Here is a 144,179-nt window from a genome sequence, read left to right on the forward strand (position 1 = left end):
ACCCTGCTTGTTACTAACCAGAGTTTTAGCCTGAAGTGCCATATAAAATTTTTAATCTTACAAGATACATGAGGCCCTTGGTGAGATCTCACTTATGGCCTAGACCAGTATTTGGCTCAATATGGAATAAGGACTACCTGCCTCAGAATTACCTGGAGTACTGGTTGAAATCCAGATGGTTCTCAGATGCCCCTCCCAGGTAGGAAAACTGAGGCTCGGAGAATCCCACAGGTGCTAAGTGTTAGAGCCGTAATAGGGATCTCCTGGATTAGTCCAAGGCTGAGGGGCTGGGACAGACAGAAGAACCAAACCCAACAAAACCACTCTTGAAAAGTTGTCTCTCTGAGGCAAATAGTACTTTTGTCTTAAATTCACGCTAAGCTGGAGATCAGAGACTTTCTTAGAAGTAGGTTTTCAGAAGATGGAGGACAAATGAAAGTTTATGTCTATATATAGATACGGGGATTGGTTGGGGTTGGGGGGGACATTGAGATAATGGGTTCAAAACACGAGCTCCGTCAATTTCTAGTTTGCTACAGGACTCGCCCAGGCTATTGTATAGAAACTTGGAAACACTGACTGTGGTAAAATATCTAAGCTAGCCACGTGGACAATCGCTCAAAAATACTTTTCAGTTTCCTTGAAACACGATTTTATTGATTTCACCAAATAAATATCTCAAAGTTATGACAGAAAGTTGAGTAAGTTACATGCTTGGAATTGCATTTATTATTATTTACAAGCCCAACTGTAGTGCTAAGACTATAACAAGTACAATTCTAAGTGCTTAGCAAATATTAACTCACTTAATCCTCATAATGGCAACACTATAGGTAGGTATTATATGTAATATTCGCCTTTTTTGGGGGAAACTGAGGCCCAGAGAGGTTGAATAGCTTGTCTAATGTCCCACAATAAGTAGGTGGCAAAAACCCAGGATTAAAACCAGACCATCCAGACTTTCATCACTTTGCTGTGTCACCATATTATAAGTTGTGTTTAGAGAAAGAACTAAGTTGACAAGGCTCTGAACTAAAAGGAGAAGGGAGAAATGAGAAAATGAGTGATCTTAGAAACTAGAGAGGATTTCGGCTCAGAAATTTCTGGTGATGAGACCTGGAAGAACAAGAACTTGGTTGGAGTATTAACTTGGGGTAGTATCTGAATCCACCGAGAAACGGTTTTGTTTTCTTTAAAATTTAGAAAGGCCAGTTGGATGAAGATCAATGAAAAAAGAAAAAAAGTAGAAAGGAAAAGAGGAAGGTGCCTGAAGTGAGACATAACCTCTTCCCTGTAAGTACTAGGGGTGGGCGTCCTGTGGGAAAGGATGGAGCTCTCTCTACAGGTTTGTCACCAGGATGAACAAGGAGAAACATGGCAACCATTGTACTGGTTTTGATGATCCCTCAAAACCAAGGCTTCAGTTTCCAAGAACAACACACGGTAGCATACCTACCGTGTGTCAGACATGCCACTAACGGTGTTTCCAGTCACACATTTTAATTGGAGAAATAGTTCCTATGAGGTACGCATTAGTTCCCTATGGCTGCTGTAACAATTTACTACAAATGTGCTTGCTTAAAACAAATACACTTATTTTCTTATGGTACTGGAAGACAGAGGTCCAAAACCAGTTTCCCTGGGCTGGAACCAGGAGTTGACAAGGCCATCCATCCACCTTCTAGAGGCTCTAAGGGAGAATCTGCTTCCTTGCCAGCACTCCTTGACTTCTGGCCATATCAATCCAACCCCAACTTCATCATCACATTCTCTTTGGAGTAAAAACTCGCTCTGCCTCTCTCTTCTGAGAACACCAGTGGTTACATTTGGGCCCATCCAGGTAATCCAGGAGAATCTCCCCATCTCAAGACCCTTACTTTAAATCCATTGGCAAAGTCCCCTCTGCCATTTAAGGTGACATTCACAGGTTCTGGGGATTAGAAGGTGGACATTTGGGGGCAATGGTACTATTCAGTCTACTACAAGGTAGATAACTATTATCTTTCTCAGATGTAGGAAATGAAGTTTAGGGAAGTAATCTGTCTCAGGTCTACAATTTCCAGAGTAGAGATTTAAATTCTGGCAGTGAAACTTTATGACACACTCTAAATAACTTTAATCTGTGTCCTTAACTACTGCATAATCCTTGGTTAAGAGTCACACTTAGGTATCAAGACCCAACTGAATAAAACACTACGTACTGTCTCCTCTTTCACTTTGTTTGCCTGGTGTATTTATGACTCTTGCCCAGAGCAGAAGAGTTTAGAAAATTGTTATGCAGGTTTACTAAGAGAAAGTATTTACTGTTTGATGTGTGCTGAGTAATGAAAGGTTTTTTAACATAGAATATGCCATCAAGGAGTGTTATCACCATTTTACATATTTAAACAACCAGACAACAACATGAAAAGCTACAGATGCAAAGGTGTCAGGGACATGTCTAAAGGCAACCTGCCAGAAAAAGGGCTGGTACCAGATGCCAGATGCCCAAGCCTGAATTCATCCTATCCAGTCCTGATTAAGCACCTGTTCAGAGGGATTGTGGCTCATCACCCAACACCTGAGTCTTTATACCGCAGCTTCAAAATGGAAATTAGCCGAGGGATCACAGATATTGTACTAATCACTAATTCATAATCTGCTATCCCCATCCTTTCTGGGAGAGAACTTGGCACGTCTAAAATCCTTTTCTGCTTGAGAAAGAGCAGAGCAGCCTTTGCTCCTCTGGCTGTGACCTACTGTGCTTTGCAAAGGTGATTTGGCAAGTGCAGCTGCAAACCCATCTCCAATATCACACATCTATGGAAAATTCCAGTCAGGTTTTAGACCCAGTCACAGTACATTTTTCTGAGGATCAGTAATGATTTGCTGAGGATCACTAATGCTCTCCGTATGCTGGCTGACAAGGGCATGATCTCTGCGCTTATTATACTCCATTTGTCAGCTCCTCTCTGACACAGTTGTCCACGGGATTCCTTAGGAATATTTGAGGTATTTAGGCACAATTTCAGGAGCTGCTCCTGCCTGTATCCTCTCATTTCTTAATCAACATTTCCCAGTCGAGACTATAAATAATTCAACTTGGGTGGGTTATCAGAGGCATTCTTCCCTACTTTACTCCATTTGAATCTCTGTGCTCTTTAAGTTTCACATACGTGGCATCACATATTCCCCATCATTGCTATTTTCAACAGTCAGGGCTACAAAGGTAATTGGCAAGTTCATTAGCCTTTCCCATTTCTTTCCCTCTTGATTGTTTAAGAGTGATTTGCTAAAGACTGTGGGTTTCGACGTTTTGCAAAGCTCAGTGGTACAGACAATATTGGGACTCTGCCCTGGAAAAACAGACAGATTGTTCTCCTTCTCTTATAGAACAGAAAAGAGATTCATCTATCACAGAGTTACTCAAGGTTTCTCCACTTGCATTGCCAAGGATCTGGCTAAGACTGGTAATACTCCACATCTTCTGTTGGAAGGTAATTTGCTTTCCATAAAATTAAATCCACACCATATGAGAACTTTAGTCTAACCTCTCATCTATTGATTAATGAGGTCTGACTCATTGAGATTTCCCCTCCTCATACTATTGTGAAGAAAAGGAATTGTTGGCCAAATTCATGGTCAAATGTTTATATTATGTTTCCTAGTTTGTCAGTTATCTTTATATTTGGGTTCCCTTTTACTGTGCAGAATTCTTTAATTTTTATGAAGTCAAATCAACTCTTTTTCTTTATGATATCTCAGATTCATGTTCTGCTTAGGGACAGACTTCCTCATAACAAGAATATGATTTCTTATCCTATTTTACATTCTTCTAGGTATTTGTTCCTTGCAACGGAATATTGCCAAATGTATGCTATACATGCAGGCTTCGCTCTGAACAGTTTGCCCATGCATGAATTTCTGTTACCATGATTTAGTTAAACAATCCCAGGACGCCAACAAAACAATCAAATTTCAGTTACTGCCATATTAACTGTGAGGAAGGGCATAAAGTACAAACTTCACACCTAGTTCTTAAGTCCACAAATCACCCTGGATATAACAGATGTGTATCATGAATGGTGAACAATCAGGTCCCTTCTTTCGAAGTCTGTAGGTGCTTGGTCACTGTGCATGTTATTCAGTTCACATACAGACAGCAAGATCCATGTATTGCTTATAATTGAACCGTTTAATCTTCAAGTATTTTGGAATTTTCCAGCTTTGTTTTTGTTACAGATTTCCAGTTTGACCTCACTGTGGTCTGAGAACAGACTTTATATGATTTCTGATGTTTTAAATTTGTTAGAGTGTGTTTTATGGCCCAGAATGTGGTCTGTCTTGGTGTATACTTCATGTGAGCTTGAGACAACATGTATTCTGCTGTTGTTGGATGAAGCAGTCTTTAGATGTTTATTATATCCATTTGGTGGAGAGTGTTGTTGAACTGAGCTATGTCTGTACTGATTTTCTGCCTGATGGATTTGTCCATTTATGATAGAGGGGTATAGAAATCTCCAACTATGATAGTGGATTTCTCTCTTTCTCCTTGCACTTCTATCAGTTTTTGTCTCACGAATTTTGATGCGTTGCTGTTAGGCACCTAAACATTAAGAATTGTTATGTCTTCTTGGAGAATTGACTCCTTTATCATTATGGAATGCCCCTCTTTGTGCCTGATAATTTTCTCTGCTCTTAACTCTGCTTTGTCTGAAACTGATACAGCTTCTCAAACTTTTTTTTTTTTTGAGGTACGCGGGCCTCTCACTGCTGTGGCCTCTCCCATTGAGAAGCACAGGCTCCAGACGCGCAGGCCCAGCAGCCATGGCTCATGGGCCCAGCCGCTCCACAGCATGTGGGATCTTCCCAGGCCGGGGCACGAACCCGCATCCCCTGCATCGGCAGGTGGACTCCCAACCACTGCGCCATCAGGGAAGCCCTCGAACTTTCTTTTAATTAGTGTTAGCATGATGTATCTTTCCCCAACCCTTTACTTTTAAGCTATATGTGCCTTCATATTTAAAGTAGATTTCTTATATTTGGATCTTGTTTATCGATCCTCTGTGACAATCTCTGTCTTTTAACTGGTGTATTTATACCATTGGTATTTGAAATGATTATTGATATCATTGGATTAATATCTACCATATTTGTTACTGTTTCATATTTATTGCCATTGTTCTTTGTTCCTTTTTTATATTCCATGCTTTTTCTGCCATTTCTGGTTTTAATCAAGCATTTTATATGTTTCACTTTTCTCTTCCTTGAAAATCCAGACACGATGCACTGGTGAAATTAACTGCAGTACATAGTCCTTTAGAGATGTGGTGTTACAGAAGCATTGCATAGTCTTATGATTAGGTCTCAGTCTTATAATGAGCATGTGCTCCTCAGCTATGAACGTCACAAGTGCCTCTCAGTATTTTCCCTCCCCTTAGGTGAAACACAATGGCTGGAATGGGTCAGGGTAGGATATTTCCCTTCCCCCAGGTCAGTTAGGCTCTGACAAAACTCCATAGGTTAGGCCTCTGGTAAAACAGTTTCTCCTGAGGGCAGGCCTTATGAAGAATAGCAGAATGCTCTAGTGTATTTCAAAATTGCTCCTTTCATCCTCCCCCTGCCAGAATTCCAAGGGGAGTTTCCTTTGACCTTCACCTGGTAGTCACAATCTGGGAGAGCTCAAGAGACAAAACTTGCAAAAGGATAGGGGTTTCCCTGGAGTTTTTACCTCAGATCTTTCCACACAAGCCTCCAGCAATCCGTCAAATAGAGTTCAGGTTTTCCTACCTCACTGTTGGTGTCCACAGAGATTTCTGCTCTTGGGTTTCTGTTCCAGTAGGTTGTTATTCTCTGTATCTGCTATCTGCCTCTCCAATTTTGGGCATGGTGATTTTTCCTGTGACCTCACTTCTCTAATGAATCTAAGAAGAATTGTTGATTTTTCAGTGTGTTCAGATATTTACCTGTTAGGACAGAATGGCAACTTCCAAGCTCCTTCCATGCCAGACTCAAGACTAGACGTCTCATAAGTTTTTTACAATGGAATGAAACATGTTAATTCTCAATATTTCTAATGTTTTTGGTTGTACTGTATTAACTAAATATAAAGTTTACTAATTTTTTAAGTCTATCTGTAACTTTATAACCAACAAGAAAGTTTCTAGTGTTTTGTCAGAAAGATTTTAAGGTCATGGAACAATAATATTTTCCCCATCGATCATTAAGATCAACTTTGCACAGTTCAGTTCATTTGGTCATTGTTGTAGTTCCACAGTGAGGACAGCCTGTACTTTATTTACCCTATATTTTATTTCTCATATATACACGGGTTCCTATTCTGGTTTAATAATATACTGATGTACTGTTATAGCTTATTAGATTTTTTCAAACTACTGAAACTTGGAGTGTGTTTTGATATTGGATACAGACATTTCTTTCCTCATTCCAACTTTATCCTACTTTAAAATATCTGCTTGATGGTGATAAATCCCTCTTGATCATAATGACTTTTCTAAAATATGTTGCTAGTATCTACTTGCTAATATTCGTTAGAACTTAAGATCTTAAAAGAAATGTGCTTCTAGTTACTTTTTGGGTAAATTTTCCATATCTGATTTTTGTATTAGGACTCTTCTAGCTTTTTTAATACATTGGAAAATAACGAATGTCTTTCTAAGGTGTATATCTTTGATTATATTTTCTAATTTCATAAAGCTACTTGTATTCTCTACTCAAAATGTGAGTAAATATTGGCTGCATATAACTTATCAATAATCAGCCATTTTGTCCACATTTTCAAATGTGTTGGTTAAAGCTAGCATAGTATTCTTTTGCAATTAAAAAAATATTCTGTTTTATAGCTAGTCCCATCTCTATCATATTTGCCAAATATTGCTTATTTTATTGGTCTTTCTAAAGAACAAGCTTTTGGTTTTATTTGTCAAGTTTACTGCTTTTCCTCTCTATTTTTGACTTTTCTCTCCATTAAGTTTTGTCCCTCCACTCTTTTGGATATACCTCTTTCTTTTTCTATGCCTACTCCAATTCCTGTAGCTTTAAGAGCCATTTTCAACAACTCCACCAGCTCTGCCAGCTGTGTCATGGCCACTTCATCATATGCCATTAAAACTTAATCTCATACACTGGGTGAAGACTCAGCAGCCTTATTTTGCTTTCAAAATTGTTCTATGACCTTGGATCCTCCTTCTTCTTCTAAATTCGCATTATCATCAGAGAAAAGTCTAGTGGGCCTCATGCTGCTTCTAAGGCTTGCCTTTCCTCCAGTTTCATAATAAAAGGAAAAACATTTCCACCCTTTTTTTTTTGATGTTGATCGAAAATTTAGCAACACTTCTTTGCACTGTATTCAAATCCCGAAATATAAGCAAGCCTTCGTGCACACAGGCTCACTGAAATGTCATAATTTTAAACTATGTATGACCTTGAACCTTTCCAAATACTTCATGGTCCCCCTTTCTTCCTAGGTGTCCAGAGTTTTTCATTCCTACAACATCTTTTACACATGGTCAATTTGTGTCATAAGCTCTTCCTCCCTCCCACTTCTGAGTATATATCCAAAGGTAACATCATCATTATTTGAAGAGATATCTGTACTCCCAGGTTCACTGTAGCATTATTCACAACAGCCAAGGTATAAAAACAACTTAAGTGTCCACAGTAGATTAATGGATAAAGGAAATATGGTATATATATATGCAATGGAATATTATTCAACCTTAAAGAAGAAGAAAATCCTATCATTTAAGACAACATGGATAAAACTGGAGGACACTATGCTAGGTGAAATAAGACAAAGACAAATAGTGCATGATGTTACTTACATGTGGACTCTAAAAAAATAACTAAATAAACTCTTCCTTCCCTGGACATTTTCCTCAGCAGAATCTAGCAGCCTCTACTATGAGTCTCACCTTTTTTTTGTTGTTTGTACCAGATCACAACTCCAGAGAACCTATGTATTTACTGATATATATCTAGATTATAGTTTACCATTGTTCTTTTTCTTTGTAATTCATTCCTTCCACTTCTCGCATCAGAACCTCATTTTTCCTTTGGAGAAGTCCTTGTGATTCAGGTAGGCTGTGTGTCTCCTCCCTAGGCTGTGTGACTTGGGCCTGGCTGGACATGGTATTTTATATATACTCCAGAGGTCTTATGTACTTATTTCTCTGTTTTCCATCATTTTCCCTCCAACTTTTAGTGTAGTTATTTTTTAATTGACATTTGTAATCCTTTCTTTTGTTTGACTAAGGTACTGTTAAATCGATCTTCTGAGTGCTTAACTTCAGCTTTTTTAATTCTAGAATTTTCCTTTGGTTGCATTTCACAGATAATTTTTGTTTAAATTGTATATGTTGTCCTTTTTTTAATACATTAATAATAATTTTAAATAATAGTTTCACTGACATGTAATTTACTTTCCATATTATTTAAAGTGTACAATTTAATGTGTTATGCATCTACCACCACAATCAATTTTAAAACTTTCATCCACCCTCCAAAAGAAAAAGAATCTATTATAAGTCACTCACTCCCCCATTTCTCCAAACCCTAGGCACCCACTAATACACTTTGTCTCTACGGATTTGCCTATTCTCGACATTGCATACAAATGGAATCATGCAATTACTTAGCATGTTTTCAAGGTTCATCCATGTTGTAGCATGTATCAGTACTTGATTTCTTTTTATGGCTGAATAATATGCCATGGTGTGGATATTAACTGTGTTTCATTTATCCATTCACAGTAAATGGCCATTTGGGTTATTTCCACTTTGGGGCTCTTATGAATAACGCTGCTGTGGTTGGATTTACGTGCAAGTTTTGTATGCAGGACTAGATTTGTTTTTTAAATTAATAGACTATTTTGGAGCAGTTTCTGGTTTACACAAAAATTAAGCAGAAAGGACAGAGTTCTCATACCTCCTTACTGCTCTACCCAGTTTCCCCTATTATTAACATCTTACATTAGTGTAATACATTTGTTATAGTTAATGAACCAATATTGATACATTATTACTAACTAATGTCCATGCTTTACTTTAGACTTCACTCTTTGTTTTGTACATTATATGATTTTTGACAAATGTGCAATAACCTCTACCCACCATTACAGAACCATACACAGGAGTTTCTCTGCCTTTAAAATTCTGGGCTTCACCCATCCTTTTCTCCCTCTCCACAACCTCTGGGAACCACTGATCTTTTTATTGCCTCCACAGTTTTGCCTTTTCCTAAATTTCCTATAGTTGCAATCATATAATATGCATGTAGCCTTTGCAGATTGGCTTTTTTTCACTTAGCAATACGTATTTAAGCTTCTCCCATGTCTTTTCATGGCCTCATAGCCTTTTCTCTTTATTGCTGAATGCTATTCCTTTGTATGGCTATGCCATAATTTGTTTATCCATTCACCTACTGAAAAACATCTTGGTTGATTTCAAGTTTTGGCAATTATGAAAGAAACTGTTATAAACATCCACGTGCAGGTTTTTATGTGGACATAACTTTTCAGTTCCTATGGGTAAATAGCAAAGAGCATGATTACTAGATCACTGTGTGGTGAAAGTACGTTTAAGTTTTGTCAGAACTGCCAAGTATCCCGTTAGCAACAAATGAGAATTCCAGTTGTTCTGCATCGTCACCAACTTTGGTATTTCAGTTTTTGGATTTTAGCCATTTGAATAGGTGTGTAGTAGTATCTCATAATTGTTCTAATTTAAAATTCCCTGATGACATGGAATGTGTAGCATCTTTTCATCCGCTTATTTGCCATGTGTATATTTTCTTTGTTAAATCATAGTTGTTTTGCTTTTTTTTTTTAACCAATGCCTGCTAACTCTTGTCCTCCTGTGTCTATTTATATTGTGTGTGTGGTTTTTTTTCTTTCTTTTTTTTTTTTGAGCTTTTGATCATTTAGTCTTTTTCCTGGTATGTCAAGTTATTTTTTATATTAAAATTGGGCTTAACTTATTTTAGGAAACTATAAAGATACCTCCACATTCTGGATATTGTTATCTTTCTCTTGAAAAGATTTAGTTTTGCCCATGGCAGACAGTTACTATAGGGACTGGAAACCTTAGTCCATTCTCAGTTTGAGCTCATACAAAGCTGTTTTTCAGTCTGTGTGAAGATTGGTCTATTTCCATCTTATCCTTGCTCTACGGGTGTTGCCCTTTGGGATTACCATGTGAAAGTTTCGATTCTCCCTATTCCCAAGTACCCTTGTATTTGTTAGGCTTTAAATGTAATGGTTCCCCCCGCCCTGTGAGACTAAGAATACGCTTAGCTTGTCATTCCATTAGTTTCTTTTAGCTTGAGCTCTTGCCGGTTGGCTTCTGTGGTTAGAGTCTTTTGAACTCCTTGGCTTTTCAGCTCCTAGGCTGTAAGATTTGAATCAGCAAATGCCCCAAGGAGAAAAGCTGCACCAAATGTCAAGCTTGCATCTGTTTCCCTTCTCTCCAGAACTTGGCCCACATGTCCTGGTATCTCTCTAACATTCTATGCCAGCGAACAAATGTTTTCTTACTTTATCCAGGTTTTCTAAAATTTCTTTAGACTTCACCTGATCTTGTTATTATTGAACTATCATCTCAATTATCCCTAGAAAGAAAATTTACAATTTTATGTTTTATTTTTTTTATTTTCTATATTAACTCAGTTTCTGTAGAGACCTTTAACCTGATTGTTCAGTCTAGTTCCTGTGTTACCAGTAAGAGCAAGATAAGGTGGAGGCTAAGAATATTGGGGGGAAATCACTGATGAATATGTTTCATTCTTTTTGTTTTTCCTCTCTTTATTTACTCTGGTAGCCTACGTTTGCCTTTTCTGATTTGACCCAGTTGCCCAAATAAGGAACCCACTCCAGCAAAGACATGACTTTGCTCTTATAAATGTCTGCATGTTAGGATTAGCTAGATGATGAACACCATGCCAAAGTTCTTTGTGTGAGACTTTTGCAGAATTTTTATAGCCCTTTAGTTTGCCTGTTGCCAACACTGCTCAGATTATTAAGGTTTTCTAAGCTTCTGTAGGTCAAACCTCTCTACCTGCATACCAGATGAGCCCTTCTCTCTGTCCTGAGCTCACTTGTGGGAGGTTAGCCCTTGGTTTTTCTTTTTCCCCATCCAATCGTATTTGTTCATGAATTCCAAAAAGCTCTCAAAGTACCTGTCATACCTCTCTCTCTTCTCTTTTTTTATCAACACTGTTAAATATTAACCATATATTTGCATACCTCTTTCTTATTTACAATGGAATATTGGAAGGCTAGATCATTAAGTGTGAGCCCTACCAAAATATGACTCGTACAACACTCTACCCCGGGCCTAAACTTGTGATATCCACTGGTTTTCTTATAATATCTTATATGTTTCTAAATTTGTAATGATTTAGTTAATTCCTGAGTTATGTGACAATAAGAAATCAGTCAAATTAGCACTACAAAAGTGCATCTTAGACCTAAGGACCAGAAAAACCTGTTAACCAATAAGTTTCATTCGTACTTTATGTTTAACAAGTGCTGAGGGTGAATGGGAAGTGAGGGAAAAGGAGTTTAACTTCATATCACAGATCCTTGCACTAAAATGAAGAGGAAAATGACAGAGTTCCTGGTTCAAGTCACTATAATCTGCTTATATAAACAATAACAACACATAAGAAAAACAAACACTATATGATAGGAACAATGGATAATTAATTACCAGATCAGGGAAGATGGATTACACTTGCTATGAGATTTCATTAAAGAAGGATTCCAAAAAGCACTGGCTTCTTCTGAGAAGACTTCTTAGAAGAGGTAGGATTTGAATTGAATAAGCCCTCTCCTAAGCTCCAGGCAGGGAACAGGCACAGTGTCAGGAATGACACAGAGGGCTTATGGAATAGGGAACAAAACTGGCTGAACAGAGGAGTGCTACGTGTTGGGGAATATGGGGGAAAGACTGGCTGAGGTTGGTTAAATGAAACATAATTAGACCGAAGAGGAAGTAGGTGGAAAGACAGATGGAAGACTGTGGAAAGCCCCTGAAGATGTAGGTCAGCATAATAATATTAAAAAATCAGTGGTACTTTGACACTATATGAATGTCTAGGTTTAAAAAATCAGGGCAACACAATAAAAGAATAAACTACTGGTATAATGATATGTACCCAAATGCCAGATACCAAAGAATACACACTGTGTGTTTCCATGTATGACATATATGGCGATAGAGGTCAGTTTAGGTGTGACCCTGGGGAAGTATGGAACAGAAAGAAGTAACAGAGAACACTGTAGGGTGTTAGAAATATCTTATAATATCTTGACCTGGTGTTGGATACATGGGTGCATAGAGATGTAAAAATTCAGTTATTATCAATGCAATTGGTGTTTACTGTTTGAATGCATACATTTAAAAAAAAACTCCAGTAGGTTAATTAGGCTGTCAGTTGTATGAAGTAAATTTTGGTCAAGAAATAGCCAAGGTAGTAATACAGTAATAAGTTATAAATGTGCTCAGTGGGGTCTAGAATGTCACTATTGGAATACAAGAAATATGTGTAAGAAAAAAGACAAATACTCAATATTGATGGTTGGATGAGCTAAATAAATTAGATGACTCTACTTTCAAGTTAAGAACTTTGCCAGTGTTTGGATACCTTTGAACAAAGAAAAAAAGGAAATACAATTTTTATTAAGCATATGCTATGTATCAATCCCTGACTTATATTTTGACACATATAAACATAGGAAATATTGCCCCTTGTAACAGAGACAATGAAGATGAGCGAGTTAGCTGGTTTTGACACTAGAGGCTGAGAAAACAATTAGCTCATAATCGTAAGAAGTTTGAAGTCGGAGGAAAAGAATCAAGAGGAAATAGTGGTAAGTGCCAGGAGCTCCTGGAAACCACATAAGAGATGAAGCCCCCAGAACTGTTGAGCTTTCTAAGAGGCCAATGAATCAAGTAAAAGCAGAAGGCTTAAAACTGAATCCTGGGGATATATGTATACATATAGCTGATTCACTTTGTTATACAGCAGAAACTAACACAACATTGTAAAGCAATTATACTCCAGTAAAGATGTTAAAAAAAAAAAAAACCTGAATCCTGCAAAGTAACAAATGTTAGGACAAACAGTAAAGAATTGTAAGAAAAATAATCACATGCATGTCCCAATACAGAAATATCCTAAGCTCCATCCCAGCATTTCTCCGATTGGCCTTTCACAAAATATAGTCCCATCAGCTGAATATAGGTTTGTCAAGTAAGTGTGAGTAAGACTGAACTAAACAAAATTAAATCAATTCCTTCCTCCAAAACTTTTCAGAGTATATAACGTAACAAAGTAAAACTTAAATTTCATGTTGGGATGTAGAGTATGGCTCTTCCCAAATGCTTTTGTCTTGTAACTACATTGACATCATCTAAAACCAGTGTTCTGCAGGACAGAGATTGTGAAACGCTGCTCTCATCATGTAGGATAACGTCATTCTCAAAATCCATTCTTCCTTCTGCCCTTTCTCATGTTGTCCCTGCCACCTGGAAGGTCCTCCTAAGCTCCACCTGCCAAAACCCTACCCATCTTTTAGGATCCAAGAGATAATAAAAGGCTTACATTACTAAAAGGCAGAGAAAGAAATCCCTTCCTAGACATCTACACTTCCCTCCTAGGGAAAAGAAAAATTGTAAAGTATACCACAGTGACTTTAAGTCTATGAATGTAACTATGTTGTGTTACTGTGAGTTCTGTAAAAGTCAATGTGCTACAATATATATGGATATGAATGTTTGATCTCTTACAAGTAGATCTTGCTGATAACTTTCATCATAAGCAAGGTTAATTATTAAGGGAGCCATTGTGTTTGGCTCAGCCCTTATACCCAGGGAATATTAAAATTGGAAAGGTCCCTAGATATTAGCAAATCTATCCCACCTCATATTCTAAGTAAGGAAACTGAGACCTTCATAGATTGGATATTTATATTAACAAAGGATAAGGAAATAAGATATTGGCAGATCTATCTTTTAGATTAAGAATTTTGAGATTTTTGTAGAATACTAGAACATTATGTCCACTGATATTGAGACAATGTGTTTCTTAGTCATCATTTTCTATTGCAGTGACCAAGAGAGGTGGTAGTCAGTAGCTGTACGAAGAGCTGTTCAAAAACTTTAGAAACCCCCAATTTATATACAAAGGGAAATCCATCATTCATGTTATTTAAGCTAACTGGATGCACCTTATCTGCTACATTGAGGAATGGTGAAGTTAAGTGTCTATAGAGTTAACATGTTAGTTTGTGTCATGAGCTCCCTCTTGTTCAAGTGAGTTAATGGTTAGCACTCAACTAGGCACTTAAAGTCCATTATAAAACTGGACTAAATGTTTATCTGTGGCATCTTTATTCTTCTTTGGTGACCTTAGGCAGAATTAGCTCTCTTATGTTTTGATAAATTCAAGTATTAAACAGGGCTAACATTTCACAAGTTCTTTGTCCTAGACATGGGGGTAAGGAGGACCAATGAGCTGGAGTGCTTCTAGATTTAAGAATGGTCAGATTGAGGAAGAAGAGTCTTATGCCAGAGGTGAAAGAAGACTGATTATAATTACCTATTTTAAAAAATTCCAACCCTTTTAAATGTTCTAAAGTGATCATGAAGTACATGGGTATGCTAGGAAGTAAGGGAGTCAACCAAGAATATTCTGTAAGAGTTTGTGGATGGCAATAAAGAGGCAAGGAAGACAGAGAACATATTAGACAAAGTTTTGGTTGGCCATAATAATGAAGTCAGAAGGAGAATAAGAAGAAGAATGGCAGATGCAATGGGAAAGAGAAAGCAAAAATAGAGAAGCAAAAGGGAAAGCATAAAAATGAGACAAATTTGGAGAAGGAAATGAGGGCGAAAACTGGGTGAAAGAGGGAAGCACTGATGGTAGACCAGATGACACTCAAAAATTAACATGATGCACATTTAAGATGTGTCAACAATTGCCATGGTCATTACCCTCAAACAGTTTACAGTATGTGTTTCAAAGACATTTATAAATAGAAAATGCCATTAAAATAAGTGCCAGGGTAAAAGTATTCATGGAATTGTATGGGAGAATAAAAAGGGGGAATTTAGATTAAATCTTCCCTAAGGGATCAGAAAAGGCTTCATAGAGGAGATCTTCTTCAAAGCAGATGACTCTTAGGGAAACCAAACCAAACAAAACAAAACAAAAAACCAGGAAGACTACAACAGAAGATAGGAAGAGAGAAAGGTAAAGAGAGAGATGTAGAGAAGAAAGAAGAAGAAAGAAAAGGGTTAAAGGAGAAAAGTGAGGAGCACAAAAAGAATTACAAGATTGGCCGGTATTCACTGGATGATTGTGGAACATTCATATTTTGAGCACTGAAAAATTTGGGAATGAATACGATAACTACTGTATTTTTATTGTAATATGCCAATACTTCACATGTATTATCCCATTTTTAATACTCAAAAACAGCCCAATGAGGTAGATATTAATATTCTATTTTTCAAATGAGGACAGTGATCCAAGGAAAGGTTGAATAATTGCTGGCCAGTGGCAGGGCAGGGATTTGAATGAACGATATACCTTAATCCAGATTTTATTTACCAAGCTCTAGAGGAAAAAAATAAAAACAAAAGAAACAGTTTGAGAATTCATTAAAAACAGAGAAGAAAAATTTTTTAAAAAGGAAAGCAGAGAGATACATTAAAACTAGGGCTTCTGATTAATGCTAGCTGGAAATAATGTATCGATACCAGCATCACAGTCACACCAGATTTGCAGGGCTCCTAATCCACATTCTCTCTGATACATGACAAACCCGATCAAATATGGAAAGGTTCTGAGGGACAGATTTCTTGGGACTTGTCCCTACTTCATTCTGAATCTCCTTCCTCTTATCCCCAAGCAAAATTATGGAGGGAATAAGACTTGACCAGCTGAGAATGGATTTTTTGTTATCTGAGAACTCACCATCCCACAGAGGTGTTAGTTCAATTGTTTATACACTTGTAAGAATATATTTACTAAAGGATAAAGGATGGAGATGACGTTGTTTCTATTACTAAATGCTTACCATGATCACTGCACACACAACACACCTCACCTAGTTTTTATAATACTACTACACATGTTGGTGCTAACTTCCTGACTTTATAGACAAGGAAGCTAAAGCTTAGAGCAGTTTCAAAACTTGCTCACGATCACTCAGCTGAAAGTCAGAGAGTAGCTCTAACTACCCAGAAAGAAACACATGGCATCCAGTTGCTAAATACTTCAGAGTTTCCAGGAGCTGAAAGTCCAGCAAGATAATATATGAGTCACGTTGCCAGAGAGCTGTAACTCCAAGTTTAAATTACAATTATTCTGAAATGTTCCCAGTAAGAGAGGTTGGTAGGGTCAAGGAGTTTTGGAATAGATTGAAATAATTGGAGAAGTTTTGTACGAGTTAGATCTTGACCTCTGCTTTAGAGGAAAAACCAGCAAATATTTTGCCAAATGAAGTAGGAAAAGTTATCTCAGGCAACTGCCAGAAAAACCATAGATCATTAAAAAGTCATCCTCACTACTCAAAAACAAAAGGTCTTTGGGGGGCAACCATCCATCCAAATTTCTAAGGTTCCTTTCAAACGCAAGCATCTATGATTCAGAAATTAAAGTTTCAAATCATAACTGACAACTGCTGTGGCTATTACCCTTTGCCCTTAGGAACTATCACCCAAAGTTCCAGGAGAATTGTTCTTGTTGTTTACTGTGTAGATTCCTGGACCCTGGGTTTCAGAGATTTCACTTTGCTTTTGCAAATTTTATTGAGGTATAACATACACACAGAAAAGTTTATGAATCCTGATTGCTTTTGACATCCAGATTGCCCATCCTAAAGGGAGAGTACGGTTTAAAGAGATACAGAGTACTGTCATTTCTTTATTTTTTTGTTTATTATTACATTCACAACTTGACATTCTGTTTTTACACCCTGTTTGTGTTTGCTGGTTTAATGTGAGTCTTCCCTTGAGAAGAGAAATTGTACTTCGAATTCTAAAAATTTCATGTTTTCAAGTCACAGAATTGAGGGAAAGACCCTGGGCTTTGGTGAATTCTTCCAGGTGAAAGACAAGCAGCTTCAGATGTAAGAAAGCCTTATTTTGACCATATGCCCCTACCCAATTCATCTTGCATTGATTCCTTATTTTGAACTTCTAAAGACCAAGTACTAATCACAATACAGGACAACTCTGTAATAAACATATATTTCATACATATTAAATATATTACACATATAATTTATAGAAAAGTATAGTTAGTAGGGCTGCAATCGCTCTTCTATCTGAAAACTATCTTTTTAAAAAGTTTGGGAACATAAATCAGGTATCACTATTAAATATGAAAATTTTCATACACATAAATGATCAATATCTTTCATATCTCTACCTTCTTTTTCCGCTGGTTCTTATATTTATTGATAGTAATTTTTATAGCTCTAACAAAAGAGAGGGTACCTTCATTATGGACACTCAAAAGATAACATCCATACCCTCTGTGTTTTAGATGTGTACGTTTCTATGATTTGTAGAAACCAGAGTTAATGCACTAGTAGTAATGAACTACATAGGGAAAAATAAAAACTAAAAGCTGAGTAAATATGGTATCTCTTAGGTTGCAATGAGGGAGACAGTTTTTTAGAACCCTAAGCTGTTATACATCATAAGAGACACCTAAAAGTGAGTTGAAGTCAAACCACTGTCTTTCATCCATAGATAATTAAAATGGCCCCGCATTTCAAGACATAAGTCAAGGGTTTTTCAGGAATACGGTAATCTTTAATGGCTAACCTTCAGGAAATTTTCTTCGCAACCTGGGAAAGGTACTGAAAAGAAGCTTAATGGGCTCTTAACCCCTTTCAATTGAGGTACAAGGTGTGGGATTAGGAAATGGAGCAACTATTTAAGTCTCTTCATTCTATTTTTCACTCACCTCAGAAAGAGTCCAGCTTGCAAAGCACAGTCACTTGAAATTGTATGTGCATCTTCATTCCTTTGAGTACTGAACTTTCACATTTACGAGAGTCTTAGATATCTCTAGAAACTAAAGCCTCGATTTCTTACCTGTAGATTATTGCATTATAGCGATATGAAAAAGAGTGATTTTTAATGTTCTAACAGTATAACAGAATATTACATTGAAATAAATTAACATTTCTGCTGGGCCTAGAGCAATATAAAATTTAAATGCCAACTTTAAATTGTAAAAGGGTTACTTTCCTGACCTTGACTCTGTTTAATTGTTACTAATGGGTGTTATACTAATTAAACATGCCTCCTCAATAATTATATGAAGAAGCTGCAAAGCTTTTAAGACTCCTGCTAATCCAACACCCTCTGGTTGCTTGTTTCTAATTTGTTCATTTTAATGTACCAGTTATGTGAATTAGAGCAAATAAACATGTGAAAAAATCTCTCTTCTGAGACTCTGACCTCCAGCAAATGTTTTGAATCAGATGCAACAATCCCTGTTCTAGCTCAATTATTCAGTTTCTAGAGTAGATTAAAGGATTAAAAGGCTGATTTACTTAGTTGTGAATAAGCAGATATATCTCAAACTTTCATACTTCTCATTCTGAATTCTCGAGCACTAAGTATCGTCATCCTGATCAAATCCAAAGAGGATTAAAATCAGATAAATGCATAATGAATTACTATACCAATTTTTAACGAAAGCTCAATAAAGGATCATATTGTGCTAATGCTAGAAAAGAAAGTTTTGTATATACTGTTCGTTTATGGCAAGCACTAATGACCTCATACATATTCTAGTGCACATGAGAGGGACATACTATATTGTATCTTTTTACAGGTAATGAAGTTATAACACATAGATCTTATATTTTTTGTTGTTTGTTTATGTTGTGTACTTCTCTCTGTTTAACCCTTTTTTCTTTCTGGTTAACCCTTTTTCAGGGCCATATTTCCCACGAAGGATATGAGGACAGATTTCTTTCAATGTTTGCATGGTAGAATATATACAGAATTACTGGATCTCCAACCATTCCAGGTCACCTAGAACGTAATGATCATTGTCTCCACTTAGATTTAATGGTGCACCATCCTGCCCAGTGCCCATAAACAAAAAGGCGGACACACTTTTTCTCCTGTGGAGTGATGCACAGTGGGAAAATTTAAAGTTTCCCAGGCAGTAAAACTTCCCTTAGCCCAATAACTGAATCAATATCTATGGGAAACTGATCCAATACTTTTTATTGTTTTTTTTTCCCCTTCTGAGTATAAAAACAGTATGTCCAGTGGAAAATTTTGAAACTTTAAAAAAATAAGTCACTCATAACTCCATCACTGAAAAGATCCGCTATACATATTTTAATATAGTTTCTGCTCCCTCTAGCTTCTTTTTATTTTTTAACATTTTTGAGATTATGATAAATGTCATTTGGTACCTAGTTACTTTGCTTCCTTTAATATTACAATGAGCATTTTCTGATGTCATGAATAGGATCATAGTAACATAATAATTTATGATTTTACGGCTACCCAACAGCCCGCTATATATCATGATGTATAAATTTTGGTTAATTCCTCTAGTGTTGTGCACTGAGATTGTTCCCACCTTTTTTTGTGGTTACATATAACATTGCGCTGGATACCACTATACATAATTTTTCCCAGGAAACATTGCATTTTGATACTGTTGAATAGGGAATGTCTTTATACATTTAGTGCGGATCCTGGCCATATGGTAATTTTCAGTAGCTATTCCAGGGATCATTTTCCTGGAAGCAGGTGTATATTACAGAATTAAAATTACCATCATATGTTTAGAAGGTACAGATGTGGTTAGACTCAATGCCTAAGTGAGATGCTAGCCACAATCCCAATGATTTCCCTTTTTGAGGCAGCAGTTATTTCAGATGCTACTGTTTGGAATACCTAAGTCCCTCTCCTCAATCATAAATTCTTATTTCTGAAAATGCCCCCTGTTGAACTACAGAATATATATTGAGCTCCTGAGAATGTATCTTTGCCTTTTCTTCACCTGTATCTTCTAGTAATATATATTATGTTCTATAATGTTTTAAGAAAATCAATTCCTCTTCAAGGATGCCAGAGCAATGCTTATTATGCCTCTACAATAATAAATAATTTAATATTAAGTAATAGCTGGAGTAGGCTGAATAGTGGCCCCCAAATATATTCACATCCTATCCTAATACCAAGAAACTGTGAATGTTACCTAATATGACAAAAGGGACTTTGCAGGTATAAATGAACTAAAGGTCTTGAGGTAGGAAGATTATCATGGATTATCCCATGAACCAGATGATCCAGGATGATGTGATCACTACAGTCCTTAAATGAGGGACATATGAGGGTCAAGTCACAGAGGAAGGCAATGTGATGCCAGAAGCAGAGACTGAGTGATGCTCTTTGAAGATGGGGCAATACAGGTGGCCACTAGGCATTAAAAAAGTCAGAAGCCCTCAGAACCTCCAAAAGGAATTAGCCCTGCTGACACCTTGGTTTTAGCCTGTGAAACTGATTCTGGACTTTTGACTTCCAGAATTGTAAGACAATAAATTTGTGTTATTTTAAGGCACTAAGTTTGTATTCATTTGTTACAGCGACAGTAGGAAACTAATACAATAGTAATTTATGTTCATGATAGAAAATCTGGTAAAGATATAAAGAAGAAAATAGAAATGAACCATAAGCAAATCATAGTTAACAACTTGGTTTGTTTTCTCCTAAATATATCCATAGCAACATGTAGATACCTTTCCACACACACAAGCACAAAACACACACATGCACATACACATGCAAAATCAAAATCTATTAATCATGTGCTGTGCTTTCTTCCTATAATAATTTTCTGATTTTCAAAAATTATTAATTATACTACATGATATTTCACCTTTGTACAGCACAATTCATTTAACCAATTCCTTTTTGTAGACCAAATACTGTCTTTTAAAAAAATTCCTATATTAAATATGTATGCAAATATTTATATAACATGTATATTTTTATCCCTATATTACATAAATATTGAAATAAACACCATCATAAATCTTTGTCCACATCTGATTATTTGCTAAAGTTAATTCCTAAGAGTAGAGTTACTAGTTCAAAGGCTACATATATTTTTATTATAATTGATAAAAACTTTCCTTCAAAAGTGCTTTTCCAATTTACACACTGTCAAGCAGTGCATTCAACAATCCATATTTACCAATAATTCTAATGTTTTCTCATTGAAATATGTCATCTTGAAAGAAAAAAGTTTATTATTACAATTATTTTTAAAATTTTATTTCTAGAGAGGTTAACATTTCTTTCATCATTATTGGTAGTTTGTACTTTTTAATGTATGTGAATTTTGAGAGTTGAAGATGAGATGGTGGAGTAGAAGGACTTGAGCTCACTTGCTCTCATGGAAACATCAAAATCACAACTAACTGCTGAACAGCCATCGACAAAAATGACTGGAACCTACCAGAAAAGATATTCTATATCCAAAGACAAAGAAGAAGCCACAACAAGAGAATAGGAGGGGTGTATATGTGATATAATCAAATCCCATAACTGCCAGGTGGGCAACCCACAAACTGGAAAATAACTGTATCACAGAGGTTCTCTCACAGGAGTGAGGAACTAAGCCCCACTCAGACTCCCCAGCGAGGGGGTCTGGCATTGGGAGGAAGAGCCCCAGAGCATCGGCTTTGAAGGCCAGTGGGACTTGATCAGAGGAGCTGCACAGGACTGGAGGAAACAGAAACTCCACTCTTGGAGGGTGCACACAGGTCTCATGCACACCAGGACGCAGGGAAAAAACAGAGGAGCCTGGACCAGACCTACCTGCTGTTATTGGAGGGTCTCCTGGGGAGGCAGGGGGCAGCTGTGGCTCACTGCAGGGACAAGGACACTGATGGCAGAGGTACTAGGAAGTACTCATTGGGGTAAGCTCTCCTGGAGGCAGCCACTTTGACACCAAGAAGAGGCCCTACCCAACAGCCTGTCAGCTCCAGTGTTGGGACACCTCAAGCCAAACAACAAACAGGGCAGGAACACAGCCTCACCCATCAGCAGATGGCTGCCTAAAGTCTTCCTGAGCCCACACGCATCTGTAAACACACCCCTCAACATAACCCTGGACAACAGAGGGACAAGACCCAGCTCCACCCACTAGTGGGCAGGCACCAGTTCTTCCCACCAGGAAGCCTCCACAAGCCTCTAGACTAGCCTCAACCACCAGACGGCAGACACGATAAGCAAGAAGAGCTACAATCCTGCAGCCTGCAGAATGAAGACTACAAATATATTAAGTTAGACAAAATGAGATAGCAGAGGACTATGTTCCAGACGAAAGAACAAGATAAAAACCCAGAAGAACAACGAAGTGAACTGGAGATAGGCAATCTACCTGAAAAATAATTCAGAGTAATAATAGTAAAGATGATCAAAGATCTCAGAAAAAGAATGGAAGCAAAGACTGAGAAGATACAAGAAATCTTTAAATCTTCTAGCTCTTTGTTAAACAACAGAGTTGAACAATACAAGAACTGAAATGAAGAGTACACTAGAAGGAACCAACAGCAGAATAACTGAAGCAGAAGAACAGATAATTAAGGTGGAAGGCAGAATGGTGGAAATCATCACTGCCACAGAAAAAAATAAACACAAAAGAATGAAAAGAAATGAAGACAGTCTAAGAGACTTCTGGGATGACATTAAACACACCAACATTCATATTACAGGGGTTCCAGAAGGAGAAGAGAGAGAAAAAGGGCCTGAGAAAATATTTGAAAAGATAACAGGTGAAAACTTCCCTAACATGAGAAAGAAAAGAGTCACCCAAGTTCAGGAAGCACAGAAAATCCCATACAGGATAAACCCAAGGAGGAACATGCAGAGACACATATTAATCAAATTGATGAAAATTAAAGACAAAGAGAAAATATTAAAAGCAACAAGGGAAAAGAAACAAATAGCATGCAAGGGAATTCCCGTAAGGTTATCAGCTGATTTTTCAGTAGAAATTCTGCAGGCCAGAAGAGAGTGGCACAAAGTGATGAAAAGGGAAAACCTACAACCAAGAATACTCTACCCAGCAAGGCTCTTGTTCAGATTCAACAGAGAAATCAAAAGCTTTACAGACAAGCAAATCTAAGAGAATTCAGCACCACCAAACCAGCTTTACAACAAATGCTAAAGGAACTTCTCTAGGCAGAAAAGGTCACAAATGGAAAAAAGAAAATTACAAATGGGAAGCTCACCATAAAGGCAAACGTAAAGGCAGGAAATCATCCACACACAAATATGATACCAAAACCAGCAACTGTAAAAAGAGGAGGATATAAATGCAGGATACTGGAAATGCATTTGAAATTAAGAGACCAGCAAGTTAAAACAATCTTGTATATATACATAGACTGCTATATCAAAATCTCATGGTAACTGCACACCAAAAATCTACAATGGATATACAGACGAAAAAGGAATCCAAACACGTTAAAGAATGTCATCAATTCACAAGAGAAGAAAACACAAGAGGAATGGAAGAAAAAAGACCTACAAAAACAAATCCAAAACAATTAACAAAATGGCAATAAGAACATACATATCGATAGTTATTTTAAATGTAAATGTATTAAATGCTCCAACCAAAAGACAAAGACTGCCTGAATGGATACAAAAAAAAGATCCATATATATGCTGTCTACAAGAGACCCACTTCAGATCTAGGGACACATACAGACTGAAAGTGAGGAGATGGAAAAAGGTATACCATGCAAATGGAAATCAGAAGACAGCTGGAGTAGCAATACTCACATCAGACCAAACAGACTTTAAAATAAAGACTGTTATAAGAGACAAAGAAGGACACTACACAATGATCAAGGGATCAATCCAGAAAGATAAAACAATTGTAAGTATATATGCACCCAACATAGGAACACCTCAATATACAAGGCAAATGCTAACAAAAGGAAAAATCAACAGTAACACAATAATAGTGGGGGATTTTAACACCTCACTTACATCAATGGACAGACAGAAAATCAATCGGAAACACAGGCCTTAAATGACACGTTACACCAGATGGACTTAATGGATATTTATAAAGTATTCAAACCAAAAACAACAGAATACATATTCTTTTCAAGCGCACGTGGAACATTATCCAAGACAGATCACATGCTAGGCCAGAAAACAAGCCTCAGTAAATTTAAGGAAACTGAAACCGTATCAACCATGTTTTCCAATCACAATACTATGAGACTATAAATCAATTACAAAAGTTTTTTTTAAATCACAAACACATGGAGGATAAATAATATGCTCCTAAACAACCAATGGATCACTGAAGAAATCAGAGAGGAAATAAAAAAATACCTGAAGACAAATGAAAACAAAAACACAATGATCCAAAATCTATGGGATGCATCAAAAGTATTTCCAAAAGGGAAGTTTACAGTGATACAAGCCTATCTCAGGAAACAAGAAAAATCTCAAGTAAAAAACTAAATTTACACCTAAAGCAATCAGAGAAAGAAGAACAAATAAAACCCAAAGTTAGTAGAGGGAAAGAAATCATAAAGATCAGAGCAGAAATAAATGAAATAGAGACAAAGAAAACAATAGAAAAGATCAATGGAACTAAAAGTTGGTTCTTTGAAAAGATAAACAAAATTGATAAACCTTTAGCCAGACACATCAAGAAAAACTCAAATCAATAAAATCAGAAATGAAAAGAAGTTACAACTGACACCACATAAATACAAAAAAATCATAAGAGATTACTAAAAGCAACTATATGCCAATAAAATTGACAACCTAGAAAAAATGGACAAATTTTTAGAAAGGTACAACCTTCCAAAACTGAACCATGAAGAAACAGAAAATATGAACAGACTAATCACAATTACTGAAATTGACAGTATGATTTAAAAACTCCCAACAAGCAAAAGTTGAGGACCAGATGGCTTCACAGGTGAAATCTATCAAACATTTAGAGAAGAGTTAACACCTATCCTTCTGAAACAATTTTTTTAAAAATTGCAGAGTAATGAACATTTCCAGACTCATTCTATGAGGCCAACATCACCTTGATACCAAAAGCTAAGATACTACCAAAAAAAAAAAAGAAAAAAAGTCACAGGCCAATATCACTGATGAATACATATGCAAAAATCTTCAATAAAATACTAGCAAACTGACCCCAACAATACATTAAAATGATCATACACCATGATCAAGTGGGATTTATCCCAAGGATTTCTCAATATCCTCAAATCAACCAGTGTGATACACCACATTAACAAATTGAAGAATAAAAACCATATGATCATCTCAATAGATGCAGAAAAAGTTTCTGACAAAATTCAACACCCATTATGATAAAAACTCTCCAAAAAATGGGCACAGAGGGAACCTACCTCAACATAACATAATATATGCCATATATGAGAAACCCACAGGTAACATCTTACTCAATAGTGAAAACCTGAAATCATTTCCTCTAAGATTAGGAAGAAGACAAGGATGTCCACTCTTGCCACTTCCATTCAACATAGTTTTGGAAGTCCTAGCCACAGCAATCAGAGAAGAAAAAGAAATAAAAGGAATACAAATTGGAAAAGAAGTAAAACTGTCACTGTTTGTAGATGACATGATACTATACATAGAAAATCCTAAAGATGCTACCAGAAAACTACTAGAGCTCATCAATGAATTTGGTAAAGTTACAGGATACAAAATTAATGCAAAGAAATCTCTTACATTCCTATACACTAACAACAAAAGCACAGAAAGAGAAATAAAGGAAACAATCCCATTTACCATCACCTCAAAAAGAACAAAATACCTAGGAATAAACCTACCTAAGGTGGCAAATGACCTGTACTCCAAAAACTATGACACTGATGAAAGAAATCAAAGATGATGCAAACAGATGGAAAGATGTACCATGTTCTTGGATTGGAAGAATCAACATTGTCAAAATGACTATACCACCCAAGTCAATTTACAAATTCAATTCAATCTCTATCAAATTAGCAATGGCAGTTTTTGCAAATCTAGAAACAAAAAAATCTTGAAATTAGTATGGAAACACAGAAGACCCCAAATAGCCAAAGCAATATTGAGAAAGAAAAATGGAGCTGGAGGAATCAGGCTCCCTGATTTCACACTATACTATAAAGTCAGTCATCAAAACTGTATGGTACTGGCACAAAGCCAGACTTAAAGATCAATGGAACAGGACAGAAACCCCAGAAATAAACCCACATGCCTATGGTCAATTAATCAATGACAAAGAAGGCAAGTAATACAGTGGAGAAAATACAGTCTCTTCAATAAATGGGGCTGTTAAAACTGGGCCACTACATGTAAAAGAATGAAAGTAGAACATTCTCCAACATCTTTAACAAAAAAAACTCAAAATGGATTAAAGACCTAAATGTAAGACCAGATACTATAAAACTGTTAGATGAAAACAAAGGCAGAACACTCTCTGACGTAAACTGCAGCAGTATCTTTCTGGGCCCACCTCCTAGGGTAACGAAAAATTTAAAAAGAATACACAAATGGGACCTAATTAAACTCAAAAGCTTTTGCACGGCAAAGGAAACTGTAAACAAATCAAAAAGACAACCTACAGAATTGCTGAAAATATTTGCAAACAATGTGACCAACAAGGGATTAATCTCCAAAATATACATCTCCAAAATATACAAACAGGTCATACAGCTCAATATCAAAAAAATCCAAACCACCCAATCAAAAATTGGGCAGAAGATCTAAGTAGACATTTCTCCAAAGAAGACATACAGATGGCCAAAAGGCACACGAAAAGATGCTCAACATCACTTGAGTATTAGAGAAATGCAAATCAAAACATAATGAGGGGGACTTCCCTAGTGGCGCAGTGGTTAAGAATCCACCTGCCAATGCAGGGGACACAGGTTCGAGGCAGGAAGATCCCACATGCCGCAGAGCAACTAAGCCCATGTGCCACAACTACTGAGCCTGTGCTCCAGAGCCCACAAGTCACAACTACTGAGTCCACGTGCCACAACTACTGAAGCCTGCGCGCCTAGAGCCCATGCTCCACTGTAAGAGAAGCCACCGCAATGAGAAGTCCGTGCACCACAACAAAGAGTAGCCCCCGCTCACAGCAACTGGAGAAAGCCCATGCACAGCAATGAAGACCCAACACAGTCAAAGATAAATAAATTTAATAAAGAAAAAAAAAACATAATGAGGAATCACCTCACACTGGTCAGGATGGCAATCATCAAAAACTCTACAAACAATAAATGCTGGAGAGGGTGTGGAGTAAAGGGAACCCTCTCACATTGTTGGCAGGAATTTAAATTGGTACAGCCATTATGGAGAACAGTATGGAGGTTACTAAAAAAACTAAAAATAGAGCTACCATATGATCCAGGAATCTCACTCCTGGGCGTTTATCTGCATAAAACCATAATTTGAAAAGATACATGCACCCCAATGTTCACTGCAGCACTATTTACAATAGCCAAGACATGGAAGTAACCTAAATGTTCACTGACAGAGAAATGGATAAAGAATATATGGTACAAAAAACTTTTTTTTAATAAAATTTAATTTTTTTAAAAATATGGGCTTCCATGGTGGCACAGTGGTTGAAAGTCCACCTGCCGATGCAGGGGACACGGGTTTGGGTCCCGGTCCGGGAAGATCCCGCATGCCATGGAGCGGCTAGGCCCCTGAGCCATGGCCGCTGAGCCTGCGCGTCCAGAGCCTGTGCTCCGCAATGGGAGAGGCCACAACAGTGAGAGGCCTGCATACCGCAAAAATAAATAAATAAAAAGACATGAACAGAAAAAAAAGATATGGTACATATATACAATGGAATGTTACTCAGCCATAAAACATAATTAAATAATGCCATTTGCAGCAACATGGATGGACCTAGAGATTATCTTACTAAGTGAAGTAAGTCAGACAGAGAAAGACAAATATCATACATATCACTTACATGTGGAATCTAAAAAAATTATACAAATGAACTTATTTACAAGACAGAAAGAGACTCACAGACATTGAAAACAAACTTATGGTTACCAAAGGGGAAAGGTAGGGAAGAGCAATAAATTAGGAGTTTGGTATTAACATATACACCCTACTATATATAAAATAGATAATCAACAAGGACCTACTGTATAGCACAGTGAACTCTACTCAATATTCTATAATAACCTAAATGGGAAAAGAATCTGAAAAAGAATGGATATGTGTATAACTGAATCACTTTGCTGTATACCTGAAATGAACACAATGTTGTAAATCAACTAAACTGTAATATAAAATTTTAAAAAGTGTTTAAATGTATGTGAATGGCTATTCATAACTTATGTCTGTTTTACCATTGGGGCATTTTTTATTGATTTGTTAAGAGTGCTTCAAATAATTTCATTTGGAACATGTTATTTACAATCTACTCTTTCCTTCTGATTTCTACTTTTCATGATTTTGAATGTATGCTCTCTGGTTTTACACATTTAATGCCCTAATGTAAGGAAAATGTTCACATTTTTTGGTGTATTTTATACCATGACTTTTCTTTAATATTAAGCTCTTAAAACCATGGAAATGTGTTTCTTTACATATGTGAAAAATTGACTGTTTCATTTTCATTTATTTGAATCTCTCTTCTCTCAAGAAACATGATGTCATTTTCCTCTTTCTCTCCCTTTTTTCTCTTCCCATTCTGAACAACTCAGTTTTAAAGCTACTGATGGGATCGAGAAAGGCAGGCATCTGCTCTGGAGAAGGGATGTGAGGCGGCCCAAGCAGGATGCTTGAGCCCAAGAAGAGAGAAGAGGGTGAACATGTAAAATGGCTTCCCAGAGCAGGGTGGCAGAACCTAACCAAGGTAAGCAGGCTGTCTCTGTCCAAGGGCAGCCTAGTGTGCCAATGAGGTGAGGATAGTGACAGTGAACGTGACTTGCCTGCCGCGGCATGTTGGAGCACAGGCTGGATAAAGAGAGCTTTCACATGGTGGGGTATCCCTGCGTGGGGCATCAGAGCAAGGTGACGTGAGGAGAATGGCCGCCAGGGGCAGAGTGTTAGAGCCCTTGTAGGGTAAAGAGGGATCCGCTGGGGAGAGGATGGCAGCAGCAATGGGAGATTTGTTACATACAGGGAAATCAACCATATCATTAAATTAGGGATCACGGGGACCATTTATTTCATTTTTAGAGAAGGGAGTTACACACACAGAAAGGGAGAGACTAGTATGAATTCTGCAATAGTGGATTGGCTTGGAGGTGTCAGTATGTACTCAGTTTTCAGACAGAATGGTAAATGGAGAAATGAAAAGGATAGAGATGATATGTGTGAATACACACATGAAAAACTCTGCAGCTCTTTCTACTGAGAGAAAGAGACTGGGAGCAGCAATAACCTAACAGTAATGAGGGCACCTAGCACCCAGGTCTGATTCTACAGGAACCCAGTTTCCTTAAAAAAAAAAAAAAAAAAAAAAAAATCTGATTCTACTGCTGGGGCAGGAAAAGTACAAGATGAGCCCAGAATATACCACCCACTGTGTCAGAAAGTTAAAAAGTGCACAAAGAATGATAGGGACACATCAAAGGGACACAGAAGCCAAACTGAAGGAGCTCCCACTGGCCAACTGGGACAATTTGAATATTAAAATAATTATAGAAACAAATTATAACCATTGAATAAAATAGAGAGCCATGAATCCATGCCAATATAAATAAACAGATGAATAAACTGAAAGGTTAATGAAGTACAGGATATTTTTATAGTTCCAAACTACCTCCCAATATAATACTTACCAATTACAAAGGGAAAAGTAGTAATTTTAGAATGGTCAACACCATTTTAACCAACTTATCAAAGGTAAATACCACCAGTAACAGAATAAAAGAAAAAATATGTGCCTCTGATAGGATGGGGATATAATGAGAATACAGCACTATTTCTGTGATACCTCAGCCAATGATGCATAACTTGAATCTAACAGGCACACCCAAATAAACAGATGTTCTATGAAGTGACTGATCTATAATTTTCAAAACTGTCAAGGTATGAAATACAAGGAAAGAATGAGGAACTGTTCCTAACTGAAGGAAAATGCAGAGATATGACAAGTAAATGTAACATGTAAAACCAAATGGAATCCTTTTGCCAAGTGAAGAAACTTGAATGGAGTCAAAGATCAGATCAGTTAATTTCCAGATTTTGTTTTCAGGAAATACAATCATATAATCTGAAAATAATAATTTTATGTTTTCCTCTTTTCAAATCTTTCATGTCTTATTCACTGTTTAGAACTTTTAGAAGCTTTCTTCCTTAAACATTCATGAAAATAGAAGACATTCTTATATCATTTATGACTTTAATAAAGACAATCTCTGATGTTTAACTGTGAGAATAATGCTGGCTGTTTGTGCCATACTGAGAATATACTTTCCCATTTCTAGAATATTTTTCTATCATAAAAAAGACCAACTGTTTTTCTGTACCTGTTGAGATTAATGTATGGCTTCTATACTTTGGGCTATTTGATGTGATTAGGTATACTGACATATTTACTTATAGTAAATATTGATAATTTTTACATCTGGAATAGATTTTAACTTGGCTGCAGGTAATTAATAGTTAAACACACTGCTGAATTAGATTTAATAATATTTACTTCTAATACTTCACCTGTATGTGAGAAATTTATCTGTATTTTTTTCATTATGCTTTTTACTCAATGTTTTATTAGGAGATGATGCTAACAAAATAGGATTTATAACATTACATAATTTTCTGTGTACTAAAACAACTGACATATCTCTCAATTAGATTCTTTCCCAAATCATTAGTTTATAATTTTATTTTTCATAATCCTTTGCATACCCTAGATTAAGGGCACATTAAAGGGCTGTATGGCTTTGTAGGCCAAATGGTCCCTGTCACAATGACTCAACTCTACACTTGTAGCACAACAACAGCCATAGAAAATTTAAAAATGAATGAGCATAGCTATGTTTCAATAAAACCTTATTTACAAAAACAGATGGCCGGCTGAAAGTGGCCTGTGGACTACAGTTTGCCAATCCTTGCTTATTTTTGATATGCTTTTTGTAAATTCTTCAATGAAGTTTTAAATTTAAATTATTTCCTTTTTTTCCTTTACTATTTAAAGCATATAGAGACATTCGTTTTCCTCTGAGTGCAACTCTGGAAATCTCTCATAGATGTTGATATGTCATACTCTTACCACTGACCTTTTTATATATAATTTATATTTCCTTTTGGTCTAAGAACTATTTAGGAAAGTTATCAGTTTAATCTTTAACTGTCAGAATGTGGAAAGGGGCTTTGAAAATGGGGATATGGATAAGAATAAGTAAGGGAATACAATTAAGTGGCATTTTAGTACTGGCAATGGCACATCCTATTCAATGCAAGTGTGACAGGCTCAGATTTTAACCCATTGTCTTGTGTTACCAGAACTAGAGCTATTTGGAAAGATTTACAGTATAGAGGCTATTAACCACAAAAGAAAAGTACTAAATGATGTCAGTGTGATGGCCACAGACAATGGCTTTAGATTAAGCAATTCTCTGAAAGAATATGAAAAAAATTCTTCTATAGAAATAGAAAGAAGAGTAATAACAATCTCACAAAACTTGGGGGATGGTCAAGTTATTGAGCATTGTTCATTTTGTTTTGTTATTATCTCCCTCTTGTATTATAGCCAGAGAATATATTCTCTAAAGTGGCTGCACTTTGCAAGGTATCGACACTTCCATTGTAGCTCAATATACAACCAACCTTTTGCAATTGTTTTATGAGAGTTGGGAAAGAAATGCTAAATCTCTGCAGCGTACTGGGTTATTATTTTATTTGTGTGTTACTGATATTCCTAGGACTATAAAAATACTCCATTAGTATTGTGTTCCTTTCAACTTCTCTTAGAATTCTACCAACTGTATGTTTTGAGTATTTTAATCTTGGTTACTTTTATGAAAGGGATACTGGTATTTATATTTTCTTGGAAGATTGTGTCCTTCATCAATAATATAGTCGTGTTGGTGCATTTAATATGTCGGGCATTGAATTCTTCCTGTTTGGCATTAATATTATTATTCCTACTTTTTATTTAAATGAGTGTTGTATATCATTGCCCATTCTTTGCTTTCAACTGTTGTGAATACTTTTTACTATAGTGTATGCTTTTATTTTTCTTTTCTATGGTGCAGTAATATAATTTTTCTGTCAGTAAGAAGTGTTGATGTGAGTTTTTCCCTATTATTAAATGTATTTGGTTGTTTTAATCAGGATCTGAGAGGGAGCGAGATCGACACTAAAATTCATATAACCGTTTTATTGATACTTTGGAGTTAATTGACTATCCTTTTATGCCATAAAATCACACAGGTATTATGGACTTTTTTTTTTTTTTAATGTCTGAGTAGAAATTCTCAGATGAAAATCTCAGCATTCTTTTTGGTTGAATCATTCCCGGCAAGTTTTACAGATAGAAGCCTAATGGCTAATTGACAACAAGTCAAATTTATATGTTGTGTTATCTTTAGCACCTTCTCTGGCTAGATAATCAATAAACAGGGCTGGGAGTGGAATAAGAGCACTGGATACGACTTGGTCCAAAAGCTTCAATGTTCTGCACTCCTGTAGACTCCCTCAATGTACATATGTTCCTACTATCGACAACATGTAATGGGACAAGAGAGTATATCAGATCTGTAACGTAAAGCAAGTGCTTTTCCTGATGTCATACTTTAAAAATATGAATTATCAAGACCCAAGGAGAATTGTGCGAGGTCCGAATGGTGACTGGAAGGTGCCTCAGCACTCAAGCAGCCGTGTGGAGGACAGGCTCTTGGTGCTCCAGCCAGGCATCAGGGCTCTACCTCTGACAAGGGAGACCCAAGTTCAGGACACTGGTCCACAAGAGACCTCCCAGCTCCACGTAATATAAAACAGCGAAAAACTCCCAGAGATCTCCATCTCAACGTCAAGACCCAGCTTCACTCAACGACCAGCAAGCTACAGTGCAGGACACGCTATGCCAAACAACCAGCAAGACAGGAACACAGCCCCATCCATTAGCACAGAGGCTGCCTAAAATCATAATAAGGCCACAGACACCCCAAAACACACCACCAGACGTGGACCTGCCCACCAGGAAGACAAGATCCAGCCTCATCCACCAGAACACAGGCAGTAGTCCCCTCCACCAGGAAGCCCACGCAGCCCACTGAAAAACCTTAGCCACTGGGGACAGACACAAAAAACAACTGGAACTACGAACCTGCAGCCTACGAAAAGGAGACCCCAAACACAGTAAGTTAAGCAAAATGAGAAGACAGAGAAATACACAGCAGATGAAGGCACAAGACAAAAACCCACCAGGCCTAACAAATTAAGAGGAAATAGGCAGTCTACCTGGAACAAAATTCAGAATAATGATAATAAAGATGATCCAAAGTCTTGGAAATAGAATAAAGAAAATACAAGAAACGTTTAACAAGGACCTAGAAGAATTAAAGAGCAAACAAACAGCGATGAACAACACAATAAATGAAATTTAAAATTCTCTAGAAGGGATCAATAGCAGAATAACTGAGGCAGAAGAATGGATAAGTGACCTGGAAGATAAAACAGTGGAAATAACTACTGCAGAGCAGAATAAAGAAAAAAGAATGCAAAGAATTGAGGACAGTCTCAGAGACCTCTGGGACAACATTAAACGCACCAACATTTGAATTATAGGGGGCTCAGAAGAAGAAGAGAAAAAGAAAGGGACTGATAAAATATTTGAAGAGGTTATAGTTGAAAACTTCCCTAATATGGGAAAGAAAATAATTAATCAAGTCCAGGAAGCACAAAGTGTCCCATGCAGGACAAATCCAAGGAGAAACATGCCAAGACACATATTAATCAAACTATCAAAAATTAAATACAGGGCTTCCCTGGTGGCGCAGTGGTTGAGAGTCTGCCTGCCGATGCAGGGGACACGGGTTCGTGCCCCGGTCCGGGAAGATCCCACATGCCGCGGAGTGGCTGGGCCCGTGAGCCATGGTCGCTGAGCCTGCGCATCCAGAGCCTGTGCTCCGCAGCGGGAAAGGCCACATCAGTGAGAGGCCCACATACCGCGAAAAAAAAAATTAAATACAAAGAAAAATATTAAAAGCAGCAAGGGAAAAACAACAAAAAACACATAAGGGAATCCCCGTAAGGCTAACTGCTGACTTTCAGCAGAAACTCTGCAAGCCAGAAGGGAGTGTCAGGACATATTTAAAGTGATGAAGGAGAAAAACCTACAACCAAGATTACTCTACCCAGCAAGGATCTCATTCAGATTTGATGGAGAAATTAAAAGCTTTACAGAAAAGAAAAAGCTAAGAGAATTCAGCACCACCAAACCAGCTTTACAACAAATGCTAAAGGAACTTCTCTAGGCAGGAAACACAAAAGAAGAAAAAGACCTACAGTAATAAACCCAAAACAATTAAGAAAACTATAATAGGAACATACATATTGGTAACTACCTCAAATGTAAATGGATTAAATGCTCCAATCAAAAGGAACAGACTGGCTGAATGGATACAAAAAAAAGACCAGTATATATGCTGTCTACAAGAGACCCACTTCAGACCTAGGGACAAACAGAGACTGAAAGTGAGGGGATGGAAAAAGATATTCCATGAAAATGGAAATCAGTAGAAAGCTGGAGTAGCAATTCTCATATCAGACAAAATAGACTTTTTTTAAAGACTATTACAAGAGACAAAGAAGGACACTACATAATGATCAAGGGATAAATCCAAGAAGACATAACAATTGTAAATATTTACGCACGCAACATAGGAGCACCTCAATGTATAAGGAAAATATTAACAGCCATAAAAAGGGAAAACAGCAGTAACACAATCATAGTAGGGGACTTAACACCCCACTTTCACCAATGGACAGATCATCCAAAATGAAAATAAATAAGGAAACACAAGCTTTAAATGATACATTAAACAAGATGGACTTCATTGATATTTATAGGACATTCCATCGAAAAACAACAAAATACACATTCTTCTCAAGTGCTCATGCAACATTCTCCAGGATAGATCATATCTTGGGTCACAAAGCAAGCCTTGGTAAATTTTAAAAAACTGAAGTCATACCAAGTATCTTTTCCAACCACAATGCTATGAAACGAGATATCGATTACAGGAAAAAATCTGTAAGTAATACAAACACATGGAGGCTAAAGAACACACTACTTAATAACCAAGAGATCAATGAAGAAATCAAAGAGGAAATCAAAAAATACCTAGAAACAAATGACAATGAAAACACAATGACCCAAAACCTATGGGATGAAGCAAAAGCAGTTTTCAGAGGGAAGTTTATAGCAATAAAATCCTAACTTAACAAGAAACATCTCAAATAAACAACCTAACCTTACACCTAAAGCAATTAGAGAAAGAAGAACAAAAAAACCCAAAGTTAGCAGAAGGAAAGAAATCATAAAGATCAGATCAGAAATAAATGAAAAAGAAATGAAGGAAATGATAGCAAAGATCAAAAAAACTAAAAGCTGCTTCCTTGAGAAGATAAACAAAATTGATAAACCATTAGCCAGACTTATCAAGAAAAAAAGGGAGAAGACTCAAATCAATAGAATTAGAAATGAAAAAGGAGAACGAACAACTGACACTGCAGAAATACAAAGGATCATGAGAGATTACTACAAGCAACTATATGCCAATAAAATGGACAACCTGGAAGATATGGACAAATTCTTAGAAATGCACAACCTGCCAAGACTGAACCAGTAAGAAATAGAAAATATGAACAGACCAATCACAAGCACTGAAATTGAGACTGTGATTAAAAATCTTCCAACAAACAGAAGCCCAGGACCAGATGGCTTCACAGGCGAATTCTACCAAACGTTTAGAGAAGAGCTAACACCTATCCTTCTCAAACTCTTCCAAAATATAGCAGAGGAAGGAACACTCCCAAACTCATTCTACGAGTCCACCATCACTCTGATAGCAAAACCAGACAAAGATATCACAAAGAAAGAAAACTACAGGCCAATATCACTGATGAACATAGACGCAAAATCCTCAACAAAATACTAGCAAACAGAATCCAACAGCACATTACAAGGATTATACACTATGATCAAGTAGGCTTTATCCCAGGAATGAAAAGATTCTTCAATATATGCAAATCAATGAATGTGATATACCACATTAACAAACTGAAGGAGAAAAACCATATGATCATCTCAATAGATGCAGAGAAAGCTTTCAACAAAATTCAACACCCATTAATGATAAAAACCCTACAGAAAGTAGGCATAGAGGGAACTTTCCTCAACATCATAAAGGCCATATATGACAAACCCACAGCCAACATAATCCTCAATAGTGAAAAACTGAAAGCATTTCCACTAAGATCAGGAACAAGACAGGGTTGCTCACTCTCACCACTATTATTCAACATAGTTTTGGAAGTTTTAGCCACAGCTATTAGAGAAGAAAAAGGAACCCAAATTGGAAAAGAAGAAGTAAAGCTGTCACTGTTTGCAGATGACATGATACTATACATAGAGAATCCTAAAGATGCTACCAGAAAACTACTAGAGCTAATCAATGAATTTGGTAAAGTAGCAGGATACAAAATTAATGCACAGAAATCTCTGGCATTCCTATATACTAATGATGAAAAATCTGAAAGAGAAATTAAGGAAACACTCCCATTTACCACTGCAACAAAAAGAATAAAATATCTAGGAATAAACCTACCTAAGGAGACAAAAGACCTGTATGCAAAAAACTATAAGACACTGATGAAAGAAATTAAAGATGATACAAATAGATGGAGAGATATACCATGTTCTTGGATTGGAAGAATCAACACTGTAAAAATGACTCTACTACCCAAAGCAATATACAGGTTCAATGCAATCCCTATCAAACTACCACTGGCATTTTTCACAGAACTAGAACAAAAAATTTCACAATTTGTATGGAAACACAAAAGACCCCGAATAGCCAAAGCAAACTTGTGAAAGAAAAACGGAGTTGGAGGAATCAGGCTCCCTGACTTCAGACTATACTACAGAGCTACAGTAATCAAGACACTGTGGTACTGGCACAAAAACAGAAATATAGATCAATGGAACAGGATAGAAAGCCCAGAGATAAACCCACGCACATATGGTCACCTTATCTTTGATAAAGGAGGCAATAATATACAATGGAGAAAAGACAGGCTCTTCAATAAGTGGTGCTGGGAAAATTGGACAGCTACATGTAAAAGAATGAAATTAGAACACTCCCTAACACCATACACAAAAATAAACTCAAAATGGATTAAAGACCTAAATGTAAATCCAGACACCATCAAAGTCTTAGAGGATAACATAGGCAGAACACTCTATGACATAAATCACAGCAACATACTTTCTGACCCACCTCCTAGAGAAATGGAAATAAAAACAAAAATAAACAAATGGGACCTAATGAAACTTCAAAGCTTTTGCACAGCAAAGGAAACCATAAATAAGACCAAAAGACAACCCTCAGAATGGGAGAAAATATTTGCAAATGAAGCAACTGACAAAGGATTAATCTCCAAAACATACAAGCAGCTCATGCAGCTCAAAATCATAAAAACAAACAACCCAATCTAAAAATGGGCAGAAGACCTAAATAGACATTTCTCCAAAGAAGATATACAGATTGCCAACAAACACATGAAAGAATGCTCAACATCATTAATCATTAGAGAAATGCACATCAAAACTACAATGAGATATCATCTCACACCCGTCAGAATGGCCATCATCAAAAAATGTACAAACAATAAATGCTGGAGAGGGTGCGGAGAAAAGGGAACCCTCTTGCACTGTTGGTGGGAATGTTAATTGATACAGCCACTATGGAGAACAGTACAGAGGTTCCTTAAAGAACTAAAAATAGAACTACCATAGGACCCAGCAATCCCACTATATCCCACAGGCATATACCCTGAGAAAACGGTAATTCAAAAAGAGTCATGTACCAAAATGTTCATTGCAGCTCTATTTACAATAGCCAGGACATGGAAGCAACCTAAGTGTCCATCAACAGATGCAGGGATAAAGAAGATGTGGCACATATATACAATGGACTATTACTCAGCCATAAAAAGGAACGAAACTAAGTTATTTGTAGTGAGGTGGATGGACCTAGAGCCTGTCATACAGAGTGAAGTAAGTGAGAAAGAAAAAAACAAATACCGTATGATAACACATATACATAGAATCAAAAAAAAAAAAATGGTCAGAAGAACCTAGGCGAAAGACAGGAATAAAGATGCAGACCTACTACAGAATGGACTTGAGGATACGGGGAGGGGTAAAGGTAAGCTGGGACAAAGTGAGAGAGTAGCACGGACATATATACACTACCCAATGTAAAACAGATAGCTAGTGGGAAGCAGCCACATAGCACAGGGAGATCAGCTCGGTGCTTTGTGACCACCTAGAGGGGTGGGATAGGGAGGGTTGGAGGGAGGAAGATGTAAGAGGGAAGAGATATGGGGACATATGTATATGTATAACTGATTCACTTTGTTATAAAGCAGAAACTAACACACCATTGTAAAGCAATTATACTCTAATAAAGATATTAAAAAAAAAAAAAGACCCAAGGAGACACTAGGATAAAAAAGAGAAAAGAAATACTTTTTGTTCCTCATTTGAATAAAACTAAAAGGAAACTATTGGCTTCTTCTTCTCATGGTATGTATTTTCACTACTCAATTACTTTCTGTAACAATGATCCAGCCTCAGCCACCCTTTGGGAACTGTCCTTCTGCCTGAAAATTCACAAAGTAGTCCCCAAGGAGGTTAGCTGTTATAAGCTTTATGGATAAGAACTGAGATTGTCTCTGGTTGTAAACTCTATGGCCACATCATCGATTTAGTGGCTTTCTTCTCAAATTCTGTACTAGCTGAATTATGGGGGCTGAAGTTGTTCTGCCTCTGCCAGACCATATACCTCTAACCTTTCTGAACATGAAGATGTCTAGCTCCCACATTACAATCTCAAGAGACTGTGTTTTTTCCTAAGTGTGTACCTAATTCTTATAGGAGCTCAAAAGGTAAGAAAAAAATATATGAGCAGAAGAAGAGTAATTCATAGCTATTGCCACAATTCAAAACAGAGAAAATTTGAAGGTTGTAGATTTACTATGTTATTTTATGACTTTCTGCTATCGGGCTATTTCTCTCATAAAAAAAATAGCTCCCAGATGTCTAAACTGAATGTCACTAAGGCACACTATCTCAAGGTACTATAGCACTGAAGAGCTATGGAATTTTTGAAGAGATAGGCTTTCAACAAAGGAACTGCATTGGGGGAGGCAGCAAGCTATAAAGCCCTGTTTTCCCTTTTGGAAAGGCCATTACATGAACTCTTCCTCCTTTACGTTAGGAAGAGGCAATCAAAAGGAAGATTCCCAGACACTAACGCTACCATCCTACTGCCATCATTAGCTCCCCCAGTCAGTCTGGGGGTCGCGATGATCCACAAGCCAATATATGTTATACATAAACAGTAATGCAACAGCCATATCAAATTTGTTTGCCAGGCAATTAAACTTTATGCCAAGCTAATTCAATTTTGCTACTGTTTTATTAAGTCCTATGGAAAAAAAATATGTTCTCTCTGGTAAATCACAAGTTTCACAACACATTTCTTAATACAAGCTCCTTGTGCTATTTTGATATATTAAATATCCACCAACAAATTTCTGGGCTCATAAATCTACAGTGATAAAATTAATCCTATTGCTGAAGACAAATAAATATTTCATTGCAGTTTTATGAGCTTTTGTTCCCTCTTCACTTTCAAGTAGATGTTGTTTAGTGGTAGGAAGACATTTTGCTCCTGTAAAAATGTATTAGAAATAATATAATAGTAATAGAATTCATATCTACAGAACTGTTGTGATCCCTAAGATTGAAAACTCAAGCACACATCTCCACCCCCAAAATTATAAAGACAATTTTGTCATCAGAAAATACCCAATCACTACACTCAACTCAATTTATATGCTGAGGTCTTTTGCATTTCAATTGTGGGCACTAATTCTATTTGTGACACTATTTTTGTCTGTGTGTGCTAGCAAAATATTTGAGTTGCAGGAGGGAAGAAAGAGCAACAAACCAAATTCCTAAATGTAGTTCTTTTAATTCACCAGAGGGCACAAACCTTGGAGGTTACCAAGAATTGCAGGGGCTGGGAGAGGGGAAGGCTCAGGTATAAAGTGGCTGCCTGATTGTCTGTAGAAAGTTTAATTTAGTTCACCTAAACCAGAAAATCTTTTGCAAAAAAATAGAAATTTAGTAGGTAAAGATCAAGTAGTGTATTCCCTCCCATATATAAGAAAAGGGAACTGACATTTAGAGATGGGATATTACCTACCTTGAAAACATCTTATGCTAGAAAATGAAGCCATTCATAACTAAAACCAGACCTGAATTGTCTGACTTCCAATCCCTTAAATTCAGTACCATTCCTATCATAATGCATTAATTGCTAAACAGTATACAAAAAAATATTTACTAACTTGGATCAGGCTGAAGTCCACAGAAGGGTTATCCAGTGAGTACTCCAACCTAATCTGTTCATTATACACCCTGGCCTTTGGTCATTTCTACAATATACTCTGCTCAGGGTGTTGCTTACCGCTCTCTGAGTCCACACTCTTTCACTCCAGACATATTCTCTTCTTGAACTAATTCCCATCCCCCGACCAGGCTCAAATTCTGTGGGCAGGAAGGCAGACTTAGAGATGGGACTATTCACAAGCACTTTTATCTCTGGCAGGAGGTAATGGGCATATGCCACCTTCACTTACATTCTGGCAAATTACAAACAACACCAAAATAATTTTCAAAGAGCCCACCAAGCTGATGAGAGATGTGAGTATAATAATGAATAGGGGAGAAAGTGAATAGGGTAGGGAACTTCCACTCCCAGCCAGTACAAAATAACAGGGACCCAACGAACCCTTCTTACTTGAAACACAAACCAAAAAAAGAAAAGAAAAATATATGAAACAAAGGTTTTTGAGACACTGGGTATCAGGCAAGGAAGGAAAGTGATCCTTCATGATGGGACACAAGCAGGATGCCCCAGCTTACTGATCTGAGAAAAAGTTGAGGTTGTAATGCAGGCAGGGAGAACCCAGGCAGAGCCCAGGATACTCTCTGAGTTGAGAAGGTGAAGTTCTGAGTCTGGGGAGAAGATGATCAGAGTTCCCAGGAAAAAGTATTGCAGAGGATAAAGTCCCACAGAATGGGAACTCCTTAATAACAACCCTTAATAAGAACCTTAGTTTTAAACAACCAGACACATTGTCACCCCACTAAACAGTGTACTTCCTAGCCTATTTTTCAATTAGGTACAGCTATACAGCTATTTTGGCTAATGAGATATAAGAAAATACTGTATTAGGAACTTGACAGAAAAGGAATACCTTTTACCTACTGATAGAAAGCAAGCGTCATAGCTCAAATTTGAGCAGTCTTATTGGACAATAAAGCAAAGCCACAGACCTTTGTGTCCTTTGCCCACACGGATAATCGATAGGCCTGTTTGGGTCTCAGTCATTGGTCCAGACAGATTACCAAGGTCATATAACTTAATTTAATATACATGGTTCATTCATGTCTGATAGCTCTCTCCCTTTCCACACACCCTTAATTTGCACTCTTGGATACATGGAGGTTATTCTGTTCCTCCTAAAACATAATGTTAGGCTATGGGAAATTCGATGGAGAGGTAGAAGGCCTAGACAAAACAGAGCTTTTTTATACTTGGAACTTGCTGTCTCTGTAGGATCCTGTTTGGCGATTTTCTGCCTCTCCATTCTACCTCTCCAGGAATCAGCCCATGAAGATAGCACAGGGATTCTATGGGACCCACTACTGTTGAATTATTCTCTATCTGTCCTCTTTCTTAGAGGGGGCAGCAAGAAAATTTTGGTCTTACTCCACTATTCTCCAAAATAATTTGTATATGCCTCAAACCCTTCCTATGTCATTAAGGATCCAGGTTTTGAAAATCAGGTCAGGAAGAGATAACCCCTCAACCCCAGTATCTACTGTTAAATCCGTTCCTTGACTCACTGACAACTGAAAGGGCTGGATGACTAAGTTAAAAAAAAAAAAAGTTGGACATTTCAGGGGAGACATCAGTGAAAATATTACCCTGCACACCAGATTTAATGATCCCCAAGCTTTCCTCCTGGTTTTCAAGCTGATGGGTGATCTGATCTGGGAAAAGAATGATTAACTATTTTGGCAGCTCTCTCACTTTGTTTTATCATTTTTTAGAAAATATTCCCTTTTGTTTCCTAATAAACAAAAATTATTTATAATGAATTCTTAGCTTCTTTTACAGGGAAAAGTTGCTCCCGTTGCTCAGGTGGTGCTGACTTTCAGACATACTAAAAACTGCGGCATGAAACAATTAAGTAGAGCTCGCGTAAAAAAGCAGAGAATGACAATGTTCAAATGAAGTCTATGCAAACGGGACAAACCCACAACATTCAATAAAGGTAAAAAAGATGAACATGGCATGTCAGAGACATTTAGGGAGCTTTGGACTCTTCATACAGGAATGGAAACTCTGAAAAGAGCTAAGAAAAAACAGGTTTTAGGAATAACTATTTTAAAAGAAACCATATGAAAGTAAGTAGCTCATTTCTTTATTCTTCCTGCTCTTCTAAATTATATTTGGTTTTTACAGAAGAAAGGAACCAACTGAGCTTTTACTAGCAGCCACCGTCTCTCCACCCTACCATCATCCCACAGTACCCCTCCTCCAAATAAAAACACCTTGTGATGTGCTGAGTAATTCTAAAGTAATAGTGGGATAATATCTTGAAATGTTAATTGACATTTTTGGTCCAAGTTTCCTTGTGCTCATTGCCCTCTCTACTCCCAACAGCTGGGCAGTAGTGATGGCTTTCCATTTCCCTTGCCCTTAAGGGCAGGCAGGAATAAACAGCCACATTGTTTGTTCTGGTTACTGAAAAGACAATTTATTGAAAGTAAAAACACTACTGATTTGTAACAGTTGTGAATTTTGAGAGAGAAAGTCATTGTTCAATGATTTAAAATTTAAGACCCAGAGCTTGTGGATTTAACACATAGCTTTTATTTTAAAACAAAACAAAAACATAGTATGGAGGATACAGGTTGATGACATAAAAGTTGTTTCACTACCATAGAGCCAAAAGATAGATAGAAACATTTCCAATACTCTAGCAATGGGCTTGGAAAGGACTGGAAAATAGGGCTAGAAATAAAGAGTCTCCATTCTCTATGCCCACATTTACTACCTGCCAACACTGTGGCTGAAACCTCAATTAAGGATGGAAATAAGGAAGCAGAAAAGGCTTTTATGTCTCAGTTTCCAACTGGAACTCTTGGAAGAGATACCCTCCCAACATGAAGTGGATCACAATAGATTATAAATGATGAAGTATGTTCTGTTTAACACAAATTTTTGAGACGTAATCAGAGACGGAAAAAGTATTTAGATATAAGTATGTTATAAACAGTGAAACATCACAAAAAAATGCCAAGTCAGAAGCACTTCTAGAATAGTGATGTGAGGAACTCTGTGGATCCTCTTCCAAATAAAAAAACAGTAACTAGTGAAAGTATAAAAAGCAATATAAAAATCTTTGGAAGTTGTCCTAAGGTCATATAGCAAATGGAGAAACATTTATTCAAGAAAATCTACTAAATCTTGTTAAGAACAGAAAGAGTCAGTGACTTTTGAACCATGACTTGCCCCCTTCCCTTCCCTTCCCAGGCAAAGTGATGGAAGATCTACCCTAGGCACGTGAACTTAGGAAGATAGGCTACTCTTTCACTGCAGCTCCAAGCCCAGGGTTATGGTATCTCCCTAGGAGCGGCAGGCCACCTATTTCTCATCCCTTCCTCTCCTGACTCCATGTTGCAAAAGCTCTATTTCAGGAGAAAATGACAGAGAAGTTGGAGGTCCTCTTTCTCTACCTAGGCCTCGTCATAGGAAAGAAGTTCTAAATTAGGTATGATAGGCTGAGAATACTGGGCCCTAATTATCCTTGTCCCAGTTCATGTGTATAGCTAAGGTTCCATGATAGGAGAAGAAAGCCAAGAAGACCAGAGACTGTCTTTGCCTAGAACTCTGCTCATAGAACATGGGTGTCTCTACAAGAGAAATAGGCCGCTATCCTCACCCCCAACTCTGAAGCAGTAGCACTTATATTCTGCCCAGGAGGAAGAGAAAGGCTAAAAGAACAAAGAGCTCCATACCTCTCCCTAAGAGGACTCATCTTATATGGAACAGAGTGCGGAGAACTTCAAGACTAACGGCACTGTAATCAACAGTGGTGATTTGGGTAGTGAGTAATTAGTAGGGGGCTTATAGCTCCGTAACAGCACTAAGATAAAAGGCAGAACAGCTAGAAGGTTAGCAGAAATAACCAAGGAAAGAAGCAGCAAAGAAGAGCCCTCCTAGAGGTGGAGGAAGCCTTAAGGTTTGGCCTCAAAGATGACTCCTACACATGGGAATCAGATTGTTTCTGTTCAAACAGAATCAGGTCAGACTTCAGAGCAATTTATTTACCAGGGAGTTGTCAAAAACAATACAGCAACCAGCTAGAAATTAGCGTAGGCTAACTGCTGCATCTGATACCAATACAGATGGTATTTGGTCTGCAAAGCTAAAGCAGTAGCTCAAGAAGGAGTTCATGAAAAGAGACAAAGAGAACTCGGATATCCATTGTCAACACAGTGAGGTAGGAGGACTCAGGGTGACTGTACATACCCAAGCCTGCACCCTCCGAGGAGCAACATCAGAGGCTGCACATTTTGCGAAAAGCAGTCTTCACTCAACTAGTTCAGGCAAGTAACTAAAAAACAAAACAAAAAAACCCTAGTAGACTAGCAGACAATGACAGTCCTGGAGATGGGATGTTAGTATCAGAGCTGCTACAGCATATTATCAAAGTATCCAGTTTGGAACAACAACAACAAAAATACAAATTATGAGACAACCGAATAAACAAGATTATGTATTTTCAGGATTTAAAAGAACAGGCAACAGAAACTGCATTTAAGAGAGTCCGAATGTTGTACTTAGAGGACAGAAACTTTAAAGTAGTTACTACAAATATGTTCAAAGAACTAAAGGAAGCCACACTTAAAGAATTAGAGGAGGGTATGATGATAATGTCTCACCTACTGGAAAATATCAATGAAAATCAGAAATTATAAAATGAACCAAAAGGAAATTCTGGAGTTCAAAAAGTCCGGTAACCAAATAAAAAATTTGCTAGAGGGGGTCAATAGGAGATGGAAGTTGGGAGAACAAATCAGTAAACATGAAGACAGATTGACAGACGCAATACAGTCTGAGAGCAGAAGAAAATAAGAATGAGAAACAATGAAAAGAGCCTGGGAGAAATGCAGGACACTATTGAGCATAGTAACATACAGTTGATTCTCAGTGTTCGTGGATTCCGTATTTTGTAAATCTGACTACTTGCAAAGTGTATTTGTAACCAGCCAAATGGATACTCAGGGCATTTTCACAGTCATTTACAGACTTAGGTAAAGCAATGAAAAATCTGAGCCACCCAACACACAGGTTCTTAGCTGTGGTCAAACCAGGCAACATGCTGCCTTGTTGTGTCATCTCTCATGCTGTAGACAAGTCTCTTTTTGACATATATTTACGGCCAAGTTTTTCACATTTTTGTGCTTTTTGTTGATGGTTCTGCTGTTTTAAATGGCCTTCAAGTGTAGTGCTGAAGTGCTGTCTAGTATTCCTAAGCACAAGAAGGCTGTGATGTGCCCTACAGAGAAAATGTGTGTTAGATAAGCTTCATTTAGGCATGACTTACTGTGCTTTTTACCACGAGTTCAATGTTAATGAGTTCAATGTTAATGAATCAACAAAACTTTACATTCAGGAAAACGAAGAGGAAATTTGTTTTGTATGTGACACTGCTCCAGAAAGTGCGAAAGTAATAACTATAGTACGTGATGAAGCTTCAGAAAGGTAGAATTTTGTGGATAAATTTTTTGGATACATTTGTGGATTTCTGAGTTGATGAACAAAAAAAAGTACAGTGTACAGATTGCTGTGAGGCTGAACTCCAAAGAAATTTATGGTCAAACAGTTAATGAAAACATGACCGATTCCTTACAGAGTCTTCTAAAAAATAGAAGAGGATAGAATACTTCTCAACTCATTCTATTATTTCACTTTATCCTGATGCCAAAACCAGACAAATACAAGAAATATCCAAATATAATTTTGGAGATCACGTGGGTGTGGGATTTGATCTATTCTCGAGAGTTTGAGGACTCTGTTGCTGGCTTAGACGTGAACCATAGTTCTGATAATAATTCAAATTAATATGTGTCTGTATTGCAGTGCTCAACTGCGTAACCTCCAGAGTCTTAAATGTTGTTTCATGGCTGTGGCTCCATCAAACAATACAATAAATTATCTTCCCAAAAACTAGAAGAAAATCTTAGACTTAAAAATGTTGAGGGGGCTTCCCTGGTGGCACAGTGGTTGAGAGTCTGCCTGCCGATGCAGGGGACGCAGGTTCGTGCCCTGGTCCGGGAAAATCCCACATGCTGCGGAGCAGCTGGGCCCGTGAGCCATGGCCGCTGAGCCTGCGCGTCCGGAGCCTGTGCTCCGCAACGGGAGAGGCCACAGCAGTGAGAGGCCCGCGTACCGCCAAAAAAAAAAAAAAAAAAGTTGAAATTATTATTATCAGAAACTTTATACGTAACCATAACATCAAACTGTGATACAGCTGTGGATTTGTCATGTGATCAGATGATAATAGTCTCTTCTCCAGCCAAAGCTGATAAATCAGGAAAAGGAAGGATTGAAACCTGATATCAAAATAGTTTTCTGTTCCTGTGTTAAACAATACTGGGACTGGCATACTTCCTCTGACTACATTAAACAATACTGAGAATAAGCAAAGTAACATTAGGTTCTTGCTCCAGAGAATACTTGCTCCTGCAAGGTAAGACTGAGCAAGCAGGAACAGCTTACTTACTGAGACTAAGCTTACTCATCATACCTTACTTCAAGACTCTTGCTTCTCTGTACATACCAGTCCAAAGCAATTATGTCCTAAACTCTGCCCGGTCCCAACCAGCTACCCTCCTTGCAAGACCGACCTTACAATTACTCTTTAAAATTCTAAAATCATACAAATATTCCCCACCACCCCAATTTTCCCCTTCTGAGGTGTTACCAAGACTGTGACAGTTGCATTTTCCCTTACTGCGGTAGGTCAAATAAAGTTAGGTGTGCTGAATTCAGGATTTTCTGTTGGTCTTTTAGTCTTTTGTGACAGCTGTCACAGCCCTTAGGTTTTTACATCCTACTGGACAATGAGTTTTTAAAGATAGGCTCTTATACTTTATTCTCTGTGTATATGTCAGAAAGTACCCCCCCAAAAAATACTGATTGCATTTACCAGGCAGTCCGAGAAACCTACTGAACTGAAACATTGCCTTATATTTTTACCAATAGCTATAGTGGAAGAATAAAAGTATTGTATTCTCATGCTTTTCAGCATGAGAAAATAGTAATATTTTGTTTCACTGCTTTCTAACTAATGTGGAAATTATCCAAAATGGAAAAACGAAACTCAGATGATCATTATCAGCTAAGAGAAGTAATAAAATTTGCTGGGTTTTAGAAAGATGCATTTTAAAGAGAAAAACAGAGGAATATGTAGAAAGACTTTGAAGTAAATCATTCATAATACAATAAGCAATCTATTCCTAAGAGGTGCTTTAAGATATCTGACAGTATGGGAATGTATTTATTTATTCAATAAATATGTTTTAATAACTACTACAGGCTGAGTAAAGTTTTTGGAATTGGTGCATGGTGGTTAATAAAGCAAACGTTCTCTAACTACATGGGACTTGTATTCTAGTTCTGAGAAGGCAATTTTTCAAAAGGAAATACACACATAAATATAGAATTACAGTTTGCAGTAAGTACTATGAAGTGTAGTCAAAGAGACTAAAAACAGACACAGGCGGCACAAGGAGATTAGGTAGGCTTTGCAGAAGACCAGGCATAAGATTAAGTTGGAATGTAGATATTTTTCCCTACCTTGACTTGAAGGATTAGGCTAAATCTCCCAGCAAGTTGGAAATGTACAATTTTCCCAAGATAGAGGAAGAAAATGAAAACAAAAGTGAATTTTCAGTTGTCTTACATCATGGAAATAATAGATAACGGGAACGAGATATGTTTCATCAATCTTGAATAAAACGATACACTAGATTTGGGGAGGAAGGATTGAGACCATGTAAAACTCAGCACTCTAAATTCTATTTCCATATAGCATTTCCAGAAGCTTTAGACAAAGTTATTCTGAAAGAAATTGGAATTGGGGCCTACTGTGAAACCCTAAAAGAAATCAAAGTTACTGGTACGGCATTCTAACTTACTGACTTTACAGATTTTCAGTAAATACATTTCACATTGCTTACCTAGAATGTACAGGACATAACCTGTTCTGTGTTAGTGAATTTAGATATCTAAACTCCAAAAGAATATACAAAGAGGCTAAAAATCATTTTAGCATGAAACACACACACACTGACCCAATCACATGAACTCTCTAAGGTGGTAAAGTTGGCAGAATCTATCAAAATTACAAACATACAAACACTTTGATCCAGTCATTCTAAATTTGAGTTTGACGTGCCCCTGTCATTCTGCGAAAGAAGCCCTCGGTGATGCTCTACCCAGCTCTCACATGCCTGCTCAGTGTTTTCACCAGCTTCTCAGTCACTGGCTAATTTCACACTGATTACCTGGAACCATACTCCTAATAGTCTCCACCTTGACTATAACTTGGAATCCCTGGCTACCCTGCCCCGTTCACTTGATGAGTCTCCTTTATATATCAACATTTGCCTGAATGAAGTCTGAATTCATCACGATCTTTCTACAGTTAGCATTACCACTTGGTTACTACTGCTCCTCAGTACCCACATTTATAATCCTCCCTCCATCTCTGTTCTTTGTGCCCAATGCTGTTGGGAGGTCAAAGCATACTCTCCAATTCAGCCTGCCCAACGCATAATACCTTTAAAAATTAATTATACTGCACCTCATCATGCATAGCACTAAACCACCTAGGCCAAGGAAAGGAAATTTTTGAAATACTTTCTATAAGCTAAGTCCTCTGCTAGCAACTTTTGCATATTCTACCTGATTCAATCTTCATTGCAGACCTGGAGTATAGATATTATTTTCTTCATTTTCTCTTGAGTAAACCAAGACCTAGTGAAAATACCTTTCTTAAGGTCATGTGTTTAAGATTGAGCTGTGATTATAGCCAGCTCTCTTGACTTTCAATCTAGTACCATTTTTAATTAAACTTCATGGCCTCTAAACCACCTCCCTTTTAATCAGAAAGGGATATTCAATCAGAAGTCGGTTTCCATTTCAGCAGCTTCAGTGAATATAGAAGAATTAACGTTTTTTCCGGAAGGCAATTTTGTGATTCCTCAGGTACTGTATAAATTCATTGTCAAATGGCTTTAACATCCTTTAAATATTCCTTCATATTTTGTTACACTGGCCCTTTTTGTTTCTTTCTTTTTGTTATCTACCATACAAAATCTAGATCAGTCATAAAATGATACTTTCTTCATTAATGGAAAGTCCTAGATTATTTTTCTTTGTAAATCAGTTATATACTATGTCTTTTCTAGGTCTGAAACATAGCCAGTCTCTGTATTTGGCAGCAGGTGACTTATGAAGCCTTACAAACGGAATGTGCCATCTGTTTGATATCTAAGGATTTCAAGCTACGTTTGTCATAAAACATATTTAATCTGGATTGATAATTACATTTTATATGATCAATTTTAATCTTCATGAGTTTAGAGGCTATCTCTGAATATGACTTTGATCTTCATGTTGGTTTTTTTAATTTAGATTGCTCCTGGCTCTTAATACAATTCCAATTGGTATGGACTACTCCGTGTAGTATATGTACCTGATTTGAGGCACTTTGATTTAAAATGCCCCATTTCTAATTTAAATTTTCTCATCAGTGTAATAGTTACTTTTCAAATCCTCAGGAGAATTCATGAAACTTCCTGCTTTGTTTCTTTTATTCTTCAGTCTTTCATTCAATAGAAATGCATTAATGCCTGCAATGTAGCAGGGACTAGCAGTCACATGGTTATAACGTTGAACAAAGGAGGCACAGTCCCTGACATTATTGATTTATGTTCTAGTTGGAGGGAAGACAGCATGGAAGAGAATTCAAGAAGGTGGAAGAGTTTAAGCAATGGCCCTGAGGTAGGGAAAAAAAAAAACGGGTGTCTTTAATGAACCAAATGATCAATAATGTAACTGGACTACAATAAAATTAGGCATGTTGCACAGGGTGAGTCTGCTTAATGGTCTGCTAGAACGTCATAGGGAATTTGATTTTATACTAACTATGGTGGGAGTGACAGACTGATTAATTTTATAAGAATATCATTCTCATTACAAAATGGAGAATAGTTTGAGAGTCACAGGGTAGATAGGAAGAGACCTGGGAGACTGTAACAGAGTCAGGCAAAAGATAATGATAGCCTGGTCTAAGCAGAGGACAGATTAAAGATGTAACTTGAAAATAAGATTAGCATAAACTGAGGAGGATTTGACATAGAAATTGAGAACAACAGAGATTTAAGGATGATCCAGATATAATGACCATGTCAGTATCAGATAGGATAAAGCCAGGTGATGCTGCATTAATAAATAACCACCAACACCACATGGCCCAGAACTACCATATTTATTTCTTGCTCATGTTACATGTCTATTCATGGGTTGACAGGGGGACTCTGCACACTGTAATCACACAGAGATTTGGGCTGATAGAGGAGCCAACCTCCACGACCTGAACATTGTAGGTCATGGTGCTAGAGGAAAAAGAGTTCACTTTCTCACCCACATCAGCTACTAAATATCCTAGCCTGTAGGTGATCTATACCACTTCCATACACAGTTCTTTGGCCAAAACTAACCACATGGCTCCACCCAAACACAAGAGTGCTAGGGAATGCAACCCTATGCATGCTTGAAAGGCAGAAGGCTGGAAAATGTTCGATGAAATTATTAATGATTAATACCATGTTTCCTCTTTGTAAGATCCAGTTTTTATTTTTGAGAAAAAACACAGGAAATTGACTGAAAACTGTGACCACACTGTTCAGGTGGCACGAGCACCTTGGACATTGAATTCCTGGACTGTAAATAATTTCATGTCCAGAAGACCCACCTCTGAGGGCACTTCTCTTGTGGTGATGTCTCCCAAGCATGCTGGAGTCCTACTTTAGACACCACTTACGTTCAGATTATCATCTGTGCTATTATCTGTGTTATTACAGATACGGTGAAGTATGTGGCTAGGTCTTGGCATTTTGGGCAAATGACCTTTTGTAAAAGAAGTATAGAAGTTGCCTTTTGCAATTTATCTACATTTATGAGAGTCAATTTATATTACAATTCAAATCCTTTGATGAGTACTCAGTATATTACAGATTCAAAGGTATATTCTCTGTAGCATAATAGACTGTAACTTGGTCAAGACATCCTGTTCACCACTGCATTCACTTACATATAGAACGGTGCCTGGCACATTGTTGGATGACTATTAATGAGTATTTAAATGTATATGACATATAATACACCCCCAGGTAGAATATGATGTTCAACTTCTATAATATAAACTATATTTATAATGTTTCATGTAAAATAAAATGGTATGCAACTGTATATATGAAATGTCTATTACATGTCTTTTGTCTAATACAAATAATATCTAGTATTTATTATATGCCAGACACAGTGTTTGGTGATTTAGCTTCATTTTACTTATTCCTTTTGAGGATGAGTTGGTTTTAGTATTTTTACTCCCATTTTAGATATGACAATACTAAGCTTAACCTACTCCTTGCATTTTTAGGGGATATATGTTTTGGCAAATTTCCTGGACTCTGTTCCAATGTTGTATTTTCCATAACGAATAAACAGTGACAGGACATGCTATGAGAAGTCAGAGGATAAATGCCCCAACACTACCTGGATCATCAATTTTACTTGAAGTATGTTTTGTAAAAAAAAAAAAAAACATGGTATTTTATATAATAAAAATTATAAAAAATGAATTTTTCATAAGAAAATAAACTGAAGAAATTTAAAGTTGACTGCTTATTACGTCAGCTGCTCATATTTTTGCTGTAAGGTGTGTGTATCAGGTAAGAATTTACTTGAGCTGCATTAGAGGGCAAAGTGAAATATCAGTGATTTATATAAGGCAGGGGGTTTATTTATCAGGTAATGAGAAGTCTAATTAGTTAGTCCAGTGCCGGCCTGAGGCTCTGTGACAGCACCAGGAGTCCTACTCCTATCACTGAGCTCACCATCCCATCATGTCCTTGTAAACTCATAGTCACACGATGGTTCTTACCCTGCATCACGGTTGAATCTATGTTCCAGAAACAAAGGATACTGGAAAAGATGAAAGGCTAAAGGACAAGCCAGCCAAGTCTGTCCCATTTTAAATGATTTCTTGGAAGCACCAACAAAAACTTACGAATTCATTGGTCAGAATTGTTTCACACAGGAAACTTTAGCTGCAAGGAAAGTTAGAAAAAGTAGTCTTTTAGCTGGGTACTCGACACACCCAGTAAAATTGGGATTGTGCTAGGAAGGAAGTAAATGAGAAATAGATATTGGGTGGGTAGCAGTTAGCCACCCAAATAATCTGAATGTAAGTGATAGCCAGATGTCTCCATTATGCCTTGGAGACGTGTCCATTGGTCATCATAGAGCGGCCACCCTAAGAACTGGGCCTCTTGGAAGTGAGTTGAGTTTTAAAGGTTTGAAAAGGACTGATTTACAATACACGCTATGTGGGTGGCCCTTCCCTTGCAGAATCTATTGACAGCTGCTTGATCTTGCAAGCAGATCATTGATTTAACCCTCCATAACTTGAGTTGAGGCTATGTATGTCTGAAATCACTACAGATATCCAAGCTAAGAGTTCTCCATTTTCTGCTGACCCTATGAGTGTTCTCTGTCTGCCTCTTGTTGGAGCATTTACAGTGAAAGTTGTTCACTTAGTTTCTAAAGAATTTAACTGCTGAGTGGCTTTACCTGGGCCATGAAAATATCTAATGCAATTTAGTTAAGAGAACTCTACCGTGGACAAACGGCCGTCAGAAGAAACCCAAACTGGTTCAATTATGGTGCTCTGAGGTAAAAGCAGCACTGCCTTGGGTATGACTATTTTTTCCCCTCAGAAAAGTAAAATTTCTGAACCAAGACTGATGGGACTCTCCTGTCCTCAGGTGCTTTTTAATATTCTTATTATTTAATCACGTTGTGGCCCTGGGTGAACCAGGCCCTGCTGATGACAGGGAAGAGAGCACCTTTTTTCAGAAATCTCTCACACCGACTTCAAAGGACAAGGAACGCTTCTCAGTATACGAAGTCCAAGATTTGGATGTTCAACACCAAACTCTGGGATGTGCTTGGGCCTATTTTAGGGGAAAACAAACCTCACTTTTCATAGTGGCAGCTGGATTCAGTTATTTCCTAGAACAAACCCCTACTATAATCTACTGTTTTCAATTTACCCAAATCCCACCAGAAAACATAGAATTTGAAGGGCACAGGAAACAAAAGCAGTTAGATAAAAACCATTATGAAGCTGAAAACTCCATAATTAACGTGATACTTCATCTCTCACGGAAACACAGAAAATTAAAATGGACCAACCACTAACAACTCAAAGGAACAAACAAGGCAAAGATAGCCTTGCAGTGCCCCCTAGCAAATGCTGCAAAATTCCTCTCTGTAACATTGCTTCTTTGTTACTGCAAATCTAGCTCAAGCTATTGTGAAGCCACAGTCCAGACAGTTCTTGTTCCTAATCACTATTGAAATAATTTGACAAACTACTGAAAATTATGCTGATGTCCATTTAATATTAGACAAGCAAACCAGAACAACGTTCTTTGATAGCAATCTGAAACCATATACTCATGGGACTGACTTCTTTCTTATTTCCATCTCTCCTTTCCTTTTTTTCTTCTTTTCCTTCTTTTAAAAACATTGTGCTGAGCCTGCGATCTTGAACCTAAAGCAAACTAAAAGTAAAAATAAAGCTGATAAGATTTCAAAGCTGTTTTCCCTCTCTTCTGGAAATTCACATGTTTATTTAGCTTATTCAATTCTGCTAAGCAGACTACTTTTATATAGGACTAGCTGAATTTTACAGTCTATTTATCTTACACCTTTTAATTAAATGGCCTCGACCTGGTGCCCAGTCCCTATTCCACTGTCTTATATAATATATCTGTTCACATTTTCCTTCTAATTAAGAGTAAGAAGCGGTTTCAGGGAGCGAGGTAGAAATATGTGAAAACCACAACAAGGCACAGCAATTTCATTTTTCAACCTGGATGGGTCCTGGGCTTTTCATTCAGGTCAGCTGAGCTTCTAAATGCTGTGAGTGATTACTAATTTCACTCGGTTTTCCCAGTGAAGCTGAAGGTGATGAAGGAGGGACAGATTTGGGGACAACCAAAAGATGGATAGAAGCATAAAGCAATAGTGTTCAATTTCAAGAAAGTCAACAGAAATGTTCAAAATTAGCTAATTCTTCTGGGTGTTATGGAAAATTGCAGAGTGGAAATAATAGGTAGATGACATTTGATTAAATATTTAATTAAGCTAAATACACACAAGCCTCTTAATTCTGAATGTGCTCTGTACAGTGCTTTTCCACCAAAGAGAAGTAGGGAAACGTTTTTCAACAATTTTTTTTTTCTGATTATATTTAGTTGCTGACTTGATCAGGCCAAGCATATCATCCCACATTCAAGTCACACTGCACAAAGCGTTATTCCACTTATTAGACCCAGTTTTTCCCCTGCTTATTCACCATATTGACTTATTAACATTCTGCCTTCTCGATTAATTTAAATGGCTTTGGAGAGGTTTACCCTTTGGCACTCAGAGACCAATGTAATTGCTTTATAGGTTACTCTTACCACTGCTGATTTTCAAGAAGAAAACACAAAGGTTATGATGCTTTTCTGGACAATGGCAACTCAGGAAGAACCAGGGGTGCATCGTGGATTGGATACTGAAGCTCAGTAGTTTTTGGTTAAAGGAAGCTCCTGAGTAGAGATCTAGCATCTGGTCCCATAAAGTTTTACTCCAGAAAATACATTCACACAAATGAATTAACATTCCCATTACCATTTCCATTACTCAGTGAGCTAAAGAATCCAAAATCACTAGAAAATGGTGAAAAGAGACACATGAGTAGAAAAGGCATTTTTAAAGTTTTCAAAATAAAAACTTTAAGCTTTTGCATATACATTTGCAAGCACATTAACTCCAGGTACAAAAAGTTGCCCCTATAATAGTCACAGTGTTTTACTTTCCTATATCAGCCACAACTGTGATGCTTAATTAGCCATATGTTTATTCCTACTAGACTATGACTCCTCCAGGACCGGATCTGAGTTGTAGTCAAACTGTATCGCAAGTAGTGTACTCAGCACAATGTAATTGGTACATGGCTGTTGATTGAATTTGATTAAATTGAATTAGGTTAATACTGGTAAATGTCACTACCCAATCAGTCAGCAAGGACTGGAGCTTTTGTACAAGGCGAAACAAACATACTGGCTGGCCCTGTGACTAGGTATTCTGTAAAAGGAAGGTCGGTTATGTGGTTTTGATTAAAACTGATATTGGATTTTTCATATTAATGAACAGTTGACTGATTCCACAATTCCCTTCAGCCCCCAAGGGAACTGGATACCTCTTATGCAGTCATCTTCAACATTCCAGTACTCTCCCTTTCCCAAAGCATAAAATAAGCTATCCCTACAGAGACCATTTACGAATCTACTTTGTTTTAAAAGCACACCTATCGTGCAAATCAATGTTACAGGTGCTTGCTGCATTTTAGAGAGCCACTGACCTCCAAGTATTCCCAGAGCGCTTGACACTCAGCAACCCTTTTTTTAGTGTCAGAGCATATGGTGTACTCAAAGAAAAAAATCATAATTGCAAGGCTAAAGCACAATCAAACAAACAAGAATGCTATGCTAACAATCAAAATAATAAAGACACCTAGCAGAAGAATTAAGGAGAAATCTTGTGAGGCGGGTGAAGCAGTCTGTGTCATGATTAAGAGGTGGGTTCAAGCTGAACCCCGAATCAAGAGAGAGGGTGTAAATTAGGCTTTCTATGTACTGCTGTGGGGCCTCACCCCTGTGGCTGCTGCTCTGAATGTGCTGGAAAGAGGCTGGAGGGGACCTGAGCAAACCAGGTACCACGGAGGGTAAGAACAAAGAGAAACTAGAAATGACGCAGAAATGTTGTCAGTGTAATAACTGGTAAACCTCAAAAGACAGGAGCCACTGGACCAATTTAATGACTCAAGAGACACTTTCCTCTGATAATGCATTGCCCCAAAGGAAACAATGCTATGGAGCAGAATACAATTCATCCATAAGCCATAGAGATCAGAAGCAACAATAGTAATCCTTGGGGTATAGGGAAGTTCTGCGATTCCTGTCACTATCTGCCCCTCCTCGTTCCACACACACACACACACACACACACACACACACACACACACACACACGAGTCTGTCTCAGGGCTAGTTTGATGCTACGAATTAAAGATACATCAATATTTGAATTGTAATCACCTTGGTTAAGATTATTCACCAATTCAATTAATACCTGCAGCAAATTCTTCAAAGTCTGAAAACTATACAACCCTCTGGGCAGATGCCATACATTCAAATACTGTAAATTCTTTACCCAATTCCTTAGGCTAGAACAAAGTTCTTCCTTCTTCAAGAATGTCATTTACAAGAAGTTAAGGTATGAGTCAGGATCATTTTCTTAAGCACATACAGCGTATTTTTTCTCAAAACCATGAGTAGTACTGACAGCATCAAATGACCTACACTTCTACTAGCAGATGAAAATATTACACCCAGAAGTGGCTTATGTTTATTTCTTTAAAAAATCATTTTTAAATTTTTATATTCAAATAATGAATGCACACTTTATTTTTTAAACATCTTTATTGGAGTATAATTGCTTTACAATGGTGTCTTAGTTTCTGCTTTATAACAAAGTGAATCAGTTATACATATACATATATCCCCATATCTCCTCCCTCTTGCATCTCCCTCCCACCTTCCCTAGCCCACCCCTCTAGGTGGTCACAAAGCACCGAGCTGATCTCTCTGTGCTATGTGGCTGCTTCCCACTAGCTATCTATTTTACACTTGGTAATATATATAAGTCCATGCCACTCTCTCACTTTGTCCCAGCTTACCCTTCCCCCTCCCCGTGTCCTCAAGTCCATTCTCTATGCCTGTGTCTTTACTCCTGTCCTGCCCCTAGGTTCCTCAGAAGCTTTTTTTTTTTTTTAGATATTCCATATATATGTGTTAACATACAGTATTTATTTTTCTCTTTCTGACTTACTTCACTCTGTATGATAGACTCTAGGTCCATCTACCTCACTACAAATAACTCAATTTCGTTTCTTTTTATGGCTGAGTAATATTCCATTGCATATATGTGCCACACCTTTATCCATTCATCTGTCAATGGACACTTAGGTTGCTTCCATGTCCTGCCTATTGTAAATAGAGCTGCAGTGAACATTGTGGTACATGACTCTTTTTGAATTATGGTTTCCAGAGAAGATATACAGATTGCCAACAAACACATGAAAGAATGCTCAACATCATTAATCATTAGAGAAATGCAAATCAAAACTACAATGAGGTATCACCTCACACCAGTCAGAATGGCCATCATCAAAAAATCTACAAACAATAAATTCTGGAGAGGGTTCCCTTCTGGAAAGAAGGGAACCCTCCTACACTGTTGGTGGGAATGTAAGTTGATACAGCCACTATGGAGAACAGTATGGAGGTTCCTTAAAAAACTAAAAACAGAACTACCATATGACCCAGCACTGCCACTACTGGGCATGTACCCTGAGAATATCACAATATTTTAAAATAATTGACTTGCATTACTGTTTTCTTGATTATCAACATCAGATATTATCAGTTTATTTTTGTTATGGGAGTTAAATTCACTCTGCCCCCAAATACACACATGAGCATGTAGACAGACAGACAGACACACACACACACACACACACACATAAACGTCCCTTCTCCTCAGTCTCCCAGTGTAGTTTAATATCATTTCTTAATGGAAAATAAGGGTTACATTATTTAATATGACTTTATAGTATATATTATTATTGCACTTTTTCTTCTTACATTTTGCCCAATTAATAATTGCCTTTTTCCCCCTATTTTCTCAGCTTCACTTGGAGTCATTACATTTTGCAAATATTTCAAAAGATCTTTCAAATGCCTACTGGCATTTGAAATTTTTGAGTTGACTAAACCAAATTCCTTTTTAAAACTGGCCATGATTGTTTTTGGAAGACCTTGGCTCTGCAGCTCTCCATCCCCCTGCTCCAGTGCTCACCAGCTGCTGGCTAGGTCTCCTGTACAGTAGTCACACTGGAACTCCATGGCACTAATACTTTGGATTCACCCTTTACCAGATTTCATGTCCTTCTCATATTTAGTTTACTCCCTTGTTTTGCTGAAATATATCCTACAGTAGCTTCCTAAGAGGACAATCAAGAATGATAAATGTTAAGAACCTGTATACCTAAAAAAAATATTTTTTCACTTCACACCCTATTGATAACTTGCCTGAGTATGATTCTTGGGTTGAAAATACTTTCCCTCAGAATTTAAAGACACCACTTCCTTATTTTATAACAGCCAACATTTTCATTAAGAAATCTAATGGCAGTTGAATTCTATTTTATAATATATGATCATTTTTTTGATGACTGTTTCCTCCCACCAGAAGCTTCTAGGATTTTCTCTTTGCTGTTTTTAGAATTTCTGATTTTTTTTTAAGTTTATGCATTTATTTGGCAAATTTATTTCCAACATGAGCTTTTCCAGTACAAACATGTATACTCTTCAGCTCTAGAAATGCTTTTACATTATTTCTTTGATAATTTCTTCTCTCTTATATTTTCTGTTGGCCTTTCTCTAACTCCTTGTGCTGGAATTCCTGGAATAATCTTTTTTTTTCTCATGTATTTTATTCTTTTTATCTTTTTATTTAATTTTCTAGGATTTTTTTTGCTTTATCTTTTAATCCATCTATTGAATTTTAAATTTTACCTATCAGATTTAAAAATTTTCCCAATCTCTTCTTGTTTTCTGAATGCTCTTCTTTCACAGTAGTTTAGTCTTGTATTAGAGGTGCAGCTCATGTCTCAGAAGAAATTAAACATTTGCGTTTTAGAAATTTCCTTCTATTGCCTGCATTGTGTCTGCTTATCATAGGTTTTTAAAATTCTGTTTGTTTTCTCCTTAATATTGCTTTTCCTTAGAGGACCTACACCAAAGGTTCCTCTTAAGATAAAATATAAATTTAGTCTTTTTCTCACCTTCATGTTTGAATGATATCAATGTCTTAGCTTACAGAAAGAAGAAAAAAAAGAAATGCAAAGTATTAGGAAGGAGCAGTTTAGAGCAAAGTTTGTGTTGCTGAGTTATGTGTACAGTGTTTAAACTTTCCTCTTTAATTATTACTTCTTCACATTTATAAACATGAAATTCACTTATAGTTTAAAAGCCAAAACATATACTGTTATAAAAATTCAGTTGAAATGAGAAAAATAAAAAAGACCTAGCTCTATCACTAATTCCATGACTAAATAATGCTAAAACAAATCAAAACAAAAAGAAATTCACAATGGCTGGGAGATTTTCTACTTTCTTTTGGGGGACTTAATTTTAAAAAATCTTACACTCCTTGCCATTTTATTTCAATTCTAAGTCAGTATTTTTTCAGTCAACACACAAACACACACACACAAAAACTAGAATGAGAATGAGAGGTATAACATAGGAACATCATCAAACGTAAACTGAGAATTGAAGTGATAGAGCCTGATAGTATCTTTCTACATGTGCTGGTCTCAAGATTAATAAGAAAAAGGTTGCCCACGGTGTTGACTCCACCTGGTATTTGAGGGGCCACCTAGCAATAAATGTGAAGATTCCAAAGTGCCACAACTTTATTTACGGCAAAGTTAGACCCTTGTAGCAAACTCTGTTTTCAAAAGTGAAATTGCCATGACAGTGGGCAGTATAAATCTGAGAACTCCACCATTTCTGACAGGCTGCCACAGTGATTCCACTCAGAGAAGGGCCTCAGAAACACTCCTGGTAAAGAGCAATTAAAGAATTGTGCTCAGTAATTACTCTTCAGAAGACAGAAATAGCAATTTAAACCACTCTAAAGTGCATAACCAGACTGAAATTGAGGCCAAAAAATATATATACCATCCATTCCTCTAATAATTCAGAACCAATGAATCCACTTTTTATTTTCTCTCTTCCTCTTTTTTTTTTTTTTTTTTGCGGTACGTGGGCCTCTCACTGTTGTGGCCTCTCCCGTTGCAGAGCACAGGCTCCGGACGCGCAGGCTCAGCGGCCATGGCTCACGGGCCCAGCCGCTCCGCGGCATGTGGGATCCTCCCAGACCGGGGCACGAACCCGTGTCCCCTGCATCGGCAGGCGGACTCGCAACCACTGCGCCACCAGGGAAGCCCTCTTCCTCTCATTTTTGATGTATACTCAATCTGTTTCTTCTTGTTTGTTTATACCTCCATCTCTTATTCCTCTCTCTTTTCTGCTTTTTTCTCAAGAGTTTCTTCCTCCTGTTTTCTGTTTATCTCCTTTCTTCTTTGTCCGTTTCTTCTTGATTCATCTCCCTTTCACTTTCACCCTGCAGCTGTCATAACAGTGGTATATGGAGTTAAAATGTGTGTTTGTGTGTTGCATCTTCGTAAACATTATACTCATTGAATATAAGCTACCATTATTTTCTTTTCTAAAATGAAAAATTCTGTAATTTAAACTTCTTCCCTCATCCCTTTTAAAATGAAGTCTGGGGGAAGATGGCGGAAGAGTAAGATGTGGAGATCACCTTCCTCCCCACAGATACACCAGAAATACATCTACACGGGAAACAACTTCTACAGAACACCTACTGAACGCTGGCAGAAGACCTCAGACCTCCTAAAAGGCAAGAAACCCCCCACGTACCTGGGTAGGGCAAAAGAAAAAAGAAAAAACAGAGACAAAAGAATAGGGACAGGACCTGCACCAGTGGTAGGGAGCTGTGAAGGAGGAAAGGTTTCCACACACTAGAAGCCCCTTCACGAGCGGAGACTGCAGCTGGCAGAGGGGGAAAGCTTCGGGGCCGCGGAGGAGAGCACAGCAACAGGGGTGCGGGGGGCAAAGCGGGGAGATTCCCGCACAGAGGATCGGGGCCGACCGGCACTCACCAGCCCAAGAGGCTTGTCTGCTCACCCACCGGGGCAGGCAGGGCTGCGAGCTGAGGCTCCGGCTTCGGTCAGAGCACAGGAAGAGGACTGGGGTTGGCAGCATGAACACAGCCTGCAGGGGGTTAGTGCACCACAGCTAGCCGGGAGGGAGTCGGGGAAAAGTCTGGACCTGCCAAAGAGGCAAGAGACTTTTTCTTCCCTTTGTTTCCTGGTGCGCAAGGACAAGGGATTAAGAGCGCTGCTTAAAGGAGCTCCAGAGATGGGCGCGAGCCACAGCTAACAGCGCGGATCCCAGAGACAGGCATGAGACGCTAAGGCTGCTGCTGCCGCCACCAAGAAGTCTGTGTGCGAGCACAGGTCACTATCCACACCCCACTTCCGGGGAGCCTGTGCAGCCCGCCACTGCCAGGGTCCCGGGATCCAGGGACAACTCCCCCAAGAGAACGCATGGCACGCCTCAGGCTGGTGCAACGTCCTGCCATCCTCTGCCGCCGTAAGCTCCCCCAGCATCCGTACGCTCCCCCCAGCCTGAGTGAGCCAGAGCCCCCGAATCAGCTGCTCCTTTAACCCCATCCTGTGTGAGCGAAGAAAAGACGCCCTCCAGCGACCTACATGCAGAGGCGGACCAAATCCAAAGCTGAGCCCTGGGAGCTGTGCAAAGAAAAGAGAGAAAGGGAAATCTCTCCCAGCAGCCTCAGGAACAGAGGATTAAATCTCCACAATCAACTTGATGTACCCTGCATCTGTGGAATACCTGAATAGACAACGAATCATCCCAAATTGAGGAGGTGGACGATGAGAGCAAGATTTATAATTTTTTCCTCTTTTCCTCTTTTTGTGAGTGTGTATGTGTATGCTTCTGTGTGAGATTTTGTTGGTATAGCTTTGCTTTCACCATGTGACCTAGGGTTCTATCCGTCCAATTTTTATTTTTTTCTTTTTAAAAAATTTTTTTCTTAATAATTATATTTTATTTTAATAACTATTTTATTTTATCTTACTTTATTTTATTTTATCCTCTTTCTTTCTTCCTTTTCCTCCCTCTCCCTCTTCCTCTCCCCCTCCCCCTCTCCTTCTTTCTGCTTTTTCTCCCTTTTATTCTGAGCCATGTGGATGAAAAGCTCTTGGTGCTGCAGCCAGGAGTCAGTGCTGTGCCTCTGAGGTGGGAGAGCCAACTTCAGGACACTGGTCCACAACAGACCTCACAGCTACACATATATCAAACAGTGAAAATCTCCTAGAGATCTCCATCTCAACATCAGCACCCAGCTTCACTCAACGACCAGCAAGCTACAGTGCTGGACACCCTATGCCAAACAACTAGCAAGACAGGAACACAACCCCACCCATTAGCAGAGAGGCTGCCTAAAATCATAATAACTCCACAGACACCGCAAAACACACCACCAGATGTGGACCTGCCCACCAGAAAGACAAAATCCAGCCTCATCCACCAGAACACAGGCACTAGTCCCCTCCACCAGGAAGCCTACACAACCCACTGAACCAACTTTAGCCACTGGGGACAGATGCCAAAAACAACGGGAACTACGAACCTGCAGCCTGCAAAAAGGAGACCACTAACACAGTAAGATAAGCAAAATGAGAAGACAGAAAAACACACAGCAGATGAAGGAGCAAGATGAAAACTCACCAGACCTAACAAATGAAGAGGAAATAGGCAGTCTACCTGAAAAAGAATTCAGAATAATGATAGTAAAGATGATCCAAAATCTTGGAAATAGAATAGAGAAAATACAAGAAACATTTAACAAGGACCTAGAAGAAATAAAGATGAAACAAGCAACAATGAATAACAGAATAAATGAAATTAAAAATACTCCAGATGGGATCAATAGCAGAATAACTGAGGCAGAAGAACGGATAAGTGACCTGGAAGATAAAATAGTGGAAATAACAACTGCAGAGCAGAAAAAAGAATGAAAAGAACTGAGGACAGTCTCAGAGACCTCTGGGACAACATTAAACACATCAACATTCGAATTATAGGGGTTCCACAAGAAGAAGAGAAAAAAGAAAGGGATTGAAAAAATATATGAAGAGATTATAGTTGAAAACTTCCCTAATATGGGAAAGAAAATAGTTAATCAATTCCAGGAAGCACAGAGAGTCCCATACAGGATAAATCCAAGGAAAAACACACCAAGACACATATTAATCAAACTGTCAAAAATTAAACACAAAGAAAACATATTAAAAGCAGCAAGGGAAAGACAACAAATAACACACAAGGGAATCCCCATAAGGTTAACAGCTGATCTTTCAGCAGAAACTCTGCAAGCCAGAAGGGACTGGCAGGACATATTTAAAGTGATGAAGGAGAAAAACTACAACCAAGATTACTCTACCCAGCAAGGATCTCATTCAGATTTGATGGAGAAATTAAAACCTTTAAAGACAAGCAAAAGCTAAGAGAGTTCAGCACCACCAAACCAGCTTTACAATAAATGCTAAAGGATCTTCTCTAGGCAGGAAACATAAGAGAAGGAAAAGACCTATAATAACAAACCCAAAACAATTAAGAAAATGGGAATAAGAAAATACATATCAATAATTACCTTAAATGTAAATGGACTACATGCTGCCACCAAAAGACACAGATTGGCTGAATGGATACAAAAACAAGACCCATATATATGCTGTCTACAAGAGACCCACTTCAGACCTAGAGACACATACAGACTGAAAGTGAGGGGATGGAAAACGATATTCCATGCAAATGGAAACCAAAAGAAAGCTGGAGTAGCAATTCTCATACCAGACAAAATAGACTTTAAAATAAAGACTATTAGAAGAGACAAAGGAGGACACTACATAATGATCAAGGGATCGATCCAAGAAGAAGATGTAACAATTGTAAATATTTATGCACCCAACATAGGAGCACCTCAATACATACGGCAAATACTAACAGCCATAAAAGGGAAAATTGACAGTAACACATTCATAGTAGGGGACGTAAACACCCCACTTTCACCGATGGAGAGATCATCCAAAATGAAAATAAGTAAGGAAACACAAGCTTTATATGATACATTAAATAAGATGGACTTAACTGATATTTATAGGACACTGCATCCAAAAACACCAGAATACACATTTTTCTCAAGTGCTCATGGAACATTCTCCAGGATAGATCATATCTTGGGTCACAAATCAAGCCTTGGTAAGTTTAAGAAAACTGAAATTGTATCAAGTATCATTTCCGATCACAACGCTATGAGACTAGATATCAATTACAAGAAAAGATCTGTAAAAAATACAAACACATGGAGGCTAAACAACACACTACTTAATAACTAAGTGATCACTGAAGAAATCAAAGAGGAAATAAAAAAATACCTAGAAACAAATGACAATGGAGACACGATGACCCAAAACCTACGGGATGCAGCAAAAGCAGTTCTAAGAGGGAAGTTTATAGCAATACAATCCTACCTTAAGAAACAGGAAACATCTCGAATAAACAACCTAACCTTGCACCTAAAGCAATTAGAGAAAGAACAAAAAACCCCCAAAGTTAGCAGAAGGAAAGAAATCATAAAAATCAGATCAGAAATAAATGAAAAAGAAACGAAGGAAACGACAGCAAAGATCAAAAAAACTAAATGCTAGTTCTTTGAGAAGATAAACAAAATTGATAAACCATTAGCCAGACTCAACAAGAAAAAAAGGGAGAAGACTCAAATGAATAGAATTAGAAATGAAAAAGGAGCAGTAACAACTGAATTAAAAGATCATGAGAGATTACTACAAACAAGTCTATGTCAATAAAATGGACAACCTGGAAGAAATGAAAAAATTGGTAGAAATGCACAAGCTGCAAAGACTGAATCAGGAAGAAATAAAAAATATGAACAGACCAATCACAAGCACTGAAATTGAAACTGTGATTAAAAATCTTCCAACAGGGGCTTCCCTGGTGGCACAGTGGTTGAGAATCTGCCTGCCAATGCAGGGGACACGGGTTCGAGCCCTGGTCTGGGAAGATCCCACATGCTGCAGAGTGACTGGGCCCGTGGGCCACAACTACAGAGCCTGCGCGCCTGGAGCCTGTGCTCCACAACAAGAGAGGCCGCAACAGTGAGAGGGCCATGCACCGCCATGAAGAGTGGCCCCCACTTGCCACAACTAGAGAAAGGCCTCGCACAGAAATGAAGACCCAACACAGCCAAAAATAAATAAATTAATAATTAATTAAAAAAAATCATCCAACAAACAAAAGCCCAGGAGCAGATGACTACACAGGCGAATTCTATCAAACCTTTAGAGAAGAGCTAATACCTATCCTTCTCAAACGCTTCCAAAATACAGCAGAGGGAGGAACACAACCAAACTCATTCTACGAGGCCACCATCACCCTGATACCAATACCAGACAAGGATGACACAAAGAAAGAAAACTACAGGCCAATATCACTGATGAACATAGATGCAAAAATCCTCAACAACATACTAGCAAACAGAAGCCAACAGCACATTAAAAGGATCATAAACCATGATCAAGTGGGGTTTATTCCAGGAATGCAAGGATTCTTCAATATACACAAATCAATCAACGTGATACACCATATTAACAAATTGAAGGAGAAAAACCATATGGTCATCTCAACAGATGCAGAGAAAGCTTTCAACAAAATTCAACACCCATTTATGATAAAAACCCTGCAAAAGTAGGCACAGAGGGAACTTTCCTCAACATAATAAAGGCCATATATGACAAACCCACAGCCAACATTGTCCTCAATGGTGAAACACTGAAAGCATTTCCACTAAGATCAGGAACAAGACAAGGTTGCCCACTCTCACCACTCTTATTCAACATAGTTTTGGAAGTTTCAGCCACAGAAATCAGAGAAGAAAAGGAAATAAAAGGAATCCAAATTGGAAAAGAAGAAGTAAAACTGTCACTGTTTGCAGATGACATGATTCTCTACACAGAGAATCCTAAAGATGCTACCAGAAAACTACTAGAGCTAAACAATAAATTTGGTAAAGTAGCAGGATACAAAATTAATGCACAGAAATCTCTGGCATTCCCATATACTAATGATGAAAAATCTGAAAGTGAAATCAAGAAAACACTCCCATTTACCATTGCAACAAAAAGAATAAAATATCTAGGAATAAACCTACCTAAGGAGACAAAAGACCTGTATGCAGAAAATTATAAGACACTGATGAAAGAAATTAAAGATGATACAAATAGATGGAGAGATATACCATGTTCTTGGGTTGGAAGAATCAACATTGTGAAAATGACTCTACTACCCAAAGCAATCTACAGATTCAATGCAATCCGTACCAAACTACCACTGGCATTTTTCACAGAACTAGAACAAAAAATTTCACAATTTGTATGGAAACACAAAAGACCCCGAACAGCCAAAGCAATCTGGAGAACGAAAAATGGAGCTGGAGGAATCAGGCTCCCTGACTTCAGACTGGTACTGGCACAAAAACAGAAATATAGATCAGTGGAACAGTATAGAAAGCCCAGAGATAAACCCACACACATATGGTCACCTTATCTTTGATATAGGAGGCAATAATATACAATGGAGACACGACAGCCTCTTCAATAAGTGGTGCTGGGAAAACTGGACAGGTACATGTAAAAGTATGAGATTAGATCACTCCCTGACACCATACACAAAAATATTCTCAAAATGGATTAAAGACCTAAATGTAAGGCCAGAAACTATCAAACTCTTAGAGGAAAACGTAGGCAGAACACTCTATGACATAAATCACAACAAGATCCTTTTTGACCCACCTCCTAGAAAAATGGAAAGAAAAACAAAAATAAACAAATGGGACCTAATGAAACTTCAAAGCTTTTGCACAGCAAAGGAAACCATAAACAAGACCAAAAGCCAACCCTCAGAGTGGGAGAAAATATTTGCAAATGAAGCAACTGACAAAGGACTACTGTCCAAAATTTACAAGCAGCTCATACAGCTCAATAATAAAAAAACAAACAGCCCAATCCAAAGATGGGTAGAAGACCTAAATAGACATTTCTCCAAAGAAGATATACAGACTGCCAACAAACACATGAAAGAATGCTCAACATCATTAATCATTAGAGAAATGCAAATCAAAACTACAATGAGATATCATCTCACACCGGTCAGAATGGCCATCATCAAAAAATCTAGAAACAATAAGTGCTGGAGAGGGTGTGGAGAAAAGGGAACACTCTTGCACTGCTGGTGGGAATGTGAATTGGTACAGCCACTATGGAGAACAGTATGGAGGTTCCTTAAAAAACTACAAATAGAACTACCATATGACCCAGCAATCCCACTACTGGGCATATACCCTGAGAAAACCATAATTCAAAAAGAGTCATGTACCAAAATGTTCATTGCAGCTCTATTTACAATAGCCAGGAAATGGGAACAACCTAAGTGTCCATCATCGGACGAATGGATAAAGAAGATGCGGCACATATATACAATGGAATATTACTCAGCCATAAAAAGAAACGAAATTGAGCTATTTGTAATGAGGTGGATGGACCTAGAGTGTGTCATACAAAGTGAAGTAAGTCAGAAAGGGAAAGACAAACACTGTATGCTAACACATGTATATGGAATTTAAGGGAAAAAAATGTCATGAAGAACCTACGGGTAAGACAGGAATAAAGACACAGACCTACTAGAGAATGGACTTGAGGATATGGGGAAGGGGAAGGGTAAGCTGTGACAAAGTGAGAGAGTGGCATGGACATATATACACTCCCAAATGCAAAACAGATAGCTAGTGGGAAGCAGCCGCATAGCACAGGGAGATCATCTGGGTGCTTTGTGACCACCTACAGGGGTGGGATATGGAGGGTGGGAGGGAGGGAGACGCAAGAGGGTAGAGATATGGGAACATGTGTATATGTATAACTGATTCACTTTGTTATAAAGCAGAAACTAACACACCATTGTGAAGCAATTATACTCCAATAAAGATGTAAAAAAAAAAAAGAAATCTGAACTCAGTTAAATTACTTTAAAACATCTACGTGATGCTTAATTGACTTGCTTAATATATTAGCGGTTAAACAGAATAGCTATTTTTCACTTCTGATTTAGAGCAATTCTTAAGGTCCTAAGAAATAGAGTTCCCAAGATGGCAGAGAAGGAAGACCCTGAGCTCACCTCTTCTCATGGGCACAACAAAATTACAAGTATTTGCAGAACAACTATCTATGAAAAAGACCAGAAACTACCAGAAAAGATCTTCTACAACTAAAAATATAAAGAAGGAACCACAACAAGATGGGTAGGAGGAGAGGAGTCACAGTATAGTCAAAGCCCATACCCCCAGGTGGGTGACCCACAAACGGGAGATTACGACTGCAGAGGTTCTCCCCAAGGAGCGAGTTGTCTGAGCCCCACATCAGGCTGCCCAGCCTGAGGATCCTGTGCTGGGAAGAGAGCTGCCAGAATATTTGGCTTTGAAGGCCAGTGAGACTTTCAAGAACCCAGAGGGCTTTGGGAAATAGAGATTACACTTTTATAGGGCACACACAAAATCTCACATGCTCTTGGACCCAGGGCTAAAGCAGCAATTTGAAAGTAGCTTGGGTCAGACCTCACTGCTGATCTTGGAGAGTCTCCCAGAGAAGCAGGAGGCAACTGGAGTTCACCCTGGGGACACAGACACGGGCAGCAGTCATTTTGGGGAGTTCGTCCTTCCACGTGGACACTGGTGCTGGCAAATGCCATTGTGGAATCCTCCCTCTTGTTTAGTAGGCTCGGTACTCAGCCCCACCACCACCCATCAGCCTGAAGTTACCAGTACTAGGATGCCTCTGGCCAAGCAACTAAGTGGGCAGGGACACAGGCCTACCCACCAAAGACAGGCTGCTTAAGAACGCCTGATCCCACAGCTACTCCTGGACATAGCCCTGCCTACCAGAAGGCCCAGGACTGGGCTGTACATACCAGTGCACAGGCACTAGACCCAGGACATTCAGGGCCTTGCAATCAGAGACCCCAGGACCCAGTTATGACCACCAGTGGGCAGCCACCAGCCCTAGAATCCCCTGGGCCCTGGGCCCTCCCACCAGCAAGCCTGCTATAGCCTCAGGACCACCCTCAGCCATTAGGAGGCTGACACCAGCCCAGGAAAACTGCAGCCCTGCAGCCTACCATGGTAGGATACAGCCCACCCACCAGCAGTCTAGCACCAGTAACAGGACCAGCTGTGCTGGTCCTACCCACCAACAGGACAACATCAGCTCTGAGACACCTTCGGACCCTCAGCCAGCTACCCCAGGATCAGCCCCATTCACCAGGGAGCAAACACAAGCTTTGAGACACCCCAGACCTCACGGCCAGCTATGTCAGGAACTAGCCCAACCCACCGGTGGTCCAAAACCATCTCTGGGACCCCTGGGCCCTGCAGTCAAACCCTAGGACCAGGCTCTGCATGCTAGTGGGCCAGCACTAGCCCCAGGACGTGGTCTCACCCACCATGGGTGGGCATCAGCCCTGGGATCTCCTAGACCCCAACCCTGCCCTATAGTGAGCCAGCACTAGCCCTGGGACCCCCTGTGGAGCCCCTTGTGACCCAGCCCCACCAAACAGTGGCTGGCAGCCTCCACACAAGGCAGGGCCTGGCAACCAACTGGACTGGGGGCCAGCCACACCTACAAGACTTCCCACTGTGGTCAGCCTGCCACAACAGAAGGAGCCACACAGACCACATAGGGGACACGCCTAGATCATACAGCTCTGATGACCACAGGATAGTATGCTGCTGGCATGCATAGGACACCTACAAAAGGCCACTCCTCCATAGCCAGGAAACATGACTAACCTACCAGATACACAGAAATAAAAGCAGCAAATTAGGCAAAACGAAGCAACAGAGGAACACATTCCAAATGAAAGAACAAGACAAAACCCCAGAAGAACTAAGTGAAGTGGAGATAGGTAATCTAGTAAAAAAAAAAAAAAAAATCATTTATATCCACAATAAGCAGTTAAGGGATACATAAAACAAACATGTAAAATATGATGACAAAAACAGTAAACATGGGGAGGAGATAAAAATGCAGGATGTTAAAAAGTGTTTTAACTTAAGAGATTAGCAACTTAACATAACTATATATATATAGTTATTATATGTAATAACACACACACACAAAGAGAAAGGAATCCAAACATAACACCTAAAATAGTCATCAAAACACAAGGGAAGAGAGCAAAAGAAGAAGAAAGAAAAAACAAAAACACCCCCCCCAAATTAACAAAATGGCAATAAGTATATACCTATCAATAATTACTTTAAATGTAAATGGACTGAACACTACAACCAAAAGACAGAGAGTGGCTGGATAGATACAAAAATACAACCCATATATAGGCTGCCTACAAGCGATCACTTTAGATCTAAAGACACAGACGGACTGAAGATGAGGGGTTGGAAAATTATTCCATGCAAACGGAAATCAAAAGAAAGCCAGGGTATCAATACTTATATCAGACAAAATAGACTTTAAAACAAAGACTGTTGCAAGAGACAAAGAAAGACATTATATAATGATCAAGGGATCAATCTAATGAAAAGATATAATAATTATAAAAATATATGCATCCAACACAGGACCACCTAAATACATAAAGCAAATATAAACAAACATAAAGGAAGAACTTTATAGTAACACAATAATAGTAGAGTACTTTAACACCTAATTTACAGCAATGCACAGATTACCCAGATTAAAAATCAGTAAGGAAACGCTGGCCTTAAATGATACACTAGACCAGATGAACTTAATAGCTATACATAGAACATTCCATGCAAAAGCAGCAGAATACACATTGTTTTCAAGTGCACAAGGAGCATCCTCCAGGACAGATCACATGCTAGGCCACAAAAGAAACCTCAGTAAATTTGAGAAAACTGAAACTGTATCAAACATCTATGCCGAGACAATGCTATGAGACTAGAAATCAACTATAAGAAGAAACTGAAAAACACACAAACTAAAATATGCTACAAAACAACCAATGGGTCACTGAGGAAATCAGAAACTATCTGGAGATGAAGGAAAACAAAAACACAACAATCCAAAATCGATGTGACACAGCGAAAGCAGTTAAAGCTTACATAAGGAAATAAGAAAAATCTCAAAAAACAACCTAAGCTTACACCTAACAGAACTAGAAAAAGAACAAATACCAAAATTAGTAGAATAAATCATAAAGATCAGAGCAGAAACAAATGAAATAGAGCCAAAAAAATAATAGAAAAGATCAATGAAACTAAGAGCTGGTTCTCTGTAAAGATAAACAAAATTGATAAACCTTTAGCCAGACTCATCAAGAAAAAAAAGGAGAGTCCCTAAATATATAAAATCAGAAATAAAAGGTTACAGCCAACACCACAGAAATACAAAGGATCATAAGAGATTACTAGGAACAAGTATATGCCAATAAAATGAACCACCTAGAAGAAATGGACAAATTCTTAGAAATGTACAATCTCCCAAGACTGAACCAGGAAGAAATAGAAAATATGAACAGACCAACTACCAGTAATGAAATTGAATCAATAGTTTAAAAAATTCCCAAAAAACAGAAGTCCAGGACCAGCTGGCTTTACAGGTGAATTCCAACAAACATTTAGAGAAAAGTTACCACCTATCCTTATCAGGTAGAGTCAATACTGCTAGTCCAAAGGCCACACTTTGAGTAACAAGTGCATAGAATCTACAGCAACAGGTACATATAAACCAGTGTCAGTTTCCAAGGAATTTACATAGTAATCATCAGGAAATGATTGAGAAGGTCTACAAATCATTTTGCATCTTTCCCACAGAGGTCTTGATCTCCATCAAGAAAATACAGATACCCAGAGTCTCTGTCTTGGTTTAAGTAAGATGGACCAGAGAAACAGGCTTTATATAGTGTATCCTCAACCACCGTAAATGTTCTTGATGTAAGGTCAGTAAGAGCCAGAATTGTTTTTTATTCATCTATACATCCACAGTCTCTGAAACAGAACCTTACTCTAAGTAAGAGTTCAGTAAGTGTTTGTTGAATTAGAGTGGACGTAAATAAAATCTCTTTGGTTTTGTATTTCTAGTTGAAATACAAATTGCTTAATAATTTCTTAAATTACTAAGAATTCTAGTGACATACGGACTGATTCTCAAAGAGTGTAACTGCTGGAATCATGCTTTCAGATTCTTGCTATTCATATAGATAAGAAATGTCTCAATATCTTTACTAAGTTGAATTCAGCAGCATTTAAACTAAACTCTTACTGGTTTTCTTACATCAGAAATACCTAAATTTTACTTCTTTCCAAAATCATAACATGGGTAAATCAAAAGAGCTTTCCTATTTTGTATCTTATGATCACAAATTCCTTGCTGGAAAGAACTACTTATTAATAATCCAAGAGCAGTCTGTAACCACATCAGAACTTAAGAAAAGGAATAATTAAACACTATTTTAATGATGCTAGTATCGCCTTAGAATTTTTAATATGATGGAAAACTCAGTGCCCTGAGTTTATCATGACAGCTTAGATTAAAAGCCCAGCCATCTTTACAGTGTAGACCCACTGTAAAATAATATATATAAATAAATATTATATATATGTATATATATATAGGTTTCTGCCCCCAGTGCCTGACACAGAGCTCCTGAAATGCTTGTAGATAAGGATGCTATCATTACTCTTTGACCCCAGTTCCTAATACAGAGCTCCTAAGACCTTTGTAATTTACTGAGTGACAGGACCATCTGACACAGAGCTCCTAACTCCTTTGCAATTTCCTGAGTGACAGGAACATCTTTTGGTTCTAATGAGATTACTCTTGGTGGGCTCCTGGATGGGGGTTGGTCATCAGAAAGATCAAGCTGTGAGGAGAAGCTTGGAACTTTTAGTCCCATCTCCCACTCTCCAGAGTATGCCAAGCTCAGGGGTTAGCACCAGAGTCAGGGTTTTTTTAATTTTTAGTTTCCAAAGCACGTTAACATTCCTTATGCTGTTTGAATTACCCTAAGAGCATTTTCTAGTGGCTGTGTCAGGGAACGGACATTATGAACACCCTGTTTTATCTGTGAATGTACACCTACAGGCATACCTCATTTTACTGTGCTTACTTTATCATGATTCACAGATACTGTGGTTTTTACAAACTGAAGGTCTGTGGCAACCCTGTGTTGTCAAATAATGTTTAGCATTTTTTTAGCAATGAAGTATTTTAAATTAAGGTGTGTACACTTTTTTTAGTCATAATGCTATGGCACACTAAACAGACTGTAGTATAGTGTAAACATAACTTTTATATGCACTCAGAAAACAAAAAATTCATGTGACTCACTTTATCATATTTGCTTTACGGCAGTGGTCTGGAACCGAACCCACAATATCTCTGAGGTATGACTGCTTATGAATACAATGAAACCCTAAAAGTCTAAGGGAAGAGGACTCCTCTTTGAGAATTATTAGTATATCATATTGGTGTTTTTGAAACATGTGAGCAATGCCTCGTAATTTTTTTTCCAGCCTAATCATTTAATTTGTAAATGCTTTAGAGTATGCTCAAATGTCTAAGGTCAGTAAATAAACAAACAATATATTCTGAGAAGAAATGGCACTGAGACAACTGCTTGCCAATTTGTTTTCTATCATTGATATTTATTTGACACGCATTATGCCAATGATCTACTGACACATAATATGCTAATAGCTATGTTAGCGATATAATGTCATTTCAAGTCTGTATTCTTATACTCTCAAACACTGACAGAAGTAGACATTTTATTCACACAAATGGAATCTTTTTAACTTTCAAACTTGAAATAATTGTACCTGTAATAGTGAGAAATCTACAATTTAATTACAACACAATTCGTTTAAAACCTTTTTTGAGAAAACCCAATTTTTGAAATGTTATTGTGAGAATGATATAAACTAGGTACGCCTCTCTTGTAGAATTGTGGCCTGGAGTTTTAAAATAATTATTTCAGGAAATATGGTAAACGGAAGAAATTATAACCACATTTCACAGAACTCCATATATATATATATATATATATACATATACATATGACATTACAGCATATCAAATTACAAAACTATTCTACAGCAATAATCAATAGTCTTATGACTCAAGATATGCTTATTGGTCACTTCTGATAAGCTATGTAATATTAGTATTTTGATCACATAAACGGTATAGGACCATCTCTGTCTCTCTCTTACAATGGAAAATAAAACAAGTTATTATGCATGCCTCCTTCCTATTTCTGTATAATGCTTCCTCCGCATGTATTGTGGAGCCAAAACCTGACATGAAAGTTTATGACAGAGTGAGATTGTAAAAATGTATTTTTTATTTGAGACAATTTTGTTATAAAAGCACATTTCGGTCCTTTAAAATAACAGTGGATGAGATTTACTGTATCACATGTAAGTTTCACACCTCAGTCAGTGGTAGATTTCAAACAAATCCCAGCAGCTGAGCTGAAATTGGCTTTGAAAATCTTTAAGTTAGTTTGCTCCCAGATGAACGTCATTTTTTTAACTTGAAAAATCACACATCATGCAGCCTGCAAATTCTTTGGTTTCCATTTATCCATTTTATTATATTTTTATTATTGACTGAGACAGGAGTCAAGTCAGTGCGACATTAATCCAGAAGCCAAAAATAAGTAGACAATATTGTGAATATTAATGCAAGGTGGCAGCTCTCATTTTTCCTCATCCCAACCTATTTTTCATTTGAACCAATCTGTATAAAATGTATTTAAAGATCAGAAACTTAAAGACAACCAATTTCCACCTCACTGACCTACAAATTTGTCTTTGATTGCAGTGCACTTCTGCTGTAGCAGGGAGATTAGGAGTGGGTGCTTGAAATCGCAGATTCCTTAGGGAGGGTGTAATCACATGCTGACAATGCACCCGAGCCATTTAATGTCCTGGATAGAAACTGGAGGACATCTAGCCAGTTTATGAGTCCCGAGAGAGGGGAGAAATGGATGTCGATAACTGTAACACCTCACTCTGTAGGGAGCCTGTCTAGTTCTTGGCAAGAATTTCAAGCTTAATGTTTCCTGGATAGCTTTCTCTTCTTTCTCCTTCACTTTCTTGTTGTAAAATAACAGTAGACTTAAGAGTGCATTCACACACACAAAAAAGAGAGACAGAAAAAAGAAAATTAAATGAGAAAAATCTCAACAGATTTGACCTTAGATTTGTTTTAACGTTCATGAATACTTAGCCTTAATATCCACTTGCTTTGCAAGTTTATCCCTAATAATGACCAATATTTGTGTATTGTTTCTCAGATTACCAAGCGCCTTTACAAATATAGCATTCACATAACAGAAAATTTTTGAAGCAGGAATATAACTCCATCATATATTGCAAATTGAGTCTTGAAGATGTTGTTTAAACAAAGTCCCCAAGACAGAAGTTAAAAACCAGTTTTCCAGAGTTCTAAGTCCAATGCTCTTTTGTCTATAGTAAGGTGATGTTTTCATCTTTGAAATGTTTATTAGTTTTTCTATATTTTATGTAAAAAAGAATTTTAAAATTAGCCTTCTTACATTTAGCATATTCAAAAAGGTAAACCTATACAGAGTATCCAAGTAATAAAGATAGTAAAACAGACACTATAAGATCAGATTGAAGATGGATACCAATGTCCTCTGGTAGCTTCCTTTCCTTTAAGGTCTACTGAAATGTGAAGGGACATTAAAAGGATCATACACCATGATCAAGTGGGATTTATCCCAGGGATGGAAGGATTCTTCAATATACGCAAATCAATCAACGTGATACACCATATTAACAAATTGAAGAATAAAAACCGTATGATCATCTCAATAGATGCAGAAAAAGATTTTGACAAAATTCAACAACGATTTATGATAAAAACTCTCCAGAAAGTGGGCACAGAGGGAACATACCTCAACATAATAAAGACCATATATGACAAACCCACAGCAAATGTCATTCTCAATGGTGAAAAACTGAAAGCATTTCCTCTAAGATCAGGAACAAGACAAGGATGCCCACTCTCACCACTATTATTCAACACAGTTTTGGAAGTCCTAGCCACAGCAATCACAGAAGAAAAAGAAATAAAAGGAATACAAATCGGAAAAGAAGAAGTAAAACCGTCACTGTTTGCAGATGACATGACACTATACATAGAGAATCCTAAAAATGCCACCAGAAAACTACTAGAGCTAATCAATGAATGTGGTAAAGTAGCAGGATACAAAATTAATGCACAGAAATCTCTGGCATTCCTATATACTAATGATGAAAAATCTGAAAGTGAAATCAAGAAAACACTCCCATTTACCACTGCAACAGAAAGAATAAAATACCTAGGAATAAACCTACCTAGGGAGACAAAAGACCTGTATGCAGAAAACTGTAAGACACTGATGAAAGAAATTAAAGATGATACCACAGATGGAGAGATATACCATGTTCTTGGATTGGAAGAATCATTACTGTGTAAATGACTATACTACCCAAAGCAATCTACAGATTCAATGCAATCCCTACCAAATTACCAATGGCATTTTTTTACAGAACCAGAACAAAAAATCTTAAAATTTGTATGGAGGGCTTCCCTGGTGGCGCAGTGGTTGAGAGTCCGCCTGCCGATGCAGGGTACATGGGTTTGTGCTCCGGTCCGGGAAGATCCCACATGCCGCGGAGCAGCTGGGCCTGTGAGTCATGGCCGCTGAGGCTGCGCGTCCAGAGCTTGTGCTCCACAACGGGAGAGGCCACAAGAGTGAGAGGCCCACGTACCGGGGGAAAAAAAAAAAATTTTGTATGGAGACACAAAAGACCCCGAATAGCCAAAGTAGTCTTGAGGGAAAAAAACAGAGCTGGAGGAATCAGACTCCCTGACTTCAGACTATACTACAAAGCTACAGTAATCAAGACCATATGGTAATGGCACAAAAAAAGAAACAGATCAATGGAACAAGATAGAAAGCCCAGAGATAAACCCACGCACGTATGGTCAACTAATCTATGACAAAGGAGGCAAGGATATACAATGGAGAAAGGACTGTCTCTTCAATAAGTGGTGCTGGGAAAACTGGACAGCTACATATAAAAGAATGAAATTAGAACACTCCCTAACACCATATAGAAAAATAAACTCAAAATGGATTAGAGACCTAAATGTAAGACTGGGCACTATAAAACTCAGAGGAAAACATAGGAAGAACACTCCTTGACATAAATCACAGCAAGATCTTTTTTGATCCACCTCCTAGAGTAATGGAAATAAAAACAAAAATAAACAAATGGGACCTAATGAAATTTAAAAGCTTTTGCACAGCAAAGGAAACTATAAAAAAGACAGAAAGACAACCCTCAGAATGGGAGAAAATATTTGCAAATGAATCAACAGACAAAGGATTAATCTCCAAAATATATAAACAGCTCATGCAGCTCAATATTAAAGAAACAAACAACCCAATCCAAAAATGGGCAGAAGACTTAAACAGACATTTCTCCAAAGAAGACATACAGATGGCCAAGAAGCACATGAAAAGCTACTCAACATCACTAATTATTAGAGAAATGCAAATCAAAACTACAATGAGGTATCACCTCACACCAGTTAAAATGCACATCACCAGAAAATCTACAAACAACAAATGCTGGAGAGGGTGTGGAGAAAATGGAACCCGCCTGTCCTGTTCATGAGAATGTTGACTGATACAGCCACTATGGAGAACAGTATAGAGGTTCCTTAAAAAACTAAAAATAACCATATGATCCAGCAATCCCACTACTGGGCACATACCCAGAGAAAACCGTAATTCCAAAAGACACATGCACCCCAATGTTCACTGCAGCACTATTTACAAGAGCCAGGTCATGGAAGCAACCTATATGCCCATCAACAGACGAATGGATAAAGAAGATGTAGTACATATATACAATGGAATATTACTCAGCCATAAACAGGAATGAAATTGAGTCATTTGTTGAGACGTGGATGGATATAGAGACTGTCATACAGAGTGGAGTAAGTCAGAAAAAGAAAAACAAATATCGTTTATTAATGCATGTATGTGGAACCTAGAAAAATGGTACAGATGAACCGGTTTGCAGGGCAGAAGTTGAGACACAGATGTAGAGAACAAACGTATGGACACCAAGGGGGGAAAGCCACGGCAGGGTGGGTGTGGTGGTGTGCTGCATTGGACAATTGGGATTGACATGTATACACTGATGTGTATAAAACTGATGACTAATAAGAACTTGCTGTATAAAAAAAAAAATCACCATTGTCATTAAAATCATTAAAAAAAATAAGAAAACACAAGCTTTAAATGATACATTAAACAAGATGGATTTAATTGATATTTATAGGACATTCCCTTCAAAAACAACAAAATACACTTTCTTCTCAAGTGTTCATGGAACATTCTCCGTGACAGATCATATCTTGGGTCACAAATCAAGCCTTGGTAAATTTAAGAAAACTGAAATCGTTTCAAGTACCTTTTCCAACCAGAATGCTAAGAGACTAGATATCAATTACATGAAAAAATCTGTAAAAAATAGAAACTCGTGGAGGCTAAATGATACACTACTAAATAACCAAGAGATCACTGAAAAAGTCAAATAGGAAATCAAAAAACATCTAGAAATAAATGACAATGAAAACAAGACAACCCACAACGTATGGGACGCAGCATAAGCAATTCTAAGAGGGAAGTTTATAGCAATACAATCTTACCTCAAGAAACAAGAAACATCTCAAACAACTTAACCTTACACATAAAGCAATTAGAGAAAGAAAACAAAAAATACCCAAAGTCAGCAGAAGGAAAGAAATCATAAAGATCGGATCAGAAATGAATGAAAAAGGAATGAAGGAAACGATAGCAAAGACCAATAAAAGTAAAAGCTGGTTCTTTGAGAAGATAAACAAAATTGATAAACCATTAGCCAGACTCATCAAGAATAAAAGGGAGAAGACTCAAGTCAACAGAATTAGAAATGAAAAAGAAATAACAACTGACACTGCAGAAATACAAAGGATCACGAGAGATTACTACAAGCAGTGATACGGCAATAAAATGGACCAACTGGACGAAATGGACAAATCCTTAGAAAAGCACAACCTTCCAAGACTGAACCAGGAAGAAATAGAAAATATAAACAGACCAATCACAAGCACTGAAATTGAGACTGTGATTAAAACTCCTCCAACAAACAAAAGCCCAGGACCAGATGGCTTCACAGGTGAATTCTATCAAACATTTAGAGAACAGCTAACAGCTATCCTTCTCAAACTCTTCCAGAATATAGCAGAGGGAGGAACACTCCCAAACTCATACTATGAGGCCACCATCACCCTGATACCAAAACCAGACAAAGATGTCACAAAAAAAGAAAACTTCAGGCAAATATCACTGAAAACATAGATGCAAAAATCCTCAACAAAATACTAGCAAACAGAATCCAACAGCACACTAAAAGGATCATACACCATGATCAAGTGGGGTTTATCCGAGGAAGACAAGGATTCTTCAAGATACACAAAACAATCAATGTGATGCACCATATTAAAAAATTGAAGGAGAAAAACCATATGATCATCTCAATAGATGCAGAGAAAGCTTTCGTCAAAATCAACACCCATTCATGGTAAAAACCCTCCAGAGAATAGGCAAAGAGGGAACTTTCCTCAACATAATAAAGGCCATATATGACAAATCCACAGCCAACATCATCCTCAATGGTGAAAAACTGAAACCATTTCCTCTATGATCAGGAACAAGACAAGGGTGTCCACTCTCAGCACTACTGTTCAACATAGTTTTGGAAGTTTTAGCTACAGCAATCAGAGAAAAAAAGAAATAAAAGGAATCCAAATCAGAAAAGGAGTAAAGCTCTCACTGTTTGCAGAAGACATGACACTATACATAGAGAACCCTAAAGATGCTACCAGAAAACTACTAAAGCTAATCAATGAATTTGGTAAAGTAGCAGGATACAAAATTCATGCACAGAAATCTCTGGCATTCCTATACACTAATGCTGAAAAATCTGAAAGTGAAATCAAGAAAACACTCCCATTTACCATTCCAACAAAAAGAATAAAGTATCTAGGAATAAACCTACCTAAGGAGACAAAAGACCTGTATGCAGAAAACTATAAGACACTGATGAAAGAAATTAAAGACAATACCAACAGATGGAGAGATATAACATGTTCTTGGATTGGAAGAATCAACATTGGGAAAATGACTATACTATCCAAAGCAATCTACAGATTCAATGCAATCCGTAGCAAATTACCAATGGCATTTTTCACAGAACTAGAACAAAAAGTTTCACAATTTGTATGGAAACACAGAAGACCATGAATAGCCAAAACAGTCTTGAGAAAGAAAAATGGAACTGGCGGAATCAGGCTCCCTGACTTCAGACTATACTACAAAGCTACAGTAATCAAGACAGTATGGTACAAAAGCAGAAATGGCACAAAACTGGCACAAAATCAGAAGTATAGATCATAGAACAGGATAGAAAGCCCAGAGATAAACCCACAGACATATGGTCACCTTATTTTTGATAAAGGAGGCAAGAATATACAATGGAGAAAAGATAGCCTCTTCAGTAAGTGGTGCTGGGAAAACTGGACAGCTACATGTAAAAGAATGTAATTAGAACACTCCCTAACACCATACAGAAAAATACACTCAAAATGGGTTAAAGACCTAAATGTAAGGCCAGACACTATAAAACTCTTAGAGGAAAACGTAGAACACTCTATGACATAAATCACAGCCAGATCCCTTTTGACACACCTCCTAGAGAAATGGAAATAAAAACAAAAATAAACAAATGGGACCTAATGAAACTTAAAAACTTCTGCACAGCAAAGGAAACCATAAACAAGATGAAAAGACAACCCTCAGAATGGGAGAAAATATTTGCAAACAAGCAACTGACAAAGGATTAATATCCAAAATTTACAAGCAGTTCATGCAGGTCAATATCAAAAAAAGAAACAACCCAATCCAAAAATGGACAGAAGACCTAAATAGACATTTCTCCAAACAAGATATACAGATTGCCAACAAACACATGAAAGGATGCTCAACATCACTAATCATTAGAGAAATGCAAATCAAATCTACAATGAGGTATCACCTCACACCAGTCAGAATGGCCATCATCAGAAAATCTACAAACAACAAATGCTGGAGAGGGTGTGGAGAAAAGGGAACCCTCTTGCACTGTTGGTGGGAATGTAAATTGTTACAGCCACTATGGAGAACAGTATGGAGATTCCTTTAAAAACTAAAAATTAAACTACCATATGACCCAGCAATCCCACTACTGGGCATATACCCTGAGAAAACCATAATTGAAAAACAGTCATGTATCACAATGTTCATTGCAGCACTATTTACAATAGCCAGGACATGGAAGCAACCTAAGTATCCATCGACGGATGAATGGATAAAGAAGATGTGGCACATATATACAATGGAATATTAGTCAGCCCTAAAAAGAAACAAAATTGAGTTATTTGTAGTGAGGTAGATGGACCTAGCATCTGTCATACAGAGTGAAATAAGTCAGAAAGAGAAAAACAAATACTGTATGCTAACACATACATATATTGAATCTAAAAAAAAAATGGTTCTGAAGAACCATCTTTATTGGTTCTTTATTCCAATAAAGAACAGACGTAGAATAAAGAATAAAGATGCAGACATAGAGAATGGGCTTGAGGACACGGGGAAGTGTAAGCTGGGACGAAGTGAGAGAGTGGCATGGAAGTATATACACTACAAATGTAAAACAGATAGCTAGTGGGAAGCAGCCACATAGCACAGGGAGATCAGCTGGTTGCTTTGTGACCACCTAGAGGGGTGGGATAGGGAGGGTGGGAGGGAGATGCAAGAAGTAGGAGATATGGGGATATATGTATATGTATAGCTAATCCACTTTGTTATAAAGCAGAAACTAAGACACCATTGTAAAGCAATTAGACTCCAATAAAGATGTTTTAATAAAGAAAGAAAGAAAAACATGGGACTCAAAACTGCCTGATTATTTCTAAGAGTCCCAAAGTGAAAACTACCACATGCCCATGAGCAGCAGAATGGATTAACAGATTGTGATTTTTACAAACAAGAAGGTAACACACAGCAATGAAAAAGTATCATCTTCAACTACACACAACAATGTGAATTTCTTAAATACAATATGTAGCAAAAAAGCCAGACACAAAAGAATGCATACTATATTGTCAAATTTATATAAAATGGAATGCAGTCAAACTAGTTTTGAGGTTAAAAGTCAGAGGCTGGAAATGGTCACACTTGAAGGGAATTTGTAACTGGGAGTATGGAGGACTATGTTTTTATCTGCATGCTGGGTACCTAGTTGTGCTTAATTTGTGATAATCTTTGAGTGAAACATTTATGATATTTGTACTTCTCTGTACATATAATATACTTCAATAAAACCTTTGAAGGGAGAATGCAGCTGGACCTTAAGATTGCATCTGTATCCATCATGGATACCTTGGAGCAACTAACTCTAGGCTTTTTCAAGCAGAAGAGCATTGGAAAAGTGTGGGCTTTCGATCCATTTGCCTGAGTTGGAAGTCTCCACTGCACTGTGACATTCATTCGCAGTGTGTCCTAAGGGAAGTTTCCTAAGCCTGTTTCTCCAGTAAATTTTTTATGAATTTGCGCCCCTCAATTACTTGATAGGGTTTTGTAAAGCACAAATGCAAACCCTGTAAACTGAGACACCACAAACAAATTTATGGCGTTATTCTTCAACGGCCCTTAAGTATCTTGAGTTAGTACTATCATTGGCAAAAAAAAAGTCAAACTCTGTATTAGGAAGGTTAATGAATATTTCAGTATGGCCAGCAATTCTCCATAATTCAGTGGCTTCACACAATAAATAATAGTTCTGAATCCTATATAGTCCATTTGGGGTTTCCTGGTTTAATGGCCTTCAGGAATCCTGTCCTTGGCTAGGTCTTTGAGATCCCCTCATTTTTTATTTGGAAAAAGGGACCACAGGAAAGGTACATCTATTTCCTAGCTGCTTTGTTCCTGAAGATATATGCATTATTCTCATTTCACATTCATTTTGGGGGGAAGTGGCCACATGGTCCCAACTCGTCGCAAACAACCTCAGGAAAGTAGGAAACTTTATTAGTCCCTTAGTCTGCCACTTTGCCCTTATGTTCTCCTGCACAAACCACAGATAATTTTTGAGGCTCTATCAGGTAAGCATTTCACACCAAATTCATAAAAATATGAAGATCATTTGATCTACAAACAAACGTAACTCTCTGGAATATATCCTCCAAGTGGTTGACTTTAAACTCAATCTGAGTACCATGGATTTGCTCACACTTCTGTGAGACAGTTTACATTCATGAACAAACGTTATGCCTAAGTCACAATTCCTAGGTGTCAGTTCACATATATCTGAATTTAACACACTTTACTCTTTTCATCTTTAAGGTGAGAGGTATCTTGGTGTAGGAGAAAGCACCCAGCACCGATAACTGGGGTCATGGTCCACCTTCTAAATTTGTCATCAAACGTCAATACTTCAAAGTAGAGAAAATGCTTATATAGGACTTATTTAACCTTCATAAACTTAATTACCAAAACCCATTGTTAAATATTGTCCTCTAAAACTTTGGAAATGAAAGCTTTACTTTTACAATAGAAGGCTTACATAAGATATGGGACTTATTCCAAATCACAAATTGGGACCAAACTTAAGGCTCTGTATTACCAGTCTGATACATCATTTACTTCTCAGTAAAGCGGGAAAATGTCAAAAATAAAAATGTAATAATGTTTGCATGTAGGATACTCTAATGATCAAGTTTCAGAAAAGATTTGATAAATCTGGTAGAACTGTTTTACTGGTAAAATTCTCTCTGCTCCTTGATAATTGACCTAAGTAGTACCAGGAACTTTAATTATATCAATAATCACCATAAATTGTATTTATCCCTCATTTTTTGATCTTTTTTGTATTTGCAGACTTAGGATCACAAAACATAAGGCAAACAGTATCACTCTGGAGAGTTTTCATCATACAGACTTTTGCTCCCAGGAAGTGGTTATTTCATTTTAATAGTCCTGTATCTATCTATATATATGTATGTAGGTCTCTCATGCCTGAAATGAATTTTCAAGACTCAATGTCTTTATGCTAAGTATTCTGCACTCCAAAAACTACTGCTTCTGAAAATATGTACAGGCCAGGAATGAAGTGTTCTATTTTTACAATGAGATGCAGATTTCCTATTAAAAAGTAAAGCTTTCATTTTTAAGGTTATAAAGGATAGTACTTGAGTTTTGGTGAATTAATTTAGGAGGCTAAAGAAGTCCTACACAAGAATTTTCTCTAGTCTAAGTATTTACCTTGATTATTATTATTAGTGTCCAGCCCTTGACTCTGAATATTTGGGTCAAATAAATATCGGCAGCTGGTACTTATTCACTTTCTGTTGCACTGTTTTCAGTTAAATTTGATCTCAAAGCTATTTACACAGTCTCAAGCATCAATTATCAGAATATGTATTGATATTATTTTTTCATTTGTCTCTATGTCTCAGAAATACTTTTTTTAGTTCCCTTTCTTCCTTAAAGCAAAAACCAGGAGGGACACGTAAGAAAGTGAGGACATATTTCAGGGTTGAGGTAAGATGTAAAGAACTGTTCCTCTCTTTCCTCCAGTTTTAAAGTGTTTCAAACTCTATCAAGTAAGAATAGATGACTTATGCAATGTAGGGCATTGTGGGCCTGGAGTCTTCAATATTTCTCTGATCAGTTTGTAGATTCCATGGTCACAAGCAAGTACAGGTAGATAGTAAGCTCCATGCACCATCTTCACTAACCCTACACACCTATCAACCAGCACGACGCCTAGCGCATAACTGATTAAATATTAATGACGTATGGTTGGTAGCAGTTCCCCCACCTCTTGGCCAGTCCTGACCTGTAACATCGTACACACTTCTCTCAATGTTATAGGTAAGCCAAGTAGACAATCACCCTGAAAGTTCTTTAAATGGTCAAGAAAACTCCTAATGTCCCAAACTATACTCTGTCACCTGAAATTCCACTTTTGAGTTTCATTCATTTAGCTAAAAATGTCATTCTTGTTATAATCCAAAGCAAAGAAATATAAAACTGGAGCGTTAATAACATTTGAATCCATTTAAAATTATTTACACATATGACAAATGAGTATCAGATTTTTTTCCCCAGTGCCGTTTGGTTGGAGGAAGAAGTCATTCTGTGGTCTTGGAAGTAGGTTGAGAAAAACCCAAGTCAGTAAGATGAGCTTAGATGAGTTAGAATCAAGAAAACTTCTCCTTAACTCACACTCTTGTCTATGGATGACATAATACTAAAAGCATAGAGATTATCTGGTTATCACCAGTACCTGTATTATACATAATGAAAATGAGATCCACAGATGTGAACTGGTTCAACAGCTAATCACTGGTAGGGCCAAGCTTAGTTTTTAAGAGAACTGACTTTTAGTTTGGTGCTCCTCCTTTCAGAACTTTGATTTCTTACTTACAAAAGCTAATCCTACTTCAAAGTAAACTAAATCTTATAAAATATTTTAGAAATTCAGAAGAACCTTAAAGGAATATCAACAAATTTCCTGTCTCTAATTTTGTACAGTATACATAAATAACTACTTAGGCTCCTTTAGAGTCATTTAATTTTCCAAACATGTAAACTGATTAAGTGTGACGATTTATGATTACGTAGTTAGAAAAACTGAGTTTAAAAAATATTCTCCATCATTTTCATCAATACTAAATCAGCTCATTGAAATAATCATTGGGATCTATGGCTATGGTGAAAAAACTTGTATTGCTGTACGTATAAAGAAAATATCTTTGGGATTTCCCTGGCAGTCTAGTGGTTAAGACTTCACCTTAGAACCAAAGAACCAAAACAGAAGCAATACTGTAACAAATTCAATAAAGACTAAAAATGGTCCACATCAAAAAAAAGTCTTAAAAAAAAAGATAATATCTTTCCCTCTATTTCAAAAATGTATTCAATAAAGAAATTATGGTTATGCAAAAAATATGTATACCATGTGCAGTAGTGGAGTGCTGAGGTTAACAGAGTCAAAACTAAGTATATCAGGCAGTATATCAGGCAGTATATTAGAGTTCTCCAGAGAAGTAGGACCAATAGGATATGTATATATGTGTGTGTATACAGATATATGTATATATTTATATATAAAGATATTCATTACAGGGAATTAGCTCACATGATTATACAAGCGCAGAAGTCCCAATATCTACAGGATGAGTAAGCAAGCTGAAGACTCAAGACTCAAGTCTGAGTCCAAAATCCTGAGAATCAGGAAAGCCAATGATGTTCCATTCTGAAAACCAGCAGGCTTGAGATCCAGGAAGAGCAAATGTTTTAGTTTGAGTCCAAAGGCAGGAGAAAAGTCAATGTCCCAGTTCAAAGGACATCAGGTGGCAGAATTCCCTCTTTTTCAGGGTAAGGTCAGCTTTTCTGTTCTATTCAGACCTTCAGCTGATTAGATGAGGCCTACCCACATTACAGGGGGCTGATTTACTCAATATACAGATTTAAATTTTAATCTCATCCAAAAACACCCTTAGAGAAATAGTGTCTTAATCCATTTGGGCTGCTATAAGACAATACTATAGATTGGGCAACTTAACAAACAACAGAAATTTCTCAGTTCTGGAGGCTGTACATCAAAAGATCAGAGTGCCAACATGTTCGGATGCAGACTTTTCTGGACTGCAGACCTCCTGTTTTATCTTCAAGTAGCATAAGGGACAAGGGATCTCTGTGGGGTCTCTCTTATAAGAACACTAATCTCATTCATAAGGATTCTAGTCTCATGACCCTTTGGTCAGCTTCCAAGGCCCCTAACGCCTAATACTATCACTCTTGGGGCATTAGAATTTCAACATATGAACTTTGGGGAGACACAAGCATTCAGACTGTAGAACCCAGAATAACGTTTAACCAAACATCTGGGCACTCCGTGGCCCAGTCAAGTTAACACATAAGATTAACCTTCACAGGCAGGCAGGTCTCATTAACTCATCACAGGCAAGCTACTCTTTCCAAATATCTTTCTGTAACACATTCTTTAATAGAAACACAAGAATTTCTTGGAAAAAAGGTTGAAACAATTCTACAGTTGGGATGAAGACATATGTAGGCATATATGGCAACTGAATATTCTGGGACAGATGATAGAATCAGACTTTAAAGATGTCAGACAGAGCTGCTAAGAAAGACATATCCTAAATGTAGACCAAGTCAAGCAACAACATTATTATCAGAGAGAAGTGGCTTACTAGATACAGATTAGTGACTATTTTACAAAATGGCCTGGGCCCAGCCACCCTAGCATCTAGTCCCACAGAACAGAAGGACTATATGTGAAACGAAAGCAGTTGTTCCGTTCAATCTGTGCTATTCCAGAGCTAGGCAATTTGGCTCTAGGACATCTTTTACAGAGCACAATAGAGAGAAAAGAGCTAACTCTGAAGATGATCCCCAAGTCCCACAGAATTGAAAAAGCTTTGGATAGCAGCAGAATTGGAGGGTACCAGAGGATGATGGGAGCCAAGCTTGCTATGTCACAGAAAGGGCAGCTGTGTCAATGATAGCTGCCATCTACATTAACTAGAGAGCACTGTAAGTGAGCCCTCTGCGATATCCTGAAACGGTTGGGTGGAAAAGGAACATTTTTCATAGTGGGGTGACTTATTGAAAATTTTATGTAGCCAAATACTCTACTGATAAATTTTCATTTTGTGTTTTGCTGCTCTAGACTCATAAAAACATAAAAATGAGCTTCCCAACAATCCTCCATCCCCAATTCTCTTCCCTCCAGAGACGTAGTCAGTCCCAAAAGTGTAGTTCTCAGCTCTACATATATCAAGGGGCATAGTAAACAGGCTTCTTTTTGCATTTCTTTGAAAGAAGATATACCCTGGACTGTGGGCCATGATGATGACAATCCTTAAATGGCTCTTTGTGTTTGGAGGTTAAGGCAACTCAGAGAATCTAAGAAGAGAAGGACAAACAATAGTGTGCTAAATACAGCTCATACTCTCTTGCAAGAACCAGCTGTTTTTTTTTTTTCAGGAATTTTGTGTTGTCAAACATAGCCATTATTAAAATTTAGATTATATAAACTTACTGTGAAATAAATTTTATTAAAAACAATGTTAATGAATACTCACAACTCATTACTTCCTACTTTACTACATTGTTATTATCTATGCTCTTTCTTGAGGTTGTTCACCTGTTTTAAATTTGTATGGTGGAAATAAAAAATCTCTTCCCAACTCTGCCTTCTGTGACATCACGTTGGTAACCTGAAATTGGCCATGGTGGGAGCATTCACACTACAGAAATTGTCAAACACTACAATTGTGACTTCATTTTTACAGTGAGCCAGTTGGGAAACATTTACTGGCACATCAGTGGGTTGACACTGTGAGTGTCAAGGTCCAGTAATGCTGATCTGATCCTAAGTTATCGCGAGGTCACTGAGGATTAAGAAGAGGAATGTGGTTACAACTTCAATATGGCACCCATGCGTAGCAGGATTTCCAACTATGCTGTGTCTATGGAGAGTGCATTCTAAATCATGATACTCTGGAATGCCTCCTACCTTCGAAGGGATCATTCCTTTCTGATCAAAGAATATTGGCAGGGATGACCTTTGCCAATGAGGACCAAGTCTCTCTCCACTTTTTCTGGTGTAGTAGAAGCCTCAGATTTCTTCTACAAAATAATGGAAGGGTTTTCCACTATTGGATGGTATTGTACATTTGCAAAACTTGGTGGTTTGTGTCTGGATTCGAAATACATTTTATTTATATGAAAAAAATATCTTGAAATCTATGATATTACTGGTATCCCTAGTATTGTGTAATGATTCATACTTGTTATATCATGGGGAAAAATGCCTTGTTAGTAAAAATTGAATGTGGTAGTAGCATATCTCATAGGGATGATGATTATAAACTGTATTTGTTACCAGGTTTCATACAGACCATACATTTGAAATATTTATATTGTCATAGAACAAATAGTAGTGTGACTGATGCTTTAAATGTATGCATCTAATTCCAGAAACTATGTCCCATAGTTACAATCCCCCTCCATGTCTCAGATTTTGTGAGGTTAAAAAATGATTTTACATGTGACATTGGGAGGAGAATTTATGAAGTTGGTAGAGAGGTCATATGACCCCTCTCAAGATCCCCCAAATCATGCTACCTTAGAGATACTCTAAGGTTGGCTGAGATATTACAGTCAATGCAGCTAATAATCTAGTAAAATTAGGGTATTAATGTTACTGGGCATTTGTTGATATTCACTGATTAGTGAGTTAGTCATGAGAAAAACTGCCCTATCCATTGTATCCCAGGATCTAACCAGGGAAACAAAACCATTTTACAAGCAAGAATAAAGGGAATTTAGTACAGGGGATTGGTTACATAGGTCATGGGAGAGCCATGAGACCAAAACAAGGGATGTAAGACAATCCAGAGATTATCACCAGCAGAAGACTGCTAGCTACCCTCTTAGGCTGGAGGGCCAAAGGAAGCAGGTGATATCATAAAAGTCCAGACAACATCCAGGTTCACCTGTCCGACAGGCTTTTTAGGACTTGGAGCCCCGTAGTTGAAGACACGGCTGCCAGAGATGCCATCAAGATAGAGAGGGAGACAGAAGAATACTCTGGTTTCCCCCTTCCTCCTGCTCCGCAATCTCATACCAGGGATTCTCATTAAACATAACCATGTTAACAGTGGGCCATTGTATATGTAGCTTATAGGGGTCAGCAGAGAAAGAAAAGGACAAGGAATAGATCTGAGGGAAAACAGGTACAGGACTAATAAATCTATAAAATCCAAAATATGTATCTATATCTGGATGGATAGAGAGATAAAGACAAATTCCCCCCAATGTCCATTAATGTTATGACAAGGGGGAAAAAAAGAATTTTTTTCTTGCCCGGGTATATTATCTGAATGAGCATTTAATTAATTACTGAATTAGAAGTTTACACACTTCTAATTATTTACACTATTCAACTGCCATTTAGCTTCCTAAATGAGCACAAGATTGCCCAAATATCAAGAGCCTATTACTGATCCAAGAGACTCTTCTTTTCCATTATTCTAAAGCTCTCTATCTATACTCATACTGTGAGAGGTACTACAAAATGGAAAACTAGACTGATTTGACAGTTAACCCACTCTTTTTCACCTTGCCTTCTTCTCAGATATGCTGAGAAACATAAAATGGCCAAAAGGCAACAAGAAGGAGGAGGAAAAGTACAAGAATACTCCGCAAACTGAGCGATGGATGATTGACAGCTGACTCCCTTTGCCAAGTGCTTTTATTATCCCACATGTTATCCCTGCATCCCAGGAAACGGCCTGAAGTAACATGTCAATATTATTATGGCTACATCTTTGCCATATCCTCTTTCCACCACCAAAAAAATAAGAGCCCATCAGAAAATACATAATATTAGCCAAGACTTGGTTTTTCCTTCCTAGAGTTACTTCTGTTTTATGCAGATCCTCTTTACAAAGCTATTCTTAGAGTCCTTTTTGGTATCATAAACTTAAACTAAGGAAAACTACCTTTCCTTCCTTCCTGACACATTATTTCATGAGGAGTGTGTGCTGTTACTTACATAGACAGGCAGAGTTTTTTCAAAGCAGAAAAGCCATCTATTTAGCTTGCTTTCCATGCGCTATCTATATACTACAATTAAGCATTTCAAGCAAACAAATTCGTTCTAGAAAATAGGCAACTCAAAAATACAAACAAGCCTTATAATAGTATTCAAGTAACCCTAAAACTATTTGAAAAATAATCCTGCTTTAAAAGTTAAAGTGTGGAAAAGAAGAAGTAAAGCTGTCACTGTTTGCAGATGCCATGATACTGTACATAGAGAATCCTAAAGATGCCACCAGAAAACTACTAGAGCTCATCAATGAATTTGGTAAAGTAGCAGGATACAAAATTAATGCACAGAAATCTCTTGCATTCCTATACAATAATGATGAAAAAATGTGAAAGAGAAATTAAGGAAACACTCCCATTTACCATTGCAACAAAAAGAATAAAATACCTAGGAATAAACCTACCTAAGGAGACAAAAGACCTGTATGCAGAAAACTATAAGACACTGATGAAAGAAATTAAAGATGATACAAACAGATGGAGAGATATACCATGTCCTTGGACGAGAAGAATCAACATTATGAAAATGACTATACTACCCAAAGCAATCTACAGATTCAATGCAATCCATAACAAACTACCAATGGCATTTTTCAGAACTAGAACAAAAAATTTCTCAATTTGTACGGAAACACAAAAGACCTCAATTAGCCAAAGCAATCCTGAGAAAGAAAAACAGAGCTGGAGGAATCAGGCTCCCTGACTTCAGACTATACCTGAATCGTATAGTATAGACAGTATGGTACTGGCACAAAAACAGAAATATAGATCAATGGAACAAGATAGAAAGCCCAGAGATAAACCCATGCACATATGGTCACCTTATCTTTGATAAAGGAGGCAATAATATACAATGGAGAAAAGACAGCCTCTTCAGTAAGTGGTGCTGGGAAAACTGGACAGCTACCTGTAAAAGAATGAAATTAGAACACTCCCTAACACCATACACAAAAATAAACTCAAAATGGATTAAAGGGGCTTCCCTGGTGGCGCAGTGGTTGAGAGTCCGCCTGCCGGTGCAGGGGACGCGGGTTCGTGCCCCGATCCGTGAGGATCCCACATGCCGCGGAGCGGCTGGGCCCGTGAGCCATGGCCGCTGAGCCTGCGCGTCTGGAGCCTGTGCTCCGCAACGGGAGAGGCCACAACAGTGAGAGGCCCGCGTACCGCAAAAAAAAAAAAAAAAAATGGATTAAAGACCTAAATGTAAGGCCAGAAACTATAAAATTCTTAGAGGAAAACACAGAACAATCTATGACATAAATCACAGCAAGATCCCTTTTGACCCACCTCCTAGAGTAATGGAAATAAAAACAAAAATAAACAAATGGGACCTAAGGAAACTTAAAAGCTTTTGCACAGCAAAGAAAACCATAAACAAGATAAAAAGACAACCCTCAGAATGGGATAAAATATTTGCAAATAAAGCAACAAAGGATTAATATCCAAAATTTACAAGCAACTCATGCAACTCAGTATCAAAAAGACAAACAACCCAATCAAAAATGGGCAGAAGACCTAAATAGACATTTCTCCAAAGAAGATACACAGATTGCCAACAAACACGTGAAAGAATGCTCAACATCATTAATCATTAGAGAAATGCAAATCAAAACTATGATGAGGGCTTCGCTGGTGGCACAGTGGTTGAGAGCCCGCCTGCCGATGCAGGGGACACGGGTTCGTGCCCCGGTCCTGGAAGATCCCACATGCCACGGAGCAGCTGGGCCCGTGAGCTATGGCCGCCGAGCCTGAGCGTCCAGAGCCTGTCCTCCACAACGGGAGAGGCCACAGCAGTGAGAGGCCCGCGTACCGCAAAAAAACAAACAAACAAACAAAAAAATACTACAATGAGATATCATCTCACACTGGTCAGAATGGCCATCATCAAAATATCTACAAACAATAAATTCTGGAGAGGGTGTGGAGAAAAGGGCACCCTCTTGAACTGTTAGTGGGAATGTAAATTGATACAGCCACTATGGAGAACAGTGTGGAGTTTCCTTAAAAAAGTAAAAATGGAACTACCATACGACCCAGAAATCCCACTACTGGGCATTTACCCTGAGAAAACCATAATTCAAAAAGAGTCACGTACCACAATGTTCATTGCAGCTTTATTTACAATAGCCAGGCCATGGAAGCAATCTAAGTGTCCATCGACAGATAAATGGATAAAGATGTGGCACATATATACAAATGGAATATTAGTCAGCCATAAAAAGAAACGAAATTGAGTTATTTGTAGTGAGGTGGGTGGACCTAGAGCCTGTCATACAGAGTGAAGTAAGTCAGAAAGAGAAAAATAAATACCATATGCTAGCACATATATATGGAATCTAAAAAAAAAAAAGGTCAAGAAGAACCTAGGGGCAAGATGGAAATAAAGACACAGACCTACTAGAGAATGGACTTGAGGACGCGGGGAGAGGGAAGGGTAAGCTGGGACAAAGTGAGAGAGTGCCGTGGACATATATACACTACCAAATGTAAAACTGCTAGTGGGAAGCAGCCGCATAGCACACGGAGATCAGCTCGGTGCTTTGTGACCACCTAGAGGGGTGGGATAGGGAGGGTGGGAGGGACATGCAAGAGGGAGGAGATACGGGGATATATGTATAGCTGATTCACTTTGTTATAAAGCAGAAACTAACACTCCATTGTAAAGCAATTATACTCCAATAAAGATGTTTAAAAAAAAAGTTAGTAAAAAAATTCAAAAGAATTGGCCACACTCCTCCAACAGATTCTCTAACATTTAGCAGAAGAGAATTCACACTGATTCTGGTTTATGAGTAAAGGACAAGTCAACTTTAAAGTGGATCATAGATGACAATGTTTCTTTTCCACGTATCTGCTTTGGAGCCACATTTCTGCTGACCACTCAAAAACTTCCTCTTGAGTATTTTGTGATATATTAGAACCAGGAATAAGGGATGTTAGTGCTGGAAGGGCCAGCCAATGGTCTGCGATTTAATTCACATATCCTTTCTGCACCAGACTCTTTAAGATCATTGAGTCAGCCTAAGAATTTTGAAGCTGTAGAATTCAGGACGGTACGTTACAATATGCCAGTATTACTATTCTCCTGTTCTGACATTCTCCACTGATTGACAGATGAAGGAGAAGAAAGGGCAGTCACCATCTACTGAGAGTAAATGAAACTGGAATATTAAAATTCAGGATTATTTGAGTGACTGAATTGGCTGGCAGAGTGTTCTGCAGTTAAGGGTGAGGAAAGATTAATTCTGCACATGACACCACTACTGTATTTATACAAGTCTACTGGGACAGTTGTTTGCCTTGAATTGTTTTCTTCATTCACTTCAGTCAGTTGTGCTAACTGATTTTCCTTTTTGATGTATGAAATGACTGTTTGACTGAATCTACCATTTAATTTCCACTAATGCACTGTAAAAACAATACATTAGTCAAATCGGATTGGCAGGTATGAAAATGTTTACCCCAGAACTAGACAGAAATATAATATTGCCTTCTACAGAAATGTAGGTCATATGCCCTGGATTTGGGAAATGTTCCAATTTTAACTGTTTTGCCATGTTTCAAAAATGTAGGGTGACTGATCCCATAGTAAATATAAGACGACCTGTGAAGTCCAGATAAAAATAATTTTGTGTGAATCTGAGAATCACATAAAAGAAAAAACTATTATGAGATAAATTTTACTGAGTTTCATACCTATCAAGAGGTGTTTCTATGTTAAATTTTTGAGTCTTATTCTAGAAGTTCTTTAGGAACAAATACTTCAAATATATTCATAGAAAACTATTTATAATTTCATTCTTCCAATATTTATAGTTACTATGACAGGCCATTTCTCCATATCCCATCCCACAATTCTCTGCTCTGAACATTTGGAAATTGGTGGCATGAGCAGGAAAGTGCAGCAGTTTTTGAGACTGTTATTGAATAATGCTGATTTTATAAAGACTGCTTTCTTCCATAGTTGACAAACTTATTATGGTACAGATGGTTGCATACTACTCTTAGAGATGAATAAGTTAAGGAATTTTCCATATCCCATTCACCAATCTGTGTTCTTGTTCAAAGCAAAATTAATTCCTTTCAAAATTAACATATTACCTTAATAACAATTTTTAATCTTAAAATTATCTGTGAGAATGGGAATTTTTGGTAGGAAAAAGTGACAGAAGATGGGACAAAACAAAGAATTCATAGACAAAACAGAATTTTTTAAATGGTGGGTAAGAACTCCTGTTTCCAACTCTGTCAGTTTACCTTAGGAAAACATACTAGAAAGGCCAGATAAATTGTAAGCAACATTTGACTGTGAGCGTTAGAAAGCTACTGAGGTAGCCATGACCTAGAAAAGTAAAACAGAGAAAGAAACTCACTGAAGTGAGAACAATACTCTGTACATGCGATTCTAGCCCAGTCACTTAGAAACCACTGATGAAGAGCAAAAGTCTGAGAAACCAAATGTGGCTCCTAAGAGGCAGAAATGCCAGTAGACCTTAGGACAATGTCATAGGACTAAGGAAACCAGAGTTGGAATTTAGAATAACAAGGCAGCTAGAATTTTAAGGACCAAAATCCCAGAGAGAGTAAAGATTCATAGGATTGAGCTGGATTCAGCAACTGTGTTCCCTTGCAGTATTTTCCATGTATAATAGGTAGACAAGGCAAGATGCTAAGAAGTCAAGCAAAAGCTAACTGAAGTCAAAGCAGAAGTCAAAAGCTAACTAAGTCAAAGGTTTAGTTGGCTTATAATGCTGAACAGACAAAACAGGGGTTCAGAACCTATCAAAGAATTGTGGCCCAATGGAAAGCTAATCATATGAATCAGGACACTGAAAGTCTCTCTCTGTGTGTGTGTGTGTGTGTGTGTGTGTGTGTGTGTGTGTGTGTTAGGAAAGTTGATGCAACATCTACGTTGAACCTTATAAAGAAGGAAAATGAGTATGCAGTTTGTCCAGTGACTGAGGTGATCTTCCCCTCTGCTCCCTACCTGAGAATAGGAAATTCTCTCCTGAAGAAAATACAGTTGACCCTTGAACAATGTAGGGGTTAGAGACACTGACTCCCTGTGCAGTCAAAACTCCACATATAACTTTGTGGTCGGCCCTTCCTATCTGTGGTTCTGAATCTGAGGATTCAATCAACCACAGATCATGCAGTACTGTATTACTTATTGCAAAAAAAATCCACGTATAAGTGGATCTGTACAGTTCAACAAACCCAGGCTGTTCAAAGGGCAACTGTAATGCCATTCAGATTCTCTACAACGTGTCATATCCCAAGTCTAGTATTCTTTGAAGAACCATCACGACTACCAAGAAAAGGAGAATTAGAATAAAAATCAAAACAGGGGCTTCCCTGGTGGCACAATGGTTGAGAGTCCGCCTGCCGATGCAGGGGACCCAGTCTGGGAAGATCCCACATGCCGCAGAGCGGCTGGGCCCGTGAGCCATGGTCGCTGAGCCTGTGTGTCCGGAGCCTGTGCTCCACAACGGGAGAGGCCACAACAGTGAGAGGCCCACGTACCACCAAAAAAAAAAACAGAATCACAATCACAGATGACCTAAACATTAAAGTTCATACATATTTTGGTAAATATTATCAAGTTCAAGAAAACAGATGACAAGGTGGAGAGTTTAACTAGATAACTGGAAGCTGTAAACTGATTGAAGTTGAACTGATAGAATTGAAACTTATACTAAATTTAAAACTCAGTAGCGGATTGGGCACATGTAAAGAAAGGTAAGTGAACTGCAAGACAGAATAGTAAAAATATTAAGACTAAAGCATGGAAAACAGGGCTTCCCTGGTGGCGCAGTGGTTGAGAGTCCGCCTGCCGACGCAGGGGACGCAGGTTTGTGCCCCGGTCCGGGAAGATCCCACAGGCCGCGGAGCGGCTGGGCTCGTGAGCCATGACCGCTGAGCCTGCACGTCCGGAGCCTGTGCTCTGCAACAGTGAGAGGCCCGCGTACCACAAAAAAAAAAAAAAAAAAAAGCATGGAAAACAAAAAGGATATAAAGTACACAAAAGCGCATTTGAGACAAATGGGCCATAGTTAACATCTTTATCATATATTTAAACTGGAGTCCAAAGATAAAAGGAGAGAGAGATTGGGATGAAAACAATATTTCAGAAATAACAGCTGAGAGTTCTCTAAAACTAAAAAGAATGTATGGAGCAATAAATTCAATAAGCACTAAAAAAATGCAACAAGAGTAAGTACAAAGAAAACCACACCTAAGATAACCACAGTACAATTCATGAATAGCAAAGAAAAACAGAACATCTTAAAACTAGCCAGAGGAAAAACAGAGATACTACTTTCAAAGGAACAACAGGATTAAGATTACAGCTTACTTCTCAATGAAAATGATTGGATACTAGAAAATAATGGAATAACATTTTTAAGTGCTAAAGAAAATAACTGCCCATTGAGAATTCTAGAGGCAGAGAAAATGTTGTTTGGAAGGAAAGATGAAATAAGGAAATTTGCCAACAAACAAAATTTAGAGAATATGTTCTCATCAGAACTGACTGAAATAAATTGTAAAGGGAGACCCACAGGCAGAAGGAAAATTATCACAGATGAAAATAAGGACTTTAAAAAGGAATTATGTATAACAGAAAGGATAAATAAGTGGATAAATCTAAATAAAATCTAACTGCACAAAGAGTAATAATAAAATATATCAAAAATCAGAATGCATTAAAACAAATGGAAGAGGAAAAAGTAGTAGAAGAAATTTAAGATCTCAGCATTGCTTGAGAAGCAGTAAAAGAGCTAATAAGTCATGGTACATGTGCAACTGCTACTTATGTAAAAGTAACAAGCTAATACAAGGGAAAATGGAATCTGAAGAATCTAAATGGAAGAAAGAAGAGCAAAAAGAACATAACAAGGTGGGACAAATAGTAAACAAGGAGTAAATGGTCTATAAGAAAATACATTAACTGTAAATACTCAAATTAAAGGACAAAGATTATTGAAACAAACAAAAAAACCTAATTCTATGCCACTTACAAGAGACAAGAGTCAGACTGAAAATTAAAGGATGAAAAAATTATGTCATAACAACAATAAATAAAATTGAACAAGTTTTTTTTAATGTTAACATAGATTTGAAAGCAAAAAGTATCACTGGCGATAAGTCAGGATAAAAAAACCAACTGTTACTTTATAAGGAATATAGTATAAATCTAAACTTCAATGCAATATATGAAGGGAAATTCCAAAAAACTAAGTAGAAATAGAAAAATTACCTAGATCAGTAACATAGAACCACAACAAATCAGCAAGTTATAGAAGATCTGAATACCACCATTAAAAACCTTGGCCTAAATTTACATAAAACACTGCACCAACAATGATGGAATATATATATTATATGCAAATTTTTAGGTGCACATGGCACATTTATAAAATTGACTATATGCTGGTTATAAAACAAGACTCAGAATAAGCAAGAAATTTTAAAATATATAACCAATATTTTACCAAATAGTTGGATATTGAAAACATACTTCTGATCATTATGTAGGTCAAAGATAAAGTTGCAGTGGGAATTAGAATTTTATTAACTGAATGATAATGAAAATATGCCATAACAAAACCTGTGGGTTGCAAATAAAGCTGTGGTTGCAAATAAAGCTGTGGTCACAGAGAAGTTTAAGTATTCAAATGATATATCTCTAAATGTAAAAGGAAAAGGAATAAAGCAACTAGAAGATAACCTATCACCCTGAGGTAGGCAGCTCCTGAACTGTACCTGATGGGGAAGGCAGGGCAGAACTTCAGGAGGCCAGCAACAGGCAGCATTTGGAAGCAGGATCGGCTTCCAAATGAGGCCAGCTGAGAGCACGCTGAACACCATGTCAGAAGCAGTCTCCAAGAAAGAGCATTTAATGTACAAAGGGATGACTAAAATATATTTAAGAGCCTGACTCCTCTTAAGGATGACTTACGTTGCTGGGGAAAAAATAAGAAGTGCTCGATGTAGAAGGTGAATAGCTTTATAATTCCCAGGAGAATCTTGGTACCAGGACCACACAATGAAGAACTTGGAGTCCCTGTGGCTAATCCAGCAGAGAGAGAAGGAGAAACAGAGATGGGAGAGAAAACAAAGGGAACTCTTGGTACAATTTGGCGCTCCTGCAGACCCAAGTCCAGGTATACGCTCTCTATCTCCACATCTTAAATAGAAGCCACCACGTTTCTAGGTCTTTCAGGTACTTAGAATTTTTCTTTAGAACCTGAAAATGGGGTCAGGTTTCCTGTCTGGATTGCTACAGTACAAAATAGAAGCAGGATGTTTGAAATAGTTCTCCATCTGGCAGAGGAGGCCTTGAAGCTGTGAGCCACTCGCTGCGAACCAGCAGGACATGAAGGATTCCTGAGCAGATCTGAAGCTACTGGGAGGCCTTTCAGGAGTTAAATCCCATAGTAAATACTGTACCTTCAATGGCCCCTTCTCCCTCTCTGTCCAGTCTTCCTCCACTCCCGTGGGGGCCCAAAGGGGTTAAATGAGCACTCTGACTTGTACTTCCCAGAACTTGGGCTTGGAGACGTTCATGAAAAGACGTCCATGAAAATTTGGGCTTGGAGACGTCCATGAAAAGTCTGCCTTCCTTCTACTGGTTTGGGTTTCTTGGTCTCTCTGCTCCAGGCTAATCCCTTCAACCTGCTTTTTCCATTTCTGCCAATAATCCCCCTCTCCAGACCTTCCTAATGCTCTTCTGGGGCAGGAGGAGACTTCCTGAGGGCAATGTTTATTTCTAGAGGGAGAGGTGACCACATAACTTCACAGTGGTCATCCCCTTGATTATTCAGCTTCTGTCTGGATTAGTCGTGGGTGTTTGTGCACCCCACCCCCAGCCCCAGGAGGCTTTAGAACACTGTCCTTATCTCAGCACTGAGCCTCTCTCTATCCTTCTTCCCTCTCTCTCCTTACCCATCTTTACCCACAGGACCTCTGAGGAAGATAAGCACTTCACAGAACCTCTGCTACAGAACCAAACATATTGAAATGACTCTTTAGGAAGATATTGAAACAATAGAGAAAGAATACATGAGAATTGTTTCTCCTGAGGGTTCAATTACGTAGGGGGCCTTTAGCAAACTTTGATGATAAATCTAACCTTTCCTTCCTTGGCAACACTTGATCACACTGTGATGAAAACAAGTTAGAGAATGGAAAAATAATATTTGGATTTCAACGAAATGATAAAAATGCAGGGACTATCTTTGACTTGCAAGGTGAGAAGGGAGTTCACATTTTGATTATGTGATGGCAGGAATCCCTTTTAAAACAGGGCCAGTCTGCATGATGCATTTAAAAATCAATCTTTGCAAATACAGCCTCAACTCCCCCAAGATTTCTTGATTTCTCTGGGGTCAGATAAACCATCACATTTCAGAGTGGTGCCCTGTATATGAAAGTGATAAACATAACCTGGAAGCACGACAGTGGCTAAAAATATGGAGCTGGCAGCCGTTCGCTGAAATGATTTTTGCTTTTAATTCACTGCATAAAATGCTAAATGTCCAAATTCAGGCAGGTAGATCTTACCAACCATGAAGAGCTTCAGCCCTGCTAACAGCTAAGTATGCACTTTTAAACCCCATTTTGACTGTTCCAGAAACTTACTGGGTTTCTTTAATGCCTCTGATACTATTTCCTTTGTGTCGTTCTGTGTTTCTTTAAAAACACAGCTGTGCGACCTTGGGGAAGTTATATTATTTCCTTGAGACTTTGTTGCCTTCTCTATGAATATCTGGGTATAATTTTAGTATTGCTCAGTAGAATTTTCTGTGATAATGATAATATTCTATACCTGTACTATCCGATGCAGTATTCAATAGCCACATGGAGCTAATAAACATCTTTGAAGTATGGCAAATGCAAATGATGAACTGAATTTTTAATCTTCTTTTTAAATTTGTTTAAATATAAATAATGCTACATGGCTAGCATCTGTTGACAGTACAGATCTACATAATATGTTAAGGACATTCTCCACTCAAAAACTCTACCATTCATTAACTCAACCTAAATACTTTTGCCCTTTGACAAACAGAAAATAATTTATTCTTCCCTTGAAATTATTTTTCAAGACCTTCGTCAGTTTGGGGACATTATATTCTTAAAATTAATTTTGCTTTATGAAACTTTAATAATGTTGGAGTTTCCTGCCCTTGGTACCACCTTTGTTATTGTGATAAATATTGTGGATGATCAAGGACCATTTCAAGAGATCATGGAGAGAAACCTCCTTCTGGATTTAATTTCATTATGAGGATGTCAAAATGCTAAATTGCTTAAAATAAAACCCATATCGTTTTTATAGTAAGTTATATTCTACATGTAGCTGGAAAATGTTAAAAAGATTTTTAAAGAACTGCACATCTATTTTTGAAGCTGATTTGGCTGTTCAAGGCTTGCTAGCACTTTATCCATCTCACTAATATTTCACTTAGTAAACAAATGCAGTTGCCATAATTGCTGCATATGTGTCTGTGTTCCCTTCTAGGTTATATGTTTTTGAAGTTAGAAACTATATTTATATCACAGCCCCTATGTATAGCACAATATCCATTGCTAATTCAGATTGTGTTTTAAGATATGAGACAAAATGTAAGACTTTTATTATAGTCATAAACATCTAGCAAACCAACCAGAAAATAAAAACTAATTTTCAATTGGTTGGCCAAGAACAAAAAAGAGAGGAATACCTAAGTGCAAAATCATATCTCTAATAACTACTGTTGGATTTAGAGCACACACATGCTAAACCTATTTTAAAATATCTTCTCATCAAAGATTTGAGGTTGTACCTGAAAAAATTATATCAGAAGTAAAAATAATCATGTGGTCTGACCACTGTATACTATACATAAAATTGATAAACAACAAGGTCCTACTGTATAGCACAGGCAACTATATTCAAACCTTGTAATAACCTATAATGGAAAAGGATCTGAAAAAGAAGTATATATATCTGAATCACTTTGCTGTACACCTGAAACACACACTGTAAATCAACTATACTTCAAGTAAATAAAAAAAAAAAAAAGCAAAGTAAGTATAAAGGGAAGTATAATTTTATAAATTCACTTCTGATATCCAATGTACCAACTGAAAGAAAACAGAAACTACAACTTTCTAGGACACAGGACATGGCCAGCAAACTAGGTCGTTACCCTCGGTAACGGTCATACCTGCCAAAAAATATACAGACTAGCCCGCATTCATGAATACGCAGGAATTCTTCATTTATCTGGCATTATTAGGCAATGAGGTATTGTATGTTAGGAGAATTTTTTTATATGACAAATTTGAGTAGAGTTATTTTAACCTTCACTCAGTAATTTTTTTCTAAAATTAAGAAATGTATCCACTGGTGTATCTAATGTTTCCTTGGTAACTCAGGGTCATCAGAGTTCAGTCAACGTTTGCATAAATAATGTGAATGGAAACAAGACAGGCATGCTTACTGAAACTGAAAATGACATAATATTGGCTGGAATAATTGATAAGAGAGCAAGAAAAAAAAATGAAAATAAACCGTGATCAAGAAACAATCAGTCAAGTTCTGACTTTCTGTACTTAGTTTCAGAAAGAGATACCACAAATCCCAGTGAGAGACTCCAGCATCATCAGCTGTCTTTCCCCTTTGTTTCCACCTTCCTTTCCTTTTCCTTCTACCCTAGATTGGTTCCAGGAAATGTTTATAGCTGCTTGCAAGACAAATTCTAATACTTGCTTTCTCTCACACAAACTTCACAATATGCCCATGTGATAAATAGTGTGGAGGTAAAAGACAATTCATCACAGGGAGATCTCCTATGAAAATAAAATTAGAAACTAGCTTCTAAACACACAGAGTAGGGCGTGGCGTCAGGCACTAATTTCCTTGCGAATTCCTCTCCATTTCTAATAAATGTTCTTATTTACCAAGATCCTGTTTTATTGGTGTCCTATTCCAGACTGCTCCACTCCGCCTATCCTCATCCTGTAAAATACATTCACATTCTTTTGTGACCCTACTTATTTGCCCATTAAATAATCAATCATAGAACTGTCGGAATTAAATATAGAGTGAAATTAAAATACTGGAGTCAACTGGGGGGTTTAAGCAGCTCCCCCAGAAAATACTGGGCATGGATTTAAAGAGGCTGAGCTGGACTTGCTCTTGTCCAAGTTCTTTCTCAAGAAGTATCTGAGATAAGCCTAAATTCAGAGTTAATCAGATTGGCCTGCTTTCTCAGGCGGACTGGAATTCATTGTTCTTTCCCGCAACACCCTGAGGTCAATGTCACTTTCCGGAGAGGAGGTGGACTTCTCTGCCTACTGCAGAAGCTCAGTTCCCCCCCACCCGGGCCCACTCCCTGTCTGAATCCCACACTCAAGGCCAGATGCCAGCCTTCCCAGAACATCAGTGGTCTCCTTTCAGTTTCTGACCTGCTCAGATTGAGTCCCTCTAGACTCTTTCTCAGCTGGAAACCTGATCTTCAACCCCTTTTCCTAACCTCGATGGTTACCTGCCTACTTTAGGCCTCAGGTGCTTTAGCTATAAAATGATATATTTGTCCTTAATTCTAAAGTCTTCTTTCTAAAGCTCTACAATGTGGTGGCTCCTTGAAACTGTTTCCTCTTTGCTGGTTTTAATTTTGTAGAGAATTAAAACCACAGTTACTCTAAAAGACAGTAAGTTACATTGGATAAGGAAAGTGTGCTTTTGTAGTTAGATTAACAGGGATGGAAGACGACTTAGTATGTTTTAAGATACTCATGATCCGTTCTCGTGAGAGTCGGGAGAAGAAGGGGAAGAGAGTTAATAAAATACCAAACAACTGTGACAAACTAAGTTAACCAAGGTGTAGCTGATTAGTTACTACTTGAATAAGCCACACAAATCCAATTCAAGTTTTCCTTTATTTTTCTAAGAAGGGATCCCAGTGAACTGAGTCCCATGTTCAGTAACTCCACGTCCAATGGCGTAGTCTTTAAAAACTGTTACATTGCTGGGAGAAGAAATGTTGCCCTTTAGTCCTAATTGATGTTTCGCTATCAAGCACATTTGAAATAAATTTATTATTTTGCCTGATCTCAGTGTAATACATTCCAAAGGGGGAAAGAGCACACAAAAATCTATGGAGTCTCCATCTTCTACACTGAAGTGTGCAATGAATTTCATATTATTTGGCCGTGAAATTCACAAGCCATAGAAACCACGCCATTAGCAATGTATACAGTGGTAAACAGCAGGTAATGAGAATGATATAAAACAAAACAGACTGTGTATGTTGGCACCGCTGCCAATAAAACAATCATTAAATGCATTCATATGCATCTATGCTAGGTAAGCTCTTTAGGGCAATTGCTATGAGTTCTACATACCTGTAAGGATATTATATATAGCCCAGTTTCTATGGCGTTTATTCAAAGACTCTGAGAAAGGGTTACTCTGGGTAAATTCAGACCTTTTCTCAATATAGAATTTGGTCAACATGCATTCTGAACAGCAAATTTTCACAGTATTTTCCTACACTAATTGCCACCTCAGCAAATGCAGGATGAAGTATAATGGATTATAAGAAGTTAGAAAGGAAAGACGGAAGAAAAGAAGGAAGGTAGAAAAAAGGTGGGTATGGAGTACTTCAACATTTATGTAGAGTGGACCTAAAACTACCCTGAGGTTACCCTGAACTATTAGCATACTCTATAGAAACTTAAATGAAAAAATAAAAAAAAACAGCAAGGGAAACTCAAAGATTCTTTGTTTTTTCACTTTACTGCATACACACGTCCATCTTAAATAATCTATATGCTTACAGCATTGTTTTGCAAGGCTATTTGGGTTCTATCAGCATGTAAAGGTCGGACAACTCAACTTTAGCAGAGTTAGCCTTCAGGTGAATAATTGCTTCTTTCAGGTTGTGAGCATTTGAATTTTCCAGAAATGCTTCCCAAAAAATGAAAGCTAAGAGTCCTAGGACAGCGTCCTTTAGAAGTTTTATAGTATCAAGGTTTTTTGTAGGAAGAGTATCCTTGTTGATTATCAGCACAATGATTCCAAGCAGGTCAATTTATGCTGAGAATATTATATAACAGAACCCACTTCACCTCCATTATACTGACAATGATCTTCCTTACTTCTACCCTGTGCTTCTTAGTAAAGTTTAAAATACTGAGCCAAGGACAGTGACAATGCCAGAGACTCATGTACCTATAGGTGCCTTCAGACAAAATCAGCCTCCCAGGCTAAAGTCCTGGTTTAAAATATCCCAACATGAATGAATCTCAAAAACCATTATGCTGAGCAAGTGAAGCCAGATCAAAAGGGCACCTACTGTATTATTCAACTTACATGAAATTCTAAAATGGGCAAAATTCATCTCTAAAGATAAAAAACAGATCAGTGGTTGCCTTGGGGTGGAAGGTGGGGATACTTTTGCAAAAGGCTAGGAGGAAACTTTCTAGGGTTTTAGAATTGTTATCTATCTTTATGGGGGTGGTAGTTATGCAAATGTATACATAAATTAAAAGTCACTGAACCACTGACTAAAAATATCTGCATTTTATTGTATGTAAATGATACCTTAATAAGGTTGATTACAAAATGAACCAAAACCAAAACAAAGCAAAAGAAAAACCTCTCAAGACCCCAAAGGAAATACACTGTTTTCTTCCAGGGTACCAGATTGGAATGAGGCATTGGTCTGTTCTACCCTCAGATTATCCCTAGGATTATCTAGTCTATTTTAAAGCACTAGCGCCCCCTATCAGAAAAACTCACCCCATGTTTGATTACCGTGATTTCTTCTCTGCCTCTTCTCCCAAACACAGTGAAGTCATTTATGGAAGAAAAACCAACTTTTTCCAACTTTGCATCATCACATATTCTTTCCAAAGCTATTATTTATGGAATAAAATTTGGCTACAGTTTGTAAAAATCTAGCTTTTTGAGGCTTACAAATCTTAACAGTTAAACTATTGCCTCCACTGGAATTTGGAAAAAAAATTATTTTGAAAATGAATAGCTGAGATTTGACGTTTTTGTTTTTTGTGATTTTCTCTTCCCCTGAGAGAGAAAGGGTAAGTGTGAAAGTGAGTAGAAATGAGAAACACATACATAAAGAAAAACAAATTATCTTGCTGCCTTTGCATGGTTGTAATTTATAGGAGGCCCTTTTCAACAATAATCCATTATCAGAATCAATAAAATATAATCTCCATGAAGGCCAGGCCAGGATATTTGTCTCTTTTTCAGCAGATTGCAATACAAACCACATTCATGGATATGCTTCTTGATGATCTTTGTAATACTGTAACAGTTGACCATTTCCTCATGCCTCTTCACCTTAACTTCAACCTGGTTTTTCACTAATGACCTCACATTTCCTTCTCTATCACTTGGATTTTGGCCTCTTTTCCAACTCCAACTCCAACTAGCACTTCACTCTGGAACCAAAGGAAGACTCACACCTTCCTGCTTTTTAGTGATACCTCAAGGTCATTACCATATTGTAATCACCCTGAAGAATAGCCAGACAATTGTTATTTCAGAGTCATCTGACAGTTTGTAGCTCTAAAAATTAACCAAGGACCGCATTTGTCAAAAATATCCTAGTTTAAGATTTTGGTAATACAGCAACAGTAATTCCGAAGTCATTTATGACAATGAGTGTGGGAAGCACCCTCCTTCGGGAAGACCCTTTGCCATACATTACTCTTTCCCTGTCAGGTAATAAGGAATCATGGTGTGGAAAGTAACCTTTTGTGGAAAGAAATACTTGGCTTCAAGAAGGTGTGAAGTTCATACATTTTTCTTGAATTAGATTCCCCATTAATTATTTTATCCACACAGAGGTAATGAGAATTATGTAAGCAGTTAAGGAGATGCTACTCCACATTCTTTCAGCTTGTTGACCTTTCCCACTTTATTTCATGTGGCTATCTGAAACATCAGTGATTTACATGTCTTTCTTTTTTTAACAGATTTGTGTGTGTCCCCATGATGAAAACATCATTAAAATAAAATATCATGAATAGACTCTTAAGAAGCAGAGTCTACTTAAAGTCCTGGAAAATATGAAAGCACTAATATTCATGGACAACTCTACACTCTGAAAGTTACTCCAAATGTTGTTGATCTCTCTTTTGTCTAGGAGTTTTTCAAATTTTCACCATGATCATTTGTTAGTTTTATAATTACATAATAAAGGCATTACATCATACAATCTTTTGTTATCCATTGCAGTTTTAAAACTATTCCTTTCTTTGTCCTCAGCAGATATGTCATAGATTAGTACACAAGCAAAGACTTTCAACACAACAGTACTTTATAGTGACAAGAACTATACTGAGCTATCTCTATCCTAAGACAATGCACTAGGAAAGCACTAGGAATTCTTAAGCACTAGGAATACAGAGATGATCAAGGGGCAAGTTCCTTGCCTTCAAGTATACATAATCATTATAGCAAATGCTTAAATAGCACTTAGTATATGCCAGGCATTATTGTAACTCATCACAGAAGTGTTATTATACTCCTTTTCTAATAGATAAGGAGAGGAAGCCACAGGGAAGCCATAGGGTAAAGCCAGAATTTGAACGTAGGTACACTAATACACTCTCCACGGCTTTAACTACTACATTAAAAATATATATATATATATAAAAGTTATATATACATGACTCCAAGTATTCCAAAGTTACAAAACACTTATCTACCAAAACTCAAAAAAGAGCACACAAACTTGCATAGAAAATAAACATGTAAAAGTTCATAAATAAACCACAATATAACCTGCTCCACATAATATACTGACTGCAGTGTCCTGGGCCTCTCCCATCCTTAGGTAGGCAGAAATTACAACAAAATGCTACTTTTCACCTTTGGAAGCCACACCATCTCTCATACCAACCAGCCCATTACTTCCTTAGAGAGAACAGGAAATGAACCTGAATATCATGAAAAATATATATACATATATATAGCATTACTGATGTAGAATCTTTGTTTAAAGACAATAACTTCAATAGCAGAGGGAACTTTACCATTGCAGGCTTCAGATAACCTCTATATTCCTGATTTCATGCTAAATCATAAAATGCCATATTGTGTCTGAAGCTATTTTTTCAATAGTCCATTTTCTAAAATGGACTAGCAAAGCAGTAAATACTGAGGAACATTTTGGCTCCCAAATCCTAAAGCCATTCTGATTATGTCTGGGTGATCATGGGGACGTCATCGGAACTACCAAAGGACTGGCTGAAATACCAGTGTTCTGGCCAGCTTACAAATTAGAAATTATACAGAATCCAATTTTATTTTTTTGTTAATTCCTATGAGGCTTTTGGGATATCAATATAAAGTCCTACGATGTGTAATCTTTATCCATAAGATGGGGAACAATGCCAATCCCCATCATAAATACTTTCACAATCTGACACTGAAAATCCACTGTAGGGCCTAAGGACCTGCAAATAGGATGTGAATCACACACATCCACTCATTCAGACAATCTGAAAATATTCACTTTTAAGTCTAATATGCCAATTATGTACCAGGCTCTAAGATGCTAAACCATGCTAAATGCTGAAACACACATACTCAGTTCTGGCCCTCCTGGAACTTACTACCTACAGAAGTGCCTTCATTGTAAATGGTCAGGTCTCAGCCAATGCTATTATCATCAGCAGGTGACCAAGTGATATAGCTTGCTTTCTAAACAAGCTCCACACTCTTTGCTTTCAACATTTTTGCTTTCCTTCAAGGCACATAATCCAGTGGTCAATTTCTCTTAGTCAGTGAGGTTTGGGGAAAATTAACCCAGTGAACAATTCCTTGTGGCCTCACACTCTCCAGCTAGAGAGACCTGGATTAAAGTCACTTGCTCTAATCCTATTATTTTAAAACACAGCTGCTCCTGCTTTGAGGATTTCTACTGGACCAACAGGCTGGCAAAGCAGCACTGAGGCAGAAGCAGGTAAATTTCAAAATGACAGCTCTAAACACATCCACTCTCCTTTTGTTCTCCTCCTAGCCCTTTGCTCTGAACACCTCTGCCCTGAGGCACTGCCTTTACCCTTCTCTGATTACTGCTCCAAAAGGGTTTCCAGGAGCCGGGAGTATTTATGGTTTCATTTGCTCCCAAGTCCTTGGTGGAAAAGGATGCTTGCTTCCTGATTCTTACTAATTCCACACTCACATCGTTAACACAAAAATCATCATTTTTTAAAAAAATATTTTCCTCAGCTTCATATTTCTTCTGGGCCAACACTGAAAGAATATTTTCAAAGAAACAATATCCTCCCCCCATTGCCCTTCCGAGTTTCTTGTTCTTACCTCTAGTCTCATTTTCAACACTTATTAAGGGATGCATCACAAAAATATAAGAAAGTTCTTTGTGCTTTCCCTGTACCAGCCAATTATTCTAATTTGTTCTGTCTCTAAAGAACAGAATGCAAAATCAACACAAAGCCTGATTATGCTATCTCTTCCAAGGGAAAGATCTGAGAGTTGTCTATTTACTAATGAAGCTCAGTGTGTATTAAGGGTTGACTGAAGCAATCATCAGGAATTTTCATCCCTTAAATGAGTGTTTTCCACCAGATGCACTTCTTTCATTTTGGATAATATATCTTTTAAGTTCAGGATACAGCTGGACAAAAGAAAAAAAGGTAACCAACACAACATGTGCAGTAATAACGCAGTAACAGCTATCATCCTTCCCGGAGGAATTCAGCCTACTTTATGGACACAATTTAGTACAAACTCATAAGAAAGCTAACAAAGCCCAAAATCACAATAGCGTAGAGAGGTAAAGGTCAAAAATTATTACTGCCAGGCCCAGCAGACAATGGCACCTGCCGGAAAGAGCACAGGACAGGAAACCCTGGAAGCCTGTGTTCCAGTTCCCATTATTCCTGTATGCATTAGTATGATCTGCGTGAACTCAGCCTGCCCTGCTTTTTCTGTTTATAAAAACCTACATCATCCTCTCAGTAGAATGAAACACCACATCTGAAAAGTTGCAGATCTCTTTAGTAAAGAAACAAAAATCATGCTTTCCAACCAAAATGGAATAATTCAGTCAATGGAGACTTAATAAAAATCTGCCATAAAGCAACTGTTTTCTTGAAATCTATCTTTTGTGGTATATTTATTGGGGTAAGGAATGTTAGGAAATCATAATTAGAGCTACCAATTATTCCAGAAATCAAGGTCATTGAGTTCAGATTCCAACTATGACCTCCACCCAGGCTTAGAGAAATGTAAGATGTCCCAATACCTCATATCCACCATACATGTGAGAAACAAGGTATGCAGACAGATCCTCTTAGAAATATCCCATATGTAGTGGTTTTATTGCAGGGTCTCAAATTCGTCGCCATTCTTCCCATCCAGATGTGGGCATTGTCCCTTGAATTTGGGCGGGCTTTCCAGGGCTTCAAACAGTAGAGCAGGGGTCAGTAAATTATGGCTGGTGGGCCAAATCTAGGCCTCTACCTGCTTTTATAAACAAAGCTTTATTGGAACACAGCCATGTTCATTAGTATATGTATTGTTTGTGTCTGTTTTCACATCACAGCAGCAGAGTTGAACAGTCGCAAAACAGACTGTATGGCTTGTAAAGCCTAAAATATTGACTGTCTGACACTTTATGGAAAAAGATCTCCAACTCCTGCAACAGAATATACTGAAAGTGATGCTATGTAGTATCTAAGACTAGGTCATAAAAGGTCATGCAGCTTTTGTACGATTCTCTTGGAATGCTTGAACTCTGGACACTCATTCTTGGGATACTCTATCTTGAATCCTAACTACCACGTTATGAGAAGTCCAAGCCACATGGGCAGCCATCTGTAGGCACTCCAGTCAACAGTCCTTGTTGGGCCCAGTCTTCAAGTCATCCCATGTCAGGTGCCAGACATGTGAATTAAAATTATCTAGGGGCTTCCCTGGTGGCGCAGTAGTTGAGAGTCCGCCTGCCGATGCAGGGGACGCGGGTACATGCCCCTGTCTAGGAAGATCCCACATGCCGCGGAGCGGCTGGGCCCGTGAGCCATGGCCGCTGAGCCTGCACGTCAGGAGCCTGTGCTCTGCAACGGGAGAGGCCACAGCAGTGAGAGGCCCGCGTACCGCAAAAAAAAAAAAACCTTATCTAGATGATTCCAGCCCCAGCCATTTGATTCCTCATGAGCTGAGGTTTCAGACATCAGTCATGGAGTAGGGACAAGCCATCTCCTCTGTGTACTGTTTGAATTGCTGACCCACAGAATCTGTGCACATATTAAAATTTGTTTATTTCACCACTAAGTTTGGACTTCTTTATTATGTAGCAAGAGATAAGCTATAGCAGTGAAGCTATAGTGAATGTTGACTGCTCAATTTCTGTTATGAGAAGAATGTATACACACATATAGATATAAAATGTTTATGTATATGTAAATATTATACCTATATAAACTAAATTATATTATCCATAAAATGAGGGGCCTTTGATAATAGCTAACTTTTTTTTGGTATTTATTATGTTCTAAGAACTGATAAATTCTTGCATTGTATGAATTTTCTCTTTTAACCCTCATAGCAACTCCCTGAGAGAAGTAATGTTATCTCCATTTTATAGATGAGAAAACTGAGGCAAAAACAGATAACATGCTCAAGAGTACTCAACAAGTAAATTTTAGAGTCAAGATTTGAACCCAAGTTCTCAAGTTTTAGATCCCTTACTCTTAGTCACCAAGCTATAGACTGAGGAAGGGGATGAAAGCTGAAGCCATTACCTCATGTTCAAGAAGTTAGAAACGTAGCAGGTATGGTTGAAAGAAGATAGGACTTGGGAGTCGTAAGTCCAGAGCCTCAGTTATGCAATAAATTCTCTCATCTAGATATAGGTTTGTTTTTAGAAAATGAAGAAGAGCACTGCATATTTTGATTGTTAATTTCTGTACTTAATGATTACCAAAGAATGGAATTTTACCACGGAGTTATTTGGCAATGGCATAAATTATTGATACAAAATCAAATCTTTATTAAGTCTCCATTGCATCAGAAGTCTTTCCCACTCTTCATTTCTTTTTAATCCTTTTTTTGTCTACTCTTGGCCAAAGCCTGAAGCCTAATTTAACATTTGGAAATAAAGTAATGAAACAGTCATACCACAGCAATTCCAATGCCTACTGAAATGGAAGCTCTAAATAATTTTCAGATAACTTAGGCAATTAAAAATATTTACATCATAGATGCAAAGACAGAAGTTACTTGTGTAATAAGATAACTGGTGAGACAAAAGTTTCTGGTCAAGTAGGTTTGTTTAAATATGAACACTCATCTGAGTTCTACCCCTGTGCTAAAACCCAGTGACAGGCTGCATACAGCTTCTAAAGGGATATTTCAGTGCACTGGGTTAAATTCATCCCATAAAATGTAGTATTATTAGTAGTACTAAAAGACAGAGTGTGACTGTTTTCTTCGGGACATAGATGAAGACCCCAAGGTAGACAATATCAAGGACAAATTATGTGGAATAAGATATTATCTCAGTCCTTGGAATATGTCATCCAGGATAGAACAAGAAATAGATTTATTATCAAGGACATGAAGCCAGAGCCAGTAAGCAATGAGTGGTAGATGGTTAAAATAGACAGGTTTTAGAAATAGAGGCACAGATGTAGAAAACAAATAGGCTACCAGGGGACTGGGGGGGGGAGGGATAAACTGGGAGATTGGGACTGAAATATACACACTACTGTATATAAAATAGATAACTAATAAGAACCTGCTGTTCTTATTAGCACAGGGAACTCCACTCAATACTCTGTAATGGCCTATTTGGAAAAGACTCTAAAAAAAAAGGGGATATATGTATATGTATAACTGATTCACTCTGCTGTACACCTGAAACTAACACAACATTGTAAATCAACTATACGCCAATAAATTTTTTTTTAAAAATAGGTTTTAAGAACCACAGTCAGGGAGCAGCGTGGATTGGAAAGACCTGGCAAGAAATATTTCTGCATCCTCAGATAATCCTCCCCAAATTGGCTACTGCAAGGGTGAGCATTTAAGAGATCTTTGACCTAAGGAGGACCTGAGATTAACAATCTAACTCAATGTGCACGAATTATTCTCCTTGGTGCTATCAGAAATCAGATGGCATCCTAGAGCAAGGATCAGCAGATGTTTTCCGTAAAGGGTCAGATAGTAAATATTTTGGATTTTGTGTACCATACATCTCTGTTGCAACTGCCCATCTGCTGCTGTAGCACAGAAACAGCCATGCACAGTACATTAATGAATGAGTGCAGCTGTCTTCAAGCAAAACGTTATTTACAAAACCAGGAGTCAAGTGAGATTTGATCAGTGGGCGAGAGTTTGCTGACCCCAGTTCTGGGTCAGTGCTCACAGCTGAATGACTCATGAGGCCTTAAGTTCCAGTTCTCATTGTACTACTTTCTACCTGGGTGAACCTGGGTTCATCCTTTTATTTATATGGGCCACTATATTAGTCAAGGTTCTCCAGAAAAACAGAACTAATAGCATGTGTATACAATGTGACCATATATATTGACAAATATAGATCTAGATATTGATATTGATATCTATATCTATATCCATATCTATATATAGATAGAGAAAGAGAGAGAGATTTTAAACAACTGATTCACACAATTATAGAGGCTTGGTAAATTCAAAATCTGCAGGTTAGGCATTCTAGAGACTCTAGGAAGCGTTGCAGTTCAATTTCTGTTAAGTCTTCTGGTAGAATTCCTTTTTGCAACAGGGACGTCAGTCTTTGCTTTATTAAGAGCTTCAACTGATTGGATGAGGCCCACTCATATTATGGAGGATGATCTGCTTTACTCAAAGTCCACCAATTTAAATATGAATTTCATCCAAAAACACCATCACAGGGACTTTCCTGGTGGCACAGTGGTTAAGAATCCACCTGTCAATGCAGGGGACACAGGTTTGAGCCCTGGTCCAGGAAGATCCCACATGCCGTGGAGCAACTAAGCCCGTGCACCACAACTATTGAGCCCGCGTGCCTAGAGCCCACGCTCCGCAACAAGAGAAGCTACGGCAATGAGAAGCCCGCACACCGCAACAAAGAGTAGCCCCCGCCTGCTGCAAACAAAGAAAGCCCACGTGCAGCAACGAAGACCCAATGCAGCCAATAAATAAATAAATAAATAAAATATAAAAATTTTTTTAAAACCCCAAAACACCATCACAGAAACATCCAGAATAATATTTGACCAAATAACTGGGCATGGTGGCCCGGACAAATTGACATGTAAAATTAACCACCTAAGCCACAGTTTTGTCATCTTTTAGTGAGAAATTTGATTTATCTGAACTATTTTGATACCTTCTAGAGATAACACCCTCAGTTTTTCACATGGTAGGCAGCAGAGGGAAAGAGGCCATTTGCCCAGTCACATGACACCTAAAAGGATAAAATTGTCTTCTCTCTCCAACCCACAAGGATGAATGCCAAAAATACATCACTTATATCTGCTTTAGCTAACATATGATAGGTCTGGAACTGACCTATGCTCCCAGTAAGTCCCATGAAATGCTGTTTCATTAAGGGGAGACTTTACTTGCTAAGATTAGAAACAAAAGAGGGCGGTGGATGAAAAACTGCCCAGGGATATAACTTCATGCAAGGCAGCAGGAGAGAGAATGGGTATCCGAAGATGTGCGCTCTGAGCCAACACTAATCCCACAGCATCAGCTTGTAATTCAGGGAGCCAAACTGCTGGGGGGGTTCCCCCCCTTTTTTTCCCCCAAAGAGGGACAAATGAAGGATACTGGCAAAGGAAGAGCATTAGTCACCACAGATAAATTCCTTTTTAGAGGTGATCTCGCAAATGATTTGGCTCAGTGTAGACTATGATTTGGCTCCAAAAACCATAAACTACAGCCTTTCATTCCAGGTCCCTCCTCAAATATCCGTGATAGGTAGAAATCTGGCATCAGTAGGTTTTGAAATCTCCCCAGGTGATTATAATATGCAACCAGGGCTGAGAACCCAGAGATGCAGAGAGACTTTAAATTGAACTTTAAACAGTAAAACAAGCTCTGACTCTACTGGCTGGAGCTAGACAAGGGATATGGATTAAGTGGGATGAGAAGATAAAGAACACCAGGGAGTAAATCAAATGCTTTGCACCTGTGCATAGCTAACTGTTAGATAATTCAGACAATCTTACAGCACCTGAACCCTGAAATGCCTTAGCTCTGTTTAAGAAAAAGTAACTGTTCAAGTAACTGAACTCTGAGAATTATGTAAATCATAAAGAAAAAGAAGTCTTATTTTTTGAATTAGTTGATTTCATATATACTGTTTCACTTTCATGATATAAACTAGATATCTCTCCATTTTATATTTGAGGAAACTAAGGCTTTAAAAATCTCAGTAATTTTCTCAAGGTCACTTATTAAGGGTGTGGTAGGCAGCATAATGGCTCTTAAAAATGCCCTCACCCTAATCCCTAGAACCTAGTAATATGTTACCTCACATGGAAAAAAGGACTTTGCAGATATGACTGACGTTATAGACCTTGCAGATATGACTGAAGTTATAGCCCTTGAGATAGAAAGATTATCCTGGATTATCTCATGGAACAAATCTAATTGCATGAATCCTTAAAAGCAGAAAACCATTCCCAACTGTAGAAAGAGAAAGAGAGAGATGTCCTAATAAAAGCAGGATCAGAGAGATGCAACATTTCGGGTTTTGAAGGTGGAGAAAGGGGACTCTGAGTCAAGGACTGCAAGTGACCACTGGAAGCTGATGAAGTCCAGAGAACAGAAACACCCCTAAGAGCCTTCAGAAAAGAATGTAGCTCTGCCAACACTTTTTTTTTTAAACATCTTTATTGGAGTATAACTGCTTTTCAATGGTGTGTTAGTTTCTGCTTTATAACAAAGTGAATCAGCTATACATATACATATATCCCCATATATCTTCCCTCTTGCGTCTCCCTCCCTCCCACCCCCCCCATCCCCCCATCCTCCCCCCAGGTGGACACAATGCACTGAGCTGATCTCCCTGTGCTATTCGGCTGCTTCCCACTAGCTATCTCTTTTACATTTGGTAGTGTATATACGTCCATGCCACTCTCTCACTTCATCCCAGCTTACCCTTTCCCCTCCCCGTGTCCTCAAGTCCATTTTCTATGGCTGCGTCTTTATTCATGTCCTGCCCCTAGGTTCTTCAGAACCTTTTTTTTTTTTTTACATTCCATATATATGTGTTAGCATACGGTATTTATTTTTCTCTTTCTGACTTACTTCACTCTGACAGTCTCTAGGTCCATCCACCTCACTACAAATAACTCAATTTCGTTTCTTTTTATGGCTGAGTAATGTTCCATTGTATATATGTGCCACATCTCCCTTACCCATTCATCTGTCGATCCTGCCAACACTTTTACTTTACCCAATTGAGACCAATGTCAGACTTGTAAGGTAATAAATTTACGTTGTCTTGAGTCACTAAATTTGTGGTGATTCACATGAAAGCAGCAGAAAACAAATACAGAGGTCCTACAAAAGCCTGTCTATGTATTTATACTTAAGTATTTCTAAAATGAATTCAACCTTGTGATTGACAGCAGCAGCAGCTTCAAAGGGAGCCCACCACACACCTGGGGCAAAAGTAGCCTAATACAAAGCAGTAACAGCAGCAGGTCACTGCCCCACAGTTGGGGTAGAGGGGGACTCGATCTACTGTAGCAGCAGCATAGCCTGAAGGGGAACCCATCCTCCTGTGGCACTAGTCCCATCAACACTAGTCTAATCTGCTAGCATCTGCTGTGCCAACAGGCCCAACGTATACAAGCCCTCCAACTCAGTACCATTAAGTGAGCCAGGCTCAGTGTTTCCTGAAACTCATATCCAATGACACTGGAAAGTTCAGAAAGAGACTGACATAAATACATTTAACTTGTTTTTGACAACAGTGCAAAAGCTATCAAGGAAGAATAGACTTTTCAAAACAATGGTACTGAAACAGTTGGACATCCCTCGACCAAAAAAAAGTGAACCTTAAACTAAACCTCCACACCTTATACAAAAACTAAATCAAAGTGGATCATAATCTTAAATGTAAAAGCAGGACATTTTTAGAAAAAAAACATAGGAGAAAATCTTTGGCATCTAGAACTAAGTTAATAAGTCTTAGACTTTACACCAGAAGTATGATCAATAAAAGCAAAAACTGATAAATTGGATCTCATCAAAATGAGTTAAAAATGCTTCACAGAAGATCCTTTTAAGTGGATGAAAACTAAAATTACACACTGGGAAAACATATTTGAAAATCCTATATGAGACAAATGACCTGTATTTATAATATACAAAGAACCCTCCAAACAACTTTAAAAAATCCAATTAGAAAATAGGCAGAAGACAGGAACAGACATTTCAGGGAAGAGTATATACACATGGCAAATAAGCACGTGAAAAGATGTTCAACATCATTAGCCATTAGGGAAATGCAAATTAAGACCATAATGAGATTATCAGAGAAAAACTAAAATTAAAGTATAGTGACAACATCAAATGCTAGCAAGTATGTGGAAAAATTATATCATATCACTGGTGGGAATATAAAATGGTTTAGCCACTCTGAGAAACAGCTTGACAGTCTCTTTTAACCCTAAAAGTAGATTCACCCTACAACCCAGTAATTGTATTCTTGAGCATTTCTCCAAAAGAAACAAAAAATTAAGTTCCCACAGAAACTTACACATAAATGTTCATAGCAGTTTTATTTATAATAGCCCCAAACTGGCAACTACCCAAATGTCTTTCAATGGGTGAATGTTTAAACAAACTGTGATAAAATCTTATGATAGAATACTACTTAGCAACAAAAAGGAACAAATTATTAATATATGCAAAAATTGAAATGAACTTCAAGGGAATGATGCTGAGGGAAAAAATTCAAAAAGCCAATTAAGTAATTCACGATTATGTTTACATATTATTCTTAAAATAACAAAACTGTGGAGATGGAGAACAGATTAGAAGTTGCCAAGGGTTAGAGATTGGGGGTAGAAGGTACTGTGGGGAAATTTTGTGAGGTTTTTGTGGTCCCAGTACAAATAATACAGCAATCTTGGTTTTAATCCTTAAAGATTTTTAAAAGCAATTCCTAATAAGAGGTGTCCAGATATTTAGCAATGGCAGCAGATTAGAGGTATAGCTCCCCAACATGACAACTTCAAAAGAGAACATACTAATTCAATGCATATGTTAATTTCAAAAAAGGCCAGTCACAATACTTAAATGGTATGTATCTTAAGGATATTATTCTGGGTATCCAGCTATACCAGATGGACTAGCAGGATTTTCTGTACATTCAATCTTATTTAAGACAGTAAATCTTATAATAAAACAGTTTAAAAAAAAGAAAAAAAAACAAACCTCAACTACAGTTGGATATTCTCATAGGAAGACGAGGTTAAAATAAGTAGCAGCGGTCCAAAAGCTTAAGCAGTGGCACCTAAATATGGCTGCACATTACAATCATCTGAAGCACTTTTAAAAACCCTCACACCGACGGTTGGTCATCCTAGACCAATAAAATCATTTTAAATCTCCTCAGACGATGCCAACGTCTAGCCAGAACTGAGGACCAGCGGACTAAGCAGAGGGGACGTTTCTACAAAGATCTCTTAACAATAAGTCCTTTCACCCAGTCAGATTTACCTCCCCGCAAAGGGCTAAAGAAGGCTAGATGTTGTCCATACTTGCTTAGCTTCAATTAGCACTTGTGACTTGCCCAAAACCTAGATCATGTTTCCCCTAAATTTCATGTTATTCCCTACGTTTTTCAAACCCAGGGCTAAGGGGTTTGCCAGGATGAGATTTCAAGTGCTCACACAGGAGAAGTCCCTGCCAAACCAGGACAGCGGCCACTCTACACTGAAATGTAAAGCATCCTAAATAACCCTGCCACTGCTCCCAGATACCAGTCTGTGCCAACCAGTGGAGAAAAGGCATTCTCCATTACTACCACGGCAAATGCTGCTGTACTTGCCTTGGCTGGTCCCTATCTTTTCCAGGTGCCACTCCCCTTCACCTGCTGGTGGACGCTTTGGCCAGCTGACAATGCAGATATTTTCGAACTTCAAGGTGAATACAAATCATCTGGAGGGCCTGTTACAACAGAGATCACTGAGACCCACCAGAGTTGCTGATTCCGTAAGGCTGGGACAGGGCCCTGAAACTTGAATATCTAACACATTATCAGGGGATGCTGGTAAAGCTGGTCAGGTTGTTACCGAATGCAGGTTTGTGTGTCTGAAGCACAGTGCGGCCAAACAAACCTAAAGGTTGGAGTCTGGAGCAGAGAAAGGTTTATTGCAAGATTGAGCAAGGGGAGGGGCGGCTCGTGTTCCAAAAACCCCGGAAATCTCCAAAGGGTTTCAGCAAAGCATTTTTAAAGGCCAGGTGAGGGAGGGGCGTTCCTAGGGAATGCGATCAGCTCGTGCACAATTCTCTGATTGGTTGATGTTGAGGCAATAGGGCAGGTAACATTATCCATCCTTAGGTGCCAGAAGGTCTGGGGGCTACGTGCTCGTGATCATCAAGGAGTTAATTTCTTCCATTTGGTGGTGGTTTTTAGCATCTGAAAACTCAAGAAATATGCCTGAGATACTATTATCTGAGTACTTCAGAGAGGATCTACAGCAGAGGATATGGGGGATGGGTCTGTCCTAGGAAGGCCCCATAGGGTACTGCTTAGTTACAAGGTGACCATACTTTGAGAACCACTGTTCTAGCGGCTGGGAATGTTAAGAAAGCAATGTTAGAATCCCTTCCCAGATCTAGATTCCAGTATCGCCAGCTATTTTGGTGGGGGGAAGGGTAAGTTTTGTCCTTGGTTGCACTTCTTGTTCATTTATATCAAAGCCTATTTGAGGCAGTGCGCTCAGCGGTCCTGCATATCTTGTCTTTTGCTTCAACAGTGTTTGGAATGAACAGACCCAGGGACGCTCCTTGCTGCAGCCCCCGACCACCCTCCAACCTTTCTTCCAGTCACAACCTTTAGAATCAGCCACTCAGCTACCCTCAGCCACTCAGCTATCCTCAGCCTCCAGGACAGGCCAACACCATTTTTTGAGCTTCGCTCCTTATCACTGAGCAACCACGAGCTCCCAGATTCGTCGGAATTATTCCACCGTGGTGGACGCCACCGTCCACCGCCTGTTCAACATGCATCTGTGGACACTTACCTCTCTCTGAGGTTCTATTTCGACAGCAACAATGGGACTCTGGACGGTGTGGGCCACTTTTTTCGCCAATTGCCAGAGGAGAAGTGTGAGGGCGCCCAGCGTCTCTTGAAAATGCAAAACCAGTGCTGTGGCCGCACCCTCTACCAGGATGCGCGGAAGCCTTCTCAAGATGAGTGGGGTAAAACCCAGGACGCTGTGGAAGCCGCCATTCTCAGGAAGAAGAATCTGAACCAGGCTCTATCGGATCTGCGCGCCCTCGGTTCCGCCCGCGCAGACTCCCACCCCCACGACTTCCGGGAGAGCCGCTTCCTGGAGGAGCAGGTGAAACTCATCAAGAAGATGGGCGACCACCTGACCAACCACCGCAGGCTGGCTGGTCCGCAGGCCGGGCTGGGCGATTATCTCTTTGAAAGGCTCACCCTCGAGCACGAACAGAAGTCTCTGAAGCCCAGCGGCCTCTGAGGAGCCCCTCTGGCGTCAGAGCTTTTCCTGAAGCCCCACTCTGCATACACTAGGCAGCTTTTTAACCGCCCTTGACCCCTCTCCCAAGCCTTGGGCCAAATGGAAACAATAACGCTTTTTGCAGGGGAAAAAAAAAAAAAAGCCTATTTGAAACACAAACAGAATAAAGAGGAAAAAATATATATATATATAGCTGTAGCTAGAGAGATACACGTTCTTTTAACACACGAATTGCCCCACTTTATCTGTGTGAAATAAGTTTGTTCCCATTTGGGGCTGCTTCTCAAGCTTTGCTGCTTGTTTGAATTACCTAAAGAGCTTTTAAGGAAAACATTGGTGTCTGGGTCCCAGCCCCAGAGATTTTCATTTAGTAGATCTAGGGAGGAGCCTGGGCATAGGGAGGTCTCAGAGATCCCCAGGTGATTCTAATGTGCAGGAACTTTGTGAATCACCTCTTGGCTTCAATCCAGCTAGTGATCAGATATTAAATCTAACACACATGGGCTAGTGCGTGAGCTCTGTTGCTAGTTGTATTCCATTTTCTTCCTCCTGGAAGATTCATGCCAGGGAAAATGATTGATAGTTGTGTTACTTCTCCGAAATGGATTGAAATTTCCAATTAGCTTGAACAGGGGAGGGTGAACGGGTGAATGCAATAATGTGTATCATTTACGTATTGCCCTATGTGTATGGCTAGAAGCTTTTGCAATTGAGCTCTGCTCCACTCTTCATGCTAATGGTAATGCTTGTCCTCCTAATGCAGCTGTAAACTTTATAAGCCCATAGGTAGACAGCATCACTGAATATTTACCCCTCCCCACTGGCCCACTCTCAAGCTTCACTCCCCTTCCCCAATACACAAATGTACATCAATGCGCTTGAGAGCAATATAAACATATTGACCTTCAATTCTTCTGCTTTGCAGCTTCCCTCTTATCAGGGGATGTCAGCATTCAGTGCAACGACAAATGCTTGCCTCTTGGTGAGTAATGTAGACAATGCCTCCAAGAGACAAATAGCCCTTAGGGAGGGGGGAAAAGTTTTTCAAAAAGGTTGATGCCCAGAGGAGGCATTTTCAGTCATCTCAGCTTAGAGGTCAAATATCCAAAATAAAAATGGTTAAAAAAAGGAAGAAGAAAGGAAGGAAGAAAAGAAGGAAACAATTTTCTTATCTCATTGTAATAAGGCAGTTTTCCTTAAAAAAAAAGACTTAAACCTTAAATTCTCTTTCCTAATCAAAATGTACTTTTCCATCTTTAGACTATTCCTCCTATATCCTGTATTATTCATGATGTTTGATTCTTGAAATAGCACATGGCTGAAAACAGAAGCTAACCTATTGTCCACTGTGAATTAAATCTTCTTTTCCTAGGACCCATCTACAATGTACAATTTGGGGTTTGCCAACATAATTATTTTCTCTGAAATAAGTTACAGCATTTTGCCTTTTCAGTATATACTTATACAACCTATTGTTAACACAATATAGTTAATATAGTCAATATAGTAAATACAACTCTAACACACATGATATGATGCCACTTTGGTGATTTTCTTCATCCATGTAATTCTGAAATTTGACAGTATAGTTTTCATATTCTAATGAGCTGAGTATTACCTTTGCAAGGATAGAAAAATAAAATAAATTCGTAATATTCTTGTGTGGTTTGTCCCTGGGGTGGATTACCATAATGGGGGGATATTTGAGCCTTTCCCCAAGTCATTAAAAAATCTCCAGCAAGCAGCCCCTTGTCCTCTCCAGGGAGTGGGGGGAAAGGATCTTTAATCATAATAATCCTGGGGGGAGAAATCTCAGAAGTAAGACATCTGCTTCTGTGCCTTGTTGTTTTGCAGAATAGCAACGATGGCTTTAGCAGCTTCTATCGCCATATGTGTACAATAAGTAAATGAACATAACATTGAATGAACGCATAAAAGAAGGATAAACCCACCCAGCTTAACAAATCCACTCTCTCACCTGCTGTGCCCTGAAACATGAAAGAATCACGGGATCATAAGGATTAATAAAATAACAGTCTTTGTTAACAATATTGACAGGAGGTATAAGGATAATTTGTCTGATGTGGGACCAACAGCTTAACTGCTTAATTCTTAACCCTGCCCTCTTCCACCACTTTCCTCCTAATCAGGGAATAAAAATTACCTATACATTTGCATTAGAAGAAATCAAAAGTCAGTAGTCCAAACATTTTTTAAAATTTTGTTTTCTGTCCAGTTGGAAATGAAATACATGATTGAGTTTTCTTCGTCATTCATATAGTCAATGTGGAAAACACCAGGGCCGTGAATTTCAATATAGTAAGAGAAATTTTTAAATTGGTCTTCCCAAACCACTAATAAGTAACCGATATTGTATATAATGCTAAAATCTTAAGAGACTGAGTTTGATATTTTAAAAGTTCTGAAAACATTAGCTAATTTCTCCTCATCATATTTCTCATGCCTCAAAGCTGGGTATTACTTTTCTAAAATAAATTTATTTATTTTTATTTATTTATTTTTATTTTGGCTGCATTGGGTCTTCCTTGCTGTGCACCGGCTTTCCCTAGTTGCGTCGGGCAGGGGCTACTCTTTGTTGCGGTGCACAGGCTTCTCATTACAGTATCTTCTATTGTTGTTCCACAGCTCTATGGGTTCCTTTTTAGGTCCTAGGAAGAACCCTAGAAATTAGTTCATGTAATTATATGTTTTTTCAAAATTGTCAAAAGAGATATTTTAACTTCAATCAGGTAAGACCAGCGTCTCTTTCTTTGCCAATTTTCCCCCTATCATATTCTGCTATGTTGGATCATATTGGAATGGCCACAGGCTTTTTTGAAATCTGGCTAAGGAGATGTTTTAGGTGAGGCTATTATGTGATTTTCAGACACCACCATATGTAATTGACTATATACTATCCCATTACAGGAATAACTTCCAGTACTCCTACTGACTACTATACTGACTTAACTAGCACAAGACAGAGAAACATAAGGACAAAAACCACCTTATAGTATAGCCATGTCCTGCACTTCACAGCTCTCAAAGCATGTGTGTTTGAAGAAGAAAAAAAGAACTGAAAAGTATAAAGCCAGAAGCCATTCTGTGGAAAATTATTTCAATCATCAGGCATGTGAAAGGTAAGTCAATGATTCAGTTCTCATCAATGATTAGTCAAAACAGAAATTTTCTTCTGTCAAGGATATACTCCATCAATAACAGTGTGTGTGTGTGTGTGTAATGGAATGGTGTGAAAGAGTATTTTATCAGAATTCCTGTAATGCACAAACCTATAGCAGTACTGAAATCAGTAATGCATTTATAATAGTAAATATTTAGGAAGAAGTAATCCATAGAGATTTTCTCAAATTTAACAATGAAAATTAATGTGACATTTTCAATAATAAATTGTGAAGCTGAAATAAACTTTTCTAAACTATTAATAACTACAAACAAATTCTAATCAACCACGTTAAAAGAAATCTATGTCTATAAACTACAAAGTTTATTTCTTAAAATTTTATTTCTAAAATACATAAACTGTCATATGAGGAGGCAATTGAAGAATATATAGCTAAAAAAGTGAGATACATCTGGCAGTAGTTAATTTTTAAATGTCATTTTTCTAGATTTTTTGATACCTATCGTATTGATATTTGACAGCATTTAAAAAATTGTCATTTTAAGATTTGCTACTTCCAGGTAGAATAAAATATTTTGAAGCCAAACAACATTTCCACTGAGAAAAACAAAAACAGCCAAATAAAATAGCCAGCATTCAATCAAAAAGTTCTAGACAAACCAAGAGAATCATATGACTAAAATTCTAAGAAAAGCACAGATAAGACAAAAATATATAAGATATTGTGTATCTTTATCAGGAAAAGTCTTCATCAAGAAAAGACTTTTAAATCATCAAATTAATGTTTTATTTATTTGTATATTTTATTTATATATAGATATTTATATTTTTATATATAGAACTTAAAGCCCTAGTTAAGGCAGTGACAATAGCAGTAGCAGTGGGAGTGAAAAGAGATGGTTATATTCAAGCATATTTTGTCAGTAAACGTCCCAGATCAGATGTCTGACTGGCATACATGGGACGGATAGAAAGAGTGGGAAAAATTAAAGTTAACTTTAGAGGTTCTAGTGAAGATGGGGTTGCCATCACCCAACCCAAGGGGTTGGGATCATCCCCAAGGTCTAGGAGACTCAAAGGGAAGGTCATGGTCAGAGGAAAAGATAATTGGTGGGAAAATAAAACTCCCAGTATCTCCATCTCCTTATACCAGCTTTGTTCTTCTGCTCATATACATAGCAGCATTTCATTCAAGGGGAAAGTCGTTGATCTGATTGGTCAAATTAAACAACGTAGTTCAAGGTACATTTACAGTGGGTAGTTTCTCCATAATTTAGAAAGTCATGTTCACAATCTCCCTCTTCATACACCCTGGAACACACTAGCCATTCCTCCAAAGTTTCCACTCCATACGGCGGACCAGAGATGACATTAGCCCAGAATTGAGAGCTTGGCATGAGATGGTGTCAGCCCCACGTAGAGCTCTGGCATAAGTTATTACCCAACCCAGCTCTACAGAGAGCTCTGCATGGAATCTTGGGAGTACACTCAGCCATAATAATGTGATTCTGTTTTTCACTTGATTTTCTTCCTTGCTTAAACTTTCCCTGGCCACTCTGACAAACAAACGTTCAGGCATTCCTGGGCCACTCACTAACTTTATTCCATTTAATGTCATCCAGAGTCCCAAGAAAATTACTAACAATAAGGAGGGAAATTTGGAACATGGTGAGTTTTAGATGCCTGAAATATACAGGTAATTGAATCCAGGAAGTAGCAAATTATCTGGATCTCAAATAGGCCAGTAGAATAGCAGACTAAGCTCAATTTAATGTACTCTTACTGGAGACACATGTAAATTCTGGGTGAATTTTGAAAAAGTTAAAAGCACATAGCTGAGATTAAAAGAAAGAAAGGAACACCTGCATGTTTCAGAAAGTAACAGAGAAATTAAATCCAGAGAAAGAAGAGCGGACTGATGTCTGTGGGTTCCGTTCCTTAGTATAGGCCTTATGTAAATAGGGCCTGGAGCTAGAAATCTAACATTACCTTGAGGCCAGGAATTTAGACTCAGGATGGAACAATATTGAGAAGTTGGTACAGATATCCTACAGAAATTTCATGAGGAACTGCTTAGTCCATTAAAAGGGCCAAGGGAGGTGGTGAGGAAGATTGATATCTCTTGAAAACCTTCAGGTAGAGAAAACATCAACACCTCTGAAAAGTAGGCCTGTCCTTCCCAGAGTTGTGATGGCCAGGTTGTCACTAACCTGTAAGGCCCTGTATGAATCAGAAACTGCAAGGTGAGTAATGCAAAGAAAAACAGGTGCAGGATGGGTGTGGCAATAAATCCTAGGACCCCAATCAGAGACAAAATTAAAACCACTCTAAAGGGAAATTTTAACAAACCAGAGCAGTTAGTATCCTAACCAGAATAGAATAATAATTCTGAGGAAGTTACTTTAGTTATTTAAATAATATTCAATGCATTTCCATAGCCAGGCCATTTTGAAGAATTCTAAAACATATACAAACAATTCATTTACATCTTACATATCCCACCATCCAGAGCAAAATTCACTTAAGAACTGTACTGGTGGAAACTGGGCAGCACTATGGAGAAAATAAAAAGGTGTTTACCATAAAAAAAGTGAAGGTAAGGGGCTTCCCTGATGGCGCAGTGGTTGAGAGTCCGCCTGGTGATGCAGGGAACACAGGTTCGTGCCCCGGTCCGGGAAGATCCCACATGCCGCGGAGCGGCTGGGCCCGTGAGCCATGGCCGCTGAGCCTGCGCGTCCGGAGCCTGTGCTCCACAGCGGAAGAGGCCACAACGGTGAGAGGCCCGCGTACCGAAAAAAAAAAAAAAAAAAGTGAAGGTAAGAAAGATAATGTCTAATTTTTAATTATTTAAATCTTTTGGAACCCCAAAATAGAGAAAACCTATGAGGAAATAAGATTTAAATATTTAGAGATTTATCAACTCATCTATAAAAGCTTTATTAATCTCTTCTTTTAAAAACATTCATGAGAGGTATAAATGTGTCTAGCGATAGGGTTGAATAAGCCTGAGAGAATTTCAATTGTTTACTATTCTTGGTCAGTTATTAAGACCTTTCAAGAGCATCTTGATTTTCATGGCATCAACCAACAAAAAGCAGGATATTTTACAGAAAGTCCTGGTCCACTTTTTGGCTTGCTTTTGTGTTTATGTTTTTGCTTTTTTCATATTGGGTGGTACATTAGGCTACCTATTGCATACTCCACTCCCTCATTCATGCATGCATTCATTCAAACAATATTTATTGAGTTGAGATATTTAATTATCACTCAATAAATGATGCTTAGATGAATGAATGTGCTTTTTATCAAAGTAAGTGTAAGTACCGAGAAAAATTACAGAATGTATGATCCCAGCCCCACAAAAGCTTATAATTGTGTTGAAGATATAGCATATGCTGATGAAATAACTAATATATCATATTGGACAGTTTCTAAGTTCAAAAATGAGTTTTTATAAATAATCAGAGCCTAAGGAGGACAAAGAAGGGACAGTTCATTAGGGGTTGAATATATCAATAAATGTACATTTGAGATGAGATTTGAGATTTACCTTAAAGAAAGAAGAGGACTTAGAGATATGAATAGGGAACAAAAAAGGCATGGTGATAGCATGTGCATAGATAGTGTGGCCAATATTTATGTTCTTCATTAAAGATAGTCATAGATAACCCAAATGTAACTGTTTCCATGGGTCCATTCTCAGTATCCAAACAAAATGGCAAATCCTATCTTAGTAACACTAATGAAAAACACAGTCTTTGACAAAGAGATTGTGAAGGAAAGGGGGAGAGAAAGGCTTGCATCCCACACCACACAACAAAACTTATTTAATTATTTGTTTAATTTTCTCCCTCTGCAAATTTCCTCTCCCTCTCTCTGCACATCTCTCCTCTCTCACATCCGGCCACACTCTACCAGCCATCTTTCCAGATCTTTCCAGATCTCTCCATCCTAGTTTCATTATGCCACAATTTAAACATCTCACAGGTCTCCAGGATGCATCCCCATCACTTATTCCACAAAGACAAACAAAGGACACTTCTCAGGATCACGTTTCTTTGAGGGAAGAGGTGATGAGGAGTGATTATAAATAATATAAGGTGGAGAGCAGTGACTTAAAATACCATTTTTCCTCTTAGAATGTGAATACAGGGAACTTTGGGAAACTAGAAAATCTAGAAAGGATTCATTGATAATTATTTATTTCCAATGAATAAAATAAAATATAATAATAAGGCTAAACTCTGACAGATTAACTTTTTCAAAAGTTGCTTTCACACACCTTCACTATTGGGATGTTTGATAAACACATCTTTTCTTCTTTACTTTTTTCTTTCTTTGCATATACTGGCACCAAACTTTCAAACAATAAGAACCTGCCCATAAGTCCCTTGCCAGGCAAGATTAAGGTATAACAATCCAAACAGATTTTTGAATAAGATAACTGGTTGAAAGCACAGGAAAAGAGCTGGGTTGCTCTTTTTCAACAGTCATATAATGAGTAATATGGGAATTGGTTTAAAAAGTCTCTCTCCATGAGGGGATAAGGTTAAGATTAGACCTTTTGAGGCCAGAAGAGAAAAATAACTACAACAATCCACATATTTTCAAGAGCAGCCCTTTGGATCAGAGGGATTGATTTTTCCCACTATTTTTTCAGCACCCCAACTGGTGTCTTTATTAAATGACATAAGAGAATATGGTGTGACTGAGAAGGCTTAGATTTCCTTAGCCCCAAGTCAGATATTCTCAATTTACTGTCCACTCAAATTAAAAAGAGAGTTTTACAAGAGGAAACTGGATACAACTGAGTGTACTTTTATTTCAACCCTTTACCTGAATTTTTTGTTTTGTTTTCAATTCTCCACTGAAGCGCCTACATTAAAATATTTTTACAAACATTTCATTAAGTTGAAGTATTCATTCAGTATATTCATTTACTATAATTTGGAAAAGCCAAATCATTTAGCCAAATTCATTTCTATATTGCCACAGCAGTGTATTATGAACTAAATGATACTTGGCAGTTCTTTACTCAGATACTAACTCAATTAGAAGGCAGAACAAGGATACCTACCCAGTCAGGGAAGGAAAGGTCACTTAGCCTCTGTAGCTGTCTTAGGTCTCTTATCATCACATTAATAAATTGAAGAGTAAAAACCATATGATCCTCTCAATAGATGCAGAAAACGCTTTTGAAAAAACTTCAATATCCATTCATGGTAAAAATTCTCCAGAAAGTGGGCATAGAGGGAACATACCTCAACATAATAGAGGCCATATATGACAAGCCCATAGCTAACATACTTAATGGTGAAAAGCTGAAAGCATTTCCCCTAAGATCAGGAACAAGACAAGGATGCCCACTCTCACCACTTTTATTCAATGTAGGTTTGGAAGTCCTAGCCACAGCAATAAGACAAGAAAAAATTAAATAAATAAAAGGAATCCAAATTGGAAAGGAAAAAGTAAAACTGTCACTGTTTGCAGATGGCATGATACACAGAAAATCCTAAAGACAACATCAAAAAACTATTAGAGCTCAAAAATGAATTTGGTAAATTTTCAGGATACAAAATTAATATATAGAAATCTATTGTATTTCTATACACTAACAATGAACTATCAGAAAGAGAAATTAAGGAAACAATCCCATTTACAATCGCATAAAAAAGAATAAAATACACAAGAATAAACCTGCCTAAGGAGGTAAAAGACCTGTACCCAGGAAACCATATGACACTGATAAAAGAAATTAAAAATGACACAAACAGCTGGAAAGTTATACCATGGTCACAGATTGGAAGAATTAATATTGTTAAAATGACCATCATACCCAAGGAAATCTATGGATTCAATGCAGTCTGTATCAAAATATCAAGGGCATTTTCCATAGACCTAGAACAAATAATTTTAAATTTTGTATGGAAACACAAAAGATCCTGAATAGCTAAAACAGTCTTGAGAAAGAAGAACAGAACTGGAGGAATCATGCTCCCTGGCTTCAGACTGTGCTACAAACCTACAGTAATCAAAACAGTACACTACTGGCACAAAAATGTAGATCACTAGAACAGAATAGAGAGCCCAGAAATAAACCCATGCACTTATGGTCAATTAATCTCTGACAAAGGCGGAAAGAATATGCAATGGAGAAAAGCCTGGGCTTCCTTAGGGATGGTTTCATCAATTAATTTGTTTTCTTAAATGGTCCATACTTTTCCATGTCTTTGTATGCCTTGTGATTTTTTTGGTTGAAAATTTGGCATTCAAATATTATAATGTGGTATCTATGGAAATCAGATTCTCTCACTTTCCCAGGGTTTTCTGTGCTTTTGATTTTTGAAGGCTATAGTAGTCTGTTTAGGGACCTTTCCAAACTAGTTTTGCAATGACTGTATTCCTTATCGTATGTAGGCACTGAAGTCTCTGTTCCTTTAATTCATGTTTAGCTAATGTTTTGACAGAGATTTCCTTGAATTCCTGGACCTAAAACAAACAAAAACAAATATACACATGCACATCCACATGCACACTCAAAACCACACACCTCTCCCCATTTTGCAGATTGCTGGATCACTCCTTCAGCATTTAGCTGACCTGCACCGAGTTCAGCGTTCAGCCCAAGGTAAATGCTTAGAGGCTTCTCTGGTGTTTTCAGAGCATGCATCTTATCTTGAGTATGCATGTGGCTTTCTTAATTTCTCTGTACACATGTGTACTTTTTGTAAGTTCTAATTTCCCAAAGAATCTCCCCCAACTTTTGCTCCTGGATCTTATGTGGTCTACAGTATTTCAATTAACAGTCTTTTGCCCCAGCCATCTGTGCTTTGTTAGTTCACCTTGCACTTTTTTTGAGCAATGACCGCTGCTTTTCCAGATTGTGTTCCAAGTTAGGTAAAACAGAGGTAAGCATCTTGTGTCAGTCCCAGACAGATTAGAACAGATACACATAATAATCTGAGAGTAGGGACTCTTCTGCTCCCTCCTGAACCAGGATTGAGGGTCCCATACTAGGAACATGGTCTGCTGCTATTTTAAGACTGTCATTGCATTAAGACTCCACCACTTTAAGACCATCACTACACTAAGAGTGGATGTGGCAAGGGCGAGTAAAAATGCCACAAAGCTTTCCTGCCATTTTCAAGTTGCCTCTTCCCTGGTTCAGTGTGTGTTTGGTTGCTGTAAATCTTTGGTTGATTTCAGGACTAATATAAACTCAAAGAACCCTACAACAAGAAACAGTATAATCAAACTCTCAGAAGCCAAAAGACAAAGAAAGAATCTTTCTCCAAAAGGAGAAAGAAAAAAGAAATTTGTTACAAAGTGATCCTCAAAAAGATTAATAGCTAATTTCCTATCTGAAACCACGGAAGGCCAGAGGCCAGACATATTTAAAGTGCTGAAAGAAAAAAATTGTCCACCAAGAATTCTATATTTGGCCAAACTGTTTTCAAAACTTAGGGAGAAATTAACACATTCCCAGATGAACAAAGGCTGAGGGAGTCTGTTACAACTTCCTACCACTGCCCTATAAGAAATGCCAAATTGAACCTTCAGGTAGAAATGAAAGGACACTAGACAGCAACTCAAAGCTGTATAAACAAATAGAAATCTCCAGTAAAGATAAATACATGGGCAAATATTAAAGCCAGTATTGTGTTATTGGCTTGTAATTCCACTTTTTATTTCTTACATTATTAAAAAAACAAATGCATAAAGTAATCATAAATCAATGTTACTGGGCTCACAATGTATAAAGGTGTAATTTGTGACAACAGTAATGTAAAGAGGAGGAATGGAACTGTATAGGAACAGAGTTTCTGTATGCTATTGAATTCAATTCAATTTATATTGTTTTAACTTTAGAATGGTAAATGTAATCTTCTTGATAAGCACAAAGAAAATATCAATAGACTATATGCAAAAAGAAATGAAAAGGGAATCAAAAGAGTTCACTACAATAAAATCGACTAAGCACAGAAGAAGTCAGTAATGGAGTAAATGAGGGGCAAAAAATGCATAAGACATACAGAAAACAAGCAGGAAACTGACAGAATTAAGTTATTCCTCATCAGTAATTTTTGAAAAAGTAAGTGGATGAAGCCCTCCAATAAAAACATAAACATTGGCAGAACGGAGTTAAAAAAAACCATAATCCAATTATATGCTGCCTGCAAAAAACTCATTTGATATCAAAAGACACAAGTTGGTTGAAAGTTAAAGCATAGAATAAAATATCCCATACAAATAGTAACAAAAAAGAAAGAAAGAAAGAGAGAGAGAGAAAAAAAAAAAAAAAAAGAAAGGAAGGAAGGGAGGAAGGGAGGAAGAAAGAAATAAAAAGCAAGAAAGGAGGAAAGAAAGAAAGATAGATCTGGGATGGCTATGCTAATATCACACAAAATAAACTTTAAATCAAAAACTGTCACAAGAGGTAAAGGAGGGCACTATATATTGATAACAAGTTCAATCTATCAAAAAGATATAACAACTATAAACATATATGTACCAAACAACCCGCAAATATATGAAGCAAACATTGACAGAATTGAAGTAAGAAATAGATAGTTCTAAAATAATAGTTGGAGATCAAGACCTTGCTTTCAATAATGGATAACACATCTAGACAGAAGATCAGTAGAGAGATAGAGGGATTGAATAACACAGTTAACCAACAAAACCGAACAGACACATATAGATCACTCCACTCAACAACAGCAGAATACACATTTTTCTCAAGTACACATGGAACTCCAGGATAGACCATATGTTAGGCCACAATACAAGTACCAATACATTTTTAAGAAATTGAATCATACAAAGTATCTTTTTTTTTTTTGTGGTACGCGGGCCTCTCACTGTTGTGGCCTCTCCCATTGTGGAGCACAGGCTCCGGACGCGCAGGCTCAGGGGCCATGGCTCACGGGCCTAGCCGCTCTGTGGAATGTGGGATCTTCCCGGACCGGGGCACGAACCCGTGTCCCCTGCATTGGCAGGAGGACTCTCAACCACTGCACCACCACGGAAGCCCCAAAGTATCTTCTTTAGCTACAGTGAAATGAAGATAAAAATCAATAACAGAACCATTGGTAGCCATTTCCCATCATGCCTGCCACACATGATATAAAGCAATGAAGGGAAAAACCTGATTTGCTATTCAGAAAAGTGGGAAAGAGGACATAACATTAAAACAGAGTGCGTGCTGTTGCCCATTGTCAGGGATAGAAATAAATTAGCATCATTTATTCATTAGTGTGTTAATTTCTTGTCAATCATTGGGCAGGGCAGCCAGTGTTGCTGCCTGATGGGAAGATATCCTATACTAAGTATTGAGTGGAGCCAACCTTGAAAGGGACATTTAAGAGGATTACACTATGATGGGCTTTGCAGTACCCTTCCTCATGTGCCAGTATTTAGGCTGGGGTATTTCCATGGAGTGTGTACAATCATAGGACCCAGGTCACCAGAATTTAGTTTGATTTGTTTTGTTAATGCATTCCCTGAGTGCTTTGTCTTTTGTACCCTTTTGCACTTACTTCATTCTTTATTATCACTGGGAAACAACTTTGTTTTCCTGTTCAGATGCTAAAAAGTGGCTATCAATACCTCCTGAGTTTTACACATAACAGATCAGTTTTTTTGTTTTTTGTTTTTTGCGGTATGCAGGCCTCTCACTGTTGTGGCCTCTCCCATTGTGGAGCACAGGCTCCGGACGCGCAGGCTCAGTGGCCATGGCTCACGGGCCCAGCCGCTCCACGGCATGTGGGATCTTCCCGGACCGGGGCACGAACCCGTGTCCCTTGCGTCGGCAGGCGGACTCTCAACCACTGCGCCACCAGGGAAGCCCAACAGATCAGTTTTATATATCAGGGTCAGAGACAGCAACTATTTCCAATGACTTTGAGACATACTTTGAATATGTGATTAACATGTTCAATGTTGAAATGTGTGTCAAGCTCATTATACTTGCTCTAAAAGGTTTCAAACTGCAAAAATTTTTAAATCTTTATTTTGATAGTTTTCCTGTGCTGTCCCTTGGTGTCAGACTGTTAATGTGCAGTCTGGCACCTTCAAATCATGTGGCTTCGTAACCGATTATTTACATGTTGTTTTATCCACAGAGAATCCTAAAGTGAAAACATACAACTCAATTAACTACACTTCCTCCTGTTCACATTTCCCTCATCGTTTCTTCATCTTCTATGTTTCCTTGGCCCTGTTTATATTAAGTGCTTTTGCCATTATATTTGATTGTGTGTATTCTGGTGAGTTACCACAATGCTTTATGAGACACAGTAGGATATAAATGCATGTAAGAGGGGGGGACCTTGAAGATGGCGGAAGAGTAAGATGCAGAGATCACCTTCCTCCCCACAGATACACCAGAAATACATCTACACGTGGAACAACACCTACATTAACACCCACTGAATGCTGGCAGAAGACCTCAGACCTCCCAAAAGGCAAGAAACTCCCCACGTACCTGGGTAGGGCAAAAGAAAAAAAGAAAAAACATAGACAAAAGAATAAGGACGGCACCTGCACCAGTGGGAGGGAGCTGTGAAGCAGGAAAAGTTTCCACACACTAGGAAGCCCCTTCGCGGGCGGAGACTGCGGGAGGCGGAGCGGGGAGCTGCGGAGCGCGGAGGAGTGCACAGCAACAGGGGTGCGGAGGGCAAAGCGGGGAGATTCCCGCACAGAGGATCGGTGCCGACTGGCACTCACCAACCCGAGAGGCTTGTCTGCTCATCCGCCGGGGCGGGCGGGGCTGCGACCTGAGGCTCAGGTTTCCGTCGGAACGCAGGGAGAGGACTGGGGTTGGCGACTTGAACATAGCCTGAAGGGGTTAGTGCACCACGCCTAGCGGGGAGTGAGTCCGGGGAAAAGTCTGCACCTGCCAAAGAGGCAAGAGACTTTTTCTTCCCTCTTTGTTTACTGGTGCGCGAGGAGAGGGGCTTAAGAGCGCTGCTTAAAGGAACTCCAGAGACGGGCGCGAGCCGCGGCTAAAAGCGCGAACCCCAGAGACGGGCGGGAGACGCTAAGGCTGCTGCTGCCGCCACCACGGGGCCTGTGTGTGAGCACAGGTCACTAGCCACACCCCTCTTCCGGAGAGCCTGTGCAGCCCGCCACTGCCAGGTTCCCGGGATCCAGGGACAACTTCCCTGGGAGAACGAACGGCGAGCCTCAGGCTGGTGCAACGTCACGCCGGCCTCTGCCGCCACAGGCCGGCCCCGCACTCAGTGCCCCTCCCTCCCCCCGGCCTGAGTGCGCCAGAGCCCCTGAATCAGCGGCTTCTTTAACCCCGTCCTGTCTGAGCAAAAAACAGACGCCCTCCAGCGACCTACACGCAGAGGCAGGGCCAAATCCAAAGCTGAGCCCCTGGGAGCTGTGAGAACAAAGAGGAGAAAGGGAAATCTCTCCCAGCAGCCTCAGAAGCAGCGGATTAAAGCTCCACAATCAATTTGATGTACCCTGCATCTGTGGAATACATGAATAGATAACGAATCATCCCAAATTAAGGAGGTGGACTTTGAGAGCAAGATTTATTATTTTTTTCCCCTTTTCCTCTTTTTGTGAATGTGTATGTGTATGCTTCTGTGTGAGATCTTGTCTGTATAGCTTTGCTTCCACCATTTGTCCTAGGGTTCTATCCATCCATGTTTTTTTTTTAAATTTTCTTAGTCATTTTAATTTTAATAACTTTACTATACTTTTCTTTCTTTCTCTCTCTTTCTTTCTTTCTTTCCCTCCTTTAGACAACGAATCATCCCAAATTGAGGAGGTGGTCTCTGAGAGCAAGATTTATGATTTTTTCCCCTTTACCTCTTACTGTGAGGGTGTATGTGTATGCTTCTGTGTAAGATTTTGTCTGTATAGCTTTGCTTCCAACATTTGTCCTAAGGTTCTATCCGTCCCTTTTTTTTTCTAAATAATTATTTTTTAATTCAATAACTTTATTTTACTGTATCTTCTTTCTTTCTGTCTTTTTTCCTTCCTTCCCTCCTTCCTTCCTCCCTCCCTCCTTTCTTTCCTTCTTGCCTTCTTTCCTTCTTTCTTTTTCTTTCTTTCTTCCTTCCTTCCTTCCTTCCTTCCTTCCTTCCCTCCTTTCTTCTTTCTTTCCTCATGCTTCTACTAATTCTCTCTACTTTTTCTCCCTTTTATTCTGAGCCGTGTGGATGAAAGGCTCTTGGTGCTCCAGCCAGGAGTCAGGGCTCTGCCTCTGAGGTGGGAGAGCCAACTTCAGGACTCTGGTCAGCAAGAGACCTCCCAGCTCCACATAATATCAAATGGCGAAAATCTCCCAGAGACCTCCATCTTAACACCAGCACCCAGCTTCACTCAACGACCAGCAAACTACAGTGCTGGGCACCCTATGCCAAACAACTAGCAAACAGGAACACAACCCCATCCATTAGCAGAGAGGCTGCCTAAAATCATAATAAATTCACAGACACCCAAAAACACACCACCAGACGTGAACCTGCCCACTAGAGAGACAAGATCCAGCCTCATCCACCACAACACAGGCACTAGTCCCCTCCACCAGGAAGCCTACACAACCCACTGAACCAACCTTAGCCACTGGAGACAGACATCAAAAACAGCGGGAACTACGAACCTGCAGCCTGCAAAAAGGAGACCACTAAGACAGTAAGATAATCAAAATGAGAAGACAGAAAAACACACAGCAGATAAAGGAGCAAGATAAAAATGCACCAGACCTAACAAATGAAGAGGAAGTAGGCAGTCTACCTGAAAAAGAATTCAGAATAATGATAGTAAGGATGATCCAAAATCTTGAAAACAGAATGGACAAAATGAAATAAACAGTTAACAAGGACCTAGAAGAAATAAAGATGAAACAAGCAACGATGAACAACACAATAAATGAAATTAAAAGTACTCTACATGGGATCAATAGCAGAATAACTGAGGCAGAAGAATGGATAAGTGACCTGGAAGCTAAAATAGTGGAAATAACTACTGCAGAGCAAAATAAAGAAAAAAGAATGAAAAGAACTGAGGACAGTTTCAGAGACCTCTGGGACAACATTAAACGCACCAACATTCGAATTATAGGGGTTCCAGAAGAAGAAGAGAAAAAGAAAGGGACTGATAAAATATTTGAAGAGATTATAGTTGAAAACTTCCCTAATATGGGAAAGGAAATAGTTAATCAAGTCCAGGAAGCACAGGGAGTCCCATACAGGATAAATCCAAGGAGAAATACACCAAGACACATATTAATCAAACTGTCAAAAATTAAATACAAAGAAAGCATATTAAAAGCAGCAAGGGAAAAACAACAAATAACACACAAGCGAATTCCCATAAGGTTAACAGCTGATCTCTCAGCAGAAACCCTGCAAGCCAGAAGGGAGTGGCAGGACATATATAAAGTGATGAAGGAGAAAAACCTGCAACCAAGACTACTCTACCCAGCAAGGATCTCATTCAGATTTGATGGAGAAATTAAAACCTTTACAGACAAGCAAAAGCTGAGAGAGTTCAGCACCACCAAACCAGCTTTACAACAAATGCTAAAGGAACTTCTCTAGACAAGAAACACAAGAGAAGGAAAAGACCTACAATAACAAACCCAAAACAATTAAGAAAATGGGAATAAGAAAATACATATCGATAATTACCTTAAATGTAAATGGACTACATGCTGCCACCAAAAGACACAGATTGGCTGAATGGATACAAAAACAAGACCCATATATTTGCTGTGTACAAGAGACCCACTTCAGACCTAGAGACACATGCAGACCGAAAGTAAGGAGATGGAAAAAGATATTCCATGCAAATGGAAACCAAAAGAAAGCTGGAGTAGCAATTCTCATATCAGACAAAATGGACTTTAAAATAAAGACTATTAGAAGAGACAAAGGAGGACACTACATAATGATCAAGGGATCGATCCAAGAAGAAGATATAACAATTGTAAATATTTATGCACCCAACATAGGAGCACCTCAATACATAAGGCAAATACTAAGCCATAAAAGGGGAAACCGACAGTAACACATTCATAGTAGGGGACTTTAACACCCCACTTTCACCCATGGACAGATCATCCAAAATGAAAATAAATAAGGAAACACAAGCTTTAAATGATACATTAAACGAGATGGACTTAATTGATATTTATAGGACACTCCATCCAAAAACAACAGAATACACATTTTTCTCAAGTGCTCATGGAACATTCTCCAGGATAGATCATATCTTGGGTCACAAATCAAGCCTTGGTAAATTTAAGAAAATTGAAATTGTATCAAGTATCTTTTCCGACCACAACGCCATGAGACTAGATATCAATTACAGGAAAAGCTCTGTAAAAAATACAGACACATGGAGGCTAAACAATACACTACTTAATAATGAAGTGATCACTAAAGAAATCAAAGAGGAAATTAAAAAAATACCTAGAAACAAATGACAATGGAGACACAACGACCCAAAACCTATGGGATGCAGCAAAAGCAGTTCTAACGGGGAAGTTTATAGCAATATAAGCCCACCTTAACAAGCAGGAAACATCTCGAATAAACAACCTAACCTTGCACCTCAAGCAATTAGAGAAAGAAGAACAAAGAAACCCCAAAGCTAGCAGAAGGAAAGAAATCATAAAAGTCAGATCAGAAATAAACGAAAAAGAAATGAAGGAAACAATAGCAAAGATCAATAGAACTAAAAGCTGGTTCTTTGAGAAGATAAACAAAATTGATAAACCATTAGCCAGACTAATCAAGAAAAAAAGGGAAAACACTCAAATCAATAGAATTAGAAATGAAAAAGGAGAAGTAACAACTGACACTGCAGAAATAAAAAAGATCATGAGAGATTACTACAAACAACTCTATGCGAAAAAAATGGACAACCTGGAAGAAATGGAAAAATTGGTAGAAATGCACAACTTGCCAAGACTGAATCAGGAAGAAATAGAAAATATGAACAGACCAATCACAAGCACTGAAATTGAAACTGTGATTAAAAATCTTCCAACAAACAAAAGCCCAGGACCAGATGGCTTCACTGGCTAATTCTATCAAACATTTAGAGAAGAGCTAACACCTATCCTTCTCAAACTCTTCCAAAATATAGCAGAGGGAGGAACACTCCCAAATTCCTTCTACGAGGCCACCATCACCTTGATACCAAAACCAGACAAGGATGTCACAAAGAAAGAAAACTACAGGCCAATATCACTGATGAACATAGATGCAAAAATCCTCAACAAAATACTAGCAAACAGAATCCAACAGCACATTAAAAGGATCATACACCATGATCAAGTGGGGTTTATTCCAGGAATGCAAGGATTCTTCAATATATGCAAATCTATCAATGTGATAAACCATCTTAACAAATTGAAGGAGAAAAACCATATGATCATCTCAATAGATGCAGAGAAAGCTTTTGACAAAATTCAACACCCATTTATGATAAAAACCCTGCAGAAAGTAGGCATAGAGGGAAATTTCCTCAACATAATAAAGGCCATATATGACAAACCCACAGCCAACATCATCCTCAATGGTGAAACACTGAACGCATTTCCACTAAGATCAGGAACAAGACAAGGTTGCCCACTCTCACCACTCTTATTCAACATAGTTTTGGAAGTTTCAGCCACAGAAATCAGAGAAGAAAAGGAAATAAAAGGAATCCAAATCGGAATAGAAGAAGTAAAGCTGTCACTGTTCGCAGATGACATGATACTATACATAGAGAATCCTAAAGATGCTACCAGAAAACTACTAGAGCTAATCAATGAATTTGGTAAAGTAGCAGGATACAAAATTAATGCACAGAAATCTCTGGCATTCCTATACACTAATGATGAAAAATCTGAAAGTGAAATCAAGAAAGCACTCCCATTTACCATTGCAACAAAAAGAATAAAATATCTAGGAATAAACCTACCTGAGGACACAAAAGACCTGTATGCCGAAAATTATAAGACACTGATGAAAGAAATTAAAGATGATACAAATAGATGGAGAGATATACCATGTTCTTGGATTGGAAGAATCAACATTGTGAAAATTACTCTACTACCCAAAGCATTCTATAGATTCAATGCAATCCCTATCAAACTACCACTGACATTTTTCACAGAACTAGAACAAAAAATCTCGCAATTTGTATGGAAACACAAAAGACCCTGAATAGCCAAAGCAATCTTAAGAACGAAAAATGGAGCTGGAGGAATCATGCTCTCTGACTTCAGACTATACTATAAAGCTACAGTAATCAAGACGGTATGGTCCTGGCACAAAAACAGAAAGATAGATCAATGGAACAGGATAGAAAGCCCAGAGATAAACCCACGCACATATGGACACCTTATCTTTGATAAAGGTGGCAGGAATGTACAGTGGAGAAAGGACAGCCTCTTCAACAAGTGGTGCTGGTAAAACTGGACAGATACATGTAAAAGTATGAGATTAGATCACTCCCTAACACCATACACAAATATAAACTCAAAATGGATTAAAGACCTCAATGTAAGGCCTGAAACTATCAAACTGTTAGAGGAAAACGTAGGCAGAACACTCTATGACATAAATCACAGCAACATACTTTCTGACCCACCTCCTAGAGAAATGGAAATAAAAACAAAATTAAACAAATGGGACCTAATGAAACTTCAGAGCTTTTTCACAGCAAAGGAAACCATAAACAAGACCAAAAGACAACCCTCAGAATGGGAGAAAATATTTGTAAATGAAGAAACTGACAAAGGATTAATCTCCAAAATTTACAAGCAGCTCATGCAGCCCAATAACAAAAAAACAAACAACCCAATCCAAAAATGGGCAAAAGACCTGAATAGACATTTCTCCAAAGAAGATATACAGACTGCCAACAAACACATGAAAGAATGCTCAACATCATTAGAGAAATGCAAATCAAAACTACAATGAGATATCATCTCACACCAGTCAGAATGACCATCATCAAAAAATCTAGAAACAATAAATGCTGGAGAGGGTGTGGAGAAAAGGGAACACTCTTGCACTGCTGGTAGGAATGTGAATTGGTTCAGCCACTATGGAGAACAGTATGGAGGTTCCTTAAAAAATTACAAATAGAACTACCATATGACCCAGCAGTCCCACTACTGGGCCTATACCCTGAGAAAACCAAAATCCAAAAAGAGTCATGTACCAAAATGTTCATTGCAGCTCTATTTACAATAGCCTAGAGATGGAAACAACCTAAGTGCCCATCATCGGATGAATGGATAAAGAAGATGCGGCACATATATACAATGGAATATTACTCAGCCATAAAAAGAAACGAAATTGAGCTATTTGTAATGAGGTGGATAGACCTAGAGTCTGTCATACAGAGTGAAGTAAGTCAGAAAGAAAAAGACAAATACCGTATGCTAACACATATATATGGAATTTAAGGGAAAAAAATGTCATGAAGAACCTAGGGGTAAGACAGGAATAAAGACACAGACCTACTGGAGAATGGACTTGAAGATATGGGGAGGGGGAAGGGTGAGCTGTGACAGGGCGAGAGAGTCATGGACATATATACACTACCAAAGTAAGGTAGATAGCTAGTGGGAAGCAGCCGCATGGCACAGGGATATCGGCTCGGTGCTATGTGATCGCCTGGAGGGGTGGGAAAGGGAGGGTGGGAGGGAGGGAGATGCAAGAGGGAAGACATATGGGAACATATGTATATGTATAACTGATTCACTTTGTTATAAAGCAGAAACTAACATACCATTGTAAAGCAATTATACCCCGATAAAGATGTTAAAATAAATAAATAAATGCATGTAAGAGATATATATATATATATATATACGTATAGTTTGCTTGAGTGCGGTGCTTTTTGTTTTCTGTACTGAATTCATTAGCTTGGGCCAGTATAAAATTTAGCATAGGTTGATATGTAACTTGTAAACTAATAATATAAAGTCTTAAAAGTGGAAATTAAGTCTTTTAAATTTAATTATTTATTGTAAAGAGCAGAATAGCATACATAAACAGGTGCCTAATGAAAACCTGTATTCTAATTTGGAACTCTCATGAACACCTATTTTTTTTCTTCTAATGGTATGATAGTAGGCCTTTTGATTATTGTTATTTTTATTGCTTTAACTTTAGAACAATGAAGTATTCGTAAATTTTAAAAAGTATTTTTCTTTATTTGATGCGGGTGGGATACTGGAGAAATGAAAGGTCAAACACCTATTGAGGAATCCATACTTGTCTATATATTGTGCACTTTTATTTCAATAACTGATTTAAAATTCCTAAAACATAATACACACATACACACATAATAACATAATAAGTTATTATGTCATTTTACAGACTGAATTAAGTGAATTTCAGGGAGGTATGAAACTTGCCTAAGGCTATCCAGTTGCCAAGTGGTAGAAGTGAGAATTAAATCCAGGTATATCTATTGCCAAAGCTTCTGCTCATCTCTTTACATCATCCGCTTTTAATAGCCAATGTTTTCCTGCTTACAAATATGACTGAGATTTCCAGACAGTCAACATTGCTTTTTAATCAGATAGAAAAATTACTGCTGATTCTGTAAAGACATATTCTTTTTCCATTAAGTGACTTTAGTTGTTCAAATAATACTTCCAGACAGTAGTAATCATACAGTTGGAGACTAAGAACAGAACTCAGGGATGTGTCTAGCAGTCAGTAAAGTCCAACTGGGCTCACTGATGATATTTACAGTCATTTCCTCTAGACTAACCTAGTCTTATTAATAAGACACTAATACTTCACAGTATTGCCCTTGCCTGATTGTCTGTTCTTCTCCCTCTATCACTCTCTCTTTCCCCATATTATTATTATTATTGACAATTTTGGTGAATTAAACTCAGGGATTAGTATTCAAGAGTACTAGTCACAGAAGCAGAGAATCCTAGATCACACCAAAGGAAGAAAATAGAGAAAAATTATAAATTATATGAATACACACACACACACACACACACATGTACCAACTATATGTTGCACTTCTCCAAAATCTATTCAGTATCTACACATTTATTGTGTATTAGCAGTAAGGCTAGAAATGAGCATAACACTCTGTTTACAAGATATAGAAAACAGACCCAAATATGGAAATTATTAGCAATGAGAATGGGGAAGAAAGACTATAACAAGGAATGTAGATGTTATTTTTGTTTCCTAGCTACGATGCCAAATATTCAACTTTCAACTTGAGACAAGGAGGCCATAAAAAGTTGTGTTAGTTTCCTAGAGCTGCCATGACAAAGTACCAGAGACTGAGTAGGTTAAACAACAGAAATTTATTTACTCACAGGTCTAGAGGCTAGAAATCTGAGATCAGGTGTCAACAGGATTGATTTCTTCTGAGGTCTCTCTTCTTGGCTTGTAGATGCCATCTTTTCCTTTTGTCTTCACATGGTCTTCTCTCTGTACATGTCTGTGTCCTAATAGTTTCTTTTTATAAGGACACCAGTCATATTGGATTAGAGCCCACCCATTTGACCTCATTTTACCTCAGTTACCTATTTAAGGGCCTTATCTCCAAATACAGTCATATTACGAGGTATTGGGGGTTAAGACTTCCACATATTAATTTGAGCAGGACACAAGTCAGCTGATAATAGAAGATAAGAGTAATTTAAGCCAGTAAGTAACTATTTTTTACAGCGAGTTGCTTAAGGATATGAATTTACTCAAGAAAAACAGTAAGAAGAAATTACATAACACTGTACGTTATACAAAGATATTAAATTAATCATCATAACATCCTGTGAGATGTGCATTAAATTAGACTAAGCAAGATTAAGCAAC

General features: G+C 38.0%; 1 pseudogene; it reads left to right on the plus strand.

Annotated features, from left to right (window-relative positions):
• The first annotated feature begins 46,007 nt into the window (after positions 1-46,007).
• Positions 46,008-121,211, plus strand: LOC116754992 (annotated as a pseudogene).
• The last annotated feature ends 22,968 nt before the right edge of the window (positions 121,212-144,179 follow it).

This window comes from Phocoena sinus, chromosome 6, assembly GCF_008692025.1.
Source record: "Phocoena sinus isolate mPhoSin1 chromosome 6, mPhoSin1.pri, whole genome shotgun sequence".
Lineage (NCBI taxonomy): Eukaryota > Metazoa > Chordata > Mammalia > Artiodactyla > Phocoenidae > Phocoena > Phocoena sinus.